This window comes from Equus asinus, chromosome 22, assembly GCF_041296235.1.
Source record: "Equus asinus isolate D_3611 breed Donkey chromosome 22, EquAss-T2T_v2, whole genome shotgun sequence".
NCBI classification, from domain to species: Eukaryota; Metazoa; Chordata; class Mammalia; order Perissodactyla; family Equidae; genus Equus; species Equus asinus.
This window is the reverse complement of record NC_091811.1, coordinates 26,303,334-26,447,512: the sequence shown is the minus strand read 5'-3', so window position 1 is coordinate 26,447,512 and position 144,179 is coordinate 26,303,334. Positions and strand designations below refer to the sequence as shown.

General features: G+C 38.1%; 1 protein-coding gene and 1 long non-coding RNA gene across 3 annotated transcripts; one reads left to right on the top strand and one right to left on the bottom strand.

Moving 5' to 3' along the window:
* The first annotated feature begins 54,862 nt into the window (after positions 1-54,862).
* Positions 54,863-128,852, top strand: GUCY2C (guanylate cyclase 2C). Of its 2 annotated transcripts, none has more exons than XM_044775166.2 (27): positions 54,863-55,017; positions 60,728-60,840; positions 62,209-62,273; positions 65,601-65,816; positions 66,942-67,063; positions 68,440-68,536; positions 70,598-70,715; positions 71,208-71,343; positions 85,352-85,437; positions 87,814-87,925; positions 93,290-93,371; positions 96,341-96,446; positions 100,078-100,140; positions 100,758-100,829; positions 101,289-101,393; positions 105,124-105,210; positions 106,347-106,479; positions 108,563-108,700; positions 109,501-109,589; positions 112,403-112,494; positions 115,140-115,298; positions 119,267-119,459; positions 121,173-121,347; positions 123,854-123,952; positions 125,405-125,499; positions 127,077-127,153; positions 128,186-128,852. In XM_044775166.2, the coding sequence occupies exons 3-27, from the start codon at positions 62,221-62,223 to the stop codon at positions 128,358-128,360; spliced, it is 2,880 nt and encodes a 959-aa protein (XP_044631101.1). In that variant the 5' UTR covers positions 54,863-55,017; positions 60,728-60,840; positions 62,209-62,220; the 3' UTR covers positions 128,361-128,852. The 2 variants fall into 2 exon arrangements, with proteins under 2 accessions (XP_044631101.1, XP_014689703.1); XM_014834217.3 differs by having other exon boundaries at positions 54,892-55,237.
* LOC139041564 (uncharacterized) lies at positions 127,160-143,757 on the bottom strand. Its single transcript, XR_011496955.1, has 4 exons — positions 140,869-143,757; positions 129,283-129,662; positions 129,092-129,198; positions 127,160-127,475 (listed from the first exon to the last, which is right to left on the bottom strand). It is a non-coding gene; the product is annotated as an uncharacterized lncRNA (long non-coding RNA).
* Between the last annotated feature and the right edge of the window lie 422 nt (positions 143,758-144,179).

The window sequence follows — 144,179 nt, the reverse complement described above, 5'->3', positions numbered from 1 at the left end:
ACACACACAAAATTAAAAATAAACCTCCTAAATCCTGCACTCAGAGGTCATCACTGTCAATGTTTTAGCTTATACTATAGCATTATATGCAGACTTTATATTCACATGTAACTTTGTTTATATTCACATGTATATGCTTTTCTATCCACATCTATATTTGTTTATATTCGGAAGAACTTTCAAACATTTTTATAAGCAGTCAGAAAATCAGGATGATAGTGTGCATATTCTTTTAAAATTTGCTTTTTTGAACTTGTCAGCGTATCAAGAATATTTCCCATGTCATTAAGAATTTTTCCACAACATGACTTTTATTAGACATCATATAAATATACCATGACTTATTTAACCAATTTCTCATCATGTGACATTTTGTTTGTTTCCTTTTGGGAAATGAATCATGCCACCATAAATATTGTTGTATATAAATCACTCTGAACATCTCTGATTATTTACTTAGATATGTTCTTAGAGGTGGAATTTCTCAGTCAAGGGACCTCTTTGTTTTTCGGTTCTGCTTCTATTTTTATAACTATCGTTTTTTCTTTAGTTTTCCATCATCTCCATTTAGCTTCCCTAGACAAAGCTAGAGGTTTTTTTTTATCATTCCCCCTTCTGTTACACTGTGTACAACCTCTCTATTACTGCCTTGATTACGTGCTATGTAGTACAAATATTTGGTTAGGTGGCTCTCTCCTGTTTCTCCAGGCAAGGAATTTAGCTATACCCACAGTCCAACACGGTGTCTGCCTCTGATTAATGTCCCTTGAACACTGATTAAGGTTGAATGAAAAAATGCCTCAGGAAGTATAACGTGGAGTACAACGCAAAGATCTGAATATCTGTGGACCAGTCAAGCCTTGTTCTGAATCAGAATTTAGAACTTTTAGATTCATATTGTCTGGACGCATGCCCAGCAGGGTGAGCAGTGTGGGCTAGGTTGCAGAGAGACCGAAGAAAAGACCTGAGTAGGCCAACGAGACATATGGGTTTATTGGGAGTTCCTTACAGGGAGGTCCAGTGGCAGCTGGCTGGACAGCAACATGCCCCCACTGCCACAGCGGGGGAGGGGGTTTCTTATATAGTCAGGGGACACAAAAGCTATATGCTTGCCAAGAGGCTGTCCCTGGTATGACCAGCGTTCCCAGGAACAGTAGTTCACGTGGAGGGGCTCTGTGTCCCTTTAAGACGTGATGTGCTTCAAGTGAATTACAGTAAGATCTGGGCTGGCCAGGCCCTGGATTGTTACAAAGCCCAGCAGCTGGGTGTCCCGCCGAAAGGGAGCCAGAAGGACACGTGGTTGCAATGGGCTTGGAGGCTTTTGCTGAGCACGCAAGGCCCAGGCCCTACACATATATTCAAATTTGGTTTACAAATGAGGAAAGTACAGCGGGGAGGTTAAGCAATTTGTTCAAGGTTATATAATAAATAGGGACTGTAATTCATGTTTTCCAAGTTCCTTACCCCCAGACCTTTCTCCCACACTGTATTTCTTTAAGCAATGACGTTTGATATCCAGAATTCAGCAGATTAGCCATATGGTAAACTATACATTTTGCTTTGATAATTTAATTTAATTACACTCGTGAAAAGTGGTACATACAGATAGCTGTGTACAAAGCAAACCGAAGTTTGTTTTTTTCAGCAAACCAGCTAAAAGGCTGTTGTGTGAAAGCCCACAAGGTCATAAAGAGCTGAACTGAACTGGCATATGGAGAAAAAATATTGATGGCACATATCACAAAACAGAAGAAATATGCATTAATGAATAAGAGGGATAAGGAGCCATTTGTTAGGCCATGAATTGACTAGATTTTTTCAAAAATTTCGATGTCCTTTGAGAAATACACACCAAATGTTAATTTGGCAGTGGTTTTTATATCCAATACTCATATAAAGATGAGAAACTAAAGACAAGTTCTCTTGCAACTTTTCAACGTTTGAATCAATTGAACTTTGACGTTATAGGAAGGCCTTGCCTTCTGTGGGCAATTGTTTGGTTGTTTAACTGAAATCTTTTACTTTTTGTGAAACGTCTTTTTTAAGTCTTTCTCTCATAATTTTCTAAGAAAATTTTCATAATTGAAATAGCTTATTTTCTCATCTCTTCATCTAAAAATTATCTTTTTTTCTGCAAGAGCCAGGATATTTTATAGCTCGCTAAAGTTAAAAGCTCAGCTTGTTTTAAAATTGTTACAAAAAATTTTTTTGCACATTTTATTCTAATTCTACCTGACAAATTTTACCAGTTCTTTTTGAAAATCACTTCTTTTTTGAGAGGAAATAATCTGTCATATTCACTATGTATTGAAAATGTCTCAATACTGTGAACAATTTTTTTAACATAAAGGATAGATTTTTGGTTTTGCTCTGCCACAGCAAAATGTAATTGCCATTTATCATGAAATTTGCAATATTTTCTTCAGGTAGCTTTTATTCTCTACTATTCTAGTTGTTTAAGCTTCTGCATTGCTATTCTGTCCTGTATCAATATAATGCCTTCATTTTAAATGTAAAAATTTGTTCATACTTATTGTTTAACAGGAAAATAATTTCATTATATCATTATTTAAAATAATAAATATTTTAATTTGTTATATAAGATTTAAATAGCTATCAATGTAACTCCTGCTCTCTGCATAAAATATTCAAATAAAGATAAGATGCATAAAAAAATTACTAGGATCTTGGCAATCTCTTGACAATGACTAAATTGGCAATATGTTTATGTTTCGTATTAGAATCAATGCACACACTTAATATAAGAACTGCAATACAACGATCATATTTTATGTCAGAGATTAGCAAACTTTTTCTGTCAGGATCCAAGTGATAAATATTTCAGGCTATGATGGATAAGAGTCAAAGTCAAGGATATTATTTATGTAAAAAGATTATGTAAATATTTATGTAAAAAGAGAGAAAACAAATTTCTTCAATTTTTTATTAATGAAATTCAAAAGATAATAAAATAATACTAATTGAGTAAAATATTTGGATCGTACAGGTCTACTAAGGAGAAAAACGAGATTTGGGTGCAAGGGAGATAATCTTTTGCTTATATAGGGTATAAAATTGATAATGTCATGAAAATTGATTGCAAATGTTCATTTGTTAACTAATCTGTTACAAGATTTTATTTCAATTGTGAAAATTTACTTTTCCCATAGATACTGCCAAATATTGATATGAATTCACAAGCACAGGATTTTAGTTGAGCATTTTCATCATTTGGACGGCATTTTTTGCCTTTTAGCACATCACTACATTGCAGACTAATCACTTCCAATTAAGTATAGGTGAATGCTCCTTAACTGCACAGTTAGATGGAATTTGAAATATGGAAATGTCCTTTGCACTTGCATCAAGATCAGGAAACAAACGCTGTTGAGATCGGTGGTTTGAGCTCTGAAAATATATCTGTTGCAAATTTGGGCCGGAATAGCAATCTCACTTCTTGTGTTTACCTTTGACAACACGTAAAGTTTATAAAGCAGCTTGACATTGTGATTCAAACGTGAGTTGTCAGAATCACTTTACCACAGTATGTTTCACATGTAAGTGTTGTTTTGACTTGTAATTTTTGGTTGATTTCATTAGAAACATTTTCAAGCAGCAAAAGCTCATTTCCGAAGGATGGAGTTTGAACCTTATCCTCTTGGTGGAGTGGCTGGTGAGGAATCTCCTTCCTTACACCACTTCCCTACTCTTCCCTCTATCACTTGTTGCTTTCTTCTTCTAATGGAATTATTACTCTCCATTTTTATTTCTGTTTTTCTTTCAAAAATGCATTTTACTGAAATATATTTGACACATAATATTGTCAAATATAAATTTGAGTATAGCTTATTAATTTGATACATTTATGTATTGTAATTGACTGCCATTTTAGTGATAATTAGCACTTCTATCACATTTCATAATTATCCCTTCTTTTTAGTGGTTGGGATAATTAAGTTCTAGTCTCTTAGCAGGTTTGATGATTATAATACCAGATTGTTGTCTATCTTCACTGTACTGTGCGTAGAATCTCTAGGGCTTATTTACTACTCATTGCAAGTCTGTACTCTCCATTTTTCAAATGAACCATCTTTTATAAATATTTCAATTGCTTTCTCAATTTCTTGAATTCTCAAGGAATTTGTTTTGTTCTTTATATATTTTTTTAAACTTCTAATCAGGAGTTTTGGTTTCTGCTCAAAACAGCCTGTAGCTTTGACCAAGTCAGAGATGTCCACCCTTTTGCTAATTTATTTAAATATAAACTAATGAAAGTTGTTAAGTAATTGCCTGACCAGTAAGTTTCACATCAAATTCTTACCCTTTTCTCAGGGGAAGGATCCAAGATGGAAATGAAACACATTGCTAAAGCTTACGTTGGTCACTTGGCAATGGATGGTGACAGCTGTCACCATCTCATCAGTGAACTCTCCAGTTCTACTGTATTGTTTTCACTCTCATCTAGCGGAACCCAGATGGTTACATTTTTATGATCAAGATGCATTATTCTTCCCATTTCCCATTCTTATTGAACATGAAATCTTGCATAAATACCATTTTAGGGCCAAAATGAATGTGTATAATCAGAGCCCAAGCGGTTACTGCAGTTAAGGGAACACATTGCTCTTTAAGAAATGCTTTGTTGATTATGAATATGAGGATAAGGGCGATATTGTTAACCTTGCCATGATCTTTATAATTATTGACTTCCTTATCAATATCATAATCTATCCAAATAATTCAAATGAAAACATTTGGGAGCCCAAATCATCCATCTCGCTTTGCCTCTTTATATCCTGGCGTGGCTTAGGCTTCCTCTTTCTGTGAATAATCCAGTTGAAATTTGTAGAAAGGTTAAATCTGATTCTCCTACATAATTTAACAACAGATATTAAGTCTGATTAGTCTTTTGAACATAACCTACTTTCAACCTGAGAAGCTGAATTCTCAAGTACAAAGAAAACAAAATTCACATATCAAAGCTGAAATAACATAGTAAAAACCATTAGCTGTATTTTAAGGTCTAATTGGATACACTTAAAAACATTGATCACATGACAGGAAATTTAATTAGCTGAATCAACAAAAATTTGCAGTAAACATCACAAGCCTTAAAAATTCTAGTTTTGGGAATCTACTGTAGGGAAAGAATCCAAAATACGTGTAAAAATAAACTTTCCACACAAGTATAATTTTTCTGAAGCAACATTTTAAAAATAAAAAAAGACAATCTAAATATTACATTAAGGAAAGTTGTTAAATTATTGCAATTCATAGAATAGACTACATTGCAATAGTTTAAATGATAGTTATGAAAAATTTTATCATTATTATAACCAGATAATTATAATTTCACGTTTAAAAGGCCATATGGAAAATTAGGTACACTATGATCTCAACAGAGATAAATATGCAGAGGAAAAAATAAAAATCTACCAAATGTTAAAGTTTATTTTTTCTAAGTAGTAACATTAAGATAAGGATGTTAGATGTTATCTGCCACTTTAAAGAGGAAGTAGGTGATTCTCAACCAAGTGAATAGTTAAGTGGGGAAATTTTTGACTAATTAATTTGAAGAGTTTTAATAATTTCTGCAATTCAATCCTTAAAAACATATATCATATGATTTCCTATAAAGAAATAACATGATTATTTTAGGGAACACACATATTGCTTGATAGAATTAACAGTTTGATTCAAGCAGAACCATCCTGTGGCATTTTGCTCATCCATATTGGTAGCTATCTTTGAAGCAGGTCTCTTATTTAACTGTTCTTAATTAATATGGTGATATAAAAATAGCATGAAATATGAACCAAATGAGCAAACCAATTGCTTTGAACCCAATTCTATTAAAAATGTCTGCTGGCAAATTTCCCATTATTATCAAACAGGAAGTTTTTATTTTTTGGTTGTGTTTTTTGTGTGTGTGAGGGAGATTTGCCCTGAACTAACATCTGTGCCAGTCTTCCTCTACTATGTATGTGGGATGCCTCCACAGCATGGCTGATGAGTGGAGTAGATTCACACCCAGGATCCAAACCTGTGAACCCCAGGCCACCAAAGTGGAACACATGGAACTTGAACCACTTGGCCGCAGGGCCGGACCCTTTAATTGTATTTTTATTGAAAAATCACTTAACATGGTACTTACAATGTGCAAGATGCTGTTCTAAATACTTTACAAATACTAACTTATTTAATCTTCATTACAACTGTCAATGCAAATCATCCATAGCCAATCTATAAATGAAAATTGGGGTGAGTTTATTCTGAGCCAAAATGTGAGGACTAGCTAGCCTGGGGCCTTCCTTCCCTAAGAAAGGAAGGGCACTAAAGACATGGGATGTACAGAGTAGTTATAGGCCCTCAGAGAGCATGTATCACATATGATTGAAATGTCCCCTTTACAGTAGTCAGGAGACTGCTCTGTCAGCACAGTGATTGATGGACACAGCAGGTAGCAGATCTGCTGTCTCAGTAGACATGGCAGGGTGGCAGGTCTGTTGTCTTGAACTGGGTGGTCACAGGTGAGTGCAGCATCAGTTCCTAGTCTAGGGAGAGATGCTTATCCTTAAGGAAATGCCAGTGTGGAGGGAAGTTGCATCTTTATCTTAAGGCCCTTTGTTCTTGTCTTTGGGGCATAGGAAATGCTTAAAGCAGATATACAATGTATGCTCAATGGTCACGTCAGGCCCTTTTGGAAAAACAAGGTCAGACCAAATTAGGTTTACACCAAATGGCTCCCTCATATACTCCAGTATATCCTATTGCTTGCCATTTCTATTTGTCACAGCCTTATGAGGTGAGTAATATTATTAACTTATTTTATGTCTATGACATTGAGACATCGAGATTCAGTAATTTAGCCATGGTCACCTGGCTAATAAATGTACTATAGACAAGATTTGAACTAGGCAGTCTGGTTTCAAGATTAAAACCCATTATCTTGTATATGGAATATGTAACTGCCTGTTTCTAACCAGTTCACACATTTATTGATGAGTTCTCAAATTCAACCAGATTTTACTAATTATAGCCTTGTATTGTGTTAAATGACAGAGAGGCAAATCTGTGTACAGACCAAATTTTTACAACAAATCTGGTATTGTTCAGAAGTTATCAAGGATTTTTTAAAAGTCTCATCAAAGAATTCTCCAAATTTTTTTTTGTTAAATGATTTGAAGATTTATTAGTCTACTTTTAAATAGCAAGATAATGTGTATGAATCTCAAGATTTTCAAAACTGCATTTAGGAAAGAATTTGTTGTGTTTTTTTATTACACATCAAAGAACGTGTCAGTTCACATTGAAGAATCAATCAACACAATGATTTAATAGTCATAATGACTGACTTTCCAAGAAACTGAAAACAACTTAAAATTTAAACATTGAAATAAAAAATAAAATTTAATTTGAAAAATACATAGTCTTCAAATTTTTGAGCTACATGGACACTTACAGTTCCTTCAGTTCAACAGACATGCTAAGAAAGTGATATTTTCTACCCTATCTCCAAGAAATAGTCACTAGCTTCTATTTGAATATTTCCAGGGAAGGAAAATTTGCAATGTTTTGAGGCATCATATGTCGTTATGGGCTAGATCTCTTTGTTATAAAAAAAAGTTTTTCTTTGTGGTGACCTAAATTTTCACATCTGTACATTGAAAACATTTCTTCTCATTCTATTAATTCTGCCACACTGATTTCGCATAGTTTTATTGAAAGAAATACCTTAAATTTATTTGGATAGAACTTTCAGTTCAACCCTTAGTCTTTTCCTCTGCAAACTAATTGTCCTAACCATCTTGTACTATTCAACTCTTTGACACAGTTTCTGGAGTATCAAATTTGGTGTCTTAACTATGTAGTGACCACAGTCATTTGTTAGCTGTGCTCCTGTGTATAAGCATGAAGTCTGCATTTTTAACTGTGATTTGTTCCTGTCATCTTTTATATGCTCAGGTCCAGTTCTTTCAAAATCCAAATTAGTTATTCAGTCTAGGACCAGAGTCTCTTGGGATCCCCTGAGAAGTCAGTGGGTAGGTCTCCCGAAGGTTACTTTGACAAAGGTTCTTGTATTCAAACATAGTGAGAGATTGACCCCTGTGACATGGTGAATCTGGGATCCACAGAGACTCTGGAAATGGTGGTGATTAACAAATGAAGCAACTGTTCTCAGGAGGAGCTCAATGGGACTGTGATTCTGGTTGGAGGGCATTTGGTACCAAAGGGGAGGAAAATCTTAGCTAGAGATGAGAACAAAATTTTGTTCTTGAAATTCATCTTAAGTGAAAACAGGGTACTCAAACATTTTGAGTTTCTGCAAAAGCCACATGAATTTTAGAGTATTCATAGAAATAAATTTCTTCAAATTGCATTTAAAATCAGTTCTTGTATGCTTTATTTCATTAATATAGATATCTATAATTTTCTCTAAAATATTAGTCAACTCTTGTATTTAAGAGTTTGTGCTAGTAATAGAGGCTATAAAGCTGAATGAAGCATTTTTTTCTCTAGATTCCAGTCAATGGCAGAAAGTTGATGAGTAAAATATAAAGAATATATAAAGTATAAGAACTGTTATAATGATATATAGCAGAAAGATTTGGCAACAACTGTGTCTGATAATGTCAGTTATTGACTTTTTCAGAGAAGCTTAAAAATATATGCTTGCCTTTGAAAACAGGTTAAACTTTTAAGGACTAAATGAGTAATAGCTATGCATTTTGGAAAATCGTAAACAAAATTAAAAATGCAGAAATTTCCTAAATAATTATTTGGCCATGAACTGGTTATTTCACAGCAAAGTCTTTATAAATGTATAAGTAAGGGAGAAAAGGATTAGGGAGGAGTAGAATTTTCTTCAAAATATATGGCAGTTGAAGAACCTATTAAGGAAAACATTAACCAATAACATTATTTTAAGAGAATGTTCTGAATTGAACCATATTATTAACAGATGAGCTGGGAATATTTAATTGTGCCTAGTAAGTAAATTGAAATGAAATACAAGAATAATACTTGAAATGGCAGAGGAAAAATAATTATTAACTAACATTGACAAACAGCATAAACACATAATCCAGGTCAAAATAACCATTTAGGGAGTATCCATGGAGACAATGCAGTTTTGCTTTCAGGTGTGCAACCATTTCTTCTCTGGGTCCTGGGGAAACAGGCATTCAACCGTGGGAGATTGAAGGAAAATATGTGACTGTGACCATTGTAGGGTAGGAAGACATTTCCTCTACCCTTTCTGGGTTCATCTGGCCGGAGAATGAATTAAATTCACATGAGACAGAATAGCAGGAGAAAATTAAACAAAGCTTTATAACCATGTATACATGGGAGAGGCTCAGACAAGCTGAGCAACTCGCCAAAATGGCTGAAGCCCCCCCCCCACCTTAAATATCATATCCAGCTAAAGACAAAGGAGGATGTTGGGGGTGGGGGGAATCAGTTACAGGAGGTTATCAGGCAAGCACAATAAACAAATGCAGATTTAAGTCCTTGCCTTCCCCATTGATTAAGACTGTCTAGATATAAGGTCATCCTTCCTTCCTGGTGCAGAGAGGGAGACATCTTTACAGATGGAGATTTCCTTTGCAATGTAAATGTCTCTTACAAAGGGTAAGTAAATTCTACTTTTCAGTTGCTTTCCTGTCTGCAAAGTAACCAGCCGCAAATAATCATGCCAAAGAGACATATCTTGGGGTGACCAATTCCAGGCCCCCACACCGTTAAAGGGAGAATAAGGCTTCTGATGTTTTGTACAAGTCAGCAGAAAAAGGTACTGGAAGCCCTTTGGAACTTAGTTCTGAGAACACCATTTTTTTTTTCCCAGGGAGCCACCAGAGAAGGAAGTCCCTTTGGTCAGTATGCCTTTGTGTATGTGTGTGTAAATATTTTCAATTTATTCCTGTCTCCAAAGTAACTGAGGTTTGCCACAATGTTATTTAGGTGGTATAATTTGAATTTTATATTGTGTGAAAATGCAAGTATTTTATGTAGCCTTATATTTTCAGAGTGCTAGTTTGGCCTTCACTCAGCTATGCTTAAGTTATACAAGAACATATGTGTCCAAAATGTTAAATTTTTATGTTTTTTAAAGTTTAGAATTGAAATTTTTTTTTTAAAGATTTTATTTTTTCCTTTTTCTCCCCAAAGCCCCCCAGTACATAGTTGTATATTCTTTGTTGTGTGTCCTTCTAGTTGTGGCATGTGGGACGCTGCCTCAGCGTGGCTTAATGAGCAGTGCCATGTCCGCGCCAACGAAACACTGGGCCGCCTGCAGCGGAGCGCGCGAACTTAACCACTCGGCCACGGAGCCAGCCCCTGAAGTTTAGAATTGAATAGGAATATGTTGTAGGAAACTTTTGTTGAACGGGGTTAAGACGTAAAAATGGTAAAATGCTCTCACTTTTTTAGGGAAATCAAATAAGAATGGGATGGGTTAGGTTTAATGTCACCCCAGTTTCTCATGGGATGTGTCAGATTGTGATAGAGTGAACTCTTGATCGTGCAGTTATACTGAGTTCATGTACATCTTACAGTCTGACATTCCATGTCTCTTTTTCCCATGCCCAGTTCTTTCAAAATGGAAATCAGCCACCCAGTTCAGCACCCACAGTCCCTTGGGATCCCCCTAAGAAAGCAGTGGATGGGTCTCCAGAAACTGGTTTTGTCAAGGATTCCTGTATTCAGCCACTATGAGAGATTGCCTCCTGGTGCCTCTGGGATCCATAGAAACTAGGGATGTTGATGACTAGCAGTTGAAGGGACTGCTGTCATGAGGAGCTCAATGGAGCCACGATTCTGCTTGGAGAAGAACCTGGTACCAAATGGAAGCAAAATACCAGGTTTGGATTCTAACTTTATTCTTAAAATAGATCTTAAATAGAAAGTTATTTATGTTTTTCCTATGAAATAACATGTGTTTTCGAGTGCTTCCCATAATTAGAATTTACTCAAATATTTTTTTACATTTGAATCCTGTTTTGTTACTTTTCCTTCCATTCAAACAGATATTAGTAATTTCCTCAAAGATATGATTTAGCACTTGGATGTGACTAACACTGACTAGGAAGCTTTTTTCCTTGAGGTTTTAAGATTCAAGTATAGAAAATAATATACCAAAAAAAAAAAAAAGAATATACAATATGTGAGAACTACAATGGCAGTAAGTTGAAAGTATACTAGAAAGAAAGATTAGGTAACTACTTTCTCTGAAACTGGCAGTACAGGGAGGCAGAAAAATATATGGTTGGAAGAAATTTAAAATTTTAGAAGTTAGATGAGTAGTAGGTATACAATTTGGAAGATCATAAATAAGACAGAAAGTACTGAAAGCATCGTATTGTTTGTGATTATGAGTGTAGCCTTGCACAGCAGAGGATTTACAGTATTGGAAGTGAGAATAAAGAGTGTGACCAATGAGTACACCTGTCTTGGGAAAATATGTGACAGACCAACGGTCTTTGTGAGAGACCAATCAATAATTACGTTTGAAGATAGCCTTTTGAATTGATTCATATTATTGATAGCAAGTCTGAATATTTTCTTTATTGCCCGTGAGTAAATAGAATTGGAATAAAGTAAGAAAGATATTTATAGAAACAAGAGAAGAAGACAACCATTATTTCACATGTAAAATCATGAAGCCTAAATCAGAATGACACTTAGGCATTATGCATGAAGATAATATGGTTTTCCTTTCAAGCATGACTGTTTTTTCCTGGGTCCTGGGAAAACAAAGACTTTCTACTCCAGGACCATGAGTGAGCAAAACATAACTGTGACCACTAAAGGGAAAGGAAAGCTTTTGATTTCTTGTGAAGTGTAAGTCATTGAGCGGAAGAAGGTGCTGGAAGCTTTTTGGTTCCCATATCTAAAGAGGCCAGTTTCCCCCAGGAAGCCAACAGGGGAGAAAGTTCTTTGGTCTGTATGCTTTCTTCCTCTGAAACATTTTCATCTTCAATATTTTCCCAAACATTTGAGATTCAACACAGTATTAGTTAGGTAATATCATTTGAATTTTATTTTTGTTAGAAATTTGCTTATTTTTTATCTACTGGCATACCTTTATGACCTCTACATTCTTCCTCTTTTACCTCTTCTTTCTTGAACTTCACATCTTGTTAGAATTCTCTTTAACCTACAAAACATTAGGTTTGGCCTGACCTTAAAAAATCAAGAGACTTTGTTTCATATACATTGCTGAAGGTTACGACAGGATGAACTGCAGTTAGGTGCTTTAATTTGTCTCCTGGGTTGGTTCTCTACTGAAGAAAAGGAGGTATAAAGATAAAGGGCTTCCGTATTCAGGGAGCCCTGTGAGAATCTGTTGGATCCAGTTAACTGTTTCGCCTGTCATTCATGGTTATGTATTACAGTGTATTGGCATTAATGCTGAGTTGCCTAAGAGTAATGAATCCATGATATCGACTAGATGGCATCCTTCTCACATTGTTTGTCTCCTTTTCTCAGATCCGGTTCTATCAAAATGGAAGCTAGCCACCCAGTCCAGCACTACAAGACCTTTGGGCCTGAGAAGGCAGTGGATGGGTCTCTAGAAACTGACTTTGACAAGGGCTCCTATATTCAAACATGACTGGAGGCTGACCCCTGGTGGATGGTAGACCTGGGATCTCTGTACGCTGGAAATGGTGGTGATTATCAACCTAAGGGAGTGCTGTCAGGAGGAGCTTAACAGAACCATGACAAATGGGAGACTCACCTAGTAATCGTGAGAAGTTAAATTTTAAGGATAAAAGGAAAATTACTTTTGAAAGATGATCAAATCCATGTGTTTTTTGTTGTTGATCTAAGGAAAATTTTTTAATTAAACCCATTTTTTTAAAAGTCAGCAATAGTAGGAACTTTTATTCATATGCTTAAATAATACTTTCTTCTTTAATATTATATTCACCATTTGAGTCAAAGCATTATCCAAAACATTATTTTACCTATCATAAATGTAATATATGATCACGTTAAAAACTAATTTATACAAAAAGGTATACAATAGAATAAGTAGCCATCCCACACCAGATCTCCTGGTATTCATCACAAACTCAATGACTTTTAACAGTTTCTTGTTTCTTAACCCAGCTTTACTGAGATAGAATTTACTTATCGTGTAAGTTTAACGTGTACAATGTGATGATTTGATACACGTATATATTGCAAAGTGATTGCCACAATAAGGTCAATTAACACATTCATCACCTCACCTAATTACCTTTTGTGTGTTTGTGTGATGAGAGCATTTAAAATCTATTGTCTTAGCAACTTTCAAGTCTGTAATACAGTGCTGAGTACTATAGTTACCAAGCCATGCGGTAGAGCCTCAGGACTGATTTAGCCTATAACTGGAAGATCGTACCCTTTGACCAACATCTCCCCATTTCCCTCACCACAGCCCCTGGCAACCTCCATTTCTATGAGCTCGACTTTTTTAAATTCCACATATAAGTGCAATCAAATGATATTTGTCTTTCTCTGTCTGACTTATTTTACTCAGCATAATGCCCTCAATGTCCATCCATGTTGTCGCAAATGGCAGGATTTTCTTCATTTTACCGCTGAACAATATTCCATTTTGTGTATATTTACCATTGTATGTATTTGCTTTATCCATTCATCCATCAGCAAACACTTAGGTCATTTTTATATCTCGGGTATTGTGAATAATGCTACAATGAACATAGGGCTGCAGATATTTCGTCGAGATAGTGATTTCGTTTCCTTTGGATATATACCCAGAAGTGGAATTGCTGGATGATATGTGTTCAGAGTTTAGCTCAGCTACTCCATGGTGTTGCTGCCTCAGCATCCGTTTTGTTTGGCCCAGCAGCCTGTGGGGACCGTCAACTGACAATAGTCCCTCTTGTAAGCACCTGCCCTAGATAGCAGCTGGCAGAGTCACAATCAAATGTAAGTTCCTGATATGACTTCCTCAAGGCCCTTGTGATAGTCTCCCCTGCCTGCCAGGGCTTCCTCTTGTGTGCCCCTTAGGTGAAACCCCCACGAAGTTTACCAAAACTGCAATCTTTTGGTTTGAATTCACCAAACCACCCTACCCCAGGGACCCTAAGAAAGGCATGTGCCCCAGGTCCTGCCACTGTCTCTGCTGGCACCAGGCCTTGACCTCCCCATGTAGCCCCTCAAGGCATGCCATGTGCATCCTCCAGGACCTGTGAGTAACAAACTTCTCTATTTCAATGCCCTTGTGGTCTTCTGTTGAACCACAGTTTTAACATCTGACACTCTGGTACTCTACTAAACAAATGTTAATTTAATAAAGTCAGAACAATATGGTAGTTCTATTTTCAGTTTTTGAGGAAGCTCTATACTGTTTTCCATAGTGGCTGAACTAATTTACATTCTGACCAACAGAGCACAGGTGTTCTTTTTCCTCTACATCCTCCTTAACACATCTCTTTTTGAAATTAGCCGTTCTAACAGCTGTGAGGTGATAGCTCATTGTGTTTTGACTTGCATTTCCCTGATGATTAGTGACGCTGAGCATTTGGATGTCTTCTTTGGAAAAATGTCTATTCAGGTCCTCTCCCCTTTTTCAAATGAATTATTTGGGGGTTTTTTTGCTACTGAATTGTAGGAGTTCCTTAAGTATTTTGGATATTAAGACCTTACTAGATAATATGGCTTGCAAATATTTTCTCCAATTTCAGAGGTTGCCTTTTCATTTTATTGATTTTGTTTTTTTGTTTTTGCTGTGCAGAAGCTTTTTAACTTGATGTACTCCCCCTTGTTTATTTTTGCTTTTTTGCTTGTGCTTTGGTGTCACATCCAAAAATCATTGCCCGGACCAATGTCAAGGAGCTTTTCCCCTATGTTTTCTTCTAGGCATTTTACGGTATCAGGTCTTACAGTTAAGTCTTTAATCCATTTTGAGTTAAGTTTTACATGTGGTGTAAGATATGGCCAATTCCATTCTTTTGCTTGTGAATGTCAAGTTTTCCCAGCACTGTTTATTGAAGAGACTAATCTTTCTTCATTAAGTATTCTTGGTTCCCTTGTCAGATATTAGTTGACCATATATGTGTGAGCCTTTTCTGGGCTCTCAATTCTGTTCCATTGGTCTATTTGTTTTTACGCCGGTACCGTACTGTTTAAATTACTATAGCTTTGTAACTTAGTTTGAAATCAGGAAGTGTGATGCTTCCAGCTTTGTTCTTTCTCAAGATTGCTTGGCTATTTGAGGTCTTTTATGGTTCCATATGGATTTTAGGATGAGTTTTCTATTTCTGTGAAAAATGCCTTTGGAATTTTAATAGGGGTCGCACTGAATCTACAGATGGCTTTGGGTAGAAGGCATATTTTAGCAATATTAATTATTCTGATCCATCAACACAGAATATCTTTCCATTTATTTGTATCTTCTTCAGTTTGTTTCACAGTGTTTTATAGTTTCAGTGTACAAATCTTTCACTTCCTTGATTAAATTTATTTCTAAGTATTTTATTGTTTTTGATGCTGTTGTAAATGGAATTGTATTCCTTTTGTGTGTGTATGAGGAAGATTGTCGCTGAGCTAACATTTGTGGCATTCTTCCTTTATCTGGTATGTGGGACACCTTCACAGCATGGCTTGATGAGCGGTATGTAGGTCCACGCCTGGGATCCAAATCTGCGAACCCTGGGCTGCTGAAGCAGAGCACACAAACTTAACCACTACGCCACTGGCTGGCCCTAGGGATTGTATTCTTTATTTCTCTTTCAGATAGTTTGTTGTTAGGGTACAGAAACACAACTGATTTTTGTATGTTGATTTTGTATCCTGCAACTTTACTGAATTCATTTATTAGTTCTAACAGTTTTTTGGTGGAATCTTTAGGATTTTCTATATGAAAGATCATATCATCTGAAAACAAATAATTTTACTTCTTACTTTCCAATTTCGGTGACTTTTATTTCTTTTTCTTGCCTAGTTGCTCTGGCTAGGACTTTCAGTATGATGTTGAATAAAAGTGGTAAGAGGCACCCTTGTCTTGTTCCTGATCTTAGAAGAAAAGTTTTCAACACTTTACCATTGAATATGATGTTAGCTATAGGCTTGTCACATATGGGCTTTATTATGTTGAGGTATGTTTCTTCTATACTGAATTTGTGGACAGTTTGAACCTTGAAAGGATGTTGGATTTTTCTCTAATGCTTTGTCTGCATCTATTGAGATGATCATATGATTTTCATCCTTCAATCTACTTATATAATATGTCACATTTATTGATTTGCATGTGTTGAACCATCTTTGCATCCCAAGGATAAATCCCACTTGATCATGGTGTATGTTTCTTTTAGTATGCTGTTGAATTAGATTTGCTAGTATATTGAGACTTTTTGCCTCTATATTCATTGAGGATGTTAGCCTATAGTTTTCTTTTCTTGTAGTATCCTATCTGGCTTTGGTATCAGGATAATGCTGGCCTCATTATATGAGTTTGGGGCTGTTCCATTCTCTTAAATTTTTTGGAAGAGTCTGAGAAGGATTGGTATTAATTCCTATATAAATGTTAGGTAGGATTCACCAGTGAAACCATCTAATCCTGGGCTTTTCTTTGTTGGGAGGATTTTGGTTACTGATTCAATCCCCTTGCTTGTTAGTGGTTTGCTCAGATTTTCTATTTCTTTATGATTTATTCTTGATAGGTTGTATGTTTCTAGGAATTTTTCCATTTCTTCTAAATTATCCAGTTTGTTGGTGTATAATGTTTATAGTAGTCTCTTATGATCCTTTGTATTTCTGTAGTATCAGTTGTAATATCTCCTTTTTCATTTCTGATTATGATTATTTGAGTCTTTTCTTTTTTTCTTATTTAGTCTAGCTAAAGGTTTATTGATTTTGTTTATCTTTTCAAAAAACCAACTCTTAGTTTCATTGATCTGTTCTGTTGCTTTTCTGATCTGTTATTTTCTTCCTTCTGCTAACTTTGGCCTTAGTTTCTTTTTCTTTTTCTAGTTCCTTGAGGTGTAAAGTTATGTTGTTGATTTGAGATCTCTCCTTTTTTAATGTGGGCATATTGGTATAAACTTTGCTCTTAGAACTCTTTTGCTGTATCCTGTTGGTTTTGGTATGTTGTGTTTCCATTTTCGTTTGATTCAAGATATTTTTTAATTTCCCTTTTGATTTCTTCTTTGGCCCATTGGTTGTTCAGGAGTGTGTTGTTTAATTTACATTTATTTATGAATTTTCCAGTTTTACTCCTGTTATTTATTTCTAGTTTCATACTATTGTGGTCAGAAAGGATGCTTGGTATGATCTCAGTCTTTTTAAATTTGCTAAGATGTGTTTTGTGCCCTACCATATGATCTATCTTGGAGAATGTTTCATGTGTGCTTGAGAAGAATGTGTATTCTGCTGCTGTTGGATGGAATGTTCTATATATGTTAGGCCCTTTTGGTCTAACGTATAGTTCAAGTCCAGTGTTTCCTTATTAATTTTCTGTCTGGATGATCTATCCATTATGGAAAGTAGAGTACTGAAGTCCCCTGCTATTATTGTATTGTTTATTTTTCCCTTCAAATCAGTATTTGCTTAGTGTATTTAGGTGTTCCAACGTTGGGTGCATATATATTTACAATTGTTAAGTCCTCTTGATGAATTACCCCTTTATCATTATATAATAACCTTCTTTGTCTCTGATTACAGTTTTTGACTTAAAGTCTATTTTGTCTGATATAAGTATAGCTACCCCTGAGTCACTATCATTTTTATGTTCTTTTTTTAACACTGATCCATTATTTTGGCAGGCCAATTAACTTACTAGTACACTTCAAAATGATTTAAAATACATTTGAACAAATATAATTTATTATATACATATTATACTACTATGGCTGACTTGAATATTGATACATGCAAGGGTAACTTCCATCTAATGCATCTGCTTGCCCTGTAAATGTAAATGTGCTATCAAGTCTTTGGATATGGTATTGTTCTTTCTGGGAAAAATGTTTCATGGCACAGTTAGATAGAAAGGGAATTAAGGGTGGAAAGGGGAAATAAGGTAAAAAGAAAAATACATACATATAAATTTTAAAAACTGAAAGAATTCAACTGTTAGTCATTGTTACATTGGGGAGACTGGTGGTTTAGGGAAGAGGTAAGTTATTTTTATTTTGTCATCCATACATGCTGCACTGAACAGTCATGAATTCATATATTGATGTTTAATTTAAAATTACCAAAATTAAAATAGAATTTTAAATTAGCTCATTTTTCCCCTGCTGCATAGAAGGTCACACTTCCTTTTGCTGACAAGATCTGATCCTCTCCTTCAGTATCTGTGTGATATGCACGAGATGTCTATCTAGTTTTTAATAACATTGTCTTTGTACTTGGAGGATTACAATTTTCATTATCAAGTGGACTAATCTACTAGTAAATGGGCTAAATATTTCTTGTTGGAATTACTACCTTGCCCTGTCACGCACATACACACACACACACACACACACATTAATGAAAGCCATATAACACAGCTGATTCTGAACTGATCTACTGATTGGCTGACAATAATCAATTCCTTCTGAAAAATTTTTGTCTGTGGACATGGTCATTGTTTTTTATACATATTTCCAGGGAAATATTTTTGAGGCAGGTCATGACCCACCTTTTCCATTTGTCATTTCACATTAAACTTTATCTCTAGCCTTCTCCAAGTTTAGTATAGTTGGATACATTAAACTTTCAGAAAATTCAAAATTGTGACATTATAAGACATTAAATATTCTTAATGCTCAATAAATCTGAGTGCCTGTACTACAAGCAAATGAATATGAGGATATGTTGAGACCCCAGAATAAATATAATAACCATGGTGTGAACTTGTTCCTTCCTGTGCACACATCTGCTGGTGATATGAGAGCAGAGCATTTAAATGAGTTAGTGTTGGAATATAGAAAATTAAGATAAAATATATTAAGTAACTTCTTTTAAGCTTCATTCCATTAAATATTGCATGCTTAATGAATCCTCTTTGATATGACAATTTGCAATGTCTTTCTTTAACTTTCTGCCTCCTCATTTCCTAATAAATGCTTGCATTGTCTATTATTGACCAGTTTGCTCTACATTCCACATTTTGTCTTTCAGCCTTTCTACTATCCTAAGGACTAATAGCCTCGCGGTCTAACATCTTCAGTGATTCAAGATCCTCTGAGAGAGCCATAGATGGGTCTTTGGCAGGTGACTCCAGTAAAGGTTCTCACATTCAAACAGTTGGAGGATGATCCATGGTAGATGGTAGATTTGGCTTCATTATATGTTGTCAATTATATTTCAATCACCAACAGAACAGACTGTGGCCAGGAAAATCTATATGGGTCTACAATTCTGGTTGGAGACTCACCTGAGAAAGATGGCAGATTGAACCCCAGGTCTCAATTCCAGATTTTAATTTAACATTACATTGGTAACATAAACAGTTTTACATTAAATATCAATACAATTAAGGAACAAATGTAAATTATGAAGGCAATTTCTACAAGTGTTCTAATTTTATTATATTGATATTTAATGTGAAATTATTTAAGTTACAAGCTTAAAACCAATATAGGCCTTGCTTGCCCCTTTCCAGTGGTCCTCTTATCCATGGGGGATACATCCCAAGACCCCCAGGGGATGCCTGAAACTGTGGGTAGGACTGAATCCTATATACATATTTTCTCCTATACATATATACATATGATAAAGTTTGATTTGTAAATTAGGCACAGTAAGAGATTAACAACAACAACTAATAATAAAATAGATCAATTATGACAATATCCTGTAATAAAAGTTACCATAGAGCTTAGCAACCTTAGTGTATGATTTTTTTTCTTTCCTTATTAAGTCAAGAGCTTTCACCTTTTCACTTTATAGCTTCTCTTTGGCATATCCAAATTGCCGGCATCACTACCCTTGTGCTTTGGGGCCATTATTAAGCAAAATAAGGATTACTTAAACACAAGTACTGTGATATCACGACTGTTGATCTAACCCAGACAACTACTAAGTGACTAACGCATACAGCGTGGATACACTGGACAAAGGGATGATTCACATCCCAGGTGAGATGGAGTGGGACAGAGAGAGATTTCATCATCCTACTCAGAAGGGCTCAATTTAAAACTTATGAATTGTTGATTTCTGGAATTTTCCATTTAATATTTTCGGACCACGATTGACTGTGGATAGCTGAAACCATGGAAAGTGAAACCGTGGATAAGGGGGGACTACTGTACTTTGTGTATATACACTAAACTTTTAGTCGACAAAGGATGTCATTCAAAAATTTATACCTAATTTCGATGCAGCTGAGTAACACATAGCTGATACTATACTAAAGTCAATAAAAATATCAATTATAATTCCCACATAATTAGTAGGTTATCTGAAGATAAGTTTACTAGGGAGGTAAATAAGAATTAATCAAATCTTGGAAAATAAAAGAAAAACCAATCCTCATCAGCAACTGTAGTGTAGGTGATGCTAGTAACTAGTATCTGTTATTGTTAGTCAAAGCAACCTAGTCTCGTGCAGTAGTTTGAAGGTCGAGCGAAGTGGGGTAATAGAGCATATGAATGGCTACATTTCAGATATGCTACTTGTCGTGTAATGACAGGGTATGGAGGAAAAGTCAGCAAGGGGGAGAAATGGTACACATGAGTTCAGAAAAATAAATAGGATCTGAATTATACACAATAGTGAAAAGTTGGGAGCAACCTAAATTTCCAGTATCAAGGGATCAATTAAATAAATATTTCTTAGCCACTGAAAATGATAAAACAAATATCTGTATCTACATATATGTATCTACACACATACACATATTTGTATATGTATATAAATTTTTTAATGTTTATAATTTACCAAGTGAAAAAGCAGGTTCATGACAGTATATGTATTTAGATATTCTGATGGTAGAAAAATATATATTTATATGTGTATCTGTATGCAAAGACCTTAGAATGTATACTGAAATCTTAATGGTATTTATCTTTTCATGGCAATTTTCTAGCGGATTTTGATTTTCCTCTATTAAGCAACATAAACTTTTTACATATAAGTATCTTTTCTGTAAATATGTATCATATTGGTTTAAAGTAGTATTTCTTTTTAAGCTACATGAAATGTGAATATAGATCCATCAAAAGAACACAGCTCAATCAGAGGGTAATCAGCAACCAAAACAGGCAAATCCTTTAAATAATGGAAGCTTGCAAGAACAATTGCATGTAGATAAATTAGTAGTTAGACATTCCATTAAAACAAAAGGAAGATTCTCTTTTAAGGTGGAAAATATATCCTTTTCTGGAGAAATTTTGGAGAAAAATATAGGGAAGTCATTTTATAAAATGAAGTTTATGTGTCCATGGTTCTTTTTTCCACACTTGGAAAATATGAAGAGGTTGAGCATTCTTAGAGTTATTTAAGATATTTGAATGACCACCAAGATCTTTCTTAGTGTCAACGTACATTGAATGAATACATGGATGAGTGAGTGAGTGAATGAATGAATAGGTGAATAAATGAAGAGGGAATCTAGAAGACTAAAAACTTAAGTTAAAATGGAATAAAGGAAAATGATATTCCTCCACCAAGAAAGAGTTTCCCGGTGGATGTTCTCTGGCAATAAAAAACAATAATGTCACTTAAGACTAACGACATTCCTTTTTCCCTCACAAAATTGGACAATAGTTCCTGGTATCTCAGGTCTTTAACTGTTTGTTGCTAAGTTAATTGAATGCCATATGAAAATTGTCTGGCCTTCCTACCTAGGCAAGCCATGAGCTAAGGATCTTGGAGCCAACCTAGTCATGATGTTAAAAGAAGAAAAGTGAAGACAAAATTCAATGGTAAACTTCCACTTCCAAGAAAATAGGGTAGGTGTATTTCCCTATTCCTCCTGCTAAGTACTCCAAAAACCCTGGACATTTTTAATAAAACAAATAAAAGAAGACTGAAAGGTGGAGAGGAAAAGATCGATGAGGAGTCTCGGAATCAATGAAAAACATGGTGGGGAGTTCCCTGGTGAGTTTTGGCTCATCTATCCCAGACCTAGAACTGAAGAATCTGGCAAACTGGAAACACTAACAGATGCAGATAAAACAAGTGCCCCAAAAGTCTGGTCTTTCTAGCCAAAGGACCAGGAAAGGGCAACCTGGCAAGACAGAAAACTTTTAGACAATCAGCTCTACTCTGGCCAAATACCACACACACACACACACACACACACACACACACACACACACACCTGTAGCCCTATCTCCACCCCTACCATAAAAGACTGAATGGGGAGCCAGATTTCCACTCTTGCCAGGCTGTAAGGAGGCATGAGTGGATAACCTAGACTTCTCCCTCCACCTGGCAGTAATGAGGCTCTATCCCTCCCTTTCCCTGCCAGAGTCACGTCCAAAAAAGCCAGACAAAACAGAAGGTTAAAATAAATTCACAGTATCATAGAATATTACCCATTTGTCCAGATTTTAATAGAATATCACACTATATCAGGAACCAGAAAGATCTCAAGCTGAGTGAAAAAGACAATCAATAGATGCCCACATTGAGATGATGTAGATATTAGACTCATCTGCCAAATCTTTTAAAGCAGCCATCATAAAAATACTTCAATCAGAAATTATAAACTCACTTGAAGCAAAGAAAAAAATAAAATCTTGTCAAGGAAATAGAAGATATGAAAAAGAACTGCACAGATGATTTTTAGGGCAGTGAAACTATCTGTTTACCACTATATTGGTGGATACGTATCATTATACATTTGTCTAAACCCATATAATGTACATCTAGAGTGAGCCCTAATGTAAGCTATAGACTTTGGATAATAATGATGTGCAAATTAGGCTCATCGATTGTAACAAATGTACCACTCTCGTGTGATGTTGATAGTGGAGGAGGTTGTGCATGTGTCCAGGCAGTGGATATATGGGAATTATTTTCTGTTTAATTTTGCTGTGAACCTAAAACAGCTCTAAAAAATAACAGCTGTTAAAAAAACAAATGTAAAATTTAGAACTAAAAAAATACATTAATTTAGATAAAAAAAACTTGGTGGATAGGCATGAAAGCAAAATGTAGGGGGCAGAAGAAAGAATCAGTAAACTTGAAGATAGAACAATGGAAATTATCCAATCTGAGTAATAGAAAGAAAATTGCCCAAGAAAAACAAACAGAGCCTCAGGGACTTGTGGGACTATAACAAAATATATTCTCATCATTAGAATCCCAAAAGGAGAAGATAAAGAGGGGCTAAAAAAATGTTCAATGAAATAATGCCTAAAACTTTCCAAGTTTGGCAAAGGACATAAACTTAGATTCAGTAGGCTAAGTCAACTCCATAAAGGACAAATCCAAAAAAATCCTTATCAAAACACATTATAATAAAACTTCTAAACACTAAAGACAAAAAATCTTGAAAGCACTGAAGGAGAAACAACACCTTACATACAGGAGAAGAACAATTCCAGTGACAGCACATATCTCATCAGAAACCATGAAAGCCAGAAGGAAGTGGCATAACAATTTTCAAGTGCTGGAAAACAAAAAAGAACTGACAAGTCAATATAGAATTTTATATATAGAAAAGATACACCTCAGGAATAAAGGGGAAATCAAGATATTCTCAAATTAAGAAAAACTAATAGAATTTGTCGCCAACAGACCTAATATAAAATAATGGCTCAAAGAAATGATCTAAACATAAATGAAACAATAAAAGAAGGAATTATGAAACATCACAAAAGAAGAAAAAATATAGTAAAAAATATGAGTAAATACAGTAGACTCCCTTCTCTTAGGTTTCCTAAATTATGTTTGATGGTTGAAACAAAAATTATAACACTATCTGATGTGGTTCTAAAGGTATGTAGAGGAAACTTTTAAGACAAGTATATTATAAATGAGGGAGAGAAAAAGGAGGTAAGACTTCTGTACTTCACTTGAACTGGTCAAATGACACCAGTAGACTATGATAACTTATGTGTATATAATATCTAGAGCAACCATTAAAAAGTATACCTAGAGATACATTCAAACACACTATAGATGGGGCCAGCCCCGTGGCATAGTGGTTAAGTTTGCATGCTCTGCTTTGGCAGCCCAGAGTTTGCCAGTTCAGATCCTGAGTGTGGACCTAGACACCACTCATCAAGCCATGCTGTGGCAGCATCCCACATAGAAGAACTAGAATAACTTACATCTAGGATATACAACTATATACTGGGGCTTTGGGGAGGGAAAAAAAAGAGGAAGATTGGCAACTGGACGTGGGTCATATTTTCAAATCCATTAGGCCAAGGTTAGTTTTAATTTGTTTATTTGGTCATTTACATTTAATGTAACTCTTGATATGTTAGAGCATAAATCTGCCATTTTTTGGTTTTCTCTTCTCTCTGTTTTTTAAAAAAATTTATTTTTCTTGTCTTTCTGTGGGTTACTTGGACATTTTGTAGAATTCTATTTTGGTTTATCTATAGTGAGTTCAGAAAGGTCGCATGATCCAAGATCAACATAGAAAAAGCAATTGTATGTCTATATATTAACACTAGATATGTAGACACCAAAATTTAAAATACAATGCAATTTATAATCACTCAAAAATTAAATACTTAGGTGTAAATCTAACAGCATGTATATTACTTGTATGCTGAAAAGTACAAAACTCTGATGAAAGAAATCAAATGAGATCCATAAAAGAAAAATTCTATAAACTGGACTTAATCAAAACTGAAAAACTTTTTCTGTGAAAGACTTTTTAAGAAGATGAAAAGATAAACTGCAGACTGGGAAAAATGTTTGCAAACCACATATTTGACAGAAGAGTAGTATATAAAAATGTATAAAGAACTCTCAAAATTCAACTATAAAAGAATAGACAATCCAATTAAATCATAGTCAAAAGGTACAAACAATTATTTCACCAAAGAAGATATGCAAATAGCAAATATGCACATAAAAATGTTCAACAGCAATAGCTATTAGGGAGATGGAAATTAAAACCACAATGAGCTATCACTACACACTAGTTAGAATGGCTAAAATTGAAAATAGTGACAACACCAAATGCTGGTGAGGATGCAGAGAAACTGGATCACTAATACATTGTTGCTGAGAATGTAAAATGGTACAGGCACTCTAGAAACAGCTTAGCAATTTCTTAAAAAACTAAATATGAAACTTCCATGCCGCCCAGCAATTGTACTCATTGGCATTTATCTCAGAAAAATGAAAATTTATATCCACATGAAAACCTGTACCCTATTGTTCACAGAAGCTTTATTTGTTAGTGCAACATTGGAACAACCCAGATGTCCTTAAATGGAAAAATGGTTAAACAAACAATGGTACCTCTATACCATGGAATACTACTCCGCAACAAAAAAGAATAAACTACTAATGTACATGATGACCTGGAGGAATCTTCAGAGAATTATGCTCAGTGAAAAAAAAAGCCAATCCCAGCAGATTACACACTGTATATTTCCACTTACGTAACATGCTTGAAATAGAAAATATGTAGAAATTGAGAACATATTAATGCTTTCTGGAGGTTAGCATGGGGTGGGGGTTGGGTGGCAGGAGGGAAGTGGGTATGGCTATAAAAAGGTAACATAAGGTATCCTTGTTGTGATAGAAAGGTTATATATCTTGGGATCTCTCTATATTGTGTCTTACAACTGCATGTGAATTGTAGGGGAGGAAGAACTATTCGTCTATCCTCTAGGCCCATCTGGCTGGTCTAAGAACTAAGTTGACATGAGACAGAATAACAGGAGAAAATCAAACAAAGTTTGATGGGAGAAACCCAAGAAAATTGAGTAACTCCCCAAAATGGTGGAAGCCATTACCTTAAATACCATCTTCAACTGAGGACAAAGGAAAATGTTAGGGGTAGTAGTTTGGGACTTCAAAGAGGAAGAAGGCAGTTTACATGGAGACGGAGAAGCAAATGTTTGATAAACAAAGTTTGCTGGGCCATCTATAGACAATGAGACCCGAAAGAGAACTTTGATAAAAGTGGGCTTGCTAGTGTCTTCCTGCCTACCACATCTAGTTTATACTATACTATAGTTATCTTATAATATTAGCTCCTTCCTGAAACAGGCCTTCTATCTTAAATTCTTTTACGCAGTTAGAGGGAAGGTCAAAGTTTCTTTCAGAGTCTTTGTTCTTAAAAATAATCAAGCCAGGGGCTGGCCTGGTGGCGCAATGGTTAAGTGTGCATGTTCCACTTTGGCAGCCTGGGGTTCGCTGGTTCGGATCCTGGGTGCGGACATTGCACCTCTTGGCAAGCTATGCTGTGGCAGGCATCCCACATATAAAGTAGAGGAAGATGGGCACAGATGTTAGCTCAGGGCCAGTCTTCCTCTGTAAAAAAGAGGAGGATTGACAGCAGATATTAGCTCAGGGCTAATCTTCCTCAAATTAATTAATTAATTCATTAATGAAGCCAAAGAGGCACATTTTGGGGTGGCAAATTCTGATCCCCCACAAAATCTTCAATTATCTCAAAACCAAAAGTCTAATTAAAGAAAATAAAGTAAGAACAATTTTTTAAAATGTTCCAGCTTAATAGTGCCACTAAGACCCCTGACACAAACAAATACAAAATAATGCCTAGGTTAACACACCTTACATATAAGCCTCAAAAAAGTTACAGAGATAAATTTCCCCCCAGAAGTGAGATACCAATAGAAAATCACTAACCACACACACACCCCAAAAAAACACATAAACAAGTGTCAGAAGAAACAAATGCCAGAATCAGGCCACAAAGTATGCAGATATTGGGTTCACCAGTTACAGATTATGTGATAAGTGAATTTATAATGTTAAAAAAAATAAAAGAGAGGTTTGAAAACATGATGAAGAAAAAATAAACTACTAAAGCTTGTTTAGTAGACTAGAAGAAAAGGTAGAACTTACAGAAATTAAAAATACAGCTCCTGGGCTGGCCCAGTGTTATAGCAGTTAAGTTTGTATGCTCTGCTTCAGCAGCCTGGGGTTCACCAGTTTGGATTCCGGGCGTAGACCTATGCACCACTTATCAAGCCATGCTGTGGCAGGCATCCCACATATAAAGCAGAGGAAGATTGGCATGGATGTTAGCTCAGAGCTAATCTTCCTCAAAGAAAAGAAGAATATAGCTCCTAAATTTAAACTCTTAATGAACAGTTTAAGCACCTTCTTTGACTTCACTGAAAAAGTTGGAGAGTTGGAAGATAAATCTGAAGAAATTATCCAGAATACAGCACAGATAGGGAAAAATAAAACAATATGAGAAAGATATTAAGAATACAGAAGTTAATGTGAGAGGGTATACCTCTGTCTAATAGAACTTTCAAAAGGAAAGAACAGAGAGAATGATAATGGGACAATATTTGAAGAACTAGTAGTCGGCACTATTGAGAAACTATGAAAGAAGCCAATGCTCATAATCAGGATCATCAGTGAATCCCAAGTAGAATAAATAAAAATAAATATCAACCTAGAAACTTTGTGGTAGAACTGCAGAATCCAAAAGACAAAAAGAAGACTTTTAAAACAGCTAGAAAGAAAATACAAAGGAATCATGCTTACACAGATGACTCTTTAACAGGAACACTGGAAACCAGAAGACCACAGAATATACCTTCAAAGTACTGTCGCCCTAAAATTGTATAGTTAGTGAAAATTGTCTTTAAACTTATAGAAAGATTCTTACTATAATTCTTAATAAGAGCAATGTAACTACAACTCCACTGAAATGTTATTTCTCATATACTAAATAACCAACAGTCTAAAAGTTTAACAACACGTTTTGAACATGTTTTGCATGAAGGACTGTAAAGAACCAGGTATTCTCACACGTTACAGGTAGGAGTGCCTCACGTGAAAGTTCAAAGAGGGCAATCTAGCAGTATCCACTAAAACTGTAGCCCGCGTTTACTCTTTAACCCAAACATCCCCCTTTTGGGAATCTATTTCTCAGATGAACCTATGCAGCTGTAAAGTAATATATGTACAAGGTTACTCATTGTAGCAATGTTTGTAATAGCCAAAGGCTGGGAAAAAATCCATGTTTATAAAAGACTGCTTACATAAACATTAAAAAATCTACAGATGAAATACTTTGCAGGTATTAAAAAATAGGAATGAAGAAGGTCTCTATGTACAGACATGGAAATAGTCCTAGGATTTTTACCATTAAGTGATGTCAGTAGCTAAGAAAGAAAGTGACGAATGGAAGTTCATAATTCTAATGCAGGAGGAGAAAACTAGCTTTCTTTGTGATTTTTACATTTCTGTTTGTTCAGAAAAATCATACCCTCCCTAACCATTCAGGAACAGATGATTCTAATCTTATACAAACTCTTCCAAAGCAGAGAAAAAGAAACAATACTCTCCAACCCATGTTATGAGATTAGTACAACCTTGACACCAAAACCTGACAAAGGCAGTGCTTTCTCATATTGTAAAAGTAAATTACAGACCAATATCACTCAAAACATAGACGCAAAAATGCAAATGAAACATTAGCATATCAAACCTAAATAAGAAAATAACCACATCATGACCAAATGGAGTTTATTCCAGGAATGCAACTATTCAGGAACCGTTCAATGTAATAAATTATGCTGATATAATTTGCTTATTAAAAAATAAAAGTAGGGGCCAGCCTAGGGGCATAGCAGTTAAGTTTGCACACTCTATTTTGGCATCCTGGGGTGTGCAGGTTCGGATTCCAGGCACAGACCTATGCACTGCTTATCAAGTCATGCTGTGGCAGGCATCCCACATATAAAGTAGAGGAAGATGGGCACAGATGTTAGCTCAGGGCCAATCTTCCTCAGCAAAAAGAGGAGGATTGGTGGCAGATGTTAGCTCAGGGATAAACTTCCTTAAAAAATAAATAAATAAATAAAAGTAGAGTGTCCGGCCCAGTGCCATAGTGGTTAAGTTAGTGCGCTCCGCTTCAGTGGCTCTGGGTTCATGGGTTCAGATCCTGGGCACAGACCTACTCACCACTCATCAGGCCATGCTGTGGCAGCGTCCCACATATAAAATAGGGAAAAATTGGCACAGATGTTAGCTCAGGGCCAATCTTCCTGACCAAAATAAATAAATAAAAGTAGAAAAAGCATTTGATCATCTCAATATATACAGAAATGATAAAATTAAACATTTTATCAATTAATTAAAACAAAGCATTGTTTTATAATTAAAAAACTAAAAATACAAGGAAATATCACTACCATGATAAAAATAAAATAAAGCAAAATAAAAACTAAATCCCTACAGTGAATATCATACTTAATGGTGAAATGTCAAAAAGCATTACCTTTAAAATAACCAACATAACAGGATATATACTGTTAGGTGAAAACAGTAGATAAGAAAGGAAGGAAATAAGAACATAAAAACCTTCTTACCTCCCCACCTAGGCAAACTAAGAGGCACAACATCCCCACTCCTATTCAAAACAATACAATAAAAAGAGAATAGAAAAAACTCATTTAGTAAATGATAAGTTTTCATTTACAGAAAACTTTTTTAATCTAGCTATAAATTATTAGCATGTAATAAAACAGTTAAGTAAGGTTGCCAGATGTAAGATCAACCTAAAAAATTTTAAATTTCTATCCACAAACAGTAAGAGATTTTAAAAATACAACTTATAGTTTACTTACCATAACAACAAACATGTATACATATCAATATATAGTAGTTATGAACAATTCTAGTATATAATGCACAATTCATTTATGCAAACACTAGAAAACTTCATTTAGATACATTAATAAAAGGACTTACCATGTTCCTGAATAAGAAGACTCAATACGTTAAAGATGTCAAATATCTCCAAATTGATTGCGTTCATAGATTTTAACCTTTACACTATTCTCTAAAGACACTATAGAAGAAATTCCTTTTTTTCTTTTTTTTACAAATAAGGAGGATTATAGTAAGCTCCTTTCTAACTTCTTTGCCTATATCCTAAAATATTTTGCACTTCATCCAAGTGTAATAATAAGAAGGAGAAAACAGAAGAATATAAGTTCTATTTTGGTGTGGAGAGAATATTAAAGTCTGATTATAATAACATTTAAAAAGTGGGAAAAAATTGTCAGGGGATAATGGTCATCAAGACATTAATACTGAAAACTATAATAAACCACCTTATAAGACCATGTACTTTTCAAAATACTGCCACCTCCACCTTTTCTGTTAATTCCTCAAGATACTATAAAAATCCATTTATTCAATAAATATGTATTGAATTTCGACTGCACTGTTTTAGGATATGAAAATACATACATGAGTAAGACAGTTCAGTTCCTTGAAATCATAGAGCTTAAATTCTAATGGAGAAGGCAAATTAATTAGTAAACAAGATAATATCAAACGGTGATAAATTTTATAAAGAAAATAAGGCGGGATAACAGAGAATGACTGGGGAAAGAGATGTTCTTTAAACTGGGTGATCAAAAGAAATGCCTCTGGGAGGTGACATTTGAGCTGAAATCTGATAACAATGAAGACACCAAGAGGCAGTGAGTTGCAGGCAGAGGGAACAGCTGATGCAAATGCCTTTAAGTCGGTGGAACTTTGTAAGCAAGGCAGAGATAGGAGATGAGACCCGTAATGTGGAAGGTAATTATCATGCAGAGTAGTGGTTCTCAAAGAGTGGTCCACAGATCCCTTGGGTGAGGGTCCCCAAGGCACTTTAGAGGGTCAGCAAAGTCAAACTCTTTTTCATAAGAGTGCTAAAATATTATGAGCTTTTTTCTCTTTGTTGACATTAGTGTTAACAGTTTAAAAGCAATAGTGGGTAAAACTACTGTAACCTCAGCACAAGTCAAAGAGTGGCCCTGAACTATACTAGTAGTCATTATATTCTTCACCCATCACATATCATTTGAATGATTGGTTGAGTTGCAAACTGAACTAGTCACCTCTTTATGGAAACCATTTTTACTTGAAAGACAAATTATGATTATTCAGACATGGACGTCTGGCAGACATTTTCTCAAAAAGTAAACCAAGTTTCAATTCAAGAAATACAGCTGGCAGTGTTTGTTACCAATGATAAAATTCAAGCTAACAGGTGAAAATTAAAACTTGGGAAAACTTGAATTTGCTACCATGAGCCTGACATCTTCTTGATACTTGAAGTCTTTTCTAATGAGATCAAGGATGATATAACAAATGGGATATTTTGATATTATATAATGAAACGTGTTAACATTTGAAAGATCTGCATAAGTCAATGAAACACTATTTTCCAAATTAACCAATGCCTGATGTTAGAAATCATGCATGTGGGAAAGACTCATTCAAAGTGCAAGACAGCCCAATAGCTTTTCAGTATATCAGAGTGTGAAAGTTCCTTAATATGGTTCCATATTTCAAATTGCAACTAACCTTGAAGAACTACCACTTGTCAAATTTGGGTATAGAAGCAAAGAAAATCTGACAATGTCTGAAAAAGCTGTTAAAATAGCTCTCCCTTTTTTAAGCTGCATATCTGTGTTAGACCAGGTTTTCTTCATATACTTCAACCAAAATAATAAATTAAAACATTGGATGCAGAAGTAGATATAAGAATATAGCTGTCTTTTATTACAAAGTTATCAAGGAGACTTGCAAAAATGTAAAACAATGCTATTCTTCCTGTCAACGTTTTTTTGTTTTAGAAAATAGTTATTTTAATAAAAATATATTTACGTTAATATGTAATGCACTTAATGTTATTATTTAAAATGAATTAAACATTTTTAAATTGTCTATATTATACAGGAAATGTTTACTTTCAATCTATATTATTTTAAGTTTGCTATATTTTACATAGTAAATATCAATAGTTAAAGCCAACATAAACAAAAGCTCTTGGGTTCCTCAGTAATTTTTAAGAAGAGGCACTGAGATCAAAAAGTTTAAGTATTGCTGATGGAAAACACATTCTTTTCAAATGCACATGGATCATTCTCCAGGATTGATCACATATTAGGCCACAAAACAAGTCTCAATAAATTTAAGAAGATCGAAATAATACCATGCATCTTTTCTGACCACAAAGGTATGAAATGAGAAATCAGCGACAGGAAGAAAACCAGAAAAGCCAAAAAATGTGATTAAACAAAATGCTAATGAACAACGATTGGGTCAATGAAGAAATCAAAGGAGAAATAAAAAAATTCCTGGAGGCAAATGAAAATGAAAATACGGCATGCCAAAATCTGTGGGATACAGCAAAAGCAGTTCTAAGGGGGAAGTTTATAGCAATTCAGGCCTACCTCAACAAAGAAGAAAAATTCCAAATAGACAATCTAAAAGTGCATCTAAAGGTACTGGAAAAAGAGCAACAAACAAAGCCCAAAATCAGCCAAAGGAAGGAAATAATAAAAGGCAGAGCAGAAATAAATGAAATAGAGACTAAAAAAACAATAGAAAAAAATTAATGAAACCAAGAGCTGGTTCTTTGAAAAGATAAACAAAATTGACAAACCCTTAGCTAGACTCACCAAGAAAAAAAGAGAGAAGGCTCAAATAAATAAAATCAGAAATGAAAGAGGAGAGATTACAACGGACACCTCAGAAATACAAAAGATAATAAGAGAATAGTATGGAAAGCTATATGCTAACAAATTGGATAATCTAGAAAAAACGGATAAATTCTTAGAAACAAACAATCTTCCAAAACTGGACCAAGAAGAAGTAGAGAATTTGAATAGACCAATCACCAGTGAGGAGATCAAAACAGTAATCTAAAACCTCACAAAAAATAAAAGCTCAGGACCAGATGGCTTCCCTGGTGAATTCTACCAAACATTCCAAGAAGACTTAATACCTATCCTTCTCAAACTCTTCCAAAAAAACTGAAGAGGAGGGGAGGCTTCCTAACTCATTCTATGAAGCCAACATTATCCTGATACCAAAACCAGATAAGGACAAGGCAAAAAAAGAAAATTACAGGCCAATATCACTGATGAACATTGATGCAAAAATCCTCAACAAAATACTAGCAAATTGAATACAACAATACATTAAAAAGATCATACATCATGATCAAGTGGGTTTTATTCCAGGGATGCAGGGATGGTTCAACACCCACAAATCTATCGACGTGATACATCACATTAACAAAATGAAGAATAAAAATCACATGATCATCTCAATAGATGCAGAGAAAGCATCTGACAAGATACAGCATCCATTTATGATAAAAACTCTAAATAAAATGGGGATAGAAGGAAAATACCTCAACATAATAAAGGCCATATATGACAAACCCACAGCAAATATCATTCTCAATGGAGAAAAACTGAAAGCTATCCCTCTAAGAACAGGAACCAGACAAGGATGCCCACTGACACCACTCTTATTTAACATAGTATTGGACGTCCTAGCCAGAGCCATCAGGCAAGAAAAAGAAATAAAAGGAATCCACATTGGAAAAGAAGAAGTGAAACTGTCACTTTTTGCAGGCGACATGATTTTATATCTAGAAAACCCTAAAGAATCCACCAAAAAACGTTTAGAAACAATAAAGGAATACAGTCAATTCACAGAATACAAAATCAACGTACAAAAATCAGTTGTATTTCTATACACCAACAACGAAGTAGCAGAAAGAGAAATTAAGAATACAATCCCATTTACAACTGCAACACAAAGAATAAAATATCTAGGAATAAACTTAACCAAAGAGATGAAAGATCTGTACACTGAAAACTATAAAAGATTGTTGAAAGAAATCGAAGAAGACACAAAGAAGTGGAAAGATATTCCATGCTCTTGGATTGGAAGAATTAACATCGTTAAAATGTCCATACTTCCTAAAGCAATCTACAGATTCAGTGCAATCCCTATCAAAGTTCCAACAACACTTTTCACAGAAATAGAACAAAGAATCCTAAAATTTATATGAAACAACAAAAGATCCTAAATAGCCAAAGGATTCCTGAGAAAAAAAACAAAGCTGGAGGTATCACACTCCGGAATTTCAAAATATACTACAAAGCCATAGTAACCAAAACAGCATGGTACTGGCACAAAAACAGACATACAGATCAATGGAACAGAATTGAGAGCCCAGAAATAAACCCACACAGCTAATATTCAACAAGGGAGCCAAGAGCACATGATGGAGAAAGGAGAGTCTCTTCAATAAATGGTGTTGGGAAAACTGGACAGCCACATGCAAAAGAATGAAAGTAGACCATTATCTTACACCATGCAAAAAAATCAACTCAAAATGGATTGAAAACTTGAATGTAAGACCCGAAACCATGAAACTTCTAGGAAAAAAATAGGCAGTATGCTCTTTGACATTGGTCTTAGCAGCATATTTTCAAGTACCATGTCTGACTGGGCAAAGGAAACAAAAGAAAAAATGAACAAATGGGGCTACATCAAACTAAAGAGCTTCTGCACAGCAAAGGAAACCATTAACAAAATGAAAAGACAACCTAACAACTGGGAGAAGATATTTGCAAACCATATATCTGATAAGGGGCTAATATCCAAAATATACAAAGAACTCAGACAGCTCAACAACAAAAAAACCAACAATCCAATTAAAAAATGGGCAAAAGATCTGAACAGAGATTTCTCCAAGGAAAATATACAGATGTCCAACAGGCATATGAAAAGATGCTCAATGTCATTAGCTATCAGGGAAATGCAAATCAAAACTACAACGAGGTATCACCTCACTCCAGTCAAAATGGCTATAATTAACAAGACAGGAAACAACAAATGTTGGAGAGGATGTGGTGAGAAGGGAACGCTTTTACACTGCTGGTGGCAGTGCAAACTGGTGCAGCCACTATGGAAAGCAGTATGGAGTATCCTCATAAAATTAAGGATAGATCTACCATATGATCCAGCTATCCCACTGCTGGGTAGTTATCCAAAGAACTTGAGAATGCAAAGGCATAAAGATACCTGCACCCCTATGTTCATTGCAGCATTATTCACAATAGCCAAGACTTGGAAGCAACCTAAGTCCCCATCAAGGGACAAATGGATAAAGAAGATGTGGTATTTATACACAATGGAATACTACTCAGCCATAATAAATGATGAAATCTGGCCATTTGTGACAACATGGATGGACCTTGAGGGTATTATGCTGAGTGAAATAAGTCAGAGGGAGAAAGTCAAATACCATATGATCTCACTCATAAATAGATGATAGAAACAACAACCAACAAACACATAGCAACGTAGATTGGATTGGTGGTTACCATGGGGGAAAGGGGAGGCGAGAGGACAAAAGAAGTGATTAGGCTCACATGTGAGGTGATGGACTGTAATTAGTTTTGGGGTGGTGAACATGATATAATCTACACAGAATTTGAAATATGTCATGATGTACATCTGAAAGCTATCTAATGTTATAATCCAATGTTACTACAATAAAATAAATTTTAAAAAGTAAATAAATAAAAAATAAACTAAAAAAAAGAATTGCTGATGTAAAGTTATGAATTCAGGTTCTACTGAGAGACAGTACAGTGTACTGCTTAAGAATGTAGACTCTAGAGCCAGATTGCTCAAATTGGAATCCCAGAACCAACACTGAACTTGTGTATGACCTCAAATTATTTAACCATTCTTGCCTCAGTTTCCCCATATGAAAAAAAGGGATAATAATGAAACTCATCATAGATTTGAACTATGATTGAGTCCATTTGTATAAAGCACTTAAATTATGTCTTTGGTAAATACTGTTATGTGTTTATTATCATTATTATAATAAATATAATGGCAAGCCACTGAGAGTTTTAGGAAGGAGTAGTACATAATCCGATTTAGTATTTTTAAAAAATCTATTGGCTGTTGTGTAGGAAATGAATTGTAAGAGGACAGAATCTGAAGCAAGGAGACCAGTTAGGAGGCTCTGACAGTATCTGAGGCAAGAGATGATGGTTTGGACTAGATTGGCAATAATGGAGACAGAAAGAGTGGACCGTTTTTAGAAATGTTATAGCAGGAGAGCTGATAGGAGTTGCCTCCCTATTGGATGTGGAAGATGAGGGAAAGAACAGAATCAAGAACCACTCCTAGGATTGGGATTGAATAATAGGGTGGATGAGGATTCCTTTTCCCAGGAGAGTGAAGACTAGAAGAGGAGCAAGGTACAACAGAGGGATGCAACCCATAGTTCTGTTCTAGACATGCTCTGTTTGAGACTTCCCTTCCACATCCCCAAAGAAACATCAAGAGTTGGGTTTTTGAATCTGGAGTTCAGGAAGACATCAGGGTTCAAGGTGTAAACTTAGGTTCAAGCATCATGTAGAGATTATAGAAAGCCATGGATGAGCTCTCCCAGGAAGAAAGTGTAGACAGTGATGCGTAGCAGATCATGCCTCCCCCAAAATGCTGCTTTGGTGTGTTAAGTATTTTCAGCCATGGACACTTGAAAAACAGCAAATGCAAGGAGAGGATTTCTCTGAACTCGCCTTATCTGCCTGAAGACAGATCCTCCAAAAGGAATTCAATTGTCATAAATCCCCTCCCAGGAAGATTCATCAACCAAGGAAGACTGACTCTTCTCACAGGAGAGGAAACTAGAAGCAGATACCACACCCAGACAAATTTGTCAAAACTATCATATCCCCAATATACTCTTCTAAGGGCCCATTGGTCCTTCCTAAAAACCATTCTCTCTCACTTATCTTTTGTTAATCTGTCTTTTATTACAGGTGTCTCAGCTAAGAACTCAGAAAAGTAGAGGTAAAATTACTCCCCCCACCCCCCGCCCCCGCCACAGCAGCTACTGGGACACTCCATTTTTATAATTTCCTTTTCATAAAAGCTAGCTAAACAAGATGGCTTGTGTGGTGCAGAATTATATACTTATAAATTAAGCACTCTCAAGTTTTTGCTGTTTTCTCTTCACCTGTTTTGCTCTCTTATGTCTTTTATCCTTGTACAGTTCTTTTATACCTTTATATGTCACATTTTCTTATTTCCCTCCAAATTTCCTCATTCTCTTTCCATAAGCTATTTTTGTTATCTAAGTTGGTCTAATTTCTTGCCCTCCAGATGACTCACCCTGTGCCCACCTCACCAGCTCCCAGCCCCCGGTCTGTGTTAATAGACTCAGAATAGAAAGAGATTTGCTTCTGGATCAGCAAAACCGATCCAAATTCAGGCTCCACCACTTACCCCCCATGTGATCTTGGACTCAAAGAGTTTCCTTCCGCTGTGAAATGGAGATAATAAAACTCTCCAAAGTACAATTGGGGAGAGCAAACGAAATAGTGGCTCTATAAAGAGAACTGTTAGAGGGCCGAGTGTCCAGAAGGTGCTCAACACATGGCAGATGTTAATTCTTATGGCATTTGAGCTTTCTCCCACTTCCACTTTAGTGACACTTTTATGATTTTTCCAGGCTCTTATCTTCAAACCCAGTAATTTTCATTTTAACTATAAATATCTTCTTTGTTTGTTGCCTGCCTCACATACAGACATTGATGCCTGTAAATGTGGTTATTTGAGCACTGAGCAGCGCAGGAGGCATAGCTGGTTTGATGAAGTCGAGCCCTCTATCCTCGGCTCAGACCTCCACGTTATCATCCTTTTCCTCTATCCATCTTTCCTGAGCTTCCATACTAGGTCTCAGCCCTCTCCACCCTCTCAGCAATCTTCTTCACCAGGCTCTTTAAGTGTTCCGTTTAGGAATTTTTCTCTCTTTGTCTGAGTATATTATTTCAGGAACCCTTCAACTGGAACAGGGCGATTTTGAAACTTGTCTCTCAGCTGCTGTCAGCTCTTCCTCCTTTTTTAAAGTTAAATTCGAGTCTCCATCAGCAGCACCACACGCCCTGAGTGGCAGTTATACAGCAATAGATAATACACATGAAGATTGACACCAGAAACTTCTTGATCCAACTCCCTCTATTTTCTCATGATAAGATCCAAACTTCCTGCATCATCATTCCTGCTAATCTCGTGTTTACGCTTCAATCTACCCTTAAATCTTTCTCTCTATAAAGTTTTGCTAAGAATTCTCACTAGCTTCCACATTCACATCTTTAGCATAATTATATTTTCTTTCCTGACAAATTTACAGCTTTGTACTTTGTTTTGTTGACTCTTAGCTTCCGCTTCTCTGGAAAACGCCTTAATTTAAATACTCTCACTTTTTATTTCACAGGGATGTTGTAGGTGCCAGCTATAAATGGGCCTGGCTTCTTTCTCACTGTCTATTTTACATCTTTACTTATCAAGGTCATTCCATCACTGTCTAGATCTCTGAGAGTTTAAAACCCTAAAAAGACGTTTGAGACCTGAAAGAAAAAAGTCTTGGCTCCAAAATACAGAAAGATAACTGCAAAGTCAAAATCAATATGTTATTCCAATAGCAAAACTATAAAACTCTTTTCAATTTTTAAAAGGAAAATGATATGTGTGGAATGTTGTTCCATTTAATACATTTGATATAACGTTTTTTTGGGCAACCGATTTTTGCAGTCTTGAGGGATTAAGAGGACTTTTCTCTCCCTTGATCTTCTTATCACTTTAAATCTAATCTTATTCCATCAGGAATCTGTTCATCTTTCAAATAATTTTGCCAAGTTTTAAGCATTCAGCAAATTAAGTTTTCCTAATCTCATACATAATACTAAAAGGAATATCTACAATTCAGAACTTCTATTCTTTCTTTCAAATACATCCTTCTGGTTCACTATAAATATACTTCACACAATAAAGAACTGTATCTAAATAAATGTAGTTTAAACTTTTGTTCCTGTGGTAGATTCCAAATATTTGTGTTTTTTTTTTTATTTTTTTTTTAAAGATTTTATTTTTCCTTTTTCTCCCCAAAGCCCCCCGGTACATAGTTGCATATTCTTCGTTGTGGGTCCTTCTAGTTGTGGCATGTGGGACACTGCCTCAGCGTGGTTTGATGAGCAGTGCCATGTCCGCGCCCAGGATTCGAACCAACGAAACACTGGGCCGCCTGCAGCGGAGCGCGCGAACTTAACCACTCGGCCACGGGGCCAGCCCCCAAATATTTGTTTTAAGGATAATTTTTTAATCACATCTAGCCATATCACCATTTCTTGACTACAACTGAAATTTCTTCCCACTATCATTCTTTTCTAGTATAAAGTTGGCATGTACTTAAATTTTTCAATTAATTTCAATTAAATAAAATTTCAATTACAGTTAGAGAATACATACTGACTGTGCATGAAACTGGCACAAAGGAAGGAGTAATCAATTCTGCTATTTAGAGAATGGCATCAAGGAATAACAATAACTAACAGTTTTTGAGCACCTACTATCTGACAGGAACTTACTACTTTCTAACTTAATTAACACAAACTTCCCCACACTGGAATTTTTGAAGTTCACAGCAATGATCATAACTTAATTTTCACTTGTTGTTGCTCCTGTGAGTAGTTCTAGATGTTTCTAGGTGTGTCTTGAATATTGCCCAATAAGCCTATTTATCCTGGGTACTACTAGGGACCCACTGAGCATGAGGATCTCCAACGGGTTCTGTCCCATGGCAGGTGCTATTTGCTAATATACTGAAGTCCCCTACTGGGTGCTGCCACAGCTCCAGCAGGCCCTGACACCACCATGGAGGACCTTCAAAGTGCCAGAGCAGGGTGCCAATCTTTGACCAAGTAGGGAACAACATCCCTCACCTTTCTGTGATGGACCCTGTTAGAGGCCCCCTATGCAATGATGTCCATGACATAACATCCTACTGAGTGCTTTATCAGGTTGTTCTTCCAGCAGTTCATTCCAGGTCTTTTTCTCCCTTGAACTAAGACATGCGTGTATGGGCCAGAGTGGAGACATTTGATTAATATGGCAATGAAGCTTTACAGTTCAATGCTGGGCTGTTTCCCTGGGAATAAATACCTTCAATGTGGCTCTTCAACCCCAGGTAAGTGGATGCCGTCTGGGCAAATCCCACCAATCGTCTGGCACACCTACCCACGTCCAAACTCCAACAAGGGTTGCAGCTCAGGCTTATTGGCTAGAAGAGAAATTAAATTTATTGTAGAAGTGAAAAAACTGAAAATCAACAACTTTAGGTAGTTAACCTGCCCAAGTTCATATGCTCAGCAAACAGCTGAAACAGGATTCAAATCCAGCTCCAAGTTTTCTGGCTTTTTGTTTTTTGTTTAAGAATATCAAACTGTATCCTAGAACTCATACAAGGGTCTCTTTATCACAAGGTATATCATTCTGTTCTTTAAATGCTTGCCCTCCCTTTCCAACCAGCTTCGCAGGGTGCATCGATAAACAACAGTGACGATGACTCTGTTCACAAGGAGTTTACATTGCAGGGAGCTGATCACTGTCTTCTTTCCTTTCTTCCCAAGCCATCATTTTAATTTATATACCTATGGGGAAGTCATCTTTCAGCCTCTCCAAGGGGGAAAAAAAAACAAACAAGAGTAATATCTGGCTTCTCTACAGGAAGATAGAGGGTTTGTCAAGACTGAAATATCAGCCCAACTAACCACTCTTTGGCAGCCAAGGGAATGGACTGTGCCTGTTTTCTTCTGCTGCGTTTGAGGTCAGAGAAAACAAATAAAGCTATTTCCAGACCACAGAGAACTTTGTTACAGCTGAGACACATGACTACTGTCTCCAACACACACTGCCTGTAGTATATCAACACAGCCACCTGACCAGAGGAGCTGCTCCAAGAGTCACTAGGAAATTTAACAGAATTCCATCCACCCCTGGCAAGTATGTAACAGTCACCTATGCCAGCTCTTCCCGAGCACATAGGAATACTGTACAAAATGGGCTCACGAAGGAGGGAGAGGAAGACATTGCTCAGGGATTAACCAGAGTTTCTTTTAGAGTAGGGGTGGGGAAGACGCCAGGAAACAGGCATCGTAAGGAAAAGAAACAAGCTTGTCAGCCTGAAGCCCCCAGCACTGGTGCTAGATTGATTTACAGCCGTGGTCTGCAGTAGTGATTTGGGGGTCAGTGGGGTCACCCTAGCTTGTGATCTAGATAAGATTACTTTGAATCTCATTGTATACTTGTAGAAGGTCCCAAATCTCTCTCTAATATTTCATCAAACCCTGAAGTCTTGAGCTACCGTGTTCATCTTTGATTTCAGACTCCTGCTGCTGCGAATCATTTAGCCACCCCATTCCTGTGCTTACCCCAACAACCTAGACACAGATCTGAGCACTTTCCCATAATTCCCACAAATCAGGCAAGTTGTATATGGCATAGACTTGACGGAAGGTTTGGGAAGGGTTAACCAGTTTTACCAGTTTTAAATGCCCACTAGAATACAATTATCATGAAGGCAGAAATTTATTCATTCATGCTATAACTCGAATGCTGAGAACAATTAGAGGGTGCTCAATAAATATCTGTCGTATGGATGAAGTAAGGCATCGCTTCCTCAGGAAAATACAAGCAACCTCATGTTTCTTTTATGCATCCGTGTTCTTAAAAGTCTTTGGCCTCCATCCCGCTAGGCCTTTCTCACTGGCCATTTCTTTCTGTGTAGCTCCCAGCCTCTTGCCATCTTACTGGTTCCTCCTTCCGTCTCTCCTCCTCACTCCTTTCTTCCTGGATTGGTCCTGGGAACTTCAAATTTTCCTCATTTTATTATATAAAGCAATTTGCACTTCTCTACGCCTGACTCAGAAGGTTTGCATATCCAAACCCATCTGAGTGCTCAGCAAAACCATGTAGCCTTTTAGTTACCTGACTGCACCTGGCATTATGTTACCCTAGGTGAATAGGACCAGTATTTCCTTCACAGGAGAAACAAATCAGCTAAAGCAGGAATCATTGAAAATTATGTATTTATACCTTACAATATTTATTTTATCTCAAAACATGCTCACGTTCATTATTCCCCAATTGTTTGATGTCAGGTCAAGGAATTTTGTTTGAGCACGAGTCCGCTGACTGGAGCTGTGAATCAGCTTTCCTGAGTAAACCACGGCCCTAGCGCATCTTGTACTATTTTTAGTGTTTGATATTTTAAGGCAATTGACAAGCTCTCTAAGGGCAGAATTTAAAAAGAATTTTTTTGTGTTTTCCCCAGTGTTTCATAGCAGTCTTGCCACAGCGATTTTCTTAGTTTAAGTCTTGCCTTTGTTTAAGATGTCCAGTGGTTTTTATATGTATTTTATCAGATGACATAACACACAATTAAGGATATAATTTAATAAATAAATTTGGGCACAAACACAAAGGACCATTGGTAAACAAATGACAACTGGAGGGAGTGGAAGTACATGTGTCCACTGGCCGCAGGCATTCAGTGTGTATTTCAGTTAATCTGGTGAGAAATACTTTACTGTAGCCATTTTTCCTCCATAAATTCGGATCGGGGTCTCTATCTTTGTGCTTAGTAAAAAACACTTTCATGTTTTAGTTCCATTAGTTGGTAAAGTTCTTTTCGGAAAACTCATTTTTGCATCTCCACTGAGATCAGGAGACTAAAGAAGCTGAGGACAACTGAGAGTGTGGAGCCGAGGTGTGTGCCTCCAGGCCTGAAGTGAGAAAGGGCTCTTAGTAGGAAGCATACAAAAGAGACCCCAAGTGTTGCCAGAAACGGAGTGGCACATGCAGATGCCTTGTTCGGCTGCCCCTTCCCATGCGGAGTAATTTCCCTTCTTTTCTCCTATCTTTAGAGGTTTCATGTTCTATTGAAGAGTGTGTCTCATAAATCTGCCAACTCAGATGTTTCATTATCTGCTTCTGACCCTTGAAACTCTCCCAGCAGAACTCTCCTCCTTTTCATTATGATCTACATGCTAGGAGTTTTACAACATAAAGAAGACAAATAAATGTGTCCGGGAAGGACTGTTTTCTTGGTCCCTCACATCTGAAAATCTTTTCCTGGTTATATGCCATAATCAGAGGATTCCCAGAACTGCGTCTACCTCCTGTCTTAAAATATGAATTAAAAGCACCTGGCAGTTATCTACCTCATCCCCACCCTGACATGGCCTTCCTTCATATTTGCAATTTCCAGACTAAATTTTTAAAAAACAGAAACAGTCTGCTCTTTCTTCCTACTGGAGAAAGTGGGAACGGCAACAAGTTAAGTTAGAAAACCAAGTGTGAGTCCCAGCTTGGACCAAATATGCGACATACAAAATCATTACCTCTAGCACGGTTAACCACCCTTGCAATGGCCATGTCCCTCTCTACAGCCTGATGTTCCATTCTTCCTGACATCCACTAAAAGTCTCCAGGGAACACCCTGTCCTGACCACTATCGGTCACCCACCACCACCTACCCTACCCCATAAAACAACCCCAGAACCTTCCTTCTGGATCAGAGCTGAATCCTGTGACGGCCTCCCTCCAGGAAACAGCAGAATTGTACCCACCCTATTCCACATCGACCATTATCTAGAACATGGGCCCTTGTTCAGCATTTTCTCATCTCCATACTGCTATGCCATGATCTGCAAATGCCTCCATATCCTCTATCTCTTCTTAGACTGTTCCCTACACCTCCCGGCTATGTTTGGAGTAGGAGGGATGATGTCTTAGGGATGGGGTACACAGAGGTGCAGAGGCCCTAGTAATATTTTATATCTTAGGCTATAATGTAGGTACTTGAGTATTCATTTTCTTATTCTTTTAATTTCTATCCATTCATTGCAGATACATCTTTATATGCATGATCTACTTCATCATTTTAATTTTTTTTTTTAAAACAACTTCTGGGGGCTGGCCCAGTGGCACAGCGGTTAAATGCGCATGTTCTGCTTTGGTGGCCCAGGGCTTGCCGGTTCGGATTCCGGGTGCGGACATGGCACTGCTTCGCAAGCCATGCCGAGGCGGCATCCCACATACAAAGTAGAGGAAGATGGGCACAGATGTTAGCTCAGAGCCAGTCTTCCTCAGCAAAAAGAGGAGGATTGGCAGCAGATGTTAGCTCAGGGCTAATCTTACTCAAAAAAAACAAACAAAAAGCTTCTGTTCCTTTGAGATATATACCATCTAGCCATGACACTCTCTATTCCTTTTCGTCAACCACTGTCAATTGCTCAAGTCCTGGTTATTCTCCCTCATTTATTGTTACGTGAATGAATCTCCCTCTCCAGCAAGGGCCTGCTATCAATCCGGTTGATTTTAATATCCAATAGGTGACCTGCCCAACAGATTGGACTACGAGCTCCTTGAGCTCCTTGGTTCACAGACATATTCCTTCCCCCTCTCTCAGCCACCCTGAACTGCTCAAATCAGAAATGCAGAAAATCCACCCTCTAATTCAAACACTACCCTTCCAATGCTTGTCTGTCTCAGTTGTCCCCTATTCACCTGTATGTCGACCTTCTCTACCTGACTTGGACTTCCATTCCTTCAAGCGTTCTTTATGCCTTTTTCCCACTCCCCTCCTGTATTTACTTCCATTCTTATTCAGCTTAGATTCTGTAGCCCATCTCTCCACTCTTTTGACTCTTCCCTTTTTTTGTTTTTTTACCCATTTGTCCTTTCATTGTACCCTCCTGGAAAAACTCCATACCTGAATAAGCCCAATCATTCACTTTCCTGTACTTGCTCTTGAGCAGCTGAACATTGCTGGAGAAAATCATAAAACTGGAATGAGCAGGGCCACAGTAAATTCAGTCACTAATCTACTGATCTCACCACTCATCCTGCAAACAACCTTATGATGTGTCTCTTACCAGTCCCTTCTCTCACTCATCACAGTAACTTGTCACGTCTCTCCCCTCTCCTCAAACCTCTGACCCCCAGCTCTTCTTTCATTCTCAGCAGATGACTCAGTTCCTTATTCAGAAAATAAATTTAAACAATCATACACAAACTACCTCATCTTCTAGCCCAAAAGTCTAGAAATATACGTGTATCTACAACCATCCTACAACACTTTCTTCCTTTTATAAGAAAGAGTTGTTCCCTTCCACTGTGCTTGGAATCCTGTTGCCACCCATTTTCTTGGAGCCATCCTCACTTAATTGCGTCTCCTCTCCCACATTTGCCACCTCTTCCTCTCCATTAGCTCCTTCTTATCAACATTTAAATAACTAAATTTTACCCTTAAAAGTCCTCCCATAACCCTACTTCCCCTTCTGGTTATCACTCTCTCTCTTCCCTCTGCCTCTGGTAAGAGAAGCATAACTTCTGGTTGTTTTCAGTAACTGAGAAGATTTCTAGAACCAGCCTATTCTTCAGGTCCTGGCCTACTATAAAATGATGATAATCACAGTACTGTACCATTCAGTTCTACTAATCCCTTCCGTTGATGTTTGGTTCATTGAGTACCCAAAACGCATTTCTTCTTTTACCTGTGATGACTAGTAGAATCAGGGAGGCTAAGCCAAGGGAACCAGAGTATTAATACCAGGTAACTCCTGTCCTGTTCCAGGAGGTCTGGAGGCAGACTTCCCATAAGCACTCACAGGATCTCTACAAGTCGTGTCCTGAGAACGTTCATCCTCCTTGTAGGCCCTGCAAGGGAGGAGTCAACTCCCAGTACTAAAGTGTCATCAGTTGTCACATAGAAGGTCAGTAAAGGACCACTCAAGTTACCTGAAAAGTGCTACAGCTCAGAGTTAATAAATTTTTTGGAGCGTCACCACCACTTTGATTGAATTTATCAGCAATTCACATATTATATTTGGTGAGTTTTAAACAGCAAATAAAATTACTTCTAGGAAAACGTTTAGTGCTAGTTAACACTTCTTTTTCAAAATTTTAAGATTTTACCCCTAGCTTTATGGAGGTATAATTGACAAATAAATATTGTATGTATTTAAGGTTTAAAACCTGATGTTTTGATATACGTCTACATGGTGAATCAAGCTAATTAACATATCTATCACCTCACATAATTATCATTTTCCTTCTTTTTATTTTGTGGTGAGAACACCCATGATTTACCCTCTTAGCACATTTCAAGTATAGAATATTGTTAACAATAGTCATATTAGTATACGTTAGATCTCCAGAACTTATCCATCTTGCATAACAGGAACTTTGTATTCCCTAACCAACAGCTCATTTCCCGCTCCCCTCAGCCGCTGTCAAACCATTCTACTCTCTGCTTTTATGAGGTTGACTATTTTAGAGTCCACATATAAGTGAGGTCATATATTTGTGTTTCTGTGTCTGGCTTATTTCTTTCAGTATAATGTCTCCTCTAAGTTCATCCATGTTGTTGCAAATGGCAAGATTTCCCTCTTTCTCATGGCTGAATAACATTCCACTATATATATATATATCTATATAGATATATATATCTATACGCCACATTTTCTTTATCAATTCACTCATCGATGAACATTTAGGTTGTTTCTGTATCTTAGCTATTGTCATTAATGCTGCAATGAACATGGGAGTGCAGATATCTCTTCCAGATACTGATTTCATTTCCTTTGGGTATACAGTATGCACCGCATAACAATGTTTTGGTCAGTGACAGGCCACATGTACAACAGCAGTCCCATAAGCCTAGGTATGTCATAGGCTATACCATTTGGGTTTGTGTAAGTATACTCTATGATGTTTATACAAGGACAAAATCACCGAACACATTTTTCAGAAGACATCACTGTCATTAAGCAAGTATAAGCATGACTGTATACCCAAAAGTAGGATTGCTGGATCATAAAGTATTTCTATTTTTAATTTTTGAGAAGCCTCTATACTGTTTTTTATAATGGCTGTACCAATTTCCATCCCTACCAACAGTGTGCAAGGGTTTGCTTTTCTTCACGTCCTTGCCAACAATTATCTTTTGAATTTTTAATTATACCCATTCTAACAGATGCGAAGTAATATCACACATTAATTTTGCTTTTCATTTCCCTGATATTAGTGATGTTGAGCACCTTTTCATATACCTCTTGGCCATTTTTATGTCTTCTTTTGAGAAATGTATGTTCAGGTCCTTTGCCCATGTTTTAATCGTTATTATTATTATTCTTATTTTTGCTATTGAGTTATAGAGTTCCTTATATTTTGGATAGTAACGCTTTATCAGATAATATGGTTTGCAAATATTTTCTCCCATTCTGTAGGTTGCCTTTTCACTCTGTTGTTTCCTTACCTACGCAGAAGCTTTCTAGCATGATGCAATCTCACTTGTCTATTTTTGCTTTTATGGCTTGTGCTTTTGGTGTCACATCCAAAAAATCATTGTCCACAGCAATGTCAAGGAGTTTTTTCCCTTTGTTTTCTTCTAGTAGTTTTACAATTTGGGGTCTTACATTTAAGTCTTTAATCAATTTTGAGTTGTTGGGGTTTTTTAAATATAGTGTGAGATAAGGGTCCAATTTCATTCTTCTGCATGTGGAAATCTAATTTCCCAACACTATTTATTGAAGAGATATGCTTGTCCCACTGTATGTTCTTGGCACCCTTGTCAAAGATCAATTGACTGTAAATGCATGGATTTATTTCTGGGCTATCTATTCTGTTCCATTTGTCTATAAATATATTTTATAGATATCAATACCACATTGTTTTGATAATTGTAGCTTTGTAATATATTTTGAATTCAGAAAGTGTGATGCCTCCAGCTTTGTTCTTTCTCAAGATTGCTTTGGCTATTCATAGTCTTTTTGGGTTCCATATGAATTTTAGGATTGTTTTTCTATTTCTTTAAAGAATGCCTTTGGGATCTTGATAGGGATTGCATTAAATCTGTAGATCACTTTGGGTGGTATGGACATTACGACAAGATCAATTCTTTCAATCTATGAACATGGCCTATCTTTCCATTTATCTGTATCTTCTTTAATTTCCTTCATCAAAGTTTTACTTTTTTTATTTTTTCGAGGAAGATTAGCCCTGAGCTAACATCTGCCAATCCTCCTCTTTTTTCCTGAGGAAGACTGGCCCTGAGCTAACATCTGTGCCCATCTTCCTCTACTTTATATGTGGGACGCCTACCACAGCGTGGCTTGACAAGTGGTGCCATGTCCGCACCCGGGATCCAAACCAGCGAACCCTGGGCCACCAAAGTGGAACGTGTGCACTTAACCGCTGTGCCACCGGGCCGACCCTTCATTAATGTTTTATAATTTCAATGTACAAATTTTTCACCTCTTTCGTTATGTTTATTCCTAAGTATTTCATTCTTTTCGTTGCTATTGTGAATGGGATTATTTCTTAATTTTCTTTTCAGATAGTTCATTGTTTGTGTATAGAAATGCAACTGATTTTGTATGTTTATTTTGTATCCTGCAACTTTACTGAACTCTTTTTTTAGTTCTAACAGTTTTTTTGTTGCGTCTTTGGCATTTCTAGAAATATGATCATGTCATCTACAAACAGAGCTCATTTTACTTCTTCCTTTCTGATTTGGATGCTGTGAAATAATAGAGAAAAACATATATACAGGTCTTTGTGCCCTGGTTCCTAGCACAAAGCCCTCAAAATTCTTATAATTTCTTGAGTGATAAGAACACTAGGAGCATATTCTGTTCTAACATTTGCTCTTTGACCCTAGTTCCTGACACAGAGCTAAATCCCTTGGAATTTCCTGAGTGATAGGACTGCCTTTTGTCCTAATGAGACAACTGTTTGTGGCTCCAGAATAGCTTCAGGACAGGAACCAGTCACCAGAAAGACCAAACCATCCTTAGAAGCTTGGGACTTTCTGTCCCAACCCCCATTCTCTGGGAAGGGGAGTGGGACGGGAGATTGAGTTAATGCCCATGTGCTGAAGCCTCCATAAAAATCCCAAAAGTATGGGGTTAAGAGAGCTTCTGTGTTGGTAAACACATCTACAGGCTGAGAGGGTGGTGTACCTGACTCCATGGGGACAGGAGCTTCTGCCCTCTGGACCCTTCCAGACCTCTTCCTATGAATCTTTTCATCTGGCTGTTCATCTTTACTCTTTATTATATCCTTCATTATATAATAAATTGGTAAAGATAAGTTTTCCTTGAGTTCTGTGAATCATTCCAGCAAATTATCAAACCCAAGGAAGGGGTTATGAGAACCCCAATTTATAGGCGGTTGGGCAGGAGTACAGGTGACAAGTTGGGACTTACCATTGGCAGCTGAAGTTGGGGGTGGCAGACTTGTGGGACTGAGCCCTTAACCTATAGGATCTGACACTATCTCCAGGTAGATAGTGCCAGAATTGAGATAGATTGTAGGACACCCTCCTTGTGTCAGAGAATTGCTTGATGTGTGGAAAACCCACACATATGGTGTCTGAAGTGAAGTGAAGTATGGTAGTAGTGTGAGAGTAAAGAAGAAACACAAGGAAATTTTCCTTTTACAGATGCATTTTCTTTCTTTTTCTTTCATAATTGCTCTGGCTAGGATTTCCAGTACTATGTTGAAAAGAAGTGGCAGGAGTAAGCATCTTTGCTTTCTACCAGATCTTTGAGGGAAAGCTTTCAGTTTTTCCCAATTGATTATGATGTTAGCTGTGGGATTTCATAGATGGCCTTTATGGTGTAAAGTTCCTTCTATACCTGTTTCGTTGAGAATTTAGGTGTTGAACATTGTTAAATGCTTTTTCTGCATCTATTGAGATCATGTGGGTTTTTTTTCTTTCATTTTGTTAATGTGGTATATCACATTGATTTGAATATGTTGATCTATCCGTGCATCTGAGAGATAGATTCCATTTGATCATGGTGTATGACCCTTTTACTGTGCTGTTGAATTCAGTTTGCTAGTATTTTATAGACGATTTTTCCATCTATGTTTATCAGGGATATTGGCCTGTAGTTTTCTTTTTTTGATCTCTCTATCTGACTTTGGTATTCCGGTAAGTCTGGCCTCATAAAATGAGTTTGAAGGTGTTCCCTCTTCCTATTTTTTTTGAAAGAGTTTAAAAAGATTTGGTATTAATTCTTCTTTGAATGTTTGATAGAATTCACCCATGAAGACATCTGGTCCTAGGCTTCGTTGTTGAAGTTTTTGAGTACTGATTCAATCTCTTTGTTTGTTATTGGTCTGTTCAGGCTTTCTCATTTTTCTTCATTCAGTTTTGGTAGATTGTTTGTTTCTAGAAATTTATCCAATTCTTCTAGGTTATCCAGTTTTTTAGTGTATAATTTTTTTTATAATATCTCTTATGATTCTTTCTATTTTTGAGACATCCATTGTAATGTCCACTCTTTCATTTCTGATTTTATTTATTTGTGTCTTCTCTTTTTTTTCTCGTTTCTAGTTAGACTAACTAGGGGTTTGTCAATTTTGTTTATCTTTTCAAAAAACAATTCTTAGTTTTGTTGGTATTTTCTATTCCCTATTTGACTTATTTCTATTGTCTTTCTATCCCCTATTTGACTTATTTCTGCTTTAATCTTTAGTATTTCCTGCCATTTGCTAAATTTTGGTTTAGTTTTTCTTCTCTTTCTTATTTCTTGAGGTACAAAGTTACATTGTTTATTTGAGATCTTTTTTCTTTTTTAATATAGATGTTTATCACTATAAACTCTCTTGGTACTGCTTTTGCTCCATCCCATAAGTTTTGGTATCTTTTGTTTGTCTCAAGATACTTTTTAAATTCTCTTTTGATGTCCACTTTGATCCCCTGGTTGTTCAAGAGTGTGTTTTTTAGTTTCCACATGTTTGTGAATTTTTCAGTTTTCTTGCTGTTACTGATTTCTAGTTTTATTTCATTGTGGTTGGAAAAGACATTTGGGATGATTTTGATCTCCTTAAAATTAAGGCTTGTTTTGTGACATAATGTGTGATATGTCCTGGAGAATGGACTTTTTGTACTTGAGAAAAATAAGTGTTCTTCTGCTGTTGGATGAAAAGTTCTATATACGTCTGTTAGATCCATTTGGTCTATAGTGTTGTTCAAATCAAGTGTTTCTTTATTGATTTTCTGTCTGGATGTTCTGTCTATTATTGTAAGTGGAGTATTGAAGTCCCCTACTTTTATGCAGTATTTGCTTTATATATTTAGGTACTCTCATGTTGGGTGCATATATGTTTATAATTTTTATATTTTTCTGTTGAGTTGACTACTTTTATTATTATATAATGTATTTCTTTGTCTCTTGTGACCATTTTTGACTTAAAGTCTATTTGTTTGATACAAGCATAGCCACCTTTGCTTTCTTTTGGTTACCATTTTCATGGAATAACTTTTTTATCCTTCCACTTTCAGCTTATGTGTATCTTTAAATGTAAAGTTAATCTCTTGTAGACAACATATCACTAGACCTTGTGGGGTTTTTTGATCCATTCAGCCACTCTATTCCTTTGATTGGTGAGTTTAATCCATTTACATTTAAAGTAACTATTATATAAACATTTACTATTACCATTTTGGTAATTGTTTCTGTGTATTTTGCTCTTGTTTTGTCTCTCTCTTCTTCTTTTGCTGCCTTCCTTTCCTGCTTGATGACTTTTTTATAGTGATTTTTTTGGCTTATTTATTTATTTTTTGTATCTGTTATAGTTTTTTCTTTGTGGTTAGCTCAAGGCTTGCATAAAATATCTTTTAGTTATACCCATTTATTTTAAGTTGATAACAACTTAACTTCAACTGTATACAAACATTTTATACTTTTACTCCCCTAATCTCACACTTTTTGTTCTCATAGAGTGCTTCTTTTTATATTGTATACCCATTAACACATTTTTATCTTTTAACTTGTAATTAGGGTTAAATGTAACTTATGCACCACCATTGCAGTGTTACTTTATTTTGTATTTGTCTATATAGTTATCTTTACCGGTGAGATTCATGCTTTCATATACTTTTGTATTACTGTTTAGCATGTTTTCATTTCAGTTTGAAGAATTCCCTTAAGCATTTGTGGAAGGGAGGTCTAATGATGAGTTATCTTAGTTTTTGTTTGTCTGGGAAAGACTTTTTTCTCTGTTTTATTTTTAAAGGATAATTTTCCAAGTATAGTATTCTTGGTTGGCAGAGTTTTTTCTTCCAGTGCTTTGACTGTATCATTTCACTGTCTCCTAGCCTGCAAGATTTGTGGTGAGAAATCTGCTGACAGTCTTATATGGGTCCCTTACATGTGACTAGTCATTTTTCTCCTACTGCTTTCAAAATTCTCTTTCTCCTTGACTTTTGACAATTTGATTATAATTTGTCTCAGTGTAGTCTTCTTTGGGTAGATCCTGTTTAGAAACTTTTGAGCTTCATGAATCTAGATGTCCATTTCCTTCCCAAGATTTGGAAAGTTTTCAGCCATTATTTCTCTAAATAAGCTTTCTGCTCCTCTCTCTCTCTCTTCTCTTCTGGGATTCCCATAATGCATATATTAGTTCCTTGATGGTACCCTACAAATTCTGTAGGCTTGCTTCACTCTTTTTCATCCTATTTTCTTTTTTCTCCTGTGGATAATTTCAAATGACCTATCTTCAAGTTCACAGATTCTCTGTTTGAGCAAGTCTGCTGTTGAAGCTCTCTGTTTCATTTTTCATTTTATTCATTGTATTCCTAGGTCCACTATTTTTATTTGGTTCTTTTTCTTATCTCTATCTGTTTGTCGAACTTCTCTTTTTGTTCATGTATTGTTTTTCTAATGTCATTGAGTTGTCTATGTTCTCTTGTAACTTGTGAGCTTCTTTAAAACAATTATTTTGAATTTTTGAAGGGAGTTTATAGATCTCTCTTTCTTTGGGATCAGTCACTGGAAATTTAGTGTGCTCTTTTAGTGATGTCATGTTTCCTTGATTTTTCATGTTCCTCATACCTTGCATTGATGTCTGTACATTTGAAGGAGCAGTCACCTCTTCCAGACTTTATGGATTGACTTTAGTGGGAAAACCTTCCCCTCAAGTGGAAGCAAGGGTGCTGGCTGGGTGGGATGCAGTGGCTTTGGCTCTGGAGGAGCACAGTGGTATGCACTTCAGGCAGCTCTGTCAGCTGAGTCAGCATTGGCAAAGACTACAGGCATCCTTGGCACCAAGACTACAGGTGTCTATGGCAGCAGCAAGAGCTGCTGTAGTCCTCAATGGCAAAGGCTGCTGGGCTCTTCCTGCTTTCTTTTTACCCCAAAGGAGAAGCCTTGACCAAGTAGATTACTCTTGGTGTTGGAATCTGGGGAGTAGGCATAGTGACACTGAGACAGAAGATGCAGTGACTTAAGCCCCAAGGGAAGTAGGGCAGCAGCTCCTTCTCCAAGGAAGCAAAGCAGCATGGACTCCAGGCAGCTCTGTCAGCTAGACTCAACTTTGGCAAAGACTGTAGAGATCCTTGGTGGCAAAAGCTGCAGATGTCTGTAGCAGTGGTGAGGGCCCCTGGTGTCCTCCTGCTCTCCTTTCCCCCACAAACGGAGGTCATTGTTAAGCAGATCCCTCTTGGTGTGGAGCTGTGCTAGAATGGGGGATGGAGTGACACACAAAAAATTCTTCCTATGGTTTTCTATGTGGTCATCTTAGATTTTTGCTCCACTGAGTTGTTGCAGATTCTTCATTATACTCTGAAGCAGAGATATTTTTATCAGTGGGTGATTGTTAACTTGTTGTTTCTGTGGAGGGGTAAGGGCTGGGACCTCCTAGTCTTCCATCTTATTAATATCTCTCACTTTAACTTTAAACATAAATTTTGCCATAAGTGGCCATCAAGTCAATGATGTAAAAAATGACATTATTTGATCAATCATACTATGCCTCTGACTCTATTTCCAAACCCTCATCTAAATCCAGGTTCTTTTCCAAAAACTATTTGGGCACTGTTCTCACACCTGCACAGTCTCTTTAAAATCAGTGTGTCCAAAAACAGAAGTTGTGGTCTTCTCCTTCAAACCTACTCCTCTACCAGAATTCCAGAGCTTAATAAACAGCTTTCCTTTCCTCCAAGCTGAGCACATCAGGGGTCACCCATGACTCCCCCCCTCTCTAATTCCCTAAATCCAGTAAAATATAATGTCTTGTACATTTCACCTTTTAGATATCTCTTGAACCCATCTCCACTGCCACTACCTTCATCTAGGCCTCCTTTGCCTCTCACTTGGACCACAGAACAACTTCCTAATTTGCTCCATGTCCCCATTCCTGCCTCTCTTCAGGTCATTCCTTCCATGGCAGCCTAAATAATCTTTAAAAAATTCCTCTGATCCTGTTCCTTTCTTGACTGTTAGGGTAAAGTTCCAAGTCCTTAATGGCTTAGGAAACCCCATGGTCTGCCCTTGCATACTCCTCTGACATCTTTTATTGCCACTTGATTTCTAGCTCTCTCCACTCCAACCATGCTGCATCTCTTTCAGTTCCTCAAACATCCGTGCCACTTCCCACCTCTGGGCCTCTGCACAAGCTGTCCCCCTGCCTCACATGCCCTCCCTCTTTCCATTCACCTAACTCCTGTTCATCCTTTTGGGTTCATCTTAAAGGGCGCTTTCTCAGTGATGCTTCCTTAACTTTCTAGAATAGGTTAATCTGCCATGTGCTTCCACGGCACTCTGTGTTTCTTTTCATTGTTGAGTTTAGTTGTCATAATTTTTTGTTTCATGTTTATCTTCCCCACTAGAATGCATGTTCCATGAGGACATTACTGTATCTATATCATTCTTGGCTTTATGTCCAGTGCCTTGCCAATGCCCAACACATAGTCAAGTCTCAATAAATACTTGCTGATTGGGTGATTGAAACACAGCTCCTCCTAGATAAGGATTTGGTTTCAATGTGCAACTATAACATAAACACTTAACAGTCCATTGTATCTGTGCTTTTCTTAAGCCCTTTGACCTTTATTTTCCAGTTTACAAAGCCTTTTATGTATATGCTATGCTGCCCTCTTCCTCTTTTCCCTCTTTCCAGTAATGTGTCACAAATTGATGTATTTGTATTGGGTGAGGCCCAGGTAATCTCCATGTTTATAACTCCTACCTTTCCGTGAGCAAACACACAAAGTGAACTTTGGTTTATCTCCTACCATAATGTAGCTGTTAATTGCTGGCAGGCAGGCTGTATTCTATGGTCCACGTGACCAGTGAGGCATGACCAGAAAGGAGCGTGGGGAAGAGTGGACCAAGCGACTCAGCTAGAGGTTGTCCAGCTGGAGTTCCTGCCTCCCTAAAAGCCCAGCATAAAGCAAGCGAGCACAAGGAGTATGGTTCTGAGGTAAGCAAGGTCATGAAGACACCACTGTTGGGCCTGGCTTTGTGGTCACTGCTCTTCTATCGAGGCATCATCTCCCAGGTGAGTCAGAACTGCAACGATGGCTACTACGAGATCAGTGTCCTGATGATGAACAACTCGGCCTTCCAAGAGTCCCTGGATAACTTGAAAGAAGCAGTGAATGAGGGGATAAATATAGTGAGATGGCGCCTGCATGAAGCTGGTAAGAATATAGTAACAGAATCCTCCTCCTCCCTGTTACCACCTTTAGGGTCAAAGTGTTGCTAAGCGAAGACCTTGTAGTCTTTGCCTGATCACCCAACCTTCTCTATGGGTCTGTCGCACAACCTCTTTCTATTTCAAGGCAGTAGATCCTAAGAGAGAAGGATTTGAGCCCTATAGCAGTGAGTTCACTGCCCCGATCCAGGGAATCCCATGTGTTCATGGCAGTGAAATGCCCCAGATAAAACTGGATTTCTTGCTCAGTTTCTGGGAGGTACCATGTTTCCTTCTGCAGCTGCTCAGAGGCAAGATTTGGTCTGGACCTGAGATTTTACAGGCTTATCAGTCAAGAAGCTCGAATTAAGAGAGTAAAATTCATCCAGACCCTGAATCTTTCTTGGAGATTTTTAATCCATCTGTTCACTCCTCACATCTCTGGTGGCTATTATTATTGAGACACAGTCAATATAAAAAATTTGCAATCAAATTCAGTGTTACAGTTGTTCATTGTATCTTTTACTTATTAAAATAAAATTTTATAGCATTAGATAAAATATGTAGAATAAGGAAAAAAAAATCACTGCTGTGAATTTCCAGCCACCTGCATGTTTTCAGTGTCTTTTCACATGCTTCTCAGTTTCCTGTTTTTAAGAACACGGTTGGGATCACTGTGGCATAGAAACAATTTTCTATTCTTTGGATTTCACTTCACATTATTCTACAAGTGACTTTCCTATAGCCACATAATCTTCATAGCATAGTGTGAATAGATATATAATACTCCTTGGAGTAGGTATCCTCCCAAATCATCTAATAATTCCCTATCGTAGGATGCTCCCTTGTTTTAAATTTCTCATGATCTTTTAAAAAATACTACAAAAAACAGCTTTATGCATATAGTTTTTTTGTTCATTCTTTGAGACTAGATTGCCAGAAGTAGAATTACTGAGGCAATGACTATTTTACACCTCTTGATGGTTCCTTATGGTTCTAAGGAGCATATATCTTAATTTTCTCTGTTTAAAATTCTGTGGTAATAATAGCATCAGGTATGATACATCACATATGTGTAGTTACTTTCTTCTGTGCGATACACATTTCTTTAATCTGAGACTGGACTCAGATGTAAATAGGTGGATCTGATCTAGAGCTGCAGTGGAACCAGGAGGTCATTTAATAAAACCCCCTTATTTACCGAGGCAGTGTGCTATAGTGGAAAGAATATTTGATTTAAAGTCTGGGGACCTGGATTGGAGTTCCTGCCCTAGAACTTTCTCTCTTTGTGACCCTGAGTGAGCTATTTCCCACAGTGTCTCTGAGCCTTGGTTTCCTTGTTTATTGAGTACCTGTTATGTGCTAAGTAAGATATATAATCTCTTTAATCACTACAGCTCTGTAAGATTGGCATTGTTGACACTGTTTCACAGTGGAGGTTTAATAACTTTCCTGAAGTCATAAAGATTGTCTGTTTGAAATGAGATTCAAACTCCTATCTATCTGATTCCAAAGAGTGTATCATATTGCCATTCTAAGATCTTTGCCCACCATGAATACGCTTTTTCATTAAAATAAGGCAATGGAACATTGTGGTAGAAGCAGAGATTTGGAATCAGACAGATCTTGGTTCATATTCCAGCCTTTTATCCAACCATTATAATGAGCAGTGACCTCCAGCAAGTTACTTTTCTGAGCTTCAGTTCCCTCACCTATAACATCACAGTAGATAATAATTACTTCATGTGGATATGATGTGAATTAAATGAGGAAATACATAGAAAGTACCTAATATACTGACTGAAACATAGTAAGAACTCAATAAATGGCAGTTGTTTTTATTGCTGTCACTGTTTTCCTTGTTAAGGATGTTAATGTTGTGGTTGTTGCTGTGCTGTCGCTGCTGTTAGAAGAACAAGTTATCAGGTGTATAAAATAAACAGTGTAGTGTATTGGTAAGATTTTGATCTCTGAATTCATATAACCTGAATTTGAATTTCTGCTCCATTGTTTACTAAATTGAGTGACATTGAGTGAGTTATTTATTCTCTCTAAGTTTCACTCATCTCATTTGTAAAATAGAGTCATTAATGGTGAAGTTGTTGAATGGATTAAATGAGCAGGGAATTTTGAGGGAAGAAAGAATAAACAATGACGCCCAGATTTTTGCATTTGGGGATGCATTTTGTTGGATGGATGCTCATGTACAATAAACTCAAGAAGTGCAGGTTGTGAGGGAAATATAAGTTCATACTCTGAACATATTGAGCATTATTATTTGGGAAAAAATCTAAGACAATATACCTAAGTGCTAAATTGAAGAAAATTAAGAGGTCAAATGTTGTGGGTGATGTGCAGATGGAGGAGATCAATATTTTTTCCTACTACCTAGGAAACATTTTTGGGTTTTGAAGAATAGATAAGATTTGGTGGAAAACATGAGGAAAAGAGATTCATTCAGTCTTACAACATCAGCTCCTCAAAGATGTATGTCCCATGGCTAAGTGCACCCGGTCCATACCATCCCCACGCTCTCGTGTACTGAGTGGGTTCCTTTCCTAGACTCCAGCACCTATATCCAGATTCACTTTGGCCCAATTCCATCCTCAAAGCCTTAGATAAGAGAGAGAGAGCTCTGAGATCATTCTATATTCTGTAGCATTCCGCTCATCCTCCCAGGACTGAGATATCAGGGTGGGGCGGGGAGCACAGGCAGGACAGGCATGAGAAACACGACTTGGGGGAGCTGCTTATTTTAAAAGTTAAGCTTTGATTGGAAGTCATTCCATTGTCTGAAAAGTTTTCAGTATTTTCTTGAGAAATCACTTGGGATTTGGAGAGACAAAAGGGAAAGGATATCCCCCCACCAAATTAAAAAACAAAATCAAAAACTGTTCACATAAGCATAAAATGTTGAGAAGCAGCAGCCTGTAACAGTATGTTCTGCAGACGTGGCTCTCCAACTTTTGATCTCAAGACCTCTTTGCACTCTTAAAAACAATTGTGGGCCCTGAAGAGTTTTGTTTATGAAGTTACATTTATCAACATTTACTGTTTTGGAAATTAACACTGAGAAATGTTTTAAATATTTGCTTATTGATTCATTTAAAATAATAATTATAAACACTTTATCTGTTGACAAATAAAGGCTCTTATTAAAGAAAATCTATATTTCTCAAACCAAAAATAACAGTAGATGAGAAAAGTGGTATTGATTTACATTTTTGCAAATCTTTAATGTCAGACATTATAGAAAATGGCTAGATTTTCATATCTGCTTCTGCATTTAATCTATTGCAGTAATATATGTTACGTAGCCTCTGAAAAACTCCACTATATGCTTGTGAGAGAAAGATAGTGGAAAAAGCAAAGAATTTCTTAATATAATATTGAGAATAGTTTTGACCTCCTGGACCTCCTGAGGTCTCAAGGTACCTCAGGAGTCTATAGCCCACACTTCAAGAATTGCTGTTCTATAGCATATCAGATTCTAGAATCAGACTACCCTAGGTTCAAAACCCAGCTCCACTTCTTGCCAACCGTGGAACCCTAAGCAAGTTAATCTACCTCTCTAGACCTCCATTTTCTCCTTTTTAAATTAGGAAGGTAAAATATTAATTAACTTCATGGGTTCAAGGGAAGATGAAGTGAAATAATGAATGCAAAAATCCATAGCCCAGTGCTAGGCATATAATAACAGAGATCACCCAGTTTGATCCTATCAATAAATGGCCAAGGAACTGAGACCCCAGAGGTGAAGCCACTTGTCTAAGATCACACTCAATAGAAGCTGGTTCCCCTTCTCCCAGCCCTGTGCAGGATTTACACTTGGGTTTTCCTGTGCCCTTCATGGGCTGCATGGACCCTAGGATTTTTATGTGGATCATCTTCAGTGTCCCTCATGGTGGTAGGGGAAACACAGCCCTCATAGGGACAGGAGGTCGAGGGAAAGGAGCTAGTTTGTACATTGTTGGCTACAAGTGTGGTCTTCTTCCTGAAACCCTGTTCTCACCCTGGGACTGTGCCCTGGCCTCCACTTCACTTCCTCTTGCTGCCCTCCAAGATAGTCTCCAGCCCTATTTTCTGCTGCTCGTCACTTGCACTCTCCCATTCCTCCAGGTCCACAACAGCCTCACTCATGCTATTCTCCTGGCTCCTATACCCTATAATCTCCCTATTGGTATTGGAATTCAATAAGATAAGGGATATAATGTGCTTGGTACTACGGCTGGTGCATGGCTACACTCAAGTATTAATTGCTACTAAACCCATCACTGACCCCACCTCTTCCATTAATTTTCTCTGACTAGCCTTATTACATTGACCTCTCCTATTTGGCTAGTCCTACTAAACAAAGTACTGCCATCTCTTATTTACACCTCTTGCTGGACAAAGTATCAGAATAAGTGTTCTTGAACTAACCAAAAAAAAAAGCAGGAGATAAAATGCTCTCTAGTTGGTAGACACATCTCTGAGGTGGCTGTAGAAATGCAAAGACTCTTCTGTTTTCTATCTTTGCAAATGTTCTTATTGGGATGTTCAGAAGAACCATAACTTCTGTTGTTCACATGCTTTACCCTTTTAAAGATATTTAAAAGTATTACATTTGACAAACCTGGTTTTAATCTCATTTTAGAGGTGAGTGAACCAAGTTAGAGAAATTAAAATGGCTTGTGCAAGAACACACAGAAAGTGTCTCAGGCTGCCAGACTAGCAACTGAGGTTTCCAGACTTCCTTTCTAAGGGTTTGGCAAAATTATGTATGTCTGTGCTTAGGAATAAGACTTTTGTCCTGAATATTTTTTATTGGAAGGAGATCAAAATGTAAAAGACAGAGCTTAGTCAAATGGTTTTACTGTCTCTTCATTTCCCTTCCAAAATGTGGTGCCTAGCAGTACCCAGGGATATAACCATCAATGCTCTTGCCTTTGTCTGAAGGTGAGTGTTCTCCATTATCCAAAGACCCTGAGCCAGAATGGGCACAGTTCACTTTGGCTTTGGGGGCAGACCGCAAAGGTGTCAGCGTGCACGCTGGCAACAAACAGAACCAGCACCTTGGGGACATGAAAGAACAAATATCTTAATGCCTATGTCTTTGCTTTCCTAACATTCCCAAGACTCATATAGGAAACCCGCTGAGTCTAGAATTGAGAAAAGAAGATGAAGAGAGTCGTGAACGTAAAATGCCCTACAACTGGATTGTGGGATGGTTGCACAAATACATATATTTACCAAAAATCATTGAATTGTACACTTAAAATGGGGGATTTTTATGGTGGGTAAATTATACTTCAATAAAGCTGTTGACAGAGATAGAGAAGGGAAAGAAGTGACAGGACTAATATAAAAACCCAGAACTCAAATATTCCTAAACTTGGTAATATAATAGATATATTTTTTTTTCTAGGATCACTTGGCAAAAGATAAATCCCAGGACTTCTATAAACTACTAAAAAATAACATTACTTTTCTCTTTTCCCTCGTTTCTGGATAACAGGCATAAATGTGACTGTGAATGCTACCTTTATCTATTCGAATGGTTTGATTTATAAGTCAAGCGACTGTCGGAGCAGCACCTGTGAAGGCCTTGACCTGCTCAGGATAATTTCAGTAAGCATCTGCCTTTATAGGTACAGCTCACACCCTCTTGGCACAGGAAGAACCCAGGGTGAAACTTAGACACTGTCCATGAGCATCTCTCACGTCATCTCAGCCACGCAGCTGAATGCTTTGGAGACAGGGTACCCTGCCTTGATACTCATGTGTATCCCAAACGACAAGGCCCTCCAGGAATCCAGGAAAGCAGAGAAAACTTTAGCTGTGTCCTTCCTGTACATTTTCAGTTGCATGAAGGGGGATTATTTTGTTTTAAATCATTTTAAAAACTTTTCTAAAATTTAAATGTTGGTATTAATTGGTTTGCCTTTATGTCCCTCAAGAAATACATGAGGTGTCTGGTTAAAAAATATATTCCAAAGCCCCAAACCAGAGATCTCTGTTTCAAGTCATTACCATCTATGTGGTCACAGGTTAATTGCTTAAAGGCTGAATCTGAAACCTAACTTTAAAGTCGTAACTATAATGTCAAAGGGTAGAAATGGGAAGAGACAGATTCTTGCCTAGTCTCTCCTCTCTACTCCCAAACCCAGCCAGAGCTTTATGGAGCTAAAGAGCATTTCAAGCTCTCTAGAGGCAAGTAGGTGTGCAAGACTACAGAAACCTAAGAAAAGGCTCTCTGGGAAGCAGAGCACTGGTAGAGCCATAGAGTCATGTCTCCAAAGCTTTAATCAGTAACATCACGCCAACCACAAAGGCCACACTCATGTCAGGAAGAGCGGCTAATTACAGCGGTCATTCTCAATCTTGCAAGGGTGAGGAGTGAGCAAGAGGAGTTTAACAAACTCCACTTTACCCTTCTAGGAGTGTGTGCTTCTTCCTTCTACCTCTAGAGACGGAGATATAACCTGGTTCTCTAAAACCAGGGATGGGATGTTCCTAAGCACATTCCTCTTGAGAAATAGTAGAAAACAAGACCTATAATCACAAAACAGCTCACACTGCATTTTGTTCCCTCTGAAACTTGCCCTCTCCCTCCAAACACCTCCAAATCTAGTCTCCCCACAATCTGGCCTACAGATATTGCTAATGTTACAGTCAGCCAGTCCTTCCTCCCCAACTCAACATCTTCCTCTTGGGAAAGAGGAGGTCCAGGGTCAGTCAGCTCGCCTTCAGTGGAGTACATTTCCCCGCCTCCTGCAGCGTTTCCTCTTGCTCAGTCCTTTTTACCCCTTAGCTGGCCCTTGTCCAGCCCAAGGCACCATATGCTGCTCCTTTCTGCTCTACATGCTAATGTCTCAAGAGGCCCATTTTCTAACCTTCTGGGAGCCTTCCTTTGCCACTTCTTTCCTGTTCATTGATTCATGTTTTTACTTTTAGGGATTAAATAAGACTAGTTTTGGGTTTTTTTTTCTCCTACAGAGGGAAAAACGAATGGGCTGTGCCCTCATGGGGCCCTCATGTACATATTCCACCTTCCAGATGTAGTAAGTAGTTTGGTTTCTTGTTATCTTAATGCCACTGTGATTTGAAGTCAGGACATGATGTCACTGTTTAAATGATTTATCAAACAGCATCTGGTCGGGGCAACACAGTCAGGGGAGTGAGGCCTAGTATTTTGCTGCCTCTCTCTAACTGTCATTCCCTCATCCAGATAACTCTACCTTTGCTCAGTGTGGGGTGAATGACTGTAGCTGTTCAGGTTCAGTTACTAACATCAGAGCTTGGGAGGCAACATGGTACAGGTAAACAGTCAGAGTCCTGATAGGAAACAGCGAAGACAGTGAACTTGGATAATTTGAAAGGTTTAATAAAGGAGATCTTCACACAGGTCTGGGCACAGTGTACGGAAACACAAAGGGAAGAGCAGCCCCTAGGGCCTTATCAGGACTCGGTTCTATCCCTGGAGCTCAAAGAACAGGGAAAGGAACAAGGCACCTATTGCATAGTATTATTGAGGATTATATAAATAACATATTAAAGTACTTTGCACAGTACCCTTATCAGCTTGGTAAATAAAGCTTCCAATATATTCCAGAGTGAAAATATCTCTCTGGCTTTGGGAAAATTGTCCTCATCCCTTCCATTCATTTCACTCAGTGTAATTCTCATCACCACAAAACACTTTGCTCTCTCAGATCACACCTTGCCCAATCAAAATCCCTCCCACGTACCTTTCTTTCACTGTTCAATCTTCCCCTGAATCAAAGATCACCCTTCATCTGCACAGAGAAAACTATGCTGAAGGATCCCTTGCAATAGATTTTGGAGAGTAAAGATTAGACTCCGAAATTTCTGTTGTAAAGTCTACGTCCAGCACCTCCCACTCAGACGTACAACAGACTCAGATGTTCAGGCTACTGCGTATTATAGACACACCATGGAAGCACTTTGTGAGCTCATCTTCCATACCAAAATGCAGACAAATATGGAATCTTACTCTTCCTTGCACTCATTCCCAATTGTCATTTTATCTGACCACTTGTTGATATTGCTGTCGAGGGTGCCCAGGGGAAAGGAGGATTAGGAAAATTGATCGCCATTTGTGAGGACCTTCCATGTGCAAATAAGCATTTTGGTTTTGTCAAAGTAGAGAGAATTAAGTAAAACACAGTCCCTGTCCTACAAAATAGAGAAGGTAGCAAGGACACTGGTGACCAAGACAAGGCAGAGTGGGACGGGTTCCATCAGAGAAGTACAGACAAGATGCTGTGGGATGCATAGAGTAAACAATCACCTCTGGTTGGGAGAGTTAAGTTTCAAGAAGACTTTGTGAAGATGATATATGCATTGAGTGTTGAAGAATGGGTAAAATCTTAATGGGCAGAGATGAGGCAATAAGCCTCCTAGCCAGGCACAGGAAGAATTATGTGCAAAAGCAAAGAAGCAGGGAAGTGTAGAAAATTTGTGAGTCTGGAGTACTAGAGAGGTATAGGGGAATAATAGAAATAAAACTGGAAAAATTAAGTAGGGTCATATTTGGGAGGTCATGAGTTCCAGGTAAGGGAAATGTGTTTAATTAGATTTGCATCAGAAACCACTCTAATTGAGCAGGGAAGTGCCATACAATGCAGCTCAACTTTCAGAAGAATAATGGACAAGAGAGTGTAGGAAGGACTGGAGCACACAAGGGGAGACTGATGACAGGAAATTCAGCAGAGCAGAGAGGAGGCCTGAAGTAGCATGAAAGCAGTTGACCTGGCAAAGGAGGACAGCTTTTGAAGATGTTTAAAGGTAGAATCCATAGCATTTGATAACTGATTGGATATTGGGATGAGGATTAGAAAGTAGTCAAGAAGGCTTTGAGATCTCAAATCACTAAAAGAAATGGGAAACGGAATAGAGAGAAGTTTTGAGAAATAAAAATAAAAGATAAATTTGACTGTGAACATGGGCAGCTTGAGACAAGCAGGACATCTGTGAAACTTTTCAATGGAGCGCTGAAGCTGGAAGAGGGTGTTGCTTTTCTTCCTTCATCAAATACATACTGAGCGCCTACATATGAACCAGACAAACTGGAGATACTGAGGAGAGCAAGCCAGGCTTTATCCCTGCCTTCACGGAGCTTGCATTCTACAGGTGACAGATACTAAACAGAGACTCACCCAAATAATAACCTGGCCTTGGGTATCAAGGAAAGTTTTCCTGAGGGAAAGTAAGATTCCATATTTGTCTGCATTTTGGTATGGAAGATGAGCTCACAAAGTGCTTCCATGGTGTGTCTATGATACACAGTAGCCTGAACATCTGAGTCTGTTGTACGTCTGGGTGGGAGGTGCTGGATGTAGACTTTCCAACAGAAATTTCAGAAGTCTAATGTTTACTCTCCAAATCCATTGCAAGGGATCCTTCAGCATAGTTTTCTCTGTGCAGACGAAGGGTGATCTTTGATTCAGGGGAAGACTGAACAGTGAAAGAAAGGCACGTGGGAGGGATTTTGATGGAGGAAGGTGTGATCTGGCAGAACAAAGTGTTTTGTGGTGATGAGAATTACACTGCGTGAAATGAATGAGAGGGAGGAGGACAATTTTCCCAAAGCCAAAGAAATATTTTTATTCTAGAATATATTGGAAGCTTTTTTTCCTAAGCTGATAAGGGCACTGTGCAAAGTACTTTAATTTGTTATTTATATAACAATATAATGGAGTTGCATGCAACTACAGATCTCCTAAAATATACGAAACATACGTAATAGTGATAGGTCTGTGGTGGTAGATTTGTCAAAATAAATAAGGAGGTAGTACTTGTGAGGAAGAAGCTGATAAAAAATTATTTACATTCATCAAGGCCCTGATGGAGAATAACGCTTGATAGGTTTAAGGAACCACAAGAAGCTTCATGTACTGAGCAGGGGAAGGAAAATTCTAAAATCATCAGCTGATGTCTGTCTCAAAGAGAGTTTATAGAAGAGCCGGAAACAAGGCAATGCATGGCGGGGAAGGTGTAGAGGGGATCTTTTGGGCTTTACCACAATTGTGGTAGTTACAGTGGTCCATCCTCTATTTTCTTAGCCCTACTCCCCAAAGTCCATGTGTCCCAGCTTAGATGTGATAACAACCCAAATGACAACTCATTTTAGAATAAAATCAAAGTAACCAAACCACGTATGCATGAAAACACCCAGAATGTGCTTGAAACACAGCTTATGCTTGATAAATGTTTTAAGGGCTACCTATAAGGTCAGAAACCTGCTTGAATGACACTATTTCATTCCTACGTTTTATACTCACATGCTGAAGCAGGGTAAAGAGGGATCTTATTGGTGCTGCTTAAATTAATCCCGATATTGGTTTCTTTCTCACCTCTTGGCATAGCCTTGACACAGATTTGAACTATCCAATGATCTCAGCTGGAAGTTTTGGATTGTCATGTGACTACAAAGAAACTTTAATCAGGCTGATGTCTCCAGCTAGGAAGTTGATGTATTTCTTGGTTAATTTTTGGAAGGCCAATAATTTACCATTCAAAACTTTTTCCTGGAGCACTGCATATGTTTTCAAGAATGGTTCCGAGTCTGAGGACTGTTTCTGGTAAGCAGGATCATTAACATTTTGTGGCAATTGCCTTGGAGAGAAGCCATAGACTTATGGCAGGCTAGCTGGTTATTATCAGATGCACCCTCCATCTGTAACAGCATTGGGAATACACACTAGCCCACATTCTTACACACAAATGAAAGCAAAGGGGCTAAAGGAGAGAGCGTATCATCAATATCATCAGCATATATTGCATTTGCAAAACTCTTTCTAATTTTAAAAGTACTTTCATGTTAGTTTTATTGTTTCTCCACAGTAAGCCCTCTGAAGAAAAGAGAACAAGTACTATGATCCCCAATTTACAGATAAGGAAAATGAAAACCAGAAGTTAATGCTTTCACATTACTGTGCAAGACACTATACCAGAGAATGTGCATTCTGACTATACCTACAATTAGAAATAATTTCTCTCACAGCTTTTCAGAGGAATAAGGTGCTGGGGGTGGGGAGAGAACAGGATATTGGGTATCCTTGCTAAAATAAAATAGCAAGGTTCACTCAACTCCAGCAAAGGTGGCAGAGAGAATCCTTTCATTGGGTCACTGTCAGTCCCTCCAGGATGCTGCTTAGTTCTGCAGCCTCTCTCCGCGTAAGCATGCAGAAGACTAAGAGAGGGTACCACCAGGAATGCACATCTTGGGGACTGTAAGAATCAACCCTAAGGCCTCATCCTAGAAATTTTGGGGTGAACTTAGGACACACAAAAGTCCATTTCACACAAGAAGAGAAATTATTCCTACCAACTCTGAATTTTTGCACTATACATTCAAAGGTGTTAACTTACCTGTGATAATGGGGCTGGTTTATAGAGCAGAGTGGAACCTTCCATGTGCAAGCAGTAGGAAGCCATTATGAGGGACTCACCAAATGTCTACTGTTTATATATATACATGAAGATTCCCTAAAACTTCCCCTATGCTTTCACTAAATTAGACGTCCACAATCCTAACCATTGGTATCATGGTGTGTATCGTCTGTTGTGTTAATAGCAGAAAAGAATTTTAGATGAACAAACCCAGGCCAGATCTGAAAACAATGGCATGGAAGCAAAGCAAATGGCATGGAAGGCCACGCACAAACTAAACTGCTTTCTTAGAGTTTCTCTTTTTTCTGTTCTAGGTACCTCAATGCTCTGGAGGCTGGAGTTTCCTATTTTTCTCAGGAACTTATCTTCAAGGATGTGTTGAGAGGAGATGACCAGTTTCAGGGTATCTTATCGAACCACAAAAGGAAAAGCAATGGTAAGAAGACATGAAGATAATTTTTTACCAGCTTCTTCTTCACAACTACTACCTCCTTATTTATTTTGACAGAGCTATCACTGTTACCTCTATATGTTTAGTCTATTTTGGGAGATCCGTAGTTGCATGCAACTCCATTTTATTGTTCCTTTTGTTGATTAAAACCTTATCCTCTGATAAAAATTAGAAAAGTAGTGTTCAGAAATTATATTAACATCATGAAAGAAATGGTAATGTTAAAATCCAGTTTACCTCAATCCAATATATTATTGGATTTGTGACTAATCCTCACACATTCTGAACTCTGATCCCCTGGTGACCAAGCGGATATATTTATTGATATCTGGCCTTAAGCAAAATAACAAGGTAAGCAAAGATTGTCTCGCTTTCATTTGATCTCTCTGTAAATCACCTGCCCAGTGATCTCCCAGTTGCAGGCCAAGTGTGAAATCTGATGGGATAAAATCATCGTCACTAAGTTATTAGATGATTTGTTTCACTTTCCACAGAATTCTCTTTACAAATAAGATCATATCAGGAGCAAAGAAATCAACTGGGGGAATTTCCTACAAGGGAAGACGTTGCTTGGCAGGATATCCTGGTAGCGCTCAAATCACCACCTACTGTCATTATTAAGCATTTGCGGTATTAACAAGCTACTATTTGTAAAGCATTGACCAAGATATGAGAAAAAAGTATAAAATTATTCATGTCACTGGAGAGTTTACAATTCAACTGGACAACATAGTTTTAAAAAGGATCTAAAGAAGTGTCCCCCAACTCCTCGTACACATACAGGCATGCATTTGGGAAATCTGGTTGCAATGAGGAGTAGACCTTGTAGACTCAGCTTGGACGCTACCACTGAAATCAATGAGACTGAGTTCTGAGTTAAGAAGCTAGAAACAAAACCCAAGGAAAGTTGCTTAAATTCTCGCATTAACTTATACTATATCTTTTCAACTACTTTACAAATGGTGAGGTGCAATTCACGTATCAATGAAAATAGTTTTTGTATCTATTCCAGCCTGGTGTAGTGGAATGAGCACTGAACTAGGACTTATAAACTTGAATATTAGAGCTATCTCTGTCATTTACTAGTTCTTTAACCCTTTGACATCGTGGGTTCAACCTCCTTAAGTCTATACAATTAAGGGAATGGACTAGATGATTCTTTTTAAGATCCCATGCAGTTCTATTCTGACTCTATGACCGTAAATGAAAAAAAAGAGGGGGGTAATTTGAGGAATTGATGCCAGTCTTAAAAAATAAATGTAGCATGGACATATTGGGTTCAGTTCAGGTCCCTGGTTCCCTCCCTGTTTGTGTGTAGACCATTGTGTATTTCTCTCCTTGTCTTGTTCTCTCTCCTCCAGTGATTCTCATGTGTGGTAGACCAGATGTCATCCACTCCCTCAAGGGTGACCGGGCAGTGGCTGAAGACATTGTCATTATTCTAGTGGATCTATTCAAGTAGGTACAATATTTAGAAGACCTCTCCTCCTTTTAGAAAGGAAATACTCCAAGGATTTCCAGAAGACACATTCTCTTTTCTCTTGCTCTGCACAGCCTCTTAATGGGTTCAGTATAACGATACCATTTTAACCAATGTTTTATTCCTTCTTCATCACACTGGCATTCTTATTTAAGCAATTGTAGCCTTAGCAGAGATGTATACCTTTGACATCACTATCGTGTCTAAATACAAAAGTTTTATGAAAACCCCATTAAATCCACATGTCCTTGTATCCACGAGGCCTGGTCAATCAACACAAGATCCTGGTCTCCACCCTGATTTTAAGGTCTTTTTCCAGCAGTGATAAATCAGCTAATAACACAATATTATTTCTGAGAATGTGGGCCATATCTTTGCCTTCAATTGCTAATGCCCTTTGGTCCTAGATTATTTTTCCCTCAGCTGTCTTTGGTAAGAGGAAAGTTCCAGATAATTGAATTTGATTTACACAATTATTCTTTGCTCTTTGTGGCATAGCCACTGGGTGGTGATATTTTCCTCTGTATTTCTCTGAGACTAAGGAGAGAAAATTCTTGAGAGCAGAAACTACTTTTTATCACACCCTCTATTTTTACCACTCATCTTCTAATATGGCTGGAGCCCCTTTTAACAAACGAGGGCTAGGTAATATTTGAGCCAGACTAAGCTTAAATAAGATGTCACTGTTTCACCTGCGCCCCTTGCCCCCATCAAGCTAGATCACATGACTTCACTTATCTGCCTGGATCATTAATCATTACCTATCTGTACTCAGACCTGAAGCTATTGCTGCACTTCATCTTTCCCATATTTGCCTAGTCATTTACTTTTCACAGTGTTAAAGCAAATAAAGCATAGGAACCACAGTCCTATTTGATCACTAATTGGTCATGAAGATAATTTAATGAATCCACTTAGCATTTTAGTTTCAGAATACAGGAAAGAAGGCAAAATTAGCAATACTTCATTCCTGCAATCACATTGATAACTGCTTTCAATAGCTGCTTTGCCCTCTGGAAGGAGTCCTCAATGTAGCCGGCTTGGTATAATTTTACTTTTAGCAAATCCTCCATCAATTGCCAAAGTGTTGACATTTCTTTGTCATTATTCCCAAAGGACACCTGGCTATGTTTTGGGAAGATCATGAGATTCATTTGGAACTAGATATAACTTGGTTTCAAATTCCACTTGACACTTTTGGTTCATTTGACTCTTGGGTATTACTTAGTATCTTGAGATGAAATCTTCTCATTTGTAAAATGAGAATAAAAATGTCCACTTTAGAGGGGTGTTTTTAGGATTGGATGTGATAATATGAGCAAAACATTCAACACAGTTCTCAGTACATAGAAGGTTTCACCTACTGTTTGAGTATTAAATGATGGTCAGCCTCGTTGTAGTAGTTCAGACATGTTAGATTCTCTGTATATTAAAACAGTCAGGTGATTAGGAAGCTTAGAAAGCATATGTTTGCAGCACAATCCGAGACAGTATTGAGAGTCCACAATGTGCCAAATATTGTCTAGGAGTTGAGGAGCCAAGGATCAATAAGCTAATGTCAAGAAGCTTACAGTGTTAGAGAAAATGTTTGGCCTTTTCATGCTTGTGTTTCATCATCTGGAAAGTAAATTTAACTCATAAAATTTCTCTCTGTCATACCCCGATATCTCTAAATTCTTATGAACATTTGAAGAAAAGAAAGTTTTCAGGTAGAAACCAAGGGTCATTAAGCTTTGAAAGCAAGCATTAGCTCACATATCCAGAGCCCCAAAAAGTCTCGCTCAAAGAAGCATCTGTATTCTGATCTTCCTTTGCATTTGTGTATGTTAACCAAAGCCGGCTAAGTTCTCTTACTCATCTTAGCAGGTGTGGAAGAAAATAAGCCTGTCCAGGGAAAGTGGAAAGTTTACAGGTTACTGGAGAAAAAGTGTTTTAAACTATTTCGAGGCTGATCTTATGGTTTGTGTGAATTGTAGAAGCTCCATCTCTGTTTTTGGAGGAACGTACTTTTCATGAGGAACTTGTGATTTTTATTACAGTAACCACTACTTCACGGACAATGTCACAGCCCCTGACTACATGAAAAACGTCCTTGTTCTGACACTGCCTCCTGAAAATTCCACCTCAAATGGCTCTTTCTTTAAGGATTTCTCACTGGTAAGCTTTATATATATCCTCTACGTTCCCCAGGGCAGACATCTGTGGCCTGAAGTAACACCCAATCAGAACTGTCTTCGAAGCAGGTTCAACAGTATCATCCGATCAAAACTCGTCCTGCCCCATTCAGGCTGCTGAAAGGCACAGGCTGTTTATGAAAATTGTGAATATTATGAAAATGCTGTATGTCCTTCCTGGTTGAAATTATATGGTTTATCCTCATAGGAAGGAAGTCCAACCGCTTTTAGTTACTTCCCTAAAGGCAGTGTTCTCAGTTTATTGATCTGGAGAGAAAGCAGAAGTGTACAGGGGGATAATAAAGGACCCTGACCCAAGAAATATTTTCCAAAAGTCTCCTTTAACACTCTACAATTCCTCTAATATTCCCTTATCTTTCCAGTTACCCTGCTGACCCCAAAAATGTTTTGCTTTAGGTTCAAGATCAGAATCTCTTTTTTGGAACTCATTTTAAGATTTTCCTTTCTCATTCAGGCAAAAAATGACTTTTCTCTCGCCTACCTGGATGGAGTCTTGCTTTTTGGACACATGCTGAAGATATTTCTTGAAAGTGGAGAAGATGTTACCACCCCTAAATTTGCTCATGCTTTCAGGAACCTCACTTTTGAAGGTACCGGTCTCCTAAGAACAAACAACATCAACAAACCTGGCACATTTTACAGAAAGCCGGAGAAACGTGGGCGTTGTGGATGGACTTTAGGAAGGAAGCAAAGAGAGGGTGTGGCAGTAGAAAAATCAACAGCTAAATACATTTTAACTTAACTGGAAGCAAACGGGGCTGCCCCGTGGCCGAGTGGCTGAGTTTGCACACTCTGCTTCAGTGGCCCAGGGTTTCACTGGTTCGGATCCTGGCACAGACCTAGCACTGCTAGTCAGGCCACGCTGAGGTGGTGTCCCATACAGCAGAGCCAGAAGGACCTACAACTAGAATATACAACTATGTGGGAGCTTTGGGGAGAAGAAGAAGAAAAAAAGAGATTGGCAATAGATGTTAGCTCAGGTGCCAATCTTAAAAAACATTGGAGGCAAATATCAATGCATACACTTTGGGGATGCTATTATTAACTGAACCCCAGTTTATGCTTTAGACCTTGAGAATCTTTGGATATCAAAGAAAAAGCATGTTGCCTGTGTCCTGTATTTATGAACAAGCCACCACAGGGCATTTTGGGCAGTGATGTCCTGCCTGTGGTTGGAGACAAGCAAGAAGAGAAATATCTGCAGTTTGATTTTGGTCCTTCCACATCTCCCTTTCTAGCCTTCAGGGATCTGGGACCCATGTCACCCCTCTAACTACCAAAACCTCTCATAACAATACCTACAAATGTTCCCACTACGTGTCCCTCTGAACTACATGGGTCAACATTCCCCTTGACACAAGCCCCTCTTGAAACTCTCCTCTTTCGTTTCCCACATCGCATCCAGATACTTCAAATAAATTTCCTTGTAGATCTAATGTATATTAAGTAAAAGACAATTGATAGTTGACTTTAACTTGCCTTAAATCTTTACTCTCGAAAACCTCTATCCTCCTGCAGAGTGAGTCTTCCCTTGGCTTCAGAGGGCAGCAGGCGCCTAGCACTGAAGCCTGAGGGCTGCACCAATGTCTGTGCTGTATGACAATGATAGGAAGAGATCTATTCCTCCTCCTGAAGAAGCAGGAGGGAGGGAGGGAAGGATAATCATTTATTGATCGTCCCCTTTGTCCCAAGTTCTGCCAGCCACTTTGTGTGCACTCTTTTTTTCTCAATATTTTTACTGCGGTAAAATACACATAACATAAAATTTGTATCTTAACTATTTTTAAGTGTATAGTCTAGTGTCACTAAGTACATTCTTACCAGTGTGCAACCATCACTGCCATCTACCTCCAGAGCACTTTTCACCTTGTAGAACTGAAGTTCTATACCTATTAAACAGTGACTCTCCATTCTCTTCTCCCTTTAGCCCCTGGCAACCACGGTTCTACTTTTCATCTTTGTGATTTTGACTACTCTAAGCAAAATCATAGATTATTTTTCTTTTTATGTTTGCTTTATTTCACTTAGCATAATCTCCTCAAGGACCATCCATGTTGTCGCATATGTCACAATTTCTTTGCTTTTTAAGGCTGAATAATATTCTATTGTATGTATGTACCACATTTTGCTCATGCATTTGACTGTCAATGGACACTTGAGTTGCTTCCATGTTTTAGCTACTGTGAATAATGCTGCTATGAACATGAGTGTATAAATATCACTTTGAGACCTTGCTTTCAATTCATTTGAGAACATACCCCGAAGTGGAATTGCCAGATCACATGGAAATTCTATTTTTAATTTTTTGAGGAACCATCACGCTGTTTTCCCCAGTGGCTGTATCATTTTACATTCCTACCAATAGTGCACAAGCGTTCCAATTTCTCCACATTCTTGCCAACACTTTTTTTGATATTAGCCATCCTAATGGGTGTGAAGTGATATCTCACTGTAATTTTGATTTGCATTTCCCTAACACTGAGCACATTTTCATGTGCTTCTTGGCCATTTGTATATCTTCTTCAAAAAATTTCTGTTCAAGACCTTTGCTTATTTTTGAATTAGGTTGTTTTTTGTTGCTGTTGTTGAGTTTTAGGAGTTCTCTGTGTATTCTGGATATTAAGCCCTTATCAGATTATATGACTTGCAAATATTTTCTCCCATTCTCCCTTTTCATTCTGTTGGTAATATCTTTGTTGCACAAAATTGTTTAATTTTCATGAAGTGCTATTTGTCTATTTTTCCATTTGTTGCCTATGTCTTTTGTGTCATATCCAAGAAATCATTGCCAAATCCAATGTCATGAAGCTTTTGCTTTGTGTTTTCTTCTGAGCTTTTATAGTTTTACACCTTACGTTTAAGTTATGGATGTATTTTGAGTTAACTTTTGTATATCGTATTAGGTAAGGGTCCAACTTCATTCTTTTGCATATGGATATCCAGTTTTCTCATCACCATTTGTTGAAAAACTGTCTGTTTCCCATTTGAAAAATAGCCTTGGCACTCTTGTCAAAACTCATTTGACCATTTATTCAAGGGTTTATTTCTAGACACTCTATTCTATTCCTTTGATCTGTATGTCTGAATTTCTGCCAGTACCGTACTGTTTTGATTAGATTTTTAATAAGATTTTTAATCTTATTAAATAGATTTTTAATAAGTTTTGAAATCAAGAAATGTGGGTCCTCTAGCTTTGTTCTTTTTCAGGGTGTTTTGGCTATATAGAGTCCCTTGAGACTTCATATGAATTTTAGAGTGGGTTTTTTTATTTCTGCAAAAACATCGTTGGGATTTTGATAGGGACTGCATTGGATTGCTTTGGGTAGTATTGATTTCGTAACAATAGTAAGTCTTCCAATATGTAAACATGGCATGTGTTTCCATTTATTTATATCTTCTTTAATGTTTTTCAGAAATATTTTATAGTTTTTATTATACAAGTCTCTCACCTCTTTGGTTAGGTTAATTCCTCAGTATTTTACTCTTTTTATTTCTGTTGAGATGTTGGCCCTTAGCCAACATCTTTTTTTGCTTGAGGAAGATTAGCCCTGAGCCAGTCTTCCTCTACTTTATATCTGGGTCATCACCATAGCATGGCTGACAAGTGGTGTGTATTCACGCCTGGGATCTGAACCCATGAGCCCAGACTGCTGCCAATTCCTAAGTATTTTACTCTTTTTGATGCTATTTTGAATGGAATTATATTTTTAATTTCCTTTTCTGATTGTTCATTGCTAGTGTATAGAAATGCAACTGATTTTTTAGTGTTGACTTTGTATCCTGATACTTTGCTGAGCTCATTTTTTGTTACTAATAACTTATTAGTCCTAACAATTTTTTTGCAGAATCTAGAAAGTTTTCTACATATAAGGTCATATCATCTGTGAACAGAGATAATTTTGCTTCTTCCTTTCTAATGTGGATGCCTTTTCCCCTTGTCCAGTTACTCTGGCTAGGTCTTCCAGTACTGTCTTGAATAGAAGTGGTGATATTGGGCATCCTGGCCTAGTTCCTGATCCTAGAGGAAAAATTTTCAGTCTTTTACCATTGGGCATCAAGTTTGCTATGGGTTTTTCACATACAGCTTTTATTATGTTGAGGCAGTTTCCTTCTAGTCCTAGTTCATTGAGTGTTTTATTGTAAAAGAGTGCTATTGAATTTTGTAAAAAGTTTTTCTGCATCACCTGAGATGATCGTGTGTTTTTCTTCTTTCATTCTGTTAATATGGTATATTATATTAATTTTCATATGTTGAACCATCCTTGCATTCCAGGAATAAATCTCACTTGGTCATGGCGTATATTCCTTTTAATATGCTGCTAAATTCAGTTTGCTAGTACTTTGTTGGGGACATTTGCATTGATGTTCATAAGGCATATTGGTATGTAGTTTTCTTTTCTTGTAGTCTCATGGTCTGGCTTTGGTATCAGAGAAATTCTGACCTTATAGAATGAGTTTGAGAGTGTTTCCTCCTCTTCAGCTTTCTGGAAAAGTTTGAGAAGGATTGGTGTTATTTATTCATTAAATGTTTGGTAGACTTCACTGGTAAAGCCATTGGATCCAGGGTTGTTGTTTTTTTTCTGGTAGAGTTTTAGATTACTGATTCTATCTCCTTACTAGTAATAGGTCTATTCAGATTTTCTATTTCTTCGTAGTTTAGTATTGGTAAGTTTTGTTTTTCTAGGAGTTTGTCCATTTCATATAGGTTATTCAGTTTTTTGGTATAGAATTTCTCATTGTACACCCTTATAATCCTTTTTCTATCTGTAGAAGTGGTTGTAATATCCCCACTTTCATTCACTGATTTTAGTAATTTGGGTGTTTCTTTTCTTAGGCCATCTACTTAAAAGTTTATCAATTTTGTTGATCTTTTCAAAGAATCAACTTTTGGTTTTATTGATTTTCTGTACTATTTTTCTATTCTTTATTTCATTTACCTCTGCTCTTTGTTCGTTCCTTCCTTCTGCTAGCTTTGGGTTTAATTCTTCTCTTTCTACTTCTTTAAGTTGTAAAGTAAAGTTGTTGCTTTGAGATCTTTCTTGTTTTTGTTTTTGTGTTTTTCTAAGATTGGCACCTGAGCTAATACCTGTTTCCAATCGTCTTTTTCTTCTTCTTCTTCTCCTCCCCAAATCTCTCCAGTACATAGTTGTATAGTCTAGTTGTAGGTCAATCTGGCTCTGTTATGTGGGACACCACCTCAGCATGACTTGACTCGTTGTGCTAGGTCTGCATCCGGGATCCGAACCAGTGAACCCTAGGCCACCGAAGTGGAGTGCACAAACGTAACCACTAGGACACAGGGCCAGCCCACAGATCTTTCTTGTTTTTTAACATAACTGTTTGTAGCTATAAACTTTTTCCTTAGCAGTGCTTTCACTATGTTTCATAAGTTTTGGTATGTTGTATTCTCATTTTGTTTCATCTCTAAGTATTTTTTAATTTCTCTCGTGTTTTATTCTTTGATCCATTGGTTGTTTTAAATGTTTAATTTCCACTAACTCCTGAATTTTCCAGTTTTTCTTCTATCATTGACTTCTAACTTCATTTGTTGTGATCAGAGAAGACACTTTGTATGTTATCTGTGTTTTTAAATCTATTGAAACTAATTTGTGGCCTAAAACACAGTCTATCCTGGAAAATGTCCTATGTGCACTTGAGAAAAATGTGTAATTTCTTGTTTTTGTGTAGAATGTTCTGTATTTGTCTGTTAGATCTAGTTGGTTTATCATGTTGTTCAAGCCCTCTATTTCCTTACCTGTCTTCTGTCTGGTTATTATATCCATTATTGAAATGCACTATTGAAATCTCCCAATTATTTTTGCAGAACTGTCAATTTCTCCAATAAATTATGTTAATTTTTGCTTTATATATTTTGGTTGTCTGTTTTTAAGTGTGCAGTTGTTTACAACGGTAATATCTTTTTGCTGTATTGAAACTTTTATTAATATATAATGTCCTTCTTTGTCTCTTGTCACCTTTTTTTATTTAAAGTCTACTTTGTCTGATATTAGTAGTATTAGCCTCTCCTACTCTCTTTTAATTACTATTTGCATGGAATACCCTTTTCCGTCTTTTCACTTTCAATCTGTTTGTATCTTTAGATCTAATCTAAGTCTCTTGTAGACATCATATAGTTAGGTCCTATCTTTTAATCCAATTTTCCAATCTATATCTTTGCTTCGAGAATTTAATCCATTTACATTTAAAGTAATTACTGTTAAGGAATGATTTAGTTCTGTCGCTTTGCTATTTGTTTTCTATATGCCTTATAGCTTTGTTGTCCCTGATTTCCTACATTGCAGTCTCTTTGGGGGGGTTAATTGATTTATCGGTAGTGAAATGTTAAAATTTTTCTCATTTTTTTGTGTATATTCTTTAGCTATTTTCTTTGTGGTTACTGTGGGGATTACAGTTAACATCCTAAAGTTATAACACAATTTAATTTTTACCATCTTAACTTCAACAACATACAAAAACGTGCTCCTTTCATAGCTCCATCCCCACCCCTTTCAGATGTTGATGTTATGAAATTATATCTTATACATTAGTTTAAGTTTTTGGACACACAATGTACAAGATGTTCAAAAACAAAATGTGGAGTTCCAAACCAAAGTTATAATGATACTAGCTTTTAGGCTAATAATTTTTTACTGTATCAATCTCTTAAATCATGCAGAAAACAAAAAGTGGAGTTATGTACCATTGTTAAAATGATCTTATGATTTTATAAAATATTTTATAAATTTTATAATTATAAAATAGACTTTATAATTGCCCACATATTTACCTTTACTGAGATCTTTATTTCTTCATATGGCTTCAAGTTACTGTCTAGTGTCCTTTCATTTCAACAGGCAGGACTCCCTTGAGCACTTCTTGCAAGGCAGGTCTAGTGGTAACAAACTACTTCTGTTCTTGTTTACCTTGGGATGTCTTACTTTCCCCTCACTTTTGAAGAACAGCTTTTTCAGACAAAGGATTCTTGGTTGGCAGTTTTTTTCTTTTAGCATTTTGAATAATCAGCCCACTGTCTTCCAGCTTTCAAAGTTTCTAATGAGAAATCTGCTCATAATCTTATTGAGTACCTCTTGTAGGTGACAAATCACTTTCCTCTTGCTGTTTTCAAAATTCTTTGTCTTTGTCTTTTGACATTTTGATTATTATGTGTCTCAGTGGAAATCTATTTAATTCATCCTACTTGGAGTTTATTGAGCTTCTTGGATGTTTATATTCATGTATTTCATCAAATTCAGGACTTTTTTGGCCATTATTTCTTCAAATATTTTCTCTACCTCTCCCTCTCTTGTCCTCTGGGACTTCCACAGTGCTTCCTTGGTCTACTTGATGGTGTCCCACAGGTCTTTAGGCTCTGTTCACTTTTCTTTAATCTTTTTCTCTTTCTGTTTCTCAGACATATTTTCCATTGTCCTAACTTCAAGTTTGCTGATTCTTTCTTCTGCCTGCTCAATCTGCATTTGAATCCCTCTAGTGAATTTTTTCATTTTGTTATTGTACCTTTCAATTCTAGAATTTCTTTTTGGTTCCTTTTTAAGATTTTCTGTCTCTTTATTGATATTTCCATTTTGTTCATATGTAATTTTCTTGACTTTATCCATGTCTTCCTTTAGTTCTTTGAGCATCTTTAAGACAGTTGTTTTAAAGCTTTTGTCAACTTGATCCACCATCAGGTCTTTTTCAGGGACAGTCTCTGTTGGTTTATTTTATTCTGTTTTTTCTGAATGGACCATACTTTCCTGTTTCTCTGTATGACTTGTGATTTTTTGTTGAAAACTGGGTGTTTGAATCTAATGTAGTATTTCCAGAAATCACATGGGGAATGGAGAGAATTCCCCATTCCGCAGGGTTTGCTAGATTTTGTTTTTGTTTTTATTGTTGTAGGCTGTGTCTCTGCTGAGGATCAGCCTGCCTGAGGTGTAAATTTAAGGTCTTCTCAGGTCTTTTCTGAGCCTCTGCCTTCCCCTGGGCATGTGCGGTGACTTTCTTTTTTCTCAAGATTCCTTTGGCTATTCGGGGTCTTTTGTTGTTCTGTATAAATTTGAAGATCCTTTGTTCTATTTCTGTGAAGAATTGTTGATGGAATTTGATAGGGATTGCATTGAATCTGTAGGTTGCTTTAGGAAGTATGGGCATTTTAACTATTTTAATTCTTCCAATCCAAGAGCATAGAATATCTTTCCATTTCTTTGTGTCTTCTTCAATTTATTTCAACAATGTTTTATAGTTTTCAATGTACAGATCTTTCACCTCTTTGGTTAAGTTCACTCCCAGGCATTTTATTCTTTTTGTTGCAATTGTAAATAGGATTGTATTCTTAATTTCTCTTTCTGCTATTTCGTTGATAGTGTATAGAAATGCAACTGATTTTTGTATGCTCATTTTATATCCTGCAACTTTACCATATTCATTTATTATTTCTAAAAGTTTTTTCATGGATGCTTTAGGGTTTTCTGTATATAAAATCATGTCATCTGCAAATAGTGACGGTTTCACTTCTTCCTTTCTAATTTGGATCCTATTTATTTCTTTTTCTTGCCTGATTGCTCTGGCTAGGACTTCCAATACTATGTTAAATAAGAGAAGTGAAAGTGGGCATCCTTGTCTGGTTCCTGTTCTTAGAGGGATAGCTTTCAGTTTTGCTCCATTGAGAATGATATTTGCTGTGGGTTTGTCATATATGGCCTTTATTATATTGAGGTATTTTCCTTCTATCCCCATTTTATTTAGAGTTTTTATCATAAATGAATGCTGTATCTTGTCAAAGGCTTTCTCTGCATTTATTGAGATGATCATGTGATTTTTATTCTTCATTTTGTTATTTGGTGTATCACATTGATTGATTTGCAGATGTTGAAACATTCCTGCATCCCTGGAATAAATCCTAGCTGATCATGGTGTGTGATCTTTTAAATGTATTGTTGTATTTGATTTTCTAGTATTTTGTTGAGGTTTTTTGCATCAGTGTTCATCAGTGATATTGTCCTGTAATTTTCTTCTTTTGTGTTGTCCTTGTCTGGTTTTGGTATCAGAGTAATGTTGGTTTTGTAGAATGAGTTAGGAAGCTTCTTCTCCTCTTCAATTTTTTGGAAGAGTTTGAGAAGGATAGGTATTAAGTCTTCTTTGAATGTTTGGTAGAATCCACCAGGGAAGCCATCTGATTCTGGACTTCTATTTTGGGGAGGTTTTGATTACTATTTTGATCTCCTTACTGGTAATCAGTCTGTTGACCAATGGTGAATCCTCTATTTCTTCTTGATTCAGTTTTGGAAGTTTGTGTAATTCTAAGAATTTATCCATTTCTTCTAGATTATCTGATATGTTGGTGTATAGCTTTTTGTAGTATTCTCTGATAATCTTTTGTATTTCTGAGGTGTCTGATGTGATTTCTCTCTTTTATTTCTTGTTTTATTGATTTGACCCTTCTCTCTCTTTTCGGTGAGTCTAACTAAAGGTTTGTCAATTTTGTTTATCTTTTCAAAGAATCAGCTGTTGATTTCATTGATTTCTGTCTATTTTCTGTTTTTTTTACTCTCTATTTCATTTATTTCTGCTCTGATTTTTATTATTTCCTTCCTTCTACTGATTTTGGGTTTTGTCTGTTCTTCTTTTTCCAGTTCTATTAGGGGCACTGTTAGAATGTTTATTTGAGATTTTTCTTTTTTGTTGAGGTAGGCCTGTAGTGCTATAAACTTCCCTCTTAGAACTGCTTTTGCAGTATCTCATAGATTTTGGCATGTCATATTTTCATTTTCATTTGTTTTCAGGTATTTTTTTGATTTCTCCTTTGATTTCTTCATTGACCCAATCGTTGTTCATTAGCATTTTGTTTAATCTCCACATTTTTATAACTTTTCTGATTTTCTTCCTGTAGTGGATTTCTAGTTTCATACCATTGTGGCCAGAAAAGATGCTTGGTGTTATTTCAATCTGCTTAAATTTATTGAGGCTTTTTGGTGGCCTAATATGTGACCAATCCTGGAGAATGATCCATGTGCATTTGAAAAGAATGTGTATTCTGCAGTTTTTGAATGGAATGTTCTGTATATATCTACTAAGTCCATCTGGTCTAATGTGTCCTTTAAGGGCAATGTTTCCTTATTGATCTTCTGTTTGGATGATCTATCCATTGGTGTAAGCGGAGTGTTAAAGTCCCCCACTATTATTGTGTTACTGTCCATTTCTCCTTTTATGTCTGTGAACAGTTGCTTTATATTTTTAGGTGCTCCTATGTTGGGTACATAGATATCTACAAGTGTTTTATCCTCTTGTTGGATTGTTCCCTTTATCATTATGTAGTGACCTTCTTTGCCTCTTGTTATAGTTTTTGTTTTAAAGTCTATTTTATCTGCTGTAAGTATTGCTGCCCCAACGTTCTTTTCATTGCCATTTGCATGGAATATCTATTTCCATCCCTCCACTTTCAGTTTGTGAGTGTCTTTAGGTCTGAAGTGTGTCTCTTGTATGCAGCATATATATGGGTCTTTATTTTTATACAATTTGCCACCCTATGACTTTTGATTGGATCATTTAGTCCATTGACATTTAAAGTAGCTATTGATAAGTATGTACTTATTGCCATTTTGTTACTTTTTTTCTGTGTGTTTTAGTAGTTCTTCTGTTCCTTTCTTCTCTTGCTCTCTTCCCTTCTGGTTTGATGGCTTTCTTTAGTATTATGTTTGGGTTCCTTTCTTTAATTTTTTGTGTACATATTATAGGTTTCGGATTTGTGATTACCATGAGGTTCATATATAATAACCTACCTATATAACAGTCTATATTAAGTTGATGGTCTCTTTAGTTTGACATCTTTCTAAAATCTCTACTCTTTTACTCCCCTCCTCCCACATTTTATATTTTCAATATCATATCCAACCTCTTTGTGTGTGTGTGTGTGTGTGTGTGTGTGTATCTGTTACCCTCTTATCATGGAAATAGGTAATTTTAGTACTTTTGTCTTTTGACCTTCATATTATCTTCATAGGTGGTTGATCAGCTACCTCTACTGTATTTTTGCCTTTACCAGTGATTTTATTGCTTTTTTTTTGATAATTTTCTTATTCCTATTTGTGGTCTTTTCTTTCCCACTTAAATAAGTCCATTTAGCATTTCTTGTAAGATGGGTTTCTTGGTGATAAACTCCTTTAATTTTTGCTTGGAAACTCTTTATTTCTCCTTCCATTCTGAATGGGTAGAGTATTCTGGGCAGCAGGTTTTCTTCTTTCAGCACTTTAAATATATCATGCCATTCCCTTCTAGCCTGTAAGGTTTCTGCTGAGAAGTCAGCTGACAGCCTTATGGGGTTTCCTTTGCATGTAATTTGTTTCCTTTCTCTTGTGGCTTTTAGGATTCTCTCTATCTTTAATTCTTGACATTTTAATTATAATGTCTCTTGGTGTGGGCCTGTTTGGGTTTATCTTGTTTGGTGTTCTCTATGCTTCTTGTACCTGGGTGTCTGTTTCCGTCCTTAGGTTTGGAATGTTTTCAGCTATTATTTCTTCAACTTGATTCTCAGCCCTTGTCTCTCTTCTCTTTCTGGGACACCCATAATATGAATGTTAGTGTGCTTGATGTTGTCCCAGAGGTCCCTTAGACTGTTCTTGTTCTTTTTAATTTTTTTTCTTTTAGCTGTTCAGCTTGAGTGATTTCCTCTAGAGTTTTGTCCAGCTCACTGATCCATTCTTCTGTATCATCTACTCTGCTATTGAGTCTCCCTAGTGAATTTTTCATTTCCAGTATCGTATCCTTCATTTCTGATTAGTTCTTTTTTATATTTTCCAGTTCTGTGTTGACTTTCTCACTGAGTTCATCCATTCTTCTCCCAAGATCACTGAGCATCCTTATGACTTTTTGCTTGAACTCTTTGTCAGGCAGATTGTTTATTTCTGTTGCATTTAATTCTTTTTCTGGGGTTTTGTCCTTTTCCCTTACTTGGAATGTATTCCTTTGCCTCCTCATTTTGCCTCTCTTTCTGTGCTTATATCTATGTATTAGGTGAGTCAAGTACGTCTCCTGATCTTGAAAAGCTGATCTTATGAGGCCCAGTAGTGTGCTTCCCTCTCATCACCAGTTCCATGTGTTCTAGGAGTGACCCTTGTATGGGCTACATGTGTCCTTCTGTTGTGGCAGGGTTGCTCTTGCTGCAGGTGCCCAGGGAGGCTAGTCTGTCCCCTTGGCTGGTTCAGCTGTGTATGGCTGCTATGGATGCTTCAGTCACTTTATTGGGTGTGGGGAGCCCCAGCACAATTGGCTACAAGGTCTAATATCACTTTCCTGTTGCAGTTTTTCCATCAAGTGAGTAAGCCCCCAACATGGCTGGTTGCTAGGCTCATGGGCTTACAATTGCTTTTGTCAGCTTTCTTAGGATTTCAGCTGAGTGGAGCTGGCCCCAGGCATGGGAGCTCCAATTGTTTCAGGCTTTGGAAGATGGGTCTCATCCCCTATGTGGCTGTTTAAGAAGCACAAGTCTTCTGCAGATGACAAGCCCCACCACCTACAGGGCCACATGCACATCAACACAGTCCTCCCCTGTGCATGTACCCTGACTCATTGAAGCAGACCTGGTTGCCCCACTGCAGAGGCCCCACACTCTCTACCAATGCCCCACACACTCCACCTGCTCCTTGTACATGCCCTGCCATGCAGAAGCAGACTCACTCGCCTGGCTCCAGAGGATCCAGGCACCCAGACTATACAGGGTCACAAGTTGCCCAAGGGCTTGCTGTTGGGTAAGGCCAGTCCATAGGGCAGGCTGCCTGCCCTTACTGAGCTGGATTAAATCAGTGCTCTATTGGGTGGGGCAGACCCTGAGCTAACAGCCCAGGGGAAGAACTCCAATGGCGTTTGCCAGCATCTGTGTCAGCATGCCTGTACTAGGTCACAGTAATGGCTGCTGCCAATGTCTCAGTCCCTGGAGATGTCTCACCTATCACTGAGATGCACCCAGAGCCTATCAGGTGAGTTTCTTTTCACCAAAGGACTGTGCACTTTTCTTTCTGGTGATTTTAGGTTGCTTTCTGAAATGAGTGAATTTCTGTGGGGGCTATTTATGAGACAGCTTTTTTCCTCTTATGTCTGACAGCTTTTATGAGGCTATTCCCATTGTTGTTAGTAACCAGAAAAGCCAGATATTATGACACTTGTCTCGGTTGTACTGAGTCCAAAGGATGCTTATAGTGGTAACACTCCCCTGCTCAGTTCCTCCACTTTTCTAGGGAAGGCTGAGTACCTTAGGATTGCTCCTGGCCAGCCATGAACTGCCATGGTTTGCAAAAGTGGTTTTTTTCTCTCCAGAAAGGAATTTCTTCCTTTTCCACCTCAGTCAGGACTGTCCCTAGTTGCGGGGGTTCTTTTTATCCAGTTTTCAGTTAAAGGTTGTAAATTTGTTGTGTCTGTGAGAGGAGGTGAATTCGGAGTCTTCCTATGCTGCCATCTTCTTTTTTTGCTCACCCTGGCTCCCACAAGTTGTGTGCAAGCTGCGCCAGGATCATGTGCACAGCTGTCTGCCATAACTCTGAGGGGTGGGTGGGAATGGGTGGCTCCTACTGTGCTAACTGCTGAAATGGACTGAAATTAATCACAATTTACCATCTAAACCTTCCCCTGGAAGTTTCAAGCCTTCAATAGACTTCAGAGTTACAAAACAGTTGCATCAGACAGATTCTGCCAGTCCAATTGTCATCTATGTGAGGAGACAGATTTCCAGTGCTTCCTGTTTTCCCACCTTCCCAGAATCTTTCTATATGCATTCTTAATTAATTTTATCACATCCATGATAATAGTCAAGCATCTTAACAGCCACTAACATAGACTTAGAGCCAGAAGACATGTGTTCATGTCCTAATTTAGCCACCTACTAGATGTACAAACTGGAGCAAGTTATTTAATATCTCTGACCTCAGTTTTTCACCAATAAAATGGAGATAATAATAGTTTCTGTATCAGAGTCAGGAAGAATAAAATGATAAATGAATATAAAGCCCTTAGCACAGAGCCTGGTATAGTAAACACAAAATAATATTAGCTATTATGTTGAACCATGTGAAATTGCTGATATTTGATCCTTTTTTTTTTACATAAACAGCCATTTCACGGGTTCATCCTATACTGCTATTATTTCATAGATGAGAAAACTGAGATTCAGAGAGTTCAAGTAATTTTCTCCACATCTTAAGCCAATAAGTGATAGTGAAGGGATTTTGATCTTCTTAAAGTCCAAATTAGAGTGTGCAGCAACCTACACACTGTGCTATTAGTTTGGTAAATATTCTTAGCAAAAATTTGGCACTAATAATCAGAAGGACTCTATTGACTGGTTACATTTAGGGCCATCCTAAATGCAATGAAAAAGATTTTTCCTTTCAACTAAATAACATTTCTCATAAAAATACCCCCCAGAGATCTCAGAGCCAGAACCATCCAGATGCCCTCTGATCAGATCATTCATCATGCCCTCAGATCAGTCAACAATTTTTCAGTAACATAGAGCAATTTGAACTTATTTTATGTCTTTTGTCATGATCTAACTGGTCTTTCAGTCAAAAAGTCAATAATGGCCTCTAATTCTTCCTGATTTTGTCCTAGGGTATATGGGTCCTGTGACTTTGGATGACTGTGGGGACATTGACAATACTATGATGCTTCTGTATACCTCTGTGGAGACCAACAAAGTATGTCTTATTTCTTCTCAGGAACTTTGGGGTGAAGTGACTGAGTGAGGAGGGATAACTTGGAAAGCAAGCAATAGTAAAGGCATTAGAGAAGTTATGTTTAGAATCTAGAAGGTGGCTTATTTCAGATTCACGATTATGCCCCACTTAGGGTAGTACTCCTTAAGCATTTTGTCCCATAGAACTTCTTATTCAGAACATCCACTCTATTTACTGTATAAAAAATACTCACCCAGAATACATTGATATAAAGACTAGACTATTGATGGGATACCAATGAGGGGATGACAGTTCTCGCCTAAGAATTGTTTATGCATTTCCACAGCTAAAAATTTAAATGAAACTTGGGCCAGCCTGGTGGCACAGCAGTTAATTTCACACATTCCGCTTTGGCTGCCCGGGGTTTGCTGATTCAGATCCCGAGTGCAGGCCTATGCACCGCTTAGCAAGCCATGCTGTAGCAGGTGTCCCACATAAAGTGGAGCAAGATGGGCACAGATGTTAGCTCAGGGCCAGTCTTCCTCTGCAAAAAGAGGAGGATTGGCAGTGGATGTTAGTTCAGAGCTAATCTTTCAAAAAAAAAAAAGTAAATGAAACATTTCCTATTCTCTCCATCTGACCTCTCATGAAAATCTTCAATTGTGTAATCCCTCTGGCACATATAAACAGTCCTGTAATGTCATGCTTTTAAATATGTCTTTTCTCCTCACCTACATAGTAGGTTCTTTAAAGGGAGTGGGTATTACCTCTCCATGTCTCCAGTGCTTAGCTTCTCATCTGGCACACAGTTCATGGCTGATTATCATTTAATATAAAAACAAAACACCTGTCTTTATGTCACCCCAAATTGTGCCCATCGCCAATTAAGAAAGCCACTGTTCCAGCAAACCAAATGGTCAGTAGAAAGCTTTTTCTTTAAGACATTGTGTCCTGACATAACTAGGAATCTAAGAGAAAAAGTATTCATTTTGTCATGTAATTTTTCAATGTGAGCATTATGACATACTTAAGTCATATATTGCGTGTACATATTGACCTAGCTTGGTGAAAGATATTTGTAATGGAAAATGTGGCAAACTAGAGAAAAGATGCCCAGATTGAGAAAGTTAAACCAGAAATTCAAGGGCAGCATTTCCAAAAAGTAATCCATAGTTTTTAGTTACTATCTTGAACCTTTAATATAATGCTATATTTTGCATACATTCCATGTGAATACCTTAAAATAAGATCCGCTGAATCGGTGACTGGTAGTAGCTACAAAGATCGCTCCTCTCTAAGTTATTTGCACCTGGGATGATGCCTTTGCCTCCCTTGGAGAGAGATGGATATATATTGTGAGATCCTGTCAGCCTCATATCTCCTCTTCAAAATGAAAAATGTTGTTCTGTGCACTTACTCTCTCTGAAGGCAAATCTAGTTGAATATTTCAATTATTTAATGACATCAATAGTGCTATGTAATATGTATATATGGGGAGATCAGGGGTTAATCCTCAAAATATAAAGCTATAGATACATTATTCCATACCCAGAGTAGGTCTCAATAGAGATTTAATGTACCATACCCAAATACATAGAATATTTCCTATCCTCACTATATATAATTGTACATTCTGCTTTCAAGGTGAGTACCCTTTTGAGAATGTAAAAATTTTGTACAGAATGTTCTGAGGGAATGGTGGCGAATTTAGAAGGATGGTCATTTTCAGATGTCTCTTACAAAGCTGATTCAATATATGCAGCAGTGATTTAAGGATATAGTAATATTCCCATTGGCAGATTACTTGAAAAAGAAACCTTTTATTTTACAAACCTAATTAGCATTGCGTTTAAGAAAGCGCATGAGAGCAAAAGGATAGAAGAGATTCAAAAATTATGAAATTGACAGAATTTAGGAAATGTAGAATTATCTCGGTGCCCCTTGACAAGTATCAAAATGGATAATGGATTTTATCTGACGTGCATTTTCTCAAGACATCATTTTCAACAGCAACTTAATATTGTGGCAAACACTGGTGCTCACTGTCATGTGATGTGGAGCTGGCTATCTAATTTCTCTTGGCCTCTGTTTTAACACTTGTAAAACGAAAGACAAACTAGTTCTCTAACGACCCAAAGAATCTATGTTGGGCAGGGTTGCTCGTAGGGTCATGAAGAAACAGAAAACGAATTGACCCACATGGACCTTAAATCCGTGTTCATGCTGTAAACCAATAAGTGGATCCTAACAAGCTCCTGGCTGGTTAACAATTACCTTGTTTCACTGAGAAGTGTTACTATGAAATACAAATGTCATCGGGCAGGACAGTCGATCTCATCGGAAGTCGTTCTAAAATGTCTTTTTTTGTTCATCCTTCTTTTCCATGCCCTGGCACAGTACAAGGTTCTTTTGACCTATGACACCCACATAAATGGAACTAAACCAGTAGATATGAGCCCCACATTCATGTGGAAGAACCATAAGCTTCCTAATGATATTCCAGGCCAGGGTAAGTATCCTTAGTGAATTTTCTTGTCCTGAAATGGTTTTTCTCGTAAAGAGAGCAAATTCTGTAGTTTATTCAGTTAGCCTGTGTTTTTTGCTTTGTTTTGTTTTGTTTATTGTCTGAGTTAGATTTGCCAGGGTTGTAAGTCTAGACTCTACTTCCCTGCATAATGAATGATATTATAATTCCGATTAAACACTGAAAATATTCTTGTTCTAATTTAGCTCTACCGATCTTTACTATGTGTCCTAGCTACCATTTGACATAAACTATCCTATAGAAAGCCAGGTTTGACAGTGGGCAAAATGAACACAGAGACATATATTCTTATTCCATTTACATTTTACTGGAATAAACTCAAAGAGTAGGTATTTCAGCAAAGAATACTCGATGACAGTAGGCTGAGAGGTGGTCGGTGAGAAGGGCCTCTAAAGTCTCCCCCATTCTCTCATAGGACACATTTCTTGGTTTATAAGGATGGTTACTCACCTACTTAAGATGAGGTCCTATCATGTCATGGAAAGCCCTAACAGGACCAGGCCTTCACCTGTACAAGTTGCAATGCAACTATCTAACGTTGGCCATCACTAGACAGGGCCAGCCAGGTATCTCCTGGGCAAGCAGGTCTCAGGACAGTCTATCCATGACTGACTTGGCCAAGGCTTATCACAATGAAAAGTAATTCAGATTAGTAATCTATTTTTAGGAAAAAAGTTTAAATTTGGACAAATATTTACACCTAAAGATGAAAAAAAGTGGTAATACCATTAGTGAAATGACTTAGAAAATTATGATATATTCATAATTGGAGTATCATGCAACCAATTAGAAATACTTATTTACAAAAAATTGTAAATGACATGAAAACTTACGATGTAAAGTAACAGAAAAACACAGCTTTTTATTTGATGAGACTCTAACTTTTTAAAATAATTTATAGAAATAAGATGTCCTAAAAAATATCCTAAAATGTTAACAGTGATAGGCTTTGCGTAATAGGATCCTAGAAGAATTTTCTTGCTTTTTTATATTTCTCTTAATTTTCCAAATTTTCCATAATTACTGTATTAATTTACCATTTTTTAAATATTTTAAAATATTAAAAATTATAAACTAGAAATAGTTCTATCCCAGCCCCCCCCCCCCCCCACAGCCAGAAACGGTCTGAAAGGTTGATGTGACTTAAAGAGAACAGTTCTGGTTCAGTGGGTTTGCTTGTGTTAAAGCCATAGCTATGTTTCTAGTCCTCTTCAGTTCCATGAGTCAAATTTGGTTGAAAATGATCCCTGTGTTTTAATCCAATAGGTATGAACCATTGGCTAAAGCAAAGAGGGAGGTGGGAAGTTGAGAGCCCATTTTTCTAAATAATAATCAATCCTGAGCTGACTTCAGATTTACTGTTATCTTGCTTTTTAAAGTTGATTTCTTTTCTTTAGCAAGTTTTTTTTATTGTCTCTAGAACCATCTTCAAGCTTCGTAGGTTTTGAATCAAACTTGACTTCTGAAATATATCTCTTTTCTCATGGGTTTCTGCAACTCCCTACTTCTTTTCATGACTTTTTGAATTGAAATTGTTTTTCTTTCTCCTTAATTATCACTTTCAGTGATGACGTTGTGTTTAGATTTTTTTAATGTATTTCTTTAAGAGGTTTTAGATATTTTGGTAATGGAATAGAAGGTCTGTGATTTGTAAAGTGATAAACTACTCAAAAAGAAATTTTTGAGAGAGTTCTCATTATTTACCGAAAAGAAATCACATCCAGAATTCATATTATGTACGACAGGGACAGTGCATCATCCTGGGCAAATTCACTTCATCCTCAGTTAACCAGAAAATTCAGTTAGCCAGAGCTTTTCATTACTTGTTACTACGTTTAGTTTTAAACTTTACAAATAAATTAACTCAATCTTCCAAATGGTACACAAATAAGATATTCATGCCTGGTCTTTTTATCTGTGTACGCAACTGCCAACTAAGCAGCAGAATGTTTCATCTGGACATTACACCATGCATGAATGAAATATCTTTTCATTCATTCCGTAAAGACTCAATGCCAGGCATGTTCTAAGCATCTGGGACCCAGGAATGGACAGCGCAGATTTGGTTCCTGTTCCTCACCCAAGCCTTCATCATCTGCCTTCTGGGTTACGATAACATCCAACTGACTTCCTGCCTCAGTCCTGCCTCCTGTCCACTTCCAATCCAACCAACACGGCCACCAGAATGGCGGCACGAATTCAGTCATGTTACTGAATTGCTTCTGACACTTCAATTGGCAGCTCCACTTTACCTACAGAATGAAGTCCAAATGACGACTTATAGCACAAAAAGTCTGCTATCTTCCTATGTCTCCAGCCTTATTTTTCATCTTACTTGAAATCTCTTGCCCACTCTCTCCACTTCCTTCTACTCCCTTAAAGAAAGTGTCTTGCAACTTCATACCCCTGTGTCTTTATTGATGCTACGCCCTCTACTAAAATTTATCACTGCTCTGTACAACCGGTAAACAACTGCTCATCCCCAATATTTAACTTGAATCTCACCTTTCCTAAGCTTTTTCTTAACATCTCAGGAGATTATTGATCTTGCCCTTATCCTGCCAGACTTCCAGCGTAGTACTTATATCACACTAATTTGTTTACACATCTTTTAATACCATACATTATGTAAGTGTAGGGTCCATTCTTTATTTATATCTCCTTGCCCCAAAACACTGCCTTGGAAGGAAGGACAGACAGATGGACACACAATATGAGATAATGATGGTTATGTTCCTAGTCAGCATTAATCTATGCAGTGTTAATTTCAGTCACTTTATTTCTCTTCCCTAAGTATGAGTATCTTCCTCTGTTAAATTAGATTTGTTAACTGATCCCAAGGTATTTTTTCCAACTATCATGTCCTATGACCTTGGGGTTATAAACTCAATCTACATTCATTGTAGATCAAGTTAAATAGAATGTGATAGCCACAACATCCATGAAAAGGCGGCAGCAGCTTAACCTTAGAACTAATGTGATACTGTGACTTATCTAACAAAGCAAATTAAAAAGTGGGTTAAAATAAAAATTCTATATTTAAATAGTATATAGTATATTTAAATATTATAATTATATTTAATGCACTGAGATGTCCACATTGTGGGAAGCAGATAGGAATCGAGGTGGGCTGAGGACCCAGCAGATAGGAGGTCCCCATACTCCCTCCCATGCATACTCTAGTCTAGGGGATGTGTAATTTTAGTACTGGTGAGTAGAATCACCTGCACTGTTGAAATTGTATTTCTCATGCTCCCTTTTGTTTTTGCATGAGGTTGGGGTATGAGAGTGATGGTAGCGGCAATGGTGGTGGTGGTAATAGAAATGGTGATTATAGTAATGAACAGACTTCACCAGTCAAATGTGTCCATAATGCAAATCCAACTCCAAGGTATTAATTTATTTGTGCCCTGATGAGAATAGAAATCCAGCACTCACATTGTCACTGTTAAAAGTTTCCCCTTAGCAGAAAACAAGATAACAAGCAGAGGCAAAGTTGTATGTTAGGAAAGCGTAAATCCTTCAAAGTCAGCCCTTAGAGAAAGTTCCTGCAGTATTAACCCTGAGCTCAACCCTCTCCCTCAGAAAAAACGGTTAGTTCATTAGAAGGACATAATGTGATGAAATGAAAACAGTTTAAAAATATGTGTGACATAAGATAAGTCTAATGGCACAAAAGAAATTTTTAATATGGACTTATTTGTGTATTTTAACATTTGGGCACTTTTTCCTCAATACATTTATTGGATGCCTTTGTCATTTTAATTAATATGCATGAGTTGTTCAGTCAGCTATACATAAAACTTCTTGCTTCCCAACTTTGTAAGATGAAGATGTTAGTGTCACTATGCTTTCTTCTACCTCCTTCCCACATCCTAAATTCTGTTGTATTTTTCTTTAATTTGTCAGGGTTGATAATATTTCTTTGGGAACCATAATGAAGCCCTCTGTCATTTACCTATAAGTTGATTCTGTAAGTTGAAAATAGTGAATATTTTCATTATTATTACTATTTACGTAAAGCCAAATAGCATGCAGTAATGATATTTCTTTCTATGTAGCTCCAATGTCTCCCCTTTGTGCCATACACACACACAAAAAGACGGCCTTTAAAAACAAAATTCCAAATTCTCAAAATCAGGCCAAATTTTACTTTGTTTCATTTCTATTTTTTTCTTTTTCTTTTTTCTTTTTGGGAGGAAGATTGGCCCTGAGTTAACATCTTTTGCCAATCTTCCTCTATTTTGTAAGTGCAACGCCACCACAGCATAGCTTAATGAGTGGTATGTAGTGGCACCTGGGATCTGAACCCATGAACCTCAGGCCACAGAAGCAGAGTGTACAAACTTAACTATACCACCAGTCGGCCTCACTTTGTTTCATTTTTACACTATGGCTTCCTCAAACAATTTTCCCTAGAGTTTCTGATGGGGTCTCTTTTATTTTTGCTGCAAGAAGAAACATGTCTTCCTCACCATATTTCGGTTATCTTCCAGCCTCTTACACACTCTGTCTGTTGCTTGGAATCCATTCCATTTTTTCTTCTTGAACCAACTAACTTCCTATTCTAACAGGGACTCTCTGTGGCCTATATGAACCATGACTTTCTTGTACACTTTTATTACTGTCGTTGTCCTTCTCAATCTAGGCTTATTCCTCTGCATACTCAGACTCTGCTTCAATGTTTCCTTGGGTTGGATCCACGTTTTCCTGGATTCCACTTACTCTTCTGTGAGTGTCTCAGATTACTTCATCTACACAACTCCACCCACGTACTAGTTTTCTAATAAATGAAATTCCTTACAGTCTCCATTGACTTCCCTCAGTGACCCAGCAGAGCTTGGGAAGGACCAGCGGGCAACTCTGTCATTTAATAGTCCATATATACTTACTTTTCTTTCAATTTGTGCTCTGTATCAAGAAATAGTTGTTTCTGTCTTCTTCTGTGAGTCCTCCTTAGGTGTATTTGTCTCAAGGACACCAGGTAGTCTTCCGCCACCAAAATTTTCTGTGCGCTGCAAGCTATTTTATGCTCTTGTGACATTTGGAGATTCCCATAAGAAGGAAATGAGATTTATAGACTATAAGGATTGCTGAAATTAAATCATTTCTCCTGGGTGGTTTAATTCCAGACATTTTTCTTCAGAAACCCAGGACACAGGACCTATATTCCCAAGGAAGAGATTAATAAAAGATAAATATTTTTTAAAAAGGGCTCTCCCTTTGCCCTTCCTCAAATTATATTATGCAATTAGAGTAATTGAAATGTTTTTATTCTCCTTTCAAAGATCCGTACTAATGCATTTTTCACTGTCTTTTCTGCCACAGGACCTCAGATCCTGATGATTGCAGTCTTCACTCTTGCAGGAACTATCATCTTGCTCCTGCTCATTGCTCTCCTGGTGCTGAGGTACCTACCGCCCCCTCTGTCCTGCTGTGCTCATCTCAGATAGGGAGGAAAGGAGAGAGGGGGAGGTCTGATGTCCACTGATGATAATGTATGCTCACAAAGAGGTCTCCAGACAGATCTAAGATCAGGATGGCATTCTTAATCAAAGACTCTATCAAGAGCAGAATATTGCTGAGTGGATAGATTAGAGCTTCAGAGTCAGAGACACCTGAACTCAAATCCCAGTTCTGCGATTTACCAGTCCTGTGGTCTTAAATGTATTATTTAACAACTTAAACATGTTCCTTAGCCTCAGTATCCTCATCTGAACTGTTGTAAGGAGTTGAAATAAGGTATGTATAGTGACTACCATTTAATAAGCTTTTTATAAGTGGAAATAGCTATTTTTGCTGTTTTATTTATATTTTGTGGGAAATTTCAAAGTCTCAATATTGCATAATGTTCAAACTGGAAGAGACTTTAGAAAGCATCTACTCCAAGCCTCCTATTTTAGCATGGGGAAAGAGAGGCCTAGAAAGCCAAATGGCTTGTCTGGAATCATTTCACTAGGTAGTGTGTAGGGACAAAACTAGAACTCAGACCTTCTGACCATCGGATGCATAATTATTCTACTCAACTTGGACATATGAAGTGCCTAGCACAGTGCCAGAGACACAGTGTATACTCAGAAATATTTGTTGAATATATAAATAAATGAGTGAATACCATACTACATCCTAATCTCTGTATGTTAAACCCCTGAAACTTTCTATCCTTTTATATTATCAGGATCACTCCCGTTTCCTAACTACCAGAGAACACTTTTCTCTATGTATCACATGCTTTAGTCTGTGTCACTATACTTTTTCATAATGAGAGAGTCCAGCCCATTGCATGTCAGTGGAAGTTTTCCCCAGGAAAGGAAGTAAGTTATTCTCTTCAGTCTGAAGGCTCCTGGAACTCCATGTTGCCCAGAAATACAGGAGGTGATCTACAGTGTGTGGTGACCATTTAGTTGAGGGGGAGCAGAAACCAAAATTTAGGGAGAGTAAAGCCAGTCAATAACAAGGTCACAAATGCATCTGTTGTCCCTCAGAAACCAAGTCTAAATGGGTGTCAGCTTAAAATGGGGATAAATCACGAGGCAAGAGACAGTAACGGGTGAAACAGGCATTTTCCATTTTCTTTAAGCATGAAAGGCAGAGATAGGGCCTCCTAATGGCCAGAGTAATAGCGTGCTCATGGGGACATCTGGAAGACGGATGTTACTCTTGCAGTTTTCCATTACAATAGCCTATACAAGAAAAGTAGCAAATGATTTATGGCATCCCTAATTCAATATGAATGACAGCTGGCTCTGTTGGTCCCAAGAGTTTACGGGGGTACAGAGATGACAGCCTGGAAACCTTCAAGGCCTTGATAGTTATCCTACTTGTGTCCAGGTCTTAGAATCATAATTATTGGTCAATAACATTAAAAAATACATTTTTTATATGTATTCAATAGAGGAATACTCAGAGTTAGATGGAAGCGCAGGAAGAGAATAATCATTTCTGCTTAGGGCACATTAAGAAAAGCATCATGAATGACCTTAAGAAGGTGAGTAGGAGTTTGTCAAATGACTACAAGCAAGGGCAAACTCAGGGACAGATAAATACGTCAATGGAAAAGCATATAGATTCTAGAATCAGACGCAATCAAGCGCGAGAACTTGGAAAATGATAGAAGTGACAGTACAAGTCAGTTGGGAAATGATGTTGGGATGGTAGGCTTTAAACATGGAAAAAAATGAAATTAAAACCCTACTTGAAACCTTATACAAGATAGAGTCCATTCCATATGGAGTTTTAAATGGATTAAGGACCTAAATATGAAAATCAAACTTCAAAACTCAGAAGAAATTAATAGAAAATTACTTTATGATCACAGGTTAGGAAAGTATTTCTCAGTCAGGATAAAAAAAAAGTGTCATAGAAGAAAAAATATATAAACATGGCCATAATAAAATCAAAACTTTCTATACAACAAAGTTAAACAATAAACTAGAAGGAGGTATTTGTAACACATAAAAGGACAAAGGATTTGTTTCGCAGACCACACAAGGAATCCATGTAAGTTAATAAGGAAAAAACAAAGCAATAAAAAAACAGGCAAAATTATGAATAGACAACTCTATATAATTCTACATATTCTATAAACCAGACAGAAAATATTTGAAAAGATACTTAATCTGTCTAGTAATCTAGAAAATAAAGTGCAAAGCAGAAATTAAACACCACTTCACATACATCATAAAGGTTAAAAAAAAAGTTTAACAGTACCAAACATTGAATATAGAGGAAACAGGAATTCTCGTGATGGGAAGGTAAACTGGTACAACCACTTTGGAAAGCAATTTGGCAATATCTGTAAACTTGAAAGTGCGCGTCTCCTACAACCCAAGAATTCTACTTCATTCATACTATCTGGGGGAAACGATTAGAAAATGTTGACATTTTTAATGTTGGGATACATGTTATATTTTCTCTGTGCCTTTCTATTTTCTTTATACATATTTTTTTAAAGACATGGATGCATAAGAGGAACTGGCTTATTTAAGAATCTGGTGTATTTTCTGGAGGCTTAAAAATTAACATTTTTGCCTTTCAAAGTTATCAGATTCAAAATTTTTTTCTCTCCTCTTTCTTTCCTCACTCTTTCCATGTCATCAATTCAGATTCTTTATTATAGTGAAGGAATGCCTTAGTGAAGGACCTGAGAATGTGAAACAAAAAGGAAAAAAGAATAGAAAAGGCCATCAGAAATCCTTACTGGTCCATTAATGGCCAGCACTCGCCAATTTGAAGAACATGGAGTTACACCATTGGGCTAGCCTCACTTGTGACATGTCTGCCTGAAAATATTAGGGTTCTAAATTTTCCCCAGTGTTCAGAAGCTGAATGGCATAAATACTAATAAAAACCTATTGACTGGCTTTATTCCTTTCCCAGAAAATATAAAAAAGAAAATGAACTTCGTCAGAAAAAATGGTCCCACATTCCTCCTGAAAAGATCTTTCCTCTGGAGACCAATGAGACCAACCATATTAGCCTGAAGGTAAGGCGTCCCTTACCTGTTCAAGAAGGCTAGAGCTGGTGCAATGTGCCAGGTATCTGACAAGACTTTAGAGGCATGGTAGGAAATATTCCAAGTAGGGAACATTTGTTTCAGAACCCAAGATTTAGATGTTTTCTAATTCTCAGCTTCCCATTTTTCCCTTAATTCTCTACTGTCCTATATGTCAGACAGTTGATCAAATGAACACTTCCATGGAGACTGAGATAGGGTGTGTTACTCATTCTTTGCGTCTGATACAGAAGAGAATGCACATATTGAGAATGTGTCGTGGAAGGGATTTAGGAATGGGTAGAGCATCTAAGTTCCCCTAAACTTTGGATATTAATCTGCCTGTGCTAAGTACGTATGACTTAGCTAGCTCATTGCTGAAGAAAGAGGCCTCTGCTGATATTTGCCCACATTCTCCCTCAGCCAGGAAATAGCAACAGCAGGCAATGATAACAACTCACTTCCATTCACTGTAGCCGATGCTGGACCTATGTTGTCTCATCTACTCCTCACAAGGAACTCATGAGTTGAACTTTGCTGATGAAGAAACTGAAGGACAAAGGGTTAAGACACAGGGCAGGGTCACACAGAGCTAGTGAGTAAGAGTACTACAAACAATCATAGCTAACACTGAGCACTTCTTGTGTGCCAGATACGTTGACCCATTTCATCTTCCCCAAGCCCTGTGAGGTAACAGGGCTAGAATTTCAGGAACATGGCCATAATTTGAACCCAGTCTTTCTAACTGTAAAGCCTAAGATCCTAATGCCTACCATACACCATATTCTTATTAGAGTTTTTATACTAAGGTATACTAAGAGGAGATGAGAACCAGACCTTCCACATGAAGGAATTAGTGGGGTCCTTCAGAGTAGGGCCAAGCTGATAGGATAGTGTGACTTGAGATGCCTTCCTGTCTAATCTCAGCAAAAGTAAAATTGCAGCGTGGGTCAGGTTCATCCTTGGAGCTTCTCTACCAGCTCTTGGCACTCGACTCCAAATTCTGCATGCTGCACTCAAATGGCTCAGATCCTCTCATGGCTGTACATGTACTAGTTTTTTCTTTCCTCCGGAAATGCTCTAAAGTGACTCTTCTGTTGCTTTCTGAGCCTCAAACACAAAAATAGTATTCACAAAGACCAATCTGTCTCAGTCAAGTGTCAGGATGAAATCCATCATACGGTCATTCACAATAAGGTGTAAATGACCATAAGACTATTGGATTTCCAAAGGGAGAATTTGTTGACCTAAATGACTAATTGGCAGTACCCTAGAAAGGCGAGAGGAGATTTTTAGAAGGAGTGAGTGCTCCCTGCCTCTGGTATGACACCAGGATGGACCACGTGGTCTACCTCTGCACAAGTCCAGTGTGGCTCCACTCCTCACACGTCTTCCTCACTGCCTCATAAGCCCTACATTCTATACTTGTTCTTTGGGGTTGAGCCTAAAACATTGTGTCTCTGTGTGTTTTCTTAAAATGTAAATATTCCTTGAAATATAACTCATCTATCCCTCATCAGACATTACAGAATTTTTATGAGTTAATTCATCAGATTAGCAACTCACTTGGCTAAGGTATAGATCTTCGGAACAGTAAACTTGAAGAAAAGAATTTCGAAGTAATTCAAAGCATGGGGAATCATTGTTAATCTGAGTTTCAGACAGGCTGGGGAGCAGGCGGGCCAGGAATTGGCTGTAAGGAAGGGTCTTCAGGTGCTGTGAATCAGGTGGAACAGAGAGAAAGCCCAGGAAGGTCAGCCAAAGTGAGCAAGAGGGAAAGTGACACATAACCAGCCAGGCAATGGTTTGAGTTCTGGATGCTCACGGAAGGCGGAGATAAGGAAGTAAGATTAAGGGACGAGGTGATAAAGAGTCAAGCATTCCTTTATTAGAACAGAGAGGGTCCCCAAACCAAAGCCTCTAGACTAAAAGAGAAGTCAGGAAAGTCAAAGGGATGAAGCTTAGCAGAGAAAAAACAGTGATAAAGATGATGATAACTCATTTGAGGATAAAATGCTTTCATTCGCAAGAAACCTTCGCAAACTTTGTCTCCTGTGATCCCCAAGTACGATCCCTATGAGTTAGGATACCCAGATAAGGTACAGAGGTTCAGACAGTTTAAATGACCTAATCCAGTCCTGAGACAGGAAAAGAGTACTAGACAAGAAGGTAAGCTCAGGTTCTGATGCATTCTTCTCTCTTTATTTTTTAAATTTTTTACATATTACTTTGACAAAGATTTTCAAAATTTTATTGAGGTAACATTGGTTTACAACATTATATAAATTTCAGTTTTACATCATTATATTTTGACTTCTGTGTAGATTACATTGTGTTCACCACCAAAAGTCTAGCTGTCATCCGTCACCATAAACATGTGCCCTTTTACCCCTTTCACCCTCCCCTCTTCCCCCTTCCCTTCTGGTAACCAATCTGTTCTCTGTATCTATGTGTTTATTTGTTGTCGTTTTATATTCCACATATGAGTGAAATCATACAATATTTGGCTTTCTCCATCTGACTCATTTTTCTTAGCATAATACCCTTAAGGTCCATGCATGTTGTCACAAGTATTTTTCCAAAGAAGATATAAAACGGCCAACAGCCATGTGAAAAGATGTTCAACATCACTAATTATTAGGGAAATGCAAATCAAAACCACAACGAGATCCAATACATTCTTATGTGACATTTCACGTCATTTAACTCTTTTGCACATCGTTTGTAAAGTGAGAAAAAGGAGAAGGGAATACAACTGACATTTATTAATCTGCACTGTGCCAAACATCATACTTGGGACTTGATATAGTTTATTTCATTAGCATTTCAAAATGCCTGTAAAGGTAAATTTTTAAAAATATTATAATACCTCACAGGTTTTTATGAGAATCAAATTGAAAGATGCAATAGTTCTTAACTTTTTTTGCCTTTAGACCAAAGTCTGGCAGACCAAGGGCCATGTCTAGCCTGCAGGGGTGTGTGTATGTGTGTGTGTGTGTGTATACATGTGTGTGTGTGTTGTTCAATATTTACTATATTTTAAAATTAATTGCCAAATATAAAAATCTCAGAATGGCTTAGAAAAATCCATATTAGCAACTACTTTTGACAAGTCAGATGATCTAGCCATTCTAGGCTGGACTAGAGCTGATGGGGCTGCCCCCCTTAGACCCCTGGCACAGTGTTCTCCCTCACATTGCTACTTGGGCCTTTAGGCATGAGTTTGCAACCCAAATGCACAACACGCTCCCCTAAGGCCATCTGTATGTAGCTACAGACAATGATTTCCAATAGGAGGAGGGCAGGGGGAGAAGGAAGCAAAGAAAATCCTTGGCTGAAGTAGGCCATAAGAAGGTGGAAAAGTAGCACAGTAAGTGGAAGGGGGGAGAACCCAGAGTTAAGCATGAGAGTGATTGATACCTGGAAAGAAAGTTTTGTTGGCGAGGAAAGGCCAGTAGGCAGAGGGAAACAAGTCAGTTATAACAGTTTCTCTGGGAGCCTGCCTAGCATCCTGTGAGTGAATAGCAGATATAGCTCGCCTGGCAGAGCCTCTCAGCTTTGGACTGGCAGTGGATGGGACAAGATATGAGCTTCTGGAATAATTAGCCTTTTCTTGTGCCAGATTGATGATGACAAGAGACGAGATACAATTCAGAGACTACAACAGTGCAAATACGACAAAAAGGTGACTATAGTCTCCCCTGCTTCTCTGAACTCTCAGGGTATGTTCTGGGCCTTCTGACTCATCACTGCCCCAACTTCCAAGGTTGGCAGTATAAAGGTCGGGGTGGGTGTGCAGGTTGCTCCAAGGGGCTGTTCTTGGAGCCTTTCACAGGAATGGGCAGGGCTCTGCTTCAGCGGTTCCAAAACTCACAATCCTGGGAAAATTGAAGGACAAATAGAATTTTTAAGAGGGGTGGAGTGTAGGAAGGAAAAGGAAAAACAAAAGAGGTTCAGAGCTGTCCACGCAACCCTAGTATTATATTTTGGCTCATTGCAGTGGGAAAATGACAGTCCCATACTAGGGGATTGCATCTTTCCTTCCTTCCTTCCTTCCTTCCTTCCCTTCTTCCTTCCTACCTACCTTCCTTCCTTTTCATTTAGTAATTCTTAAAGAAACATTCAAACTTGAGCCTCCCATATTCCAAGTACTAGGCACCAGGCATATAAACATCAATAAAATACTGTCACTGTTCTCAAGAGCTTACAGTATAGTTGGAAGACAGACACACAAATTATTATATTATGTATATAAGTGGTCATGCTACAACCTTATCTCCTTAATTCAATTGATCTTTGCAGCGAGTGATTTTAAAGGATCTCAAGCACAATGATGGCAATTTCACTGAGAAACAGAAAATAGAATTGAACAAGGTATGTGTCCCTTACTTGAAACCCTTAAGTGACAAATAGCTTCACTACACTTTCCCTAAGCAACGAGGTCCTTGGTGGAGCAAAGCATTATTGGGGGGTGCTGACAGAGAAGCCCTCAGGCCAAGAAATGGGTGACTGTACTTCTTGTTGAAAATTCTTCCAACAGTTGTTGAAGAGTGATATTTGATGGTGTAAAACATGTTGGAAATCTACTAGCATGTCCTAGAAAATGGTCCTGATGCTATTTGAGAGTAGTCAAAGGTTTGTCTTCAAGTCCCCTTGCTGACAAAAGAAAGATATAACGCAATGTATAGTAAGAAATGTACTGACATTCCAATGTGTCAAGAGCGATACATCTTCCCAAAGATCTAAACCATGACATGTTTCTTTAGCATGTAAATTTCCACTCTGGCACTCCTTTCTGGCTGACTTGCTTTGTAAATAAACATGTTATCTCAGTTGCTTCAGATTGACTATTACAACCTAACCAAGTTCTACGGCACAGTGAAGCTTGATACCACGATCTTTGGAGTGATTGAGTACTGTGAGAGAGGATCCCTCCGGGTAAGGAAGCATGATCATTTCCAATTTTTTAACTGGTCAACCATATGGAAAAAAATATATATTTAGGAGAAATTTTAAATGTTCACCCAGTGAAATAATATCAGAGAATTATTAGGAAAAATCGGTGGGTCCATATGCTCACCCAACTAGATCACTCAGCTTTTGTCAATCAATCCTATTACAACTTTTTACAAAAAAACAAGCCAAAAATTATTCAGGAATGTAGACTTGAAAAAACAGAGAACAGATGTGGAAAAGTGAGTGATTACATCTAAATTCATTTTATTTTACTTGCATACTTGCTTTTGTATTAAAAGAAAAATGGATGGTCATTATGATGGCACCAAATAAGCATTTGGAGACTTGTTCATAAGTCCTGGTGCTGTGACTGTTTAAATTCCCACCCTTCTCTCCCTTCTGAGGGATTGAGGATGCACAGGAGTTGCCAGATGGGGTCAGATATTCTGGCTGAGCAAATTCAAAGCAGAAAGAGAAAGTAGGACAGGACTGAACCAAGTTCTTGGGAAGAACCAAGCGTCAAGCTGGGAATATCAAATCTGAATAGTTCAGAAGGGCAGGCATATACAAGAAACATTCATATACTAGAAACAAAGTAAGGTGTCAAGCAGAAACAAGACTGAATGGGGAAAGAGCAGGAGCAGGAAGAAATTGAAGACAGTTGCTTCAAAGAGAATAGAAATATTTGAAGCTCACCTGAAGCAGTTGCCGGGCATGTGTTATGAGAGCTTTCATCCTTTTAAATACCTTTGTATAGGTGACCATACAATTTACCAGGATACTTTAAGAGTGAAAAGGGGTGCTGTAATAATTACATTCAAACATCAGACATAAACTGCATCTGGCCTCAAGCAAACCAGGAGGTGTGGTCCCCCTGCCTTTGAGCTATTTTCAGACCCAGTATCTCTTAATAACCTCCATGTCTACCCCATAACAAAGCCAAAATCCTAAGATTGGGGGCAGCAGCAGCTTCAAAGGGGTCCAAATATTCATAATTCAATGAAATTTAAAAGCAATTTTAAAAATTTAAACTAATCACCTAGAAATGTTTAATTTTTCAATAAGCTGCAATCAAAAATAAACAATAGTCACTTTCAAAATGTATGGCATAAACTCAAATCTATTCTCAAAGAAAAAAAATCATAGCCCTAAATGCTACTCTCTCTTTAAAATGATAATAATAATAATAATAAACTAAGTATTCAATGCGAAATTTAGAAGAAAAATTATGGACTAAGAAAAGGAAACTTTCAAAATTCAATCATTATAAATCGGTAGAATTTTACAATGCACTCGAGTTGTTTGTTTTTTAAGAAAAAACTATAAAACATACAAGCCTCTCATGCTTCTAATTAAAATTTTTAAAACAGACATAAAAATACACAAAAATGGGAATAAAAAATAAAGCTACGAAAAAGATGCTTTTGATTGTGAAAGAATACTTCATGACTGTTAAATTATAAAATCTAAAAAAAGGTAAAATTTTGGAAGCAATAAAATCATGAAAATGTGACTCAAACAGTAAAAACTTAAGTAGGCCAATAACAATAGAAGAAATCATAATTTCCATTTCAGACAATACCAGATTTGGCTAATTCTTCTAAACTTCAATGAATAGCTCTCATTGTCTAAATAAATACTATTCTAAAGTTAAACAAAAACATGAACGTCATCTAAATTCATCTAATATTCAGTAAGGCTGGCATAAAGCTGATACTAAAATATGATTAAAGGCTAACTATATTTATGAATATTAATGGAAAAAATCATAAATAAAATACTAGTAACTGTAAGCCAGTTGTACATAAAAAGCATAATTCAATCAGATATGGTTAATTCCATGAATGGAAAAAATATTACTCTAATGCATCATATCAAAAGGTCATAGAGGAAGGACCATATGATCATTCTAATTGATGCTAAAAATGATCATTTAAATAAAAAATTTATCATTCAGGTAAAGCATTTTTAATAATAATGATTTCAAGTCTTTCAAAATTAGAAATGTTTTCCATATGAGGGCTAGACCATACTCTGATTCATTTAATTTCAGTGAGACAGAAATTTTAGAATACAGATAACAGAGCCTGGTCAAAGGGTTTCACATGGTCTTTTACTCCCTAAGTGCCCGGTCAACATGTAGGCATCGTGCCCATAGTGTTTTTGGTTCTCTGCCCTAAGGTGGGAAACTTCAGACATCTGAGTGGTCCTGGGCCCCCTTCAGGAGTTGCTTACTCACCTTCGGAGCAGACAGCAGCACGAGCTCCCACAGGAAGCTTATCTGCTCCTTTCTACCATGAATCTCAAAGCAAAGACTATGCCCAGGCAAACTACAGCCCCCTCCCTGGTGCCATCCCTTTAGGCTTCAGACCACGGCAAATCCCATCAGAACCCACTTTTGTGAGGAAACAAATGATAAAGTTTTTCCCTAGACGGAGTAAAGACGATATGTTTCCCATCTTATAAATATGCTGTAACCTTGGCTAACCTTGTTTAGGAACAATCGATTCATTTACGCAACAAATATTTATTAAGCATCTATTCCATGTCAGACACTGAACTAGATGTTGCAGATACAGCAGTGAACAAAAATTATCAAGGCCAGCCCGGTGGTGTACCAGCTAAATTTGCACATTCTGCTTCAGCGGCCTGGGGTTCGCTGGTTTGGATCCTGGGTGCAGACCCAGCACTACTCATCAAGCCGTGCTGAGGCAGCGTCCCACGTATAAAATAGAGGAAGATAAGCACAGATGTTTCCTCAGCAAAAAGAGGAGGATTGGTAGCAGATGTTAGCTCAGGGCGAATCTTCCTCAAAAACAAAATCACAGAGTTTACATTTTCATAAGGAGAAGAGACAACCAATAAATAAATAAAAATGTAAAGTATGTCAGGTTCTAAGGGAAAGAATTCCTTTGAGTCTGTCTGCTCATAACTGCCCTTGCTTAACTTGGCCTGGTACCCACAGCCCAGCCAGCCTTATCTGAAATGATTAATGACTTTGGACCATTTGTTGCAAATTACTGGTACAGTTAGAACTAAAGGTCAAATTGGGCTTTTTCCCCAAACAAGAAACGATTGTTAGTTTATTAGTTAGGGTTTTATTGTGAAGAATAGTTATTAGCTTAGGTAAAAACCCTGTATCTTGATAGAACCATTGTCATGTTAAAATAGTGAGTTCAAAATTCCAGGTCATATAATTCATACACAAAATCCAAGAACTCTGTCCTATTGACAAAGGACTTAGTAAACTTAAGAACATGTAGAGCTATTAAACCAATGGATGCAACTGATCAAGTGAGTAAAAGCGTAAGCCTAGTGAATGAATTTCCTTACAGCAATTCCTTGTCTAAAAATACTAGTGTGATTTTAAGGAGACAGAACCTGCAGCCCAACCACTTGTGAAGCAGGCTCACCAGCCCACTCTCCAGGGAGGTGTCTGCCCATTCCTTTACCCGGGTCTGGGGGAAGAACCTGGAATTTGGAACACCATGGATATCTCCTGCTCATCTTCTTGTGCTGAAAGCCACCGAATGTTCCTAAAGTAGGAGAGAAAAGAAACACATGTTCAGGAAATCCAGGACAATGGAGTTCTAATTTGTTCCTGAGCCTAAGGCCTCATGATTAGAAGCTCATTATTTGCCTGTAATAGTCTCTCCAGAGTATCCATCCTTGAGGCAATTCACCTTGTTCCTTTCCTTTTTCTCCTGTTCAGGAAGTTTTAAACGACACAATTTCCTACCCTGACGGTACGTTCATGGATTGGGAGTTTAAGATCTCTGTCTTGTATGATATTGCTAAGGTAAGAGACCTACAAAAACAAAAGAATTTATGAAAATTAAATATAGGAAACCAGAGCTAGCAAGCTATTCAAACTCTGTGTGCATTGGTTTCTTCATCTGTAAAGTGGTAATAATAATACTACCTATGTTCATAGGGTTGTTGTGAGGATTTTATGAAATAATGTATGTCTTAGTACAAGGCCCAGGACAAATACATGTTCAATATATTTGGCTTTTTTTTTAATTATATATTTTCTACTCTGGGTTTGGGATACACATTTTTCATAGACTTGCTGGAAATCAAAATCATATAAGATTGCAGGAAAGACAACTAGAACTTCAACTTTTTAAGAGAAAATATTAAGGACAGTCAAACATCTTGCACAAGGCAGTAATAAATTTGGACATGTATATTCCCCGGCATGAAATGAAAAGGGAAGAGAATACCAGGAACCAGGGCCTCATTCATAAATGCAGGAACAGTAAGTCCTGAAAGTGAGCTCTGTGATACAGTCTTAAATCACCAGAAAGTCAAATAGTATCAGAATCAGTTTGAAAAAATGTTGTAAGACACCTATTGGCCACATTTCACTCCTGTGATCCAGTCTGAAAACCAGTTTCTACTACGACACCTCTGCCCACCAGGGGGAAGCACACCAGCCAAAAACAGGCTTCCCATTTCAAAACAGAACGAAAGGTTCTATTTCCAAATAGAATGAAACGGATTAGATTTTAGGAAATAATCTAGCCTAGCCCCCGCCATCAGAAAGGCAAAGCTTTATTCTTTGTATTTTTAAATTGAGGTAGCAGAAGACCAGAGACATACCCAAGGTCACAGACCAAATAACTGGTAAGCAGAAACACTTAAAAAAAAAAGGAATCATCCCTTTGTTTCATATTATATGCAACTACTCAACTAGAGTCTTTAGACAATTGTCTTTTACTGTGTCACTTAAAAAGACTTCAAAACTAGACGCAGTGCTTGGGCAAATATTAGAGCGTTAACAATATTTTTTAAGTAAAATTAATGGAACTAAATTTAAAATCTGATGAAGTGATTCTGCTGAAATGGTTTCAAAACGTCATTTCTTTCTTTAAAATAAGCAGATGAAGAGTGTCAGACCTCTTTGTTTTCCTGTTGTCTGAAAAATTACAGGGTATGTCATATCTGCACTCCAGTAAGATAGAAGTCCACGGGCGTCTGAAATCCACTAGCTGTGTGGTGGACAGTAGAATGGTGGTGAAGATCACTAATTTTGGCTGCAATTCCATTTTACCTCCAAGAAAAGGTCTGTAATGAATGAAATTTGTCCTAGTTTCTCACTTTTTTTAAAAAAAATTTTTTCACAAGCCCACACGAGGTGCTCAGAAAATGATGACACTGCAGAAAATAAACAGCCACAAGAGGCAACAGCTGGCTCGTTTTCCAGCACTTCACCCTTGTCGCTTTTCAACAAGTGCTTCTTGAGTTGAACAAATTTCCTCTGTGGCTTTCCTTCATCTATCCGTCTCTTGATATCAGTGAGAAACTATGAAGAACTTGTTTGCTTGTGGAAGCAGACCTGGGATAAAAAGTAGAGGTTAGAGTAATAAGAGATGTTAGAAATCATCTGGTCTAATCCTCTTCCTTTATAAAAGAATGGAGGCTCAAGGAGGCTGAGAGATTCACCCAAGAAGATAGAGTACAAGGCAGGAGACCCATTTCCAAATTCTAGACATCACTCATTTATCTATGATAATGATAAGAAACGATAATGACAAGAAAAAAACACTTATCGATACAATATATTCTTACTTATCCCTTCCAGGATTGTAATGAGGGTCAAAACAGTAACACAAAGAAAAAATGACTCGTAAAGCATAAAGGGCTTTTCATGTTGAACACTTACCCACTTTGCCATAACTCAGAGTTAAACAGCCTCAGAAATTCATATATGCCTCAGAATTCTACCTAAAGCCAAAACTGAATTCTATTTCTGATTCTACTTTGCAACCCTTTAGTTTTCCCTTAATAAAAGAAAAATTACAATTCTGCCCCTATGTCTCCAGTCACACCAGGCATAGCATGACACTGGACTCTATCCAGTATGTGCTTGTTGAAGACCTGCTGTGTGCCGAGCGTGGTTCATCGTCTAGGGGAACAAATCTCCTTCATTAGATGATTCATGACCACACAAAATCAGATGAATTGCAGGTCAAATCCTGACCTCCTGAACATGAGTTCAGTTATACCTACCTATCTGTGCTGTCAGTTACTCAAAATTTTAGCATAAGTAGATTTTCTCACCTTTCCTACAAACCCAAAACATTGGAATCAATTGTCTATGAATCAAAGTCCCATAAATTCATGAGACATAAATTCAAAAAGGCAATGAACATTTGGATGGAAAACCAAATGATAAAAATGTCTCATCATAAGCATATCACTGTACCTAACAACATGAATCTATTAATTTTTTAATTTCAGCTGCTAAAGATAGAAATCTCAAAATATTTACACAGAGCTAGGTGATACTGGAAAAGTTCCAAGGGATGTTGAAGGAAAATTAATTGTATGCCCCTGTTATTAATAGGGTGTATGATAGGATCCAAAACCTGAGTGTCTGTAGGAGCCAAAGACAGGCCACAGGAGCATTTCACTTGTGTGAAGCAGACTAGATGGAAAGCATTAGGAATAGCAGGCACAGTGGTAAAACGTGAGTAAATTATATGTGCATAAGAATACTGTGGAAACCAAAGAAAACACAGCTGTGGGCGACAGCTGACTTGGAGGCTGCCAGTCCGTCATACCTGGGAAATATCATTGTTAGTCTCTGTTCAAATGTGCTGTCTTTATTTTCTTTCATAAATATATATATGCATAAAATATTTTTTATATTTTATATATTTGTATATTGCATTAAAATGTATGGATATATGTGTATTATATTAAAATATATTTATATTATTTAAAAATGTATAAATATATGTTTTATATCTCTAAAGGCTTTCATAGGTTTATGCCATATGTCCCATAAGTTATTAAATCGTCAGCCTCTCATATTGTACTGCGTTCATCCCGCAGATATTTTCTGAGCACTTCCTGTACAGCAGGCACTATCCTAGATAGATCTTGAAAGTTATCAGGGCTATGATCCTAGCAGCTTTATTGCCATTTGACCTTGCCCAAGTCCTGACATTACACAGCCAGCTTAAAAGGTACATGTGTTCTAACCCATCACCAGCATTAGCCTAAACTCCTCAAGAGTTTGGGACCACATAAATTCGAGGCTACTCATATTTAGGGTGCATGGTGTAGAGACTTAAAGAAAAAAAGCAGACCTATGGGCTGCTCACCCCGTTAACTTTCTACTCTCGATGCTGAACGTGCAGACCTGTGGACAGCCCCAGAGCACCTCCGCCGCGCCAGCTTCTCTCAGAAAGGGGATGTGTACAGCTATGGGATCATTGCACAGGAGATCATCCTGCGGAGAGAAACCTTCTACACGTCGAGCTGCCGGGACCAGAATGGTAAGTCTGACGCCTTCATCTGCCCCCTCGAGGAGCCCGAGTTCTAGGCTCCCCAAGACCCCAATCTGTTTGTGACCACATCTCAGTCCCCTCGTCTGCAAAAGGAATGGCATACCTGCACTACACATTTCACAGGGGTGTGGGAAGAATTAAATGACAGCGTGAGCGTTAGAGTGCTCTGAAAAGCCTAAGACAATGAATGTACCACCACCAGGTGACATTATTGTCCCTATTATTGCTAATTAAAGTCTTCCCTTACAATTTTCCATTTTCCTTCTAACTCCAACAAGAGATATGTGTCTGTTTAACACCTGAATTAAATTACCCCAGTGGGACAACAAACATATTTTGATTCTTACTCAGAGAAGAGCTACAGTTTTTGTTAGATGTCCTCTCAGGGGGAAATGTCTCATTCCTTTCAGCCAATCCTCACTTATGGAGCACTTATTGTGTGCCAGCTGTTAACTGTCTGGGAGTGGGGGGTGAGTAAAGGGTGTATCCGGCTGGGCTAGAGTTTTGCTCAAATGAAGCCTCATGAAGGCAGTGGAATCTGAGTTGAGTTTTAAGGGGTTAGTAGCCTTAACTTAAGGTAACCTCCTGGGTATAAGAGGGTATAAGACCTCTTCACTTGGGGCTCATTTATTCACGCAACATCCATCTATTGAGAGCTGGCCTAGGCGCTGCAACTCTCTCACTGGGTACCCATCCAGGGTAGGGGAACCAATTCAGAATCTGGCCGCCACTAAAATTTCTTCACGCTGCGTTGTTTCTTGTAATTTGAATTATTCTTATCCCATTAGAGAAGATTTTCAGAGTGGAGAATTCCAACGGAGTAAAACCCTTCCGCCCAGATCTGTTCCTGGAAACAGCAGAGGAAAAAGAGTTGGAAGTGAGTATATCACATCCTCCCTGTATGAGTTTCTTTGGGCTGCTGTAACAAATTGCCACAAACCTGGTGGATTCAAACAACAGAAATGTATTTGCTTACAGTTCTGGAGGCCAGAAGTCTGAAATAAGTTGTCAGCAAGATCATGCTCCCTCCAGAGGCTCTAGGGGAGATTCCATTCCTTGCTTTTTCCAGAAGCTTCTGGTGGCTATGATATACCTTGGCTCATGGTCACACACTCCAATATCTGTCTCCGTGGTCACATTCTCTTGTCTTCTGTCTGTCTAATCTCCCTCTACCTCGCTCCTGTATAAGGGTACGTGTGATTGCATTTGGGCCCACCAAGATAATCCAGAATAATCTCCCCATCTCAAGCTCCTTAACTTAATCACATCTACAAAGACCCTTTTTCCAAATAAGGTCACATTCACAGGTCCCAGGGTTTAGGACATGGACATCAGCTTTAGGAGCCATCATCAGCCTGCCACACTCCCCAGGTCCTGTCTGTCTCCCCCAAACCAGGGAAGAGCTGGCTTGTTAAGCACACATCACATTCTCAATTTTTAGGAGCTAAAAGGGCAAGATGTCCTTGTGATACACTTATTGGCCTATAATAGTACCTACTAATTAAAAAACAAATATGCCAACATCCAGAAACAACAAAGAAATGTCCTTTCACTCCTTCATCCTTCCTCTGAAAGAAATGGAGCTTTTCTCTCTGCATTTGCTTAAGTTTTTTATAATCCCTCACAGAGACCTTTAAGGCCTATGAAAAAAATTCTAATTTTTTTTTAGAATTTTATCTGAGCTTTTATAATTCCAGAGGATAGTAACTAAAGCAGTTTAAAAAGCATTTATGGTCCTAAAAAGTTAAAAAAAGAAAATATTCATTCCTTGTGGGATAAAGATAAAAACACTTCTCTTCAGTTTATAAGCACGCTGCCAGATGAGTTTATGGGCGATTCTGTGGTGGCCGGTGGCCCATCTTTACCTCTCCTCCTCTTCCTCTGTCAGCATTAAAGGCACGTGGGAGACCCAAGGTTCTGAGCTACAGCTGCTCCCATTCTTGCTCTCTCCTCATTCCTTCTTTCCTCCTGCTTTTCTGGATCCTAGGATTTTTCTGGACTCCTCCCCACGTATCAGCATGTCCCTTCTCAAACCCTCCTTTCTAGTCTGAGTATATCTATGCATGTTTAAAATTTTTTTCACCAAAGCATTCTCCTCCTCTATTCACTCATGTAGTTGGATGATTCTGGAACTGGAAATGAGGAATAAGATTTCACATCTAGTAGCTGGTTCCCATAGAATACGGGGCTGAAACTAGATGGCTTGGCAATGCCAGAAGAGCACACGGGACTCACTCTGTGGTGCTCCGTCAGCCCATTTGTCGATTGCTTCTGTCCATTCCTGTCTAAGGCAGTCAGCAGATTGTCTAGAAGGCAGGAGCATCATCTAGTGGTGAACACAGGCAGAGGCTACACTGTGGTCTGGTCCCTCTCTCCAGAGACTCATTAAGGCAAAGAACGCAGACAGGGACTGCATCTATACCATTTGTGATCCTGTTTCTGGCCAGAGTGAAGAACAAACTTTATTTAAAGCAAATAGTTTTCACCAAGCTTTTTGATCCAACAAAAACTGCAAACAAGTGGTAGCAAATGAGATGATGGGTCCATGGGCTTCCTCGTGTCTCCCCCTTCCTCTGTATCCCCTTTCCTCACTTCTCGTCTCCACTGCAGTTGGGCATTATAATCACCTGAGGAACTTAAAAGTAGATATATTATATTGTAAGGCCACACGGACGGCTGGGCTAGGGCAGCAGGGTATTGTGCTGAGAGACCAAAGAAACAACCCAGAGATGATGGGTGAGACATAGATTTACTGGGACTTACGTACAGGGAGAGTCCAGGAGCAGCTGGCTGTACATAGATCTGCACACCACTACCCCCCAAAGAAGTTTGTTTAAGTAGGCAGAGGAAGAAAGGCTGCATGCTTGCCAAGGGGGTCGTCCCTGTATGACCTGCATTCCAAGGACCAGAGACCACCCGCTCCCCCCGCCAGGGGCATCTGTTTTCCTTCAAACCTTGAGGGTCTTTGTGCCAACTATCCCACGAGAAAACAACTGGGTGGACCAATCCCAGGACTGTTATCATCATGAGTGCTGGTGCATAGCCCAGACAAGGAGCCTCCAGGACACATGGTCTTAAAGGGGCACGGTGGCTAATGCCCCTTCGTACATATTGTCCTTTGCTCTGCAATATTTGGGAACTACTTATGCTAAAGCAATTATTGTTTATCTGAAATTCAAGTTTAATTGTGTGTCTAGTATTTTTATTTGCTAAATCTGAGAACCCTACTAAGGCTCCTTCACAAACCAATTAAATCAGAGTCTCCTGGGGTGGGGCCCGGGCATAAGAAATTTTATAAATGCTCCCCAGGTGATTCTGCTGTTGGCATTGGTTGAAAACTGCTGCCAAAGAGCCTCACTCTCATTTAGAGTCACTTCCCTCATACTCACCGAGCCCTCCTATGCCCTCCTCAACATACATCCTGCAAATGTCTGTAAAGAATGTTGTCTCTCCCATCAACCCAGCCGCATCCAAATTGGTATCACCTTTTCATTAATTCAGGACCCAAGGGAAGGGCAAGGCAAGGATGCACAGGTGGCGATGCCCAGGACACACTGCAGACCACTGGGCGAGCTCGTCTTCATCGTCAGAGTTGCAATGTTTTAAAATAGTCCCTGCCTCAAGTACTTCCATCATAGAAGAGAGGATAAAATAGGCCCCCTGAACTAACCCACCCCTTCCTTCTTCCAGGTCTATCTACTTGTAAAGAACTGCTGGGAGGAAGATCCAGAAAAGAGACCAGATTTCAAGAAAATTGAGAATACGCTGGCCAAGATATTTGGGTATTGCTGAAATTTTTACTGTTCCTCACTAATTTCAGGTTTTTCTAATAATAATTGACATTCCATGGCACCTAAGAATAAGAACGCCTATTCTAATGAAAAATTCAGACTACAACACCTGTCTTAAAAAATTAAAATAAGCAAGATTGAATTCTAGATTTTTCCATGTTTTCAGTTAGATGCAGTGAAAAGTGAGAAAAATAAGACTGGAATAAGAATTAGGAGGTCCAGCTTCCAGAATAGGATCTAATAATAGCTTGCTGTGAAACGTGGGGCAAAACGCTTACCTTGTCAATTTTCTTGTTAGTAAAATTGGGCTGAACAAGATCATTTCTCCAATTCCTTCCAGCTCTAACTTTCTGTGGTTCTCGTTAAGTCAAAGATTTGGATACTTAACGAAGCTAAAATGCCCAAGGCTGGAGATGACGTAGAGTGAAGTTGATGAAAGTGTGGTCATTGATGTGGTCGATGCAAACTGTCCTTTGTGGGAAAGGAGCAGGAAATACTAAACGATTTAACTCTTGCCCATTTTTCATTCCTTCGCAGACCTGTTACTAAGAGTAGGTGAGATTGTACGTGCAACAGATGAAATGTAGACTCAGGAAGATAAACGGGGCTCCCGATATCTCACCTTTAAAAGGGTGGTTCTCAACTTGGCTGCACATTGAGATCACCTGGGGAGATTTTAAAAGTGCTGATGCCTGAGTCCTACCCCGGAAAGCCTGATGTAATTGATTGGGGGTGCGGGCTGGCATCAGGAGTGTTTTTTTTTTTTTTTTTTTAAAGATTTTATTTTTTTCCTGTTTCTCCCCAAAGCCCCCCGGTACATAGTTGTATATTCTTCGTTGTGGGTCCTTCTAGTTGTGGCATGTGGGACGCTGCCTCAGCGTGGTTTGATGAGCAGTGCCATGTCCGCGCCCAGGATTCGAACCAACGAAACACTGGGCCGCCTGCAGCGGAGCGCGCGAACTTAACCACTCGGCCACGGGGCCAGCCCCATCAGGAGTGTTAATAGCTCCTCAGGTGATTAAAATATGCAGCCAAGGTTGAGAAAACTATTTTAATTGAATCAATTCACCATGGAGTAAGATAATCCATCTCCATCCCTTCCACCTGCTCCCTCACCCTTCCTACCAACTAGACTGTGTGCTAGTGGTTTCGAGTGAGGATCCCCTGGGGAACTTAAAAAAAATTCCATTTCTTAATCCCAAGCTTGGCAGTTTCCAGTCATATAGGTCTGCGTTAGGACTCAGACATGTGTTGAATTTTTAACAAACGTCCCTCCTCATCACAGGGGATTCTGATGTGGGCCATCTTCTCCTTGAGTGCCGAAGTGGTAACTTTTAATTGTTGTTGTAGTAAGGAAATGCTAGGATTTGTTCAGCTCCTGCAATTGTGCCATATAAGTTATGAATATTATCTTTGATCCCGACAGCGACTCTCCGGGATTTCAGTGTGCTTCTGACTGAGCTCTGCACCATGGCTTGTCACACTTCCCAGTGTCGCAAAAAGCTGGCGTCTTATCTAAGTCTCCTTGGTCTAATAAAATAATCCAGAGTTAGGTTTTCTGCTTTAGAACCCTGGCTCTGTGTTCTGAAGAAACCACATAAGGCTCAGCTTTGCTTTTCTTATAACTTTTTTTTTTTTTAAAGATTGGCACCTGGGCTAACAACTGTTGCCAATCTTTTTTTTTTTTTTCTGCTTTATTTCCCAAACCCCCCTGGTACACAGTTGTATATCTTAGTTGCAGGTCCTTCTAGTTGTGGGATGTGGGACGCCACCTCAACGTGGCCTGACGAGCGGTGCCATGTCCGCGCCCAGGATCCGAACCCTGGGTCGCCGCAGCAGAGTGCGCGAACTTAACCACTCAGCTACGGAGCCGGCCCCTCAGCTTTGCTTTTCTTGATCCGTCTCTTACACTTCCATTTATCACCTCCAGAGCCTTTTTTAAAAAAAAATTTTCCCTTTATTGCAAATTATTATTAAAATTTTAGAAAATATGAATAATCAAACAAGAAAGTAAAAACATCACCAGTTTGTCAATGGATGACCACCAGTTTTCAAAAATTAAAAATGAGATGATAATTTTTGCTGTTTCATAAACTGACTTTTCTCACTGAACAATATAGAGGTAGCATCTGTGTATTTAACCATTCTAATTCATATTTACTGATATATTAATATTTCATTGTATCATAATATCTTAACTACTTTTTGTGATGCATTTAGGCTATTTTCAAATGGTTGCTGTTGTAAAGAATGCTGTGACTTTCTTTGTGGTTAACTTTCAACCCATTCAACATTGTTTTCTTGGTGTAATTCTTGAAAGTGGAATTGATGGGCTGGTCAGGATGTGCGTTCTTAAGGTCTATGACCTTCTACCACATTGCCCTCCATGAAGCTCATAGTGTACATTTTTCCTCCTTCTTACCTACAATGATTACCATTGTTCTAACATTTGTTTTTCTTTCCTTTTTTTAAAAAAAATCTTATTTCTATTTCTTTGATTTTTCCTGAGTTTAAACTTTTTTTACTGTATTTCTTGGCCACTTAATTACCTGTTCCCTGTATTTGCCCATCGTTTTGTTGGATGTTCATGTTTCCTTAATAATGCTTAAGAGCTCTTTATCTGTTAATACCTACAGACTATTTCATGACCAAAAAAACGAAAGCTATATGGACACCTTGATCCGCCGTCTACAGCTATATTCCCGAAACCTGGAGCATCTGGTGGAGGAGAGGACACAGCTGTACAAAGCAGAGAGGGACAGAGCCGACAGACTCAACTTCATGTTGCTCCCAAGGTAAGGCAGATGTCCCTGCTTCTGTGGTTTCCCACGGTTCCACAGCCAAGCCTCAGACCTTGAAACTGAAAGCCTCCGCATATTTGTCTAGCCCCGCTTTTCCTGGTATCTATTTAGTATTGTTCCCTTTTCACAGTTTTTAACAGATTATTCAGTTTATAAATACATGCACCTTGCTAAGCCTTTGTCTGGTTTGTATTCCAAACACCGGGAAGAAAGAGGTTATTTTCAAGTGGCTGTGTGGTACCACTGAAGGAGCGTGGACTGTGGAGTCAGAGAGACCTGGGTTCCAACACCTCTTTGTCACTTTCACTAAGTCTGGGAGCTTAGGCAAGTCACTGCCTGTCTCTCCTCAGTCTCAAAATGGAAATTAAAATTTCCCTGTGGAATCGATGAGCTATAAGGCACTTTCAGGCACTAAGTGTTAGTTTCTTTGCTTTCTTCTTTCCACCTCCAAGTAGAAGCCAAATTACAAGAAGTAGGAGCCATCTTTAGCGGAGGAGGTGGAGGCCCCGCGTCAGATGTCTCATCATGGAGGCATCTGTGGGCTGCCCTCTGTTCCGTGAAGCAACGTTACAGTCATGACAGAAGGGAAACGAAGGAAGGTTAAAATCCTCAAACGATTTAAAGTTTTGTGAGTGTTGGTGCTCAGATAATAACTAAGGAATGTTAAAATAAGCAGGAAATGAAGAGCTAAGAAATAGGCTTGGGCCAATGGGCCCACAACTGGCACAAGTGAGAAGTAATGTTCTTTTCTCGTTAAAGTATGATAAACTGTCCTATTAGATTAAGAATAAGCTAGGCAGTCTAGCATTGGGTGAAATCACGGAAATTGAGGTCAGCTAGGCCTGACTTCAAATTGTGGTTCCACCACCTACTACTGATGTGCAATCTTGGGCAGGTTCCCTAACTGCTCCAAGCCTCAGTTTCCCACCTACCTCACAGGCTGGCTCTAAGGATCCCCTGAAATAGTGTGCAGGATAGAAGGTACTTAGCACAGTATCTGGAATGTCCATGGTTGTTATTATATACAGTAATTATGACTTTTATCTATAACTTGTGCTGATGATTATTTTATTTTGAACCCAGCTCTGCATTAATAAAAGAATGGTTTTGAGGTCATATGAGCTGTTTTCTAAATAAAGAAATTGTTTGTCTTCCACAAGCCTGGGTAAAGAGGTAGGAGTTACGCATGTGCTCTGTCCGGTTGTCCAGGCCTGAAGAAAGCCTCCTGCAGAACCCATGTGCCCTCAGGGTGTCTAGGAGCAGCCTGGGAATACTGCCCTGGGAATAGGCTGGAACCCTTAATATTCACTTCAGAGAATGCGATTTCTTTCGGAGCTCCATAAATGCTAGTCATATAATGCATCATTCTTTGCCTGGCCTTTAATGCTGAGTTGTGATAAAAACAACATCCTGATCATCTGTCTTCTTTCCAGGGTGTCATCATCAATGGTCTTCACGAGTAATGTCACTCAAATGGTTTGAAACAGCTGGTTTACCATCTCAGATTTTTTTACCCTTGGTTCAATGTGCCAATTTGACCAATAGATGGTAAAAGTTTTTACTGGATTGTCAAAGCTTTTAGAACACAAATCTTTTCCATAGCTGTGTCGGGGTGGGGAAAAATCCCCTTTCTTCCCTTCTTGTGTTCCTATGGCTGGACTAATAATAAAATTGACACAAGACTGGATTAACAGGAGAAAAAAACAGTTTAATATATACGTATTGGAGATCATAAGGAAATGGTACTTGGGGAGTGAACAAGGCAGGCAGTATATGTGTCTTTTACAGAAAGAAACAGTGAATTTGTGAAGAATTGACAAGACAAGGAAGCTCAGGTTCAGGGTTTGTAGTTAGGGAGGAATTTAAGCAGAGTTTAGGCTTGAGGAGTAAATGAACAAGGTTTGTTTATGTGGCTTCTCATCCCTAAATCCCCAGCTCTGGTGATAAGGATGAAGGGAGAGCCCCTGTCACATGGGAGATTTTTCCTGCTTTCAGAGGAACAGAGACAGGAGGGTGAGAATGCCCTTGTCCTTCTCAAGTAACTTCAATTCAAAATAATTAATATGCCATTGTGGGATATTTTGGCGTGGCCTGCCCTGGGCCCCAACAGTTACAATACACCATAATTCCCATGCAACTCACTTTGATAATTTATGTAAAAAGTATTTATATTTGCAAAACGAAACTGAAGCGTACATGAACAATAACTAGAAGAATCAAAAAGAAATATTTACAGCACAATTGTGAATAAACTTAAGATTGCATGTAGGAACCAGATGCTGTTTACACACTTATTTAAAAACAATGCCCTTTGGGCTTTGAGACAGATTCAAATAGAAGTGTTTTCTTCTTGTGGGAAACCCTTCTAAGACATCTACCATGTATACTAATCTGTTTGTCTTGGCAACAGCCTCTTATCAAAGCTCACCATGTTTGTCACAGTCCTTCATTTATCTGTCAACACTGGTTTCTCTCCCTGGGTAATGCACTATTTTCCAAGCTCATATGACTTTTCAGATATAAGCAGTAAAATGAAGGGCAAAGGTGGTGAACTATCCAATTTTATCATTATGTCTATGTAGCCTCTAAAATAATCTGCACCCTTATACTGGCCATGTCAAGAGCAACCACCCCAGAAGTGTCCCCGAGGATCCAAGTGGCCACACCAAAGGGCATTTTTCAAAGGTTGCAAGTTTTGCTACTGTGCCAACTGGAAAGACTTCCCTCGGTGCTCTAGAGCTTCTCTAAATGAGTATTGCATATCCTTGTGGTCGATTAGCTGTTTTCTGGGAGAATGCCAGCCATTCTTCCTTTGATATGATCAGCACACCTCCAGATCTTTCCGTCTCCCTGAATCTCCAGGGCCTGGGGTGCGGAGGAAGTGTGGTGCAATAAAAAGACTGAAGGGGGTGATGTTACTGAGTTCTAGTACTGGCTCTGCCCTTCGTGGCTGTGGGACTTTGTGAAAGTCATATATTCTTTTTAAGCCTCAGCTTTCTCATCTGTAAAACTAAGGGCTTTATTCTCCATGACCTCTATGGCACCTGCCAGCTTGCAGATTCGGATTCTAGTGGTTCCGTACTCAAGTCCTTCACAAAATGATCTCTAAGGCAGACAGGGAGCATCCAGCCTCATGTCAGCCCCACCCCATTTTATCAATGAAAACGCAACTTGGCACATAAAGGAAGTATGGAGTCCCTTCTTGTGATTCTTCTCTCTTAATTCTGAGTCTGATATACTACTCCTTGTATCTCTGCAACAAAGATGTTCTAAGTCGCTTCTATTTGACTTCTGCAATTTTAGCATAACTTTAATTTTTTTATATGATAATTGACTTTGCTTTTTAAAGGACCCAAATCTGGTTCAAAACATATCAAATAAATTCTGGTTCAGAATACATCAAAATTAATTTTTTAAATGCATTGTTCCTTCACAGTGATATTAAACAATGCCATGTTAAATATGCCTAGGAGGTGAAAATATTGGCTCTGATGAGAAAGTCATATCTGATAGCTATAGTGGTGCCAGCTCTGGCATTAATGACACAAACTCTCCTTCTCAGCTTCTAGATATAGAGCTGTATCCAGCCTATAGGGCAAAGGGCATCAATAGAGACTATCAATAGACGGTAAAAAGTGGGCAAGTGTATATATGTATTAGGGTTGTGTAGGTATTAGAGTTATGTATATATATATGCTCTAAGATTAACAATCAGGTACTAAGTTAATGCTGAACCTGCTTATATTCCTCTGAGTTCAAATATATGTATTATATGTATATGTATGTAACATGTTCATATGTATAGCATGTGCAGTTTATCTTTGTTTTCCAGCTACCCAATTCACTGGAAACCCCAAATTTTAGAATTTCTGGTGGACAATTACTGCTGTTTCAAAGATTTATATAAGGGAAGAAAAAATTTACTGAAGTTGAAGGTATTTTAATTTTCCTTCCTCATCTAGGCTAGTGGTGAAGTCTCTGAAGGAGAAAGGTTTTGTGGAGCCTGAACTGTATGAGGAAGTTACAATCTACTTCAGTGACATTGTAGGTTTCACCACCATCTGCAAATACAGCACCCCCATGGAAGTGGTGGACATGCTCAATGACGTCTATAAGAGTTTCGACCACATTCTTGATCACCATGACGTGTACAAGGTAAGCGCTTCACCTAACAGACTGAAATGATCGTATGGCCCCAGGTCAGCAGAGCTGGAATTGGTTGCTCCTGTTATTACCCAGGTCTTGTCTTCTCTAATTTAAGATTTAATGAATTGGTGGCTGACTCTGAGAGAAAAGTGAGGGGAAGTGGAAGAATAAGAAGGGTCAGAAGTCAAAGTGATTCTGTGACTTTAAGAAGCAGTGAACAACGTAAAGTTCAGCAAGAATGAATGTGGGGTACTAAATCTAGAGAAAATGTCATACTCTCAAATTATCTTCAAAAATAGATAGTATTTTGGCTGATTGCAAAATAAGAGAAGTCACCTGAGTTATAAGTAGAATAGGAATCTTTTCTTGTCGTTGTTGAAATAGCACCATTCAGAGAATACTAACAGAGAACAGGGAGAGCATTCAGTAAGTTCAGAACTGGATCTATGACTTGACTACGGTGCTGATCAGTTCCAGACTAATCGTGTCCGAGTCAGAGGAGTAAAGGGGAATTGAATTCCTGTATTTTCATGCTGGAAAAGCAGCAGAGCATATGGAACAAGTAACTTTAGAATTAGAGCTCTTCGTTCAAATCCCAGTTTGCCCCTACCTAACTGTGTGACCTCGTAAAATGTGTTCAACTTCCTCAAGTCTCAGTTTACATATCTGTAAAGTGGGATGATAATAATACCTAACTCAATGGGTTATTGTAAAGATTATAGAGATACATAATATGCCTGAAACACTGTATCCTTAAGTAAAGCTTAGAGGTCGTTGATATAACAGTCTGTCATGATGTTTATTATCCAGAGAGGACGTCCCATTTAGGATTTGTTTTAGCCCAATCCTCACTCTGTGTAGGTTAGAAAGCCATTTTAACAGTGGTCCTTGTTGGATAGAAAATGATTATGCATTTAGAGGTAGTCAGCAAAAAGAAGTTAACTAACCAACAAGTGTTAACAATGCATATGACTTCATAATGTGCAAAAAATTTATTTTCATAAGTAAAATTGAAAGAAAGACATTTATCAAAGAATAATGTTTATAGGATATGACTAATATTAGTCTGCTACTTATTACAAGCAAAGTGTTTGGAATCACCATACCACAAGAATGTGTATTACATCTTTGAGGAGCCTACAATTATTTTTTCTCAAGTAGTACATAAAAAATGATAAGTGTTAAAGATGACTTTTCTGGTAATTGAAAGTATTCCTAAAATTACATAAAACCATTCAGATTATTTAAACATTTATAGAGTTGTCACCACATCTGGATGATTTATATTATTATGAAGTACTTTCATATGGTTAAAATCTTTTACAGCTGTTTTATCATCCATTTAACTAGACTATAAAAACTCTGAAGGAGGCTTGCCCCATGGCATAGTGGTTAAGTTCAGTGCGCTCCACTTTGGCAGCCTGGATTCATAGGTTTGGATCCCAGGCGCAGACCAGCACCACTCATCAGCCATGCTGTGGTGGTGACCCACATATAAAGTGGAGGAAGATGGGCAACAGATGTTGGCTCAGGGCTAATCTTCCTCAGCAAAAAACAAAAAACAAAAAACCCACCTTAAACTGGTCCCAGAAAAAATGTACAAGGCTATGCCCATACTGAGCTCTCAAAAGCTTTTGTTTTGGATATGTGATTAACTGCTTCTGTTTAATTTCTTGTGCCTTTTGAAGGGGCAGATTCACTGATGAGAAACTATTTCCACAGGTGGAAACCATTGGTGATGCCTACATGGTGGCTAGTGGTTTGCCTAAGAGAAATGGCAATCGGCATGCAGTAGACATTGCCAAGATGGCCTTGGATATCCTCAGCTTTATGGGGACCTTTGAACTGGAACACCTTCCGGACCTCCCAATATGGATTCGCATTGGAGTTCACTCTGGTATGGAGCTGAGCACTGTAGCAAATGGGAACCATATGTACCTCTGTGCACCAACTAAGTCAGAAAGGATAAAGGGTCTTCAAGTGTGACCAGTTTTCACGTGATATTTACCCTTGAATCTGTTTACCAAATATAAGGTCTTATTACACATCCTGACGTAATTAGACCCACTGCCTAGAGAGTTCTAGGAACCAACGCCTTTAACAGCACCTTTAACTCCTGGAATGATAAACACCAACCACAAACTAAAGTAACAAGCTCCAGACTGCCTATTTAAGTTACCTTATTTACTATTTCACTTGTGTCCTCTTCATTCACTCCTTCTCCCTCACCTTCAACTTCTCTATATTTTTACCCACTAAAATGTTATAGAATCTTAAATGGATTAGATTATCTACAGGGAGAAACAATAGCTAGTCAAATTTCTATAATGAAAGGGCATTTATGTCCCCCCGACTCCCCTCAGAGGTACAGAAAGTGCATGGATCTCTTCAAAGACCAGGAAAGTTACAGCCTGAACAAGAGATTTGAGAAGATGAGTTACAAATATTATAGAAAAATATAGTTAGAGAGAAACTCAGAAGTCATCCAGATTAAACCTTTACAGGGCATAAATTATCTTTATAGGTTCCAAGGTAAGTAATAATGTAGCTACTTTTAGAATAATCCCAGGATCCCATGAAAACTCACTACTTTCAAAGCCAACTCACCCCGTTATTGAGTAGTTGTAATTGTTAGACAGTCTTTCCTTATGTTAAATTAAGTCACATCTCCCTATGATTTCTTTTCATTGCTCATTTTTCTGCCCTGCAAGCCTCACAGAAACCCCAAAGCACAGAAAACCTGAGCGATCACTCCAGTCTTTGTGGCAAGGACCAGATAGCTACATTCGCAAAAGTCATCCTGTATCCACGGGGCCAAGCGCAGAGCTTGACAGTAAATCAGTATTGCTTGAGAAATGAATCAGTGAGATTCTCAAAGTGACAGTAAATAGAAGTTAAAAACAACTGCCACACCTTTGACAGCGAGGAACATAGCTGTGGCCTTCCCCAATCATTTGTACAGCCAGATGTCATAGATGTTTCCAGAGACACATGAGGGAACTTCCTGGGCACCTCCCTAGCCAGCAACAGCATGCTGTCTCTTTTGTGACCTATTGCAAACTGCCAGGCCTGGAGGAAGGGGCAGCAGCAGGATGGGCTGAGCCAAGTCAGGAAGAACAGAGCTCTGGGTCCTGGCCCAATCTGTTGTCTCCTGTGATCTACTCAATGCCTTAGCTCACCGCGAGGGCCTGGGTGCTACCACATTGGGCTGGAATGACAATAGATATTAGGCACACACCCCTGGAGGGGTTTAGCCCTAAGAGATCAAAAGGTTGCAGTTCAATGTTGATAGTTGAAAACATGACATAACGTGTTCAGGGATCTTCCACTACCGGCCCTTCCCAGGTTTATCATTCCATTTTTGAAGTGAAGAGTCACTTGTAATTAGACCTACCGGAACTGAGGCACAGAAAGAGATCTTCTGATTGCTCCTTTCCTTCTATAGGTTTTTTTCTGCTTTTATTTTGATGACGTTCATTTCTTTGTTTGTTATGTATTGTTTTCACCAAACCTAACAAGGAAGGACCCGGCAGTCAGGGGAAGATCCAGTATTTGGAGTTGTTCTCAATGTTCGTAAACACTGAGCATCTGTAAGCGAAACCTGTAAAGAAACTCATATAGATCAAAGCCCAATAAGCCAACTAGAAAATCGAGAATTACCTCTATCCAAAACCCAGTTTTACCGTTTCCAAGTTAATTTTTAACTTCTAAAATCTTTAGCTCCTTGTGTTCATTCATTCCATCCAAATACCTGATTGAACAACCATTCCTCTTGACCTAATATGCTATGATGCATGGTCTTGCTTTGGCTTTTGTTCTTCTCAGAATGTTCTTGTGCCACAGTTCCCCCATCCCACTGCCTTCACATGGTGCATGAAATACTCAGAGAGGGTTATGCCAAGGCCTTGTCTGCTGAGTCTTCCATCATTGTGCCACCAATCCCAGAAATGCTACTCTGACTAAAATAAAAATAAAATGAAACAAACTCGGGCCACGGAGAGCTTTGAGTACACCGTGCCCTTCAGCAGTTCAGAGCTCAGGGTTGTGTGGCTTGCCACTGTAAGCAAGCAATGAGATAATCTTTATCCTTCCTGAGAGCTTATTTTAAAATATTGAGAAGGATTTCCCCCCTTTGCAGCCTGGATCTCTGGAGGCGTTCTTGTTTAATGTAAATGTACTTTTCTGTCCTAAAGCAAAATGCTTTCTGAAAGCAGAGATTGAATAATGATACCCCCTTGTTGAATACATTCATTAAACGCGGAAGTCACAGCTCGCTTTTCATGTCCTCAGTCACTTCTCCATGAAATGAAGCATTCAGCATGTGACCCTGAGAAGAGGTTTCCCCGCCTTAACTCCACTCTGCGATTTCTGTGACCTTCACTTCCTGCTTTCTGTCCATTCAGGTCCCTGTGCGGCTGGGGTCGTGGGGATCAAGATGCCTCGTTATTGCCTGTTTGGAGATACTGTCAACACAGCCTCGAGGATGGAATCCACTGGCCTCCGTAAGAGGGGAGATTGTTTTTCTGCTGGAGGACAAAAATTGTGTCTTCCAGCAGAGGGGAACTGTAGGCTAAAATGTACAATGAGGAGACACAACGTGCCCGTGAGATGAAGAACAGCCCCTCACAGTGACCGAGCGTGAGCCTGTGGCAGTCTGTCCTAGCTAAATTGGCTTTGCTTGTTACCATTTGCTGATCACTATTTTATGCTTCCTTTTTTGCTAAGTTTTAGTCTGTTTCTATTGGCTTGGGTTCATTTGCAGTGCATTCTGGAGTGCTCTACCTGGGGTAGTCATGAAATTTAGCAAAGATTCGTATAAATTATAAGAAAACTCAGTGTCCTAGATATGGAGTATACACCCTAGTTCACTTTCCTGTTCCTCTTTTATTTGGTTTTCCTGAGGATAGTTTTAGTAAAGAAAAGTATAAGTATTTGTTATATGCAAAAGCCTATAACACATTTGCCTGACAAGGTAGGGCCTCCAGGTGCTACATGTGGCAGATGCTCAGTAAGTATTGATGACAGTGATAGTCATAGAAATCTATACAAGAGAGAAAGCAAACATTGGTAGAGCGAGTGGAGCTTACAAAACACAAGTGGTGGAATGGTATTTTGGTGGTCTACTGACAACCTGATACTGGTTTATACTGGAGAATCATGATACAAAGGAAAGGATAAGGTTGGGATCAGACAGACTTGGGGCAAAATCATAACTATGCTAATCGTTGTCTGCATAAGTTGGGGTGAAAGTTACTTCATCTTTCTAGGCATTAGAAAGTTGAAGATATAAATCGAGAATGGGGTACCAACCTTGCCGGAAGGGTTTCTGGAGGGAGTTGAGATGATATTTGTTAAGCATTTAGCAATCCTCTGACCGTGGTAGTCATACAATTTGGGGTTGTCATCATTCTTCCTATTGTTATTGTCTGTGGCACCCATAGTGGAAAAGGTGCTATACAGCAATGCACCTAGGAATGGGAACGCCTCACCACCTGTTTGTCACAAGGATAACAGTATCCCAAAAGAGTAAAATGTGAGAAAATCAGGACCCTATAACTCTCTACTGAATCTCTACCTTGCCACCAACACTTACGCTACTCGTTAGAACTTTTATACGTGGACCTAAAACCAAATTCCAACTCTCAAGCTCAGTACCACAAACTAAATGCAAAACCATGCCCAGGGCCTACCACCCTGAGCTGGGATGAGAATTTATAGGGCACACCCTGGGGAGCCCCTTCACTCAGGACCCTGTAAAACACTGCCAGACCCTCTTCCCATGTGTGGTCATATTTCTTATCTGCCCAATTGTATTTTTAAGTGTTCTTTCACTAAAATATGTAAGCTGTCAAGGACACCTATAATAAATGTCCTGAATCAGGGGGAAACAAATGTGGCCATATGATAGATTTAAAAATGGACGAGATTTTCATTAATCTATTTTCCACTTCCAGCCTTGAGAATTCATGTGAGCGGCTCCACAATCTCCATCCTCAAGAGAACTGAGTGCCAGTTCCTGTATGAAGTGAGAGGAGAAACATACTTAAAGGTAAGGGAACCACAGAGAAACTACCCAGAAATAGCGCTCAGTGACACCTGCGGGCCGCTGTCTTTGAGACTGTACATCCAATGGTCAATAATGATGAGGAGCACAGAGATGAACAAGGCTTTTCTGTACTCCCCACAATGATCATCCACTAGGAGAAGCCACCACCAAAGAACGTAAAGCCAGAACTTTCCTTTACTCCAAAGAGCCCTTTTGATATTTTGAACTATGACTAAGATGCTATAAAATGCTGCCACCATTTCTTCCACATAGATCCAAGTTTTGTCTAAAATTCCTCCTCCAAACTCAAGAAGCTACACTCTGGTCCAGGACATATTTAACTTAAGTCAAAGCCCCATCTCCTCACTTACTTCCTTGCTCCTACTGCAAGATGCTGCTATTCTCCCTTGCCACTCACTTTACTGCTCTGAAGCTCTGAACCAGACAGTCACAAGATGTAGCCTCCGACTTCTGATTCAGCATCATCTGGGTCCTTGTTAAAAAGCAGACGCCTAGTCTCCACCAGGCCTACTGAGTAAGACTCTCTGTGAGTGTAGATCAGGAATCTATATTTTCGAAAAGTATTCAAAGTGATTGTGTTGCACACTGAAGTTTGAGAATCGCTACTCTAGACTCTCCATGTGTTCCTCATATTTAGAACAGCTGCCCTCTGGAGCCACCAAATGTCTCCAATTAGTTCTCAGCCTGCTTTTCAAAGATCATTACAATCTTTTCACAATTGGTCTGAAGCCAACTATTGACTATAAGACTATCTGTCTCCAGTAGCTGCGGGACTTCTAGCCTTTACGCTGTGATTGAAATTGGGAAAGCCTCTTTTTATGTGGAAGTATCCTAACATCACACTCATTTTCAGAGTCCTCCATAAGTGCATTTTCTGCACAGAGCAATTCCCCCAAAATAGAAGTGGTTTATGGATTACTGTCACCCAAACACAGCCAGCAAACCACTATTTTTTAAAATGAATGATTTTTAAATATATAACCATCCAGTCTCCTTTTCAAATACAAGCTCTAGCAAAATCAGGATTTCCAATAAGTTTCTATTGATTTTATAGACTCCAGATGGGCCTAACAAATGTCAGTTAATGAATGTTTATTATGATGCCCACGTGTTTATAATGTACATACTTAACGTAGGGAAACTGGCAAAAGTTTTGAGGCAAAATTTTGTGGCACAAAGGGCTAGAAGAAAATGTGGATGATGGAAGCTGGTTGAATTTGTGGGTGTAGCAGGATTGTAGATGAATTTTTTCTTAATTTAGAATTCTTGTGATGTTGCTATAATGATATTTTGAAATACCTTTTGGAAAAAAAGAAAACTCTACTTGGAAAAAATGTGTCTAGTAAATAAGAGACTTATTTTTAAAAAGGCACTTGGAAGTAAAGATCTGTCTAGAGATAATGTAAGTCATGTTGGGAACATGTGCTTACTGAAATACAGGCACTGATGAGAAACGTGGAGGTCAAATGTCCCCTGGGAACATATACTTGTCAGAACAGTGGGCTAGAATTGAACTGTCTTGTTGGCCTCTATGGTACACACATTTCTTGTCTCACTAGGGAAGAGGAACTGAGACCACCTACTGGCTGACCGGAGTGAAGGACCAGGAGTACAACCTGCCAACTCCTCCTACTGTGTAAGATGCTGGGTGCGGCCGGAAAGGACAGGGGAGTGGAGGTCTTGGCTTTGTAAGATGTGCTACATATAGTCAATTTAATTGTTGGCAAGTGCTTTGCTAGTGGCAATGATGTGTTGAATACAAGGCCAGGGACTACATACATGAGAAGATTAGAAGCCTCTCTTCTCTGGCTGCTAAGAATTGGGTGTTCCAGGCATGCTCAGGAGAACAGAAAGTCGTTGAGGGCTCACCTTCTGCACCTCTGGTTCCGACAAGAGTAGAGCATGCTGGAGGCAGGGCCACTGCAGTTCTGGGTCTCCACATGGGGTTTGTGTTCTCCCTAAGAAGAGGAAGATAAGGTTTCAGGTCTAACTAGCAGGTTTCAGTTCCCCTCAAGGTGACTTAGATGGTCAAACAGTTGCACATTTGTTGCGGCAATCAGTCGTGTGACTGTTGCTGTGGCTTTTGCTATGGTGGAGAAACCCTGTCTTGCAAACTCCTAGATGCTGGACCCAGACAGATGGCCAGCCTGTAGAGATGCCAGAACAGCCCAGATCTTCTCTGGGGCACAGGTGACAAGCCCCTTACTAGGAGTGCCCCAGATCGGTTCCAAACTCTTGAAGCCCTCCATCCATTCTGAGCCCTCCGCACACAAGGCATACACTCCTAGGAATGTGTGGGACCAACAAATTTTCAGGGTTGTGCTACAGGGGCCTAGCATTGTCCTGACTTCTTTCTCAGTCCCTGCAGTGGCACGTGTAAACCTAAACACGCCTCCAATTTCTAGCCACATCCTGTTACACTTTGAAATTGAAATATAATTTTCTGCTTGAAATATTCTGCTTTTTCTAGAGCTACAGAGAGCAGGGATGACAGGTCTTTAAGCTCATCAAAGGCAAGGCTCATTTTGTATTCTCTGGACCTCCTGTGTTGAGCACAGAATAAGCATTCAATAAGTATTTGGTAAAATCAACTGATTGTACTGGAGCCAAGGAATACTCTGTATGGATTGCTGAGAAGTCCCATTTTCCCTCCCCACTCTCTTTCCAGGGAGAATCAACAACGCCTGCAAGCAGAGTTTTCGGACATGATTGCCAACTCTCTACAGAAAAGACAGGCCTCAGGGATAAGAAGCCGAAAACCAACTCGGATAGCCAGCTACAAAAAAGGCACTCTGGAATACTTGCAACTGGACACGACAGACCAGGAGAGCACCCATTTTTAAACATAAATGAGGTCCAAGGACTCAGGCAAATGAAGGACAGCAGCACTGAGGCAGTGGCCTCAACTGTCCTAAAAGCATCGTTTCCCTGAGACCTCGGGGGACCAGAGGAAGACGTAGATGCATTGCACTTGGCCTTGGCTGCCCTGCCTGGAATGGAGACTCGCTCCTGTGAATCAGATGTGCACACTCAGTGTGATAATTCCCTTTCACTCTGGAATCTGATCTCAACGGTTGCTCCAGGGAGCTTCAACCCAGGAAAGAAGAGGAATGAATGTACCATGTCGAAGTTGAAGAGATTTTGTTCTTATTTCATTTGTTTTGTTTTTGTTTTGTTGTGTTTACTGGCTCTTTTTCATTCTGTATTCATGATAAGATTTTTTAAAATTGTCACAATTGTATTTTAAGTAGCTTATCTCCATTAAATTATATTTAACTCGTAATTTTTGCAGAAAATATGCTATATATTAGGCAGAAATAAAAGTTAGAGGTTTACTGAGTGTGTGTATGTGTTTCCACCTATTCCACCCATTTTCCTGGAATGCACCAGCCATCATTTTGTGCTTGCTGAAAATCTGACTAATTTCCCCATACTGAAGCAAGGCAAACCTAGCACTGTCACTCAGGGGTAGAACCTTCTGTATTGCGCGAGGGGATTTTGTGTCTAGCCTTCTGCTGTGAGAGGCAGGGCCTGCAGCTGTCTTGGGTCTGGGAGAAAGTCAAATTCTGTTTACCTGTAAGACACAGTACTTCAGACTCTTCGAATATCTCCTCCTGCCATCCAGCAGCCATCTCCTGCCCCTTTTAGGTCATCCCAGCATGACTCATTTGCTTGAAGTCTCTAGGAAAATGACAAGTCAACTGGTGGTGAGTAGACTAGAATCAACAAAGGCAAGAATACACATATAACACTTCTGACATTAACCTTCCAAACTAGACCAACTGCCCCAAACACATTGCTCCTCTCCAAGGCCACTGCCGTGGAAACCCCTCCAGAGATTAAGAAACATATTGTGTCTTCTCCAACACCTGGAAAAACAGAAAATCAAAAAGTAGTAAAGTATGTCCTGATTTATAGATTGAGCACTTAACATGCAGCAAGAGTCCTTACTTGGAATCTGAAGGTTTATAATCTGACTCTGCCTCGATGTCCAGCACAAGGAGACTTTCTGCATGGGGATGAGATGGTGACGTGAAAGTTCTTGGTCGTTCATTCAGTAAACATACATTGAGCATCTCCTCTTATTCCAGGAACTGGATTTGGTGTTTGAGGTATAGAAATATGGTCTCTGTCAAGTTTTGAATCTTATAGGAGAGAAATGTAAAATGGCAAGTGGGAACCAGCAGCATTCTTGACAACATGCAAACATAGCAACTCCAACACTGACTAGAAAAACTCAAAATCATCTTTAATGTTAATGGGGCATTGATGAAACAACTTCTCAATTGAAGGCTCCAGGATTTGTCTTCAATTACAGAATCAACATGATTGTGAAACATTTATTGACCTTTAAATAGACGTGTGGCCTCAGCTTGCCCACTTAGCAATGTGGACATGTGATCCCAGTGATAACAGTGACTAAGAATGAGACCCAGGCGAGGGTCAAATTCCGGCACTGCTGTTTCCTAGCTATAAATTAGTTAATGTCTCCAAGCCTCTGGTGTTTCATCAGTAAATCATGAGTCACAATATCCACATCAAAGAGTTGTTACAAAGATTTTTTTTTAAAAGAAATTTGTCAAGCACCAAGCAGAGTGTCAGTTACTCAGAAGTTCTCAACAAATATCCTCTAACCTTCAACTTTTCCCTTCTCTCTCTACCTGCTTTTTAAATCAGAACTAAAAGATTGCAAACCCAGGACTTCCATGGGCACGAAGGATACATAAGATGGCTTATTTTTAACAATTGATTATAGAATTCTTCAAATGTAAACAAAAGCAGAGGGACTAGCTCAGGAATCCCCATAAAGTCATTACCAGTTTCAAGAATGATCAATATTTTCCCAACCTTGTTTCATCTATCTTCCACCAACCTTGTTTGTTTTGCCAGATTATTTTAAAGGAAATTCCAAATATCATTTCACCTTTGAAACCTCAACACATCTTTTTAACACAGGATTGACAAACTTTTTCTGTAAGGGCAGGATAGTAAATATTTTAGGCTTTCTGAGCCAGGCTGTTGCAACTATTCACCTCTGCTGTTGTAGTGAATGAACCAGCATGGACAATAATTAAGCAAACGGGTGTGCTGTGTCCCAATAAAACTTTATTTACAAAAATAGATGGTGGGATGTAGTTTGCTCACCCTCGCTCTAGCAGATAAGGGTTTTTAAAAACATAACCAAAATGCCATTATCACACCAAATGAAATTAATGATAATTCCTTAATCAACTAGTGACAAGTCCATATTTATTAAAAATTTCTCTGGTTGTTTTTTTTTCTCATTTAGTTTGTTCAAATAAAAAAGGTCCATCAGTTGCATGTGGTTGAAATATCACTCTAGTCTCTTTTAGCATATACTAGTTTACCCATACACACTTTTTCTTCCATGACATTTATTTGTTGAAGAAACTGTCATTTTCCCTACATGGTAGGTCACACATGGAATTTAGCTGATTGATTACTTATGGCTGTGTTTCATTTGTTCTTCTATTTTCCATATTTCCTGGAATCTGGTAGCAAGAGCTAGAGGATTATTAGATTAAGGTTCAATATTTGCTGGAGATACTTTATAAAGGCAGTCTCCTGAAGGAGAATTTAGGTGTGGAGAATAATACATTGAAATTCCAGCTCTGATTATATCAATGATGAGACTAGATTACGATGCCACATTTGACACAAGTTCTAATCTCTCTCTCTCACCTTAAACCCCCAGAACGACAGAAAAACTAATTATACAAAATATTGGGAAACAGGAAAGAATGACTTGAGTGGGCCAGAAACTATGAGGAACACCTAAAAGACAGAAAGAAGATGGGATCAGACTAAATGATGCAATAGTAGCCCAAAACAATCATGGAAGAGGACTAATGGAAAAGGTTCTTGGAGGTGCTCCAAGCCCAGAGAGAGTAGACAAAGGGGCAAGAGAGAATCTTAGTGTAACTGTCAAAGTTACTAGTTGGGATCCAGTTGTAGCAGCCAGTTGTTTTGGCCCCTGCCTTCTCCTTCCCAGCAGAAGATGTCAAAGGCGTCTCTTCCCAGATGGGAATCACGCCCGTAGGCATTTGGATATCTAATCATGTTCAGAAAGAATCAGGGAGCTCCAGGTCCAGAAATTTACTGACATTCCCCATGTAGCAACTTATCTGCCCATCCTCACAATCCCGGCTATGAAGAAAAACATACATAGAACTCGCAGACACGCTAATTAGAAATCTCAAATACAAAGAACCAAGAACAGCTAATTTGGGGGGAAATGAAAGAGAGATACCAATCTCAAAAGAGAATTAACAGAAGTTAATAAGGCAAATAGAAAGAGCTTTAAACTATGTGTATCTAATATTCCAAGATAAATATGAGTGGATATTGCATCTATTAAATAAAAGATATGCAGTGATTTTGGTAATTTAAATTTTAAGCATTGAAATTTTTTAAATGCAGTAAATAAATTGAAGAGAAAAGCAAACCCAGCTGAGGAGAGAGTTATGAAGACAAAATTAAAGTTGAGAGTGTTTCCAGGACAGAGATGAAGAATAGATATATATAACTTATAAGAGATGTAGGACAGATCAAGATGTTCCAATATTGTATAAATGGAGTGTTCCAGAAGGGGAAAACAGCGGCAATAGACAAAAAATAGGAGGAGAAATATTCAGAATTGGAAAAAAAAATGTCACCCAGAGGTGAATTTAAAAATAAAACAGACCCACACATAGACACAGGTAGTGAAACTGTGAAACATTCTAAAAATTTTCAGACAAAGAAAAAAATACAAAGTGGCAAGAATTAGATTGGCATTAGATTTTTCACCAAAAACACTAAATGTAGAAAGAACATTTATCAATAGCTTCACACCTCTGAAGAAATATGCCTATAAAGAAAGAATTATTTTCATACATGCAAGAGCTCAGAAAGTTTATCAACAGTGAGTTCTATGTAAAAGAAGTCCAAAAGGAAGTACTCTGTAAAAACAAGAAATAAATTTAAGAAGACAGGAAATCCTGGAGTCAATTTTTTTTTTTTTCTGCTGAGGAAGATTCCCCCTGAGCTAACGTCTGTTGCCAATCTTCCTCTGTTTTGTATGTTAGTCACCATCACAGCATGGCCAATGATAGACAAGTGGCGTAAGTCCGCACCCAGGAACAGATCACAGGCCGCTGAAGCAGAGCGTGCCAAACTTAACCACTAGGCAACCAGGGCTGGCCCTAGAATCAACTTTTTTATTCCTTTGGATATATACTCCTCTTTAAAACACACAAGTCTGGCTTAAAAAATATTAAAGCAATAACACAACTAAATCAATTAGCTGTGTGTTTTATCTGTTTAGTACTAGATATACAGTATAAAAAAAGTGAATCAGAACTTAAAAAAAATGAGAAAAGGAGTTTTTCCCTATTCTCTTTTCCTGTAATCCTTTAGAAAACAATGAAAATAAACTATAGAGGACAAAACTCTCTTTCTGAAGAAACAAGAAATGCTCAAAGTTTTAAACTGCAAAATATGATTCATACTTGTTCAAAAACTGACATGTGGAACAAAATAAGAGGGAAACTTTGAGCCAGCGCTTCCTTCGTCAGACCTCAAGCAGAAAGATACTACCTGCAAGGTTCATATCACTATCCTAAAAGGCTGGTCTGTTACCTATGGGTTAGGTGGGTTACCTCTGGGTTAGGCCATGAAGAAGCAGGAAATGAACTTGTAAATGTTTTGAAAACCTCAGCATGGCAGAGAAAATAGAAAGTGTGCTGACATGATATTTCTAGGTCTACAACATAATATCCTACTGGAAGGAGATGTGAGAAGCAAAGCAGAGGAAGGAGGCAGGGGAAGGCAGTAATCACCCTAGTGATTTCAAAAGGCTCAGCTATGAGTTTCGTTAACCATTCAATGAACACACTCAATGCAGTCAAATGGAAATATAATGTCAGCCATATATGTACATTTCCTAACTTTTATTTTGAAAAATAATAGATTCATATGCTGTTGTAGAAATAGTACACAGAGGACTTCTGGTCCAGACAAGATGACATAGACTCATTTCTCCCTGATCTTCCCCTCTACGAATAACTATAAATTCATGCTATAACACAAGAAACAATTAAAGGAGAAATCAGAAAGATGGAAAGAGGAAGACAGACTTGTTAGGGCAGAACAACATGGTAGCAGAGATCCCTCCACCCAACAAAAGAAGGTAAGCCAGGCCCAGCATTTTTTGACCACCAACAGATCACCAGAATTGTTTTTGCAACTTTGTCAAAATCGGTTGACTATACCTGAGTGACTCTGTTTCTGGGTTCTCTATTTATGCCATTGATCTATGTGTCCATCCCTCCTCCAGTGCCACATAGTCTTGATTATTGTAGCTATATAGTAAATCTTAAAATCAGGCAGAATGCTTCATCCCACTTTATTCTTCTTTTGTAAACTCATTCAGCTATTATAGTTCTTTTGCCTTTCCTTACAAATTTTAGCACACGCTTGTCTATAGCTACAATAAAACTTGATGGGATTTTGATATCATTTATATCAAACCAACATATCAATTTGGGGAGAATTGACATCTTCACTGTGTTAAGTTTTCCAATCCATGAACACAATAGGTCTTGTCATTTATTTAGGTCTCTTTTCTTGTATGTAATTTAAGTGTTCTAGTAGTCACATTTTTAAAAAGTAAAAAGAAACAGGCAAATTGTTTTAATAATATATTTAAGTAAACCAGTATTTTCAAAGTATTATCATTTCAGCATGAAATCAATAAAATTATTAAATATTTTTCATTTTTATGTCTTTAAAAGAAGTGCATATTTTACAGTTACAGAACACCTCAATCCAAACTAGTCACATTAAAAGTGCTCAATAGTCACGTATCACTAGTTACTACTAACCGTTAAGCACCACTGTAGAATGCCAGAAACTGGGAGACTTTTTTTTTTACAAAGAAAGGAAAAGATAGTGTGAGAGCAAGAGAGTCTTCACACTCCCAAAGACAACCAGATACAGACATGACATACATTTTGAAACTATCTAATTGGGAATTTTAGACAACTGTAATTAATATGTTAAAAGCTCTGAAGGAAAACATGGACAACGTGCAAGTTGAGATGGGCAATTCAGCTAGAGTTGGAAACTATAGGAAAAAAATCAAACGAAAATACTACAGATAAGAATTATAGTAACAGAATTAAGAATGCCATCAATGGCTCATCACTAGACTCCAGACTGCTAATGAAAGAATCAGTGTCCTTGAAGATAACACTATCTCCAGGAATATTATGCAAAGTAAACAAATTAATTACGCAAAGAAATTCTAAAAATTAAAGAAAATATGCAAATTAATCAAAGAGAAAAAGAAGTTATTAAAACAAAAGAGAGCTACTAAGAGCTACAGGATAATATCAAATGGTCTCATATGTATGTAATCACAATCCCAGAAATTAGAGACAGTGAAACAGAAAAAAATATTTGAAAAAATAATGGCTGTGAATTTACCAAAAGTAATGACAGACATCAAACCACAGATCCAGTAATCTGAGAGAACACCAATCAGGATAAATACCCAAAACCATATCTAGGTGTATTATATTCAAACTTGAAAAAAAATTATGAAGGCAACCAGAGCAGGGAAAAAAGATACACTGCACACAGAGGAGCAAAGATGGAGAATTACAGCCAACTCCTCTTATGAAACTGTGCAAACTAAAAGACAATGGAATGACATCTGTAAAGAGCTGAAAGGGGAAAAATAGAATGCTATACTCAGCAAAAATGTGTTTGAAAAAGGAAGAAAAAATAAAGACTTTCTCCAAAAAAGAGTGTAAGAGCTTATTACCAGCAGATCTACTCTACAATAAATGTTAAATGAAGTTCTCCCGGCAGAAGATAGATGATACCAGATAGAAATTTGGATCTTCACAAAGAAATGAGAAGTACTGCAAATAAAATATATAAAGGCAAAATGAAATGCTTTCCTATTTTTAACTGCTCTAAAACCACTCATGTGTTTACCTTCTTGTTTGCAGTTTCCTGTGGGATAGCACAGATTTAGAAAATTGCCACTCTGTTTTGGCTTTCTTTTTGACCCTTTATCAAAGGAGATATATATATGCAAGAAAAGCACATAAAAAGATATTCAACATTGCTAGTCATTAGTAAAATGTAATTAAAGCTGCAATGAAATAATACTATGCACATTAAAATGGCTAAAATTAGAAATCTAACAAGTGCTGATGAGGATACAGAAGAAGAAATGAAACCCTCACACATTGTTGGCAGAAATGTCAAACGGTACAGAAACTTTGGAAAGTGGCTCGGCAGTTTTTTATAAGGTTAAACATACATTTACCAGAGGATCCAACAATCCCATCCCATATAATCATCCAAATGAGACATAAACTATGTTCACACAAATACATGTTCCTGGATGTTTTTATCAGCTTTATTCATAAGGACCAAAACTGGAAGCAACTGAGATTTTTTTCAACAGGCAGATTGATAAAAGAATTATGGAGCATCCATACAGTGGAATGTTACTCAGCAATAAAAAATAATGACCTATTGTTTCACTTGACAACATGAGTGAATCTTAAATGCAATTTTCTAAGTGAAAGAAGCCAGACCCAAAAGACTATTATATGATTTCATTTATATGATATTCTGGCAAAGGAAAAATTATAGGGATGGAAACCAGATCAGTAGCTGCCAAGAGTTGTGTAGTGGGAGGATTTGACTGCAAAGGGACAAAACAAATAAATTGTGGGGATGATGTAACTCTCCTGTATGGTGCTATGGTGGTAAATAGATGACTTTACACATTTGTCAAAACCTTAGAACTGGGTACCACAAAGGAAGACTTTTGCTGTAAGCAGTTTTTTAAAAAGCAACCAGTTGTAAATGGAAGACAAGATGGAATATGGAGTGTGACAAATAAATCTAACTGTGTTATACAGAATGACAGAACTTCACTGAAGTGGGTGGTGGAGAAAGGAGCTGACCTAAGTAACTTTGGAGAACAGTATTTTGAGTGGATACTGTAAGGTTAAAAACAGAAGATTATATAAAACATTGAAGTCTGGTCAATTTGTTCCTCAGAAGAGTGTGGATTAGATATTCTGAAACTACTTTAAATGTATACTAAGGTTGAGTAAATAAGTAAATATATTTTGGATATGAACAACAGGTTTCTCATTCAGAGAAAGAAGTTCTACTTAAGCAAAGACAAAATGCTAGAATCAATCTTGAAGAGCTGGATTGGATCAGAGGGATCACTATGCGTCATGTTGATTTTTAAGACAGATAGATACACAGATAGATGATAGCTAGATAGGTAAATGTATATGTGTCTATATGCTAACTCACTGAAAGGACCAAGAAGTAACGACACCCCCAATAGCAATGAACGCAACTAGTGTCCACATAGTGGTTTCTAAATACCATTCTTGAAAAGAACCAGGGTTCTGTGAAGAAGTGGTTGATTTCAAGACTAGGGCAGGGAAAATACAAAATAAGCCTGGAGCATCTTGTGTTGCCATAAAGTAATAAAGTGTTCAAAAAAAAAAGTTGGGGACTGACCCGGTGGCCTAGTGGTTAATTTCGTGCGTTCCGCTGCAGGCAGCCCAGTGTTTCGTTGGTTCAAATCCTGGCACGGACATGGCACTGCTAGTCAGACCATGCCAAGGCTGCATCCCATATGCCACAACTAGAAAGGACCCACAACAAAGAATATACAACTATGTACCGGGGGGACTTTGGGGAGAAAAAGGAAAAAATAAAATCTTTAAAAAAAAAAAAGTTGGGGGCATGTCAAAATGACCCAAAAACCAACCTGAAAGAACTCCCAGTGGTCAAAGCTGGGAGAAACTTAGCAACAGAAGAAATAATGAGTACTAGTTTATAACTCAAGAATAAAGTAACTATCCATGATTCCATACTGATATAAATAAGTGATTAAATATATAAGTTAATGATAGATAAGAGACAGCTCTTTCTTACAGGAGAATCCAACTAATAAATGTAGAAGAAATAAAGGAAAATGAAAATGACTATTAGAACACCAGAATGATAATTGTTACAGGCAAGATCCACCAATTAATGCTAAAATTAGTGGGTGAAAGTTTACAGAGAATCAGGATATTTGCATAGTTTCAAAGTATTTCCCCCTCAAATATTTATTACTACAAAATAAAAATAGTAATTTAAAGTGAAGCCTCAGAGACCATCTTAACTGGATGATTAAGCCTAACTTCACCAGTAATAAGACATACTAATATCATATACTCCCTGATATGATGTCCTGAGAGGGTCTTCTCACCTCTGTGATATTCTTCCCTAAAATGCATAACTCAAACTAATCGTGAGGAAACATCAGACAAGCTCAAATTGAGGGACATTCCAAAAAATACTTAACTAGTTTTAGAAAAAAGTTGGAGGGACTAGTGAGACCCTAAGAGAATTAGCTTCTAACTCTATCTTAGGCTAAAGGACTAAGAAATGAATTATTTTTTTAGTTACAGAGATGACCGATAGAGACACTGATACCATTGACGTTGGAAGGAGGTGAGAGAAGGAGACAGAGAGGGCTGTAGGTGGGCTGACTCTTAATCCATCCTAGCAGAAAGTCAGATACTGTCTGAGTTGGTAAAACAAGAAGCAATAGTATAGGCATGTCATTTCGATTCATGGCAACAACCTTCAGAAGACCTAAAGGCAGGAACAGTAAAAAGGGACAACCCCAGAGACACGGACTGCGGAAGAGGAGCGTAGGTCAGGTGACTGCTTCTTGTTAGAATACTAATTGTATTTTTTTAACCATGTGCATGAATTACCTAGATTATTTTTAAGAAAAATGTTTTTCCATAAAAATTGGGGACTACTATGTTTTCAAAAGATTCCAAACAAAATTTCTTTAAAATGAAATGTTCCCCATGTGTACAAAATGAGATTCGCTTATAGAAGGAAAAAATAACTCATGCAAAGCTTTTTCAGAAACTTAGCTATTGCACTAAGTGGAGTACTCTGTCTTTCTGAGAGCATCTTTTTAATGATCGTATAGCTTTTGTTTTTACAACCGAAAAAGGAACAAAAGCAAAAATGATGTGGGAAATTGCTCCTTTTGTGCCTGAGTCCTATAAATGTTTATTCAGTCAGCAGATGGTAGACCAGCTGTTGGATGATGTGCTCTGAAAATGACCTTGTTCCATTAAGCGGCGATAAGTTGACCGTTCTAGAAATATGAGAATTTCCAGTCTAGAACTCTCGTGGAGAATGGGTTTGTATTTGCAGTGACAGCATATTGTTTCCACGCTTGCTAAAAATGCCATCCACTCTTTTCTGTACTTTCATAGAATATAAAATTAATGCATGTGCTTACTCATACACGTGTACCATACACTGCAGTCCCAGTTAAAATGCACCGTATCTTACACCTTTAAATAATTGCAAGTTGACATTGTGTAGATTATTCCAACATCAGATTGTTTAATGTAATAACCAACTCCAGGGCAGATAGAGCTCACGGAGAGAAACCAACGACGTGCTCCTAGCTGTGTCCTAATATTTGGACAGACTCATGTCACTATTCACATTTGTTAAGAAAAGCATGAGTTATCACTTTCAGTTCTATATTTGTTTGGAAAAAAAATCAAATTTTATGGGTTTTGAAAAGAGAGATGTTTTGTAAGAGTGGGAATTGCACAAGAGCCTTTTGCAGTTTCTTAAGAGATCCCAGATCACCCAGTCACTCGTTCAGCTCAAGAACAAAAGCAGTATAGAGCAGGGTTTCTCAATCTGTGATGAAGGAACTTTTGGGTTTTTTTATTTCAAATCAATCTTAGAATGATATTTCTATAAAACACAAAATCACATGCTTGAATGTTGTGGCAATGTCCAGCTGCCACACGTTTCTAAACGATTACTCTGAACTTGGCCCTTTCCATCTATTGATAGCACAGAGTTTGCAGACCAGGACCAGTCTGCAGAGCCCTGAGCTCTGGGTGGGAGGACCACACGTTCAGAAACATAGCTTTCAGGCTCCGCTTTGCCACAAGCTAAATGAAGAGCCTTTGGGCCGGTCGCTTAACCTCACAGGGTTGCTGTGAGGACCCAAGGAGGTTTTATAAATGAAAGCTTTGTGAACAGTGAAAACTATATTCATATTAGTTATTATTCTTAACCTCTCCAGATCTCAGTTTCAATTTGACTTAAAGAAAGTTGAATGAGGTGTCCTTTATAGCACTTTAAATTTTAAAAATTCTGTACATTGATGCATTGGTTTAAATAAAGCAAGAGGGTGGACAGTGTGTCCCTACACTGCCAAGAGGTTTCTGAGGAACTGGGCATAGAGGGAATTGTGCCTGGGCTGGCCTGTGTCCTCATCTTTGGTTCCTCTCGCTGAGGCCTGTGGTAACCGATAAGAACACGTCAGAACAAAGGCTGCTGTTGGACACTTGCAGGTCCCACACAGAAGAGAAAGTGAGACCTGATCAGCAAGTTGGGCACATGGCTCACAGTTACCATGGGAGCAAGAGGTCCCACATCCCCCAGCCCAGTCCCCTCAGGGAGGCCTTCCAGTTCCCTCCAGAGGAAGTTTTCTGTCTTGATTCTGCCTTGTTGCTTGTAAGCTTCTTCCTCAGTTTGCTTCTAAGCTCTTCACCAGTCACATTCTCAGTTGCAGGGAAAAATAGTCTGTTTAAACTAGTTAAAAAGTAAGGAGCTTACCAGGTTGCTTACCCAGGGTCTGGAAAAGCACAAAAACTGAGCTTAAAGACCACAAAACCAGGAAACTACAAAAATGATACCTGGACTGTCACAGCAGAGAACTGTTTCAGTAAAACACCACAGCGCCGTGTTGCCCGGCACCTATGCCATGAGGGACGGTAAGCCAGAAACCCCACTACGGTTACCCCGAAGGACCAGACTCCTCTGCCATGTGCACACCGAAAACACAATCTCCCCAGACATGCCATCTTCACAGTGCTCCAAGTTGTCCAAGATGATCGGCTTCATTTTCATGAGTACCTGCCATACGCCACCACCACCAAGTCTGTGAGTGCCCCAGGGAGAAGGAAGCCATGTAGTTCTAAAAACAAAAAACTAAACCCAAACAGAAAACTCCTCCCATGGCACTATATGTATAGGAGGTAAACAATAACATAGGTTGAGGATTTGGCTGCTGCTATTAATGATGCTTTCCTTATGCTGATTCCACTACCTAGGGATCTTTCCCACATGCTTCACTGATGCTTTGAGATTCATCTCAGATATCACCTCCTCTGGCAGGACTTCCATGACCTCCCCCTTCCCATCTGTGCTTAGTGCCCACAAAGCACTTGTGCTTACCTCCATCACAGCACTTACCATTCTGTTGAAATGAACTGTTGACCTTCTAGGCCCCTTCAGACCATGAACTCCTCAAAGGCAGGGACCATGGTTTGTTCATATCTATGTCACAGAGCCTGGTACAGTGCCCGGAATACGGCAGGCACTTCACTTATGTTTTCTGAAATGAAACTATGGTTACTTGATTTTATTTTTAACTATCCTTCGGCTTAAGGTGAATTGGGCCTGAGACTTGTCAGGAGCTCAGCTGGGCTGGGAGAGAGAGCTCAGCTGTCCGTTGTCAGAGCAGTCGATTAAAGCAAAAAGCCAAAAATGACAGTTAAGCCTCTAATCACCTATTGTGATGGTTTAAGCAAGAGTCTGAAACCAGAGAAAATGCTGCCTTCCCCTGTCCCAGTTTCCCCCTGGTGGAGGGTCAGATGGATAAGCACAGATGTAGAGGTCGCCTCCCAGTTGAGGGAGCCCCAAACCAAGGGCTCTGGCAGTCTTATGGGTTCTGGAGTTGAGAGAAGGTGAGAGAAGGACTAGAAGTGGAAAAGGATTGGGTCCTGAGTCAGAGAGGGAAAAGTGTCTTCAAGGTTTCCTCCTCCTCCTCCTCCAGATAAGGAGGTCTCTGCAGAGGCACCCGAAGAGGACCTCTGGCCAAGGCTTCAGATAAAGAGACCCAGGAATGAAGGCATAGGGGCTAGGAATGCAAATGTGCAAAGAGCATGACTGGCCTGGTGCCTTGACTGCCCCTCCCTCCAGAGACTGCACTGCACAGGTTGTGCACTAAATCTGCTTTGTGGGGGCCAGCTTCCCCTGTGAGGGCTGCCAGGTAGAGCCTTTCTAATTGCCTCTGGTCACCTGAAAAAAAATCACACATAGGTTTTTAACAAGGAGTTGCCCTCCTCAATATTAAAAGTCAAAACACAGAAACAATCAACTAGAAAGCACATACTCTTGCACTGCCGCCTCTCAGGTTTTCCAGGGGAGGGACATAGAGCAGCATTTCCCTCCAGTGACAAATTCCTGAGAGAAGAATCCAAGCCTGCAGATGAACTAAAGTGAAGAAGGAATGCATACTTCTGTAGTAAATTAGGAAAGGCCAGCCAAACTAGGACCTAGAATTTATCTATATGTTGGAAAAGTTGATGCAGTTCTTCTGTAAAAAGCAGTAAAAGAAAAACAAAAACACTCCCACAAATGTCAATGTGTGAGGTTTTTCTTCCCAACACCAGCAAACAATTCTCTGACACCAACTGGGTGACCAACAATTCAATCCAATTCTGACACCAGCTTCCAAGAGTTAGCACAGACTCTACAGGTTAAGGGCTCAGTCCCACAAGACTGCCTCCACTTCAGGTGCCAGTCGCAAGTCCCAGAGGGCCACCCATACTTCTGACTGAATAGCTATAACAAAGGGGTTCCCACGACCCCCTCTTCAGGATTGATAATTTGCTGGAACAACTCACAGATCTTGGGAAAACACTTAGGTTTACCAATTTATTATAAAGGATACAACTCAGGAACAGGCAACTGGAAGTGAGTGATGAATAAATGACAAGCAATGGGATATATTGGCATATATGAGGAAGCCATTTGGTTTAAAACTAATTCAGCCTGACCTTGTTTTTCCGGAAAGACCTGACACGGCCCATTGAGCATACATTGTACCTCTGTTTGAAACATTTACAATATCCCAGAGCCAAGAATGATACCCTTAACGATAGGTATGTTTCCTCCCCCATATCAGCATTCCTTTAAGGATAAGCATTTCTTACTAGAGTCTAAGGATTAATTACTGACCTGCTTTAACTTATCTCATGACCACTGACGTGCTTGACCACTCACCTTGTGCGTTCTTATTGCTGAACTACTAATAAAATTGACACAAGACCAGATTAACAGAAAGAAAACCCAGTTTAATACATGTACTTTGGAGATCATAAAAAGTGATGCTAAGAGAGTGAACAAAGGGGGCAGTATATATATCTTTTATACAAAGAAATTGTAAATTTGTGAAGAATTGACAAGACAAAGAAACCTAGGTTGGGGGTATGTAAATAGTGAGGACATCAAGCAGAGTTTTGGCTTGAGGTAGTAAATTAGCAAGGTTTGCCTGTGCAGGCTCCTCAGCCCTGAATCCCCAGCTCTGGGGAGAAGGATGCAGGGAGAGCTCCTTTCACATGGGAGATTTATTTCCTGCTTTCAACGGAACAGAGACAGGACACTTTTGCTTCTCGAGTAACTTTCATTCAAAATAATCAATATGCTATTGTGGGACATTTTGGGGTGGCCCAGCCTGGGCCCCAACTGTTCCCTCCTGTGAAACTTTCCCTGGAAGTTTCATATATTAAAAGTTGAGTTGGTAGATTGTTCCGTTATTTCATTGAATCAATCTTTTAGTATTGAAAAGAGGTCAGTTTAGTAAAACAGTTATGTCTTATGTCAGAAGGCAATGCTACAGGTTGGCTCCCAAAGTTAGGCCTGAGGTGCAAGAATTCAGGTATTTAATAAGAGGAATTTCTACGGAAACAAAGAAAAAATAATGGTTAATGATTGGAGCAGATTATAAACCAGTCTTTGAGCCTAGAGGGAAGCCAGTCAATATGATTTCTAGATGTCAGGGTTGAAGCACCCTTTGCAGGTCGAAATGTCTCTGATGATGTCATTGGGTGCTCAGGTAAACCTGAGTGGCTTACTCAGCAACAGGCATGAAAGTTGTTTAAACATGGGTTATTGTGGCAATCTCTCTTAAGTTTATATCAAGTTGTTCAGCTTCAGTTTGTAGGGCTTCAGGGAAAGAGAGCAGCTTTAGTTCTTAATGATTCCAAGTCAAAAGTGGGAGAAAAATTGGAAACATTAGTTTAGAGAGTTATAGCCAAATATTTGAGGAAATTAGAAGAATTTAGAATCTAGTCCAGTTTTTAGTAAATGACAAAACTTCAAGGAAAATTAACAGCATTAGAATCTAAAATTCATAAGTATGTATTATAGTTTCTACTGAAACATATTTTTTCTCCCTAAAATCACTCTCATTTTATCAAAGATAGTCAATTAAGACTAATTTGTTTGCAAAATAATTCTAATTTCAATAAACTTGGCTTAGTTATTTACATAAGTACGTCAAGAATAGCCATTGATCATATAGGCTCTTTTAAATTTGTTTTGCTGGAACGTTTTATAAGGAATCTCCAGATTGAACTTTTAATAGCTTCTGAATGCTAAGAAGCCAAGCCAAATATTCAACCTGCAATACCTATAGATTTGGGTGAATTCCACTTGTCTTGAGGCTCCCAACATATTTTAAGGTCTTTGCACCTTCCAGGAAGTGACTTTCTTTACTC

Excerpts from the sequence above, each read along its gene's own strand:
- GUCY2C (XM_014834217.3), top strand. The coding sequence starts at position 55,030 with ATGAAGACACCACTGTTGGGCCTGGCTTTGTGGTCACTGCTCTTCTAT. Across the intron at positions 55,238-60,727 it reads ATGGCGCCTGCATGAAGCTG|GCATAAATGTGACTGTGAAT; the intron begins GTAAGAATATAG and ends TCTGGATAACAG. Across the intron at positions 65,817-66,941 it reads GAGTCTGAGGACTGTTTCTG|GTACCTCAATGCTCTGGAGG; the intron begins GTAAGCAGGATC and ends TTTCTGTTCTAG.